The following is a 144,179-nucleotide window of genomic DNA, read 5'->3' as shown; positions in this document are numbered from 1 at the left end:
CAACTCTGATGTTTGTTCTCCAGGAGGTAACTCAGGAACCCAGACTCTTTCCATCTTTGTGGCTCTTAGGGGCTCACTGTAACCAGACTGTGGAAGTGGGACAAGGGGCAAAAGATTTACACTTATTTCTATAAAGGTACTTCCACTCATAAGCCATCAGCTAAATTCAGTCACAATAATCACATCTACCCTGAGGCACACTGGGAAATGTAGTTTAACCACTGCCATTTGGGAGGGGAAATCAATTTTCTCTGAATAGCTAGAGTTCCAGCAGGCCATGGCACCCGACTCCAGTACTCTTGCCTGGACAATCCCATAGACGGAGGAGCCTGGTGGGCTGCAGACCATGGGGTCGCTAAGAATCGGACACGGCTGAGCGACTTCACTTTCACTTTTCACATTCATGCATTGGAGAAGGAAATGGCAACCCACTCCAGTGTTCTTGCCTGGAGAATCCCAGGGACAGGGGAGTCTGGTGGGCTGCCATTTCTGGGGTTGCACAGAGTCGGACACGACTGAAGCGACTTAGCAGCAGCAGCAGCAGCCAGCTACATCAGAAGACCCCTGGTGGCTCAGACAGTAAAGAACCCACCTGACAATGCAGGAGACGTGGGTTCAATCCCTGGGTCGGGATGATCCCTTGGAGAAGGAAGTGGCAACCCACTCCAGTGTTCTTGCCTGGAAAATCCCACGGACAGAGGAACCTGGTAGGCTACAGTCCATGGGGTCATGAAGGGTCGGAGAAGACTGAGAGACTAACACTTTCTGGCTACATCAGGTCAGACAACTACACACAATTACAGTGATGTGGGAGACTATTTTCTAGGTTTGAAAGTTACTCAGATTAGGATTTACATGAGCCTTTCACTTCGCAGATTTGAGTCCGGGACACTAAGTTTGCTTTCACTATTGGAACAGTTACAGCTAAGTCGCTTCAGTCGTGTCCAACTCTGTGCAACTCCACAGACGGCAGCCTACCAGGCTCCCTGGTCCCTGGGATTCTCCAGGCAAGAACACTGTTGGAATAGAGATGTGTATTATGGAGAGACACATGTGCATGTGTGCTCAGTCACTTCAGTCGTGTCTGACTCTGCAACCCTATGGACTGTAGCCCGCCAGGCTTCTCTGTCCACAGGATTCTCCAGGCAAGAAGATTGAAGTGGGTTGCTGTGCCCTCCTCCAGGTGATATTCACCCAGGGATTGGACCCACAGCTCTTATGTCTCCTGCATTGGCACAGGCAGATGCAAAACTAGAGCTACCAAGATTGCCACTTTCTGGTAAGAGGGATTGCTGCCACCTGGAGGATGAACACCAGAGTGAAAATCCAATTTTGGGGAAGCTCAGAACAGTTGTGTAAATGCTGGCTCTTATGCTTTAAAATTTGAACTTCATGTAAAATGGTGCACAGGCACAAAGACTTTTCCTTCCTAAACTGTACCCAAGCAACCTGAAGTTGGTCCAGGACTACTCTATTTCTTTCCCTTAGAAGAAATAGATCAAGCTCACAGAAATATAATAACGAGCCAAGTCAAGCTGAGAGGGAAAAAGCTTTGAGTGCTAGTTCTAAGGCTTTGCTGTGGGGCTTTGAAATCTTCACATTAGGACCTGGGGCTTCCCTCATAGCTCAGTCGGTAAAGAACCTGCCTGCGATGCAGGAGACCTGGTTTGATTCCTGGGTCTGGAAGATCCCTTGGAGAAGGAAATGGCAACCCACTCCAGCATTCTTGCCTGGAGAATCCCATGGACAGAGGAGCCTGGCGGGCTACAGTCCATGGGGTCGCAAAGAGTTGGGCATGACTGAGTGATTTTCACTACTACTGCTTTCACTAATGGGTGGAACTAGTCTAATTTATTTTCTAATTGGACACATTCATTTTCTAAATTCATAATGAATTAGAGAGAAATAAGTTCTATTATAAACTGTTCATTTAAGAATTCCCTGAGTCAGAGACCTGTCCTGGGCAAGGATCCAGCTCTGACATGTGGCTATTTTATGCCAGCTTGACACCTACCTGAATGTTCAGGCATCTGCCATTTACACAGTCGAACATTTTAAATATCACCCTTGCTAAATCCCCTCTTAAGGAACATTCTCCCAAGTATGGGGATGAAGACTCCTGGCCTCAAAGGAAGGCCACCTTTAAAGTCAGATTTTGATAGGATGCTTCTGCTTTGTAAATGTTTTTCCATATCTGGGCAAGGAGCCTGTTCATTTAGGATTGGAATGGCTACGCCACACTGTTGGTGCAGGAAATGTGTTTCCCTTGAAAGTTGCCTTTGAATAAGATAGGATGGCCCATCTTCACAGGGAATTAGCAAATAAAGTTGTGTAGTCTCAAATTCAGTAGAACTCTTATTTTGATTGGTTCTAGACACTACCAGGTACAATACAAATCTAAAATAAGAGGTGTCAAAGACTCCCAGAAAAAAAGAAGTAAATAAAACAAATGAAGCCGAAATATTTATACTTTTTATGAGCATAACTTTGAGAAAAACTGTTCAGGATGACAGAAATAAAAGTGTGGACTTCATGAAGCAATCAATCAGTAAATTATATATTATCACCTGCACAAATACTTTGAAATGGATTAAAGAGATAAGGCTTCAGAGATCTAAATTTTATAATTATTTTCTACTTGGAAAAAATTCCTTTTCTTTTCCAAGTGACAATCAGTTACTCAACTGAATTATGAAATCTAAGCTTAAAGGTATATATTATCTTTACCAAATAAAAATGTAACTTTGGTATATAAAGTATTCCGCAGAAACCCTGCTCAGAGTACAAGAGTACACCCCACTCCAGTACTCTTGCCTGGAAAATCCCATGGATGGAGGAGCCTGGTAGACTGCAGTCCATGGGGTCACTAAGAGTCGGACACTACTGAGCGACTTCACTTTCGCTTTTCACTTTCATGCATTGGAGAAGGAAATGGCAACCCACTCCAGTGTTCTTGCCTGGAGAATCCCAGGGAAGGGAGAGCCTTGTGGGCTGCCGTCTATGAGGTCACACAGAGTCAGACACGACTGAAGCAACTTAGCAGCAGCAGCAGCAGCAGAAACCCTGCTACAAAATTATAAGATTAGGATCAAAAAGATACAAGTTGGCACCCTTGGCATCAGACAGACAATCAATAGATGTAAAAATTATTCAAGGAACTTTTCCTTCTACTAGGATCTTTTACTATAATTTGAACAGTTCTAACGGGACTTCCCTGGTGGCTCAGCGGTAGAGAATCCACCTGCCAATGCAGGATACAGGGGGCGGGGTTGATTTTGGGGTTGGGAAGATCCCCTGGAGAAGGAAATGGCAACCCACTCCAGTGTTCTTGCCTGGGAAATCCCATGGACAGAGGAGGCTGGCAGGCTCCAGTCCATGGGACCACAAAGAGTCACATGCAACTTAGCATCTGAACAACAACAAAAGGCTTTAATACTACACCATAAAATTAACTTGAAGAAGTTTGTTTTAAGCACTAGTGAAACTTACTTACATCTTTTAATACTGAAAAATCCAAAACAAAATTTATTTTTATGAATTTGAGTAAAAGAACAGATAGACATATTCTCCCTGATTTTTATCACAGACCAAAAATTCAATGCAAACATGACATTGTAGTTTATGTAAAGTTTGAATTTATTTTTGGTAAAAGGCTAAAACTGTAGCTTCCTAAATTTATTACATTTATTCTTACACCATTATTCAAAAGTACTATATAAAAGGAAACATGGATTTAGTTAAATTGAATTTTTAAAGCCATTGTTATACAATTGACTCTGGTAAATTTTCAACACTACTGAGTTATATGGACCTACAGACGTTTTCTGTTTACACTATCTAAGGGATGTTTTAAGGTGTTTAATTTTTCTGATATGTTCTTAATATTTTTTTTTAAATTTTACTTGTTTGTTTATTTATTTATTTGACCTTTCTGGGTCTTCATTGATGCACACAGGATTTCTCCAGTGGGGGGTACTCTTTCGTTGCTGAGCACTGGCTCTAGAGTGCATGGGCTTTAGTAGCTGTAGCACTTGGGTTCAGTAGCTCCCAGGCACGTGAAATAGTCCCAGATCAGGGAGCAAACCCATGTCCCTGCATTGGCAGGTGAATTATTAACCACTGGACCCCCACAGAAGTCTTGATAGGTTCTTAATATTAACAGTAATTTAAGTGATTTAATGTCAACTTGTAAGTTCTTACTGACTTTGATATCTTGGAATAGCAGTTTAGTTCAGTTCATTTCATTTCAGTCGCTTAGTCATGTCCGACTCTATGCAACCCCATGAATTGCACCACGCCAGGCCTCCCTGTCATCACCAACTCCCGGAGTTCACTCAGACTCACATTCATTGAGTCGGTGATGCCATCCAGCCATCTCATCCTCTGTCACCCCCTTCTCCTCCTGCCCCCAACCCTCCCAGCATCAGAGTCTTTTCCAATGAGTCCACTCTTTGCATGACGTGGCTAAAGTACTGGAGTTTCAGCTTTAGCATCATTCCTTCCAAAGAACACCCAGGACTGATCTCCTTTAGAATGAACTGGTTGGATCTCCTTGCAGTCCAAGGGACTCTTAACAGTCTTCTCTAACACCACAGTTCAAAAGCATCAATTCTTTGGTGCTCAGCTTTCTTCACAGTCCAACTCTCACATCCATACATGACCACTGGAAAAACCATAGCCTTGACTAAACAGACCTTTGTTGGCAAAGTTAATGTCTCTGCTTTTGAATATGCTATCTAGGTTGGTCATAACTTTCCTTCCAAGGAGTATGCGCCTTTTAATTTCATGGCTGCAGTCACCATCAGCAGTGATTTTGGAGCCCCAAAAAATAAAGTCTGACACTGTTTCCACTGTTTCCCCATCTATTTCCCATGAAGTGATGGGACCAGATGTCATGATCTTAGTTTTCTGAATGTTGAGCTATAAGTCAACTTTTTCACTCTCCTCTTTCACTTTCATCTTGGGTTGCCGGGAAATTTTCTGAAGGTAATGTTTAAAGGGGCAGAGAAGATGTCTGTTGCATGTGTTTTAGTGAATTTTTTCTTTTAGATAACTGGTAATGGCACCCCACTCCAGTACTCTTGCCTGGAAAATCCCGTGGATGGAGGAGCCTGGAAGGCTGCAGTCCATGGGGTTGCTGAGGGTTGGACAGGACTGAGCGACTTCACTTTCACTTTTCAATTTCATGCATTGGAGAAGGAAATGGCAACCCACTCCAGTGTTCTTGCCTGGAGAATCCCAGAGTTGGGAAGCCTGGTGGGCTGCCGTCTATGGAGTCGCACAGAGTTGGACACGACGGAAGTGACTTAGCAGATTCACATACAGTTGTAGGAAAATATAGAGATCTCATGCATCCTTTACCCTAATGGGATCATCTTGCAGATGTCAGTGCAATATTCCAACTAGGATATTGACATTGATGCCATCAAGATACAAAAGAGTTCCACCATTGTGTTGCACTTTGAAAGTCACAGTCACTTCTCTCCAGCCCTCATCGAATTCCCAACCCCAAGCAACCACTACTTTGTGCTCCAGTTCTATAATGTTGTCATTTCAAGAATGTTATATAAATGGAGCCAGATGGTACCTAACTATTTTGGCTTCTTTTTAGCACAATTCTTTGGAGTTTTGTCCAGATTGTTGCATGTATCAATAGTTCATTCCTTTTTAATGTTGAGTTGTATTCTTCAGTACAGATGTATCACAGTTTAACTGTTCACCCCTTGAAGGACATCTGGATTGTTTCCATTTTCCAACCATTATGGATAAACTACTATAAATATTTATGCACAGGATTATGTGCAAACATAAATTTTCATTTCTCTGGAATAAATACCCAGGAGAAAGTGATAGCATTAATTGCTCAGTTGTGTCCAACTCTTTGCAACCCCATGGAATGTAGCCCGCCAGGCTCTTCTGTCCATGGAATTTTCTGGGTAAGAATACTGAAGTGGTTTGTCATTTCCTTCTACAGGGGTCTCCCCAACCCAGGGATTGAACCCTGATCTCTTGCATTGCAGGCAGATTCTTTACCATCTGAGCCATGAGGGAAGCCCCAGTGTCCTGGAGTGCAAATGCTAAATTGAAGGTTAATTGCTAAATTGAAAGCTAGTCGCATTTTAAGGATCTGCCAGTTTCCCGGAGTGACTGTGCCATCTTTCTTTCCCACCAGAAATACACAAGTAATCTTTTCTCTGTATCTTCAACAGCATTTGGTGTCACATTTTTTATTTTAACCATCTCTTAGATATGTGATTCTCTTAAGTATGTGGTGATTTCTCATCATAGTTTTTATTTTCATTTCCCTAGTGAGTAATGATGCTGAACACTTTTCAAATACTTGTTTACCATCTGTATATGTTCTTCAGTGAAAGAAAGATGTCTCTCTACGTCTTTTGTCCGTGCTTTTTTGTATTGTTTGCTTTTTGTACTGTTGAATTTTGAGGATTCCGTATATATTCTAAATAGTATTCTTTTGTTAGATTTGTGGCTTGAAATTGTTTTTTGCCGGTGTGTTTGCTTCATTTTACCAGGATCTCTCACAGAATGGAAGTCTTAAATTTTGATGGTGTGTAATTTATCAGTTTTCCTTTTTTGGATCAAATCTGAAAACTTCTTGCTGACACTTGTGTTCAGCCATTTCAGTCATGTCCAACTCTCTGTGACCACATGGACTATAGCCTGCCAGTGCCAGGCTTCTGTGTCCACAGGATTTCCCAAGCAAGAATACTGGAGTGGATTGCCCTTTCCTTCTGCAGAGGATCTTCCTAACCCAGGGATCAAATCTGCATCTCCTGCATCGGCAGGTGGATTCCGTACTGCTTCTCATCCAAACTGTAATACTTTGGGAAGTATTCTTTGAGCCACCAAGGAAGCCCTTGTTGAAAATGAGTTAACCATAAATGCATAAGTTTATTTTGGGGTTCTCTATTCTGTTCCACTGGTCAATGTGTTTGTTTTTATGCCAGTACCAGCTGTGTAATATAGTTTCAAACCAGGAGCATGATGCTTCCAGCTTTGTTCTCGCTCAAAATTGCTTTAGCTGTTTTCAGTCTCTTATGGTGTCACACGAATTGCAGGGTTGTTTTTTCTTTTTCTGTGAAAAATGCCACTGGGACTGATAGGAATTTAGCTTAAAGAAAAAAACTCCAACTCATAAGGTCATCTATTTTATTTGTGAAACCTATGCTTTCACATATTTGCCGTGCATTTGGTTCATTTCTTGTCTTATAAGTTTAAGTTTGCACAACACCATCCCAGTTTACACCTGATATAGCAGTATAATAATTACTAGCGCCCCCTTATGCTGTCAGAAGTATTACAGTTTAGATGAGAAATTGTATGTCCACCTGTCCACACACATTGTAATACCTCCAACATGAATTACCTCCCAACTCTCCATATTGAAAAGGTGCTATGACATAAACAAAACACTAAAGTTTAAAAGAATAAAATAATACAATTTTTACCATATAAAGTTTTATGCATTATTCAAAGATTGAGGACAGAGTAGGCCTTTTGAGAGCAGGGAAGCAATGCCTTGATGGCACCTAAAATCTGCTCACTTCTGCCAGGGTGATCATTGTCCTTCGGAATTTCTTGGCTCCAGATTTCACCTTTGCCAACAAAGAATCAATGTGTGTTCTTATTCAGCAAGGAATATGATGCCAATATTCTTATTAATTAGAATTTGCTTAGGATTATTGATGATGGTGTGAAAGTGCTGTGCTCAATATGCCAGCAAATTTGGAAAACAGTAGTGGCCACAGGACTAGAAAAGGTCAGTTTTCATTCCAATCCCAAAGAAAGGCAAAGCCAGAGAATGCTCAAAGTACCGCACAATTGCACTCATCTCACACGCTAGCAAAGTAACGCTCAAAATTCTCCAAGCCAGGCTTCAACAATACATGAACTGTGAACTTCCAGATGCTCAAGCTGGATTTAGAAAAGGAAGAGGAACCAGAGATCAAATTGTCAACATCCGCTGGATCATGGAAAAAGGAAGAGAGTTCCAGAAAAACATCTATTTCTGCTTTATTGACTGTGCCAAAGCCTTTGACTGTGTGGATCACAATAAACTGTGGAAAATTCTTCAGGAGATGGGAATACCAGACCACTTGACCTGCCTCTTGAGAAATCTGTATGCAGGTAAGGAAGCAACAGTTAGAACTGGACATGAACAATAGACTGGTTCCAAATAGGAAAAGGAGTACGTCAAGGCTGTATATTGTCACCCTGCTTATTTAACTTATATGCAGAGTACATCATGAAAAATGCTGGGCTGGATGAAACACAAGCTGGAATCAAGATTGCCTGGAGAAATATTGACAACCTCAGATATGCAGATGACACCACCCTTATGGCAGAAAGTGAAGAGGAACTAAAAAAGCCTCTGGATGAAAGTGAAAGAGGAGAGTGAAAAAGTTGGCTTAAAGCTCAACATTCAGAAAACTAAGATCATGTCATCTTGTCCCATCAATTCATGGGAAATAGATGGGGAAACAGTGGAAACAGTGACAGACTTTATTTTGGGGGGCTCCAAAATCACTGCAGATGGTGACTGCAGCCATGAAACTAAAAGACACTCCTTGGAAGAAAAGTTATGACCAACCTAGACAGCATATTGAAAAGCAGAGACATTACTTTGCCAACAAAGGTCCATCTAGTCAAGGCTATGGTTTTTCCAGTGGTCATGTATGGATGTGAGAGTTGGACTATAAAGAAAGCTGAGCACCGAAGAATTGATGCTTTTGAACTGTGGTGTTGGAGAAGACTGCTGAGAGCCCTTGGACTGCAAGGAGATCCAACCAGTCCATCCTAAAGGAGATCTGTCCTGAGTGTTCATTGGAAGGACCAGTGTTGAAGCTGAAACACCAAAACTTTGGCCACCTGATGTATAGAACTGACTCATTTGAAAAGACCCTGGATGCTGGGAAAGATTGAAGACCGAAGGAGAAGGGGATGACAGAGGATGAGATGGTTGGATGGCATCACCAACTCAGTGGACATAATTTGAGTAAACTCTGGGAGTTGGTGATGAACAGGGTGGTCTGGTGTGCTGCAGTCCATGGGGTCACAAACAGTCAGATACAACTGAACGAATTAACTGAACTGATTGTGTACTCACATACAAAAAGAAGCTGCTACATTGCAACAGTCTGAGAAATGGGACCTAGATACATAGACTAGTAGGCTTTGGGGAAATTTAGGGGTAAAAATTTAATATTAACAATACAGTGAAACATAGTAAGCCTGAATACAGTGATAATACTGATAAAATGTTGCATATATTATAGTCTTAAAGGAACATATCAAAAGCTTTCTTGTAAGGATTGAAATGTTGCACAGTTTGTACTTGAGAGATAGAAAATCTGGAGCTCAAATGATGACTTCTCATGCGAATTTAAACCTGATTTAAAAAACACTGAAACTGGCAAAGAAAAAAGCTTTAAGCTCCTTATTTCATTGTTAGTAGGTAATATACTATTCATCATTTCTCCATATCTGGAGGAAATTTCAACATTCATAGGCTTTTTAAAAACACTCCTGTTTGAGTCTTTGTAATTAACTAGAAGTTTATTTAAAAAATAAAAGTGATGTACCTTCACCTCTGCAGCTGTAGAGAGAATTTTATTTTGTACCATAAATCAAATTCAAAGAATCCTATTCCATAAGATGTTAAGCTGAAACTTTCATGAAAATACTCATTGACTTCTTGTGAAATATACAGACTTGTGTGAATTTGCATTAACATTATCTGGGTTTTGTCCACTATTCATGTAGAGTCTTCCAGGAAATATTATTTGACCAGAATCCTTTTGAAAAACCTAGTAGAAATTACTGTCATATCCTTCGAAAACAGGCTCCAAAACAGTCTGTATTTTTTTCATTATTCTTCATACTTGATAAATTGTAGCTCTGAGTGTCATGTTGACTTTAAGATACAGCATGGACACTTTTTATTCTGAGTAAACTCTGTATTTAAAATGTCTCTGTATTCCAAAAGTATAAAAATACTTGTCAGATTTCCTTATCAACCCAGAAAAAGATCACTGCCAGCTTGATTCCGTTGGCACGTAATTAAGAGACTGTTTTTCATTTAATTTAGCATGAGATTGGTGATTTAGACTTTCATTGGAAACCCACATCCATTTTTGTTAATACTGTTTTATATTTAGATTTTTAGGTTTTTTAAAAATTATCATTTTAGAGAATAAACTTAATACCAATCTATATGTCTCTTCACAGCTAATCAGATTTTCACTGATTCTTGATGAAAGGAGAAAAATAATAAAAAAGTAGTGAACTTTACATAACACTGATTTACCCAATTTAAAGGGTCATCTTTTATAAGACTATATCCTTTCTGCTTTTTTTATATCAAAATTCTTTCTTTAATGAAATAATGATGGTGGTTGACATTAGTTTTTATTATTTTTACTGTACTTGGTTAAATAAAGATTTCCAGCTTTATGTTTACTCTGGAAATTAGAATTAAAGTAGAATTTTTATGTTCTATTTTGTTGTGGAGAGCTGACTCATTGGAAAAGACCTGATGCTGGGAAAGATTGAAAGTAAAAGGAGAAGGGGGTGGCAGGGGATGAGATGGTTAGATAGCATCACCAATTCAATGGACATGAATTTGAACAAACTCCAGGAGATAGTGAAGGACAGGGAGGCCTGGCATGCAGCAGTTCGGGGGGCTGCAAAGAGTTAGACATGACTTAACAACTGGACAATAACAAAAAGTTCTGAGAACTTAAGTTCACATACCCTGTTATCATCAAAAGGCACACATTATTACCCTTTTACTCTTCATAAAGTATTTTAAATAACATATATACAGCCAAAACACCTGCCCCAAGTTAAATTTTACTAATCAAAAGCATTGATTTTAGTCAAGTGAAGATGCTCAATGTATATATAGATTAAACTTTAGAACTTCTCTTCTACTTGACCAGTACTCCTATTGATGATGGTCAGAAAAGTTGGATAAAATATAGAAAGCATCTACTTGAAAGCTTTGAAAAGGTAATAAGGTGGTGGAGAATTGCTAGGCCCAAATCCAAGAGAAAATAGGAATCTTGGCAGTCAGAGTCATTTCCTTTGTCATTTGAAAGTCTGTGTGATGCTTTTGACAACTTTCATGTAAAAGAGGGACAAAGTTAGAGCCCAGTCCCCACCAAGAGAAAAGTCTGATTAAGTCCCCCACTTTGGGATGGTACATTAAAAAATGGTACTCCAGGAGTAATGGTGAATCAAAAGCAAAACATGCCTTACTCAGAGTACAACCTAGCTCCCAGTTATCTAGATGGCCCATAAGTATTTTAAGCTCTGATATTGGATTAAAGTGATCCAAGATGGGAGTGGTCATAGGCACCTGCTCAAAAACAAATGAAAATCTTTTCTGGGGGAAGATAACAACCTAGGGCTCACTCAAATAAAGTGACCAGCACATACTCATAGAGAACCAGGAACATAAAGAGACGGGACAACATGAATGAAGACCAGTAATAATCATAAGCAGCAAAACTAGATCTGTAGGGATTCTGGATACTAGAACTAGCAGGTATAGATATTAAAATTTAAGACAGAAAATTCAGCAAAAAAAAAAAACCCTGAAAACTGTAAAAAAAAATCAGAAAACTATACCAAAATGACATAGAGGACGTTTTGTGAGAAGTATACAGAAACCTTAGAACTTAAAAGGTACCATATCTGAAATTAAGAAAGATTTGACACAGCTGAAAAGAGAATTATGACAAGATAAGACAGAAGAAAAAGAAAATACCCAGAGTGAAGCATAGAGAGACAAATAGATAAAATTTCCAAAAAGAGAATAAGAAACCCAGAAGAATGTTGAAAAAAACAAATCTAACATGCATTCCAGTGAAACTCCAGAAGAAAAGTAAAGAGGATGTAGGTCAGAAGTAATTGAAGGGATAATAGTTGACTGTTTTCTGAGCTGATCAAAGACATTGTCATGGCACAGATCACCCAGAAAACAGAGCATGAAGCAAATACTTGTTTGTTTTAACAGTTTACTGGGGAGTGTTAGCTCACAGGAGCAGGAAGGAGGTAAAAGTGGTGGAAGACAAAAAAGGGAATAGTACAAATATAAGGACTGTGTGTTTAACTAACATGGCCATAAACTCACGACAAGCTTATCATTTAGCCTCACAAGGCATCTTCAGTGAGGAAACGTGAGCAACTGTTATTACAACAATCTGGTTGGGAAGAAGAAGGAAGAGAAAATTATCCAATTCTCCTCTTGCATGGGGTATTGTCCACCACAGAGCTGATAACTCATGAACTTCAGGGTGAGTGCCTGTGAGTACCCAGTGGGTACCATAACTCTCATCTCAGCCACACGGAGAAGCCCTAGGGCAGGAGATGAAAGTACATGATGCATGAATGAGTGACACACCGGCAAGTGTGACAAGGGACGGGAGTGGCCACCGCAGAGGGCAGGCGTGGGGGTGGAACTGGAGGCTTTGACCTCAGTTGGTAACAACAAGGTTAGTACATGGATCCAGGGTGACACACAAAGTAACTCTTCCACAAACATGAGTTCAGTCAATTCCAGAAGTCCTGCAAACCCCGAGCAGGATAAGAAAAAGAAAGCCCATCTAGGCACATGGGAGTAAAATTACCAAAACCCAGGGCAAAGAGAAAATCTTTAAGGAAGACAGAGGAAAAAGATCATCTTAAAAATGAGCAACTAAAACAATAGTTTATTTCTCAATAGAAATAATAGAAATAAGATGACAAAGAAATGGCCTCTTCAACAGGCTAAAAGAAAATAACTGCCACAGCTACTTGAAAAAATCTATAAATAGTGGAAACACTGCTTGGAAGTCACATAGAAATAAAGACATTTTCAGGGGAAAAAAGCGAGAGTTTATCACCAAAAAACACATACTGTAAGTCTTAAAGGGTTAGCTAAAATAAAATGAGTTGATGCAGAGCTCAAAGATACAGGAAGGAATAAAGAATAATTAAAATGGTGCTGCTGCTGCTGCTGCTGCTGTGTCGCTTCAGTCGTGTCCGACTCTGTGTGACCCCATAGATGGCAGCCCACCAGGCTCCCCCATCCCTGGGATTCTCCAGGCAAGAACACTGGAGTGGGTTGCCATTTCCTTCTCCAATGCATGAAAGTGAAAAGTGAAAGTGAAGTCGCTCAGTCGTGTCTAACTCTTCGTGATCCCATGGACTGCAGCCCACCAGGCTCCTCCATCCATGGGAGTTCCCAGGCAAGAGTACTGGAGTGGGTTGCCATTGCCTTCTCCGAAAATAGTGCTAGTAAATCTAAATGCATATTTACTATATAAATGCGTATAATTAAAATGGTGTTAGTAAATCTAAATGCATGTTTAGTATATAAAAGAAAACAATAATATCTTGTGCAGTTTAAAATATTTACAGAATTCAATGTAAGTACACAGTGGATTGAGAAGGCAGGTATAGGGAGTTAATGTTTCCGAAAACTCACTTTGTACTGGGAGAGAATAAAAGCACCAGTTAACATTAAATTCTGACAAACCAAAAACTGCATGTTGTAACCTCTAAGATAAACAGTGAAAGAAGAGTAAAATGTGTCTAAGTTCCTAGCCAATAGAGAATAAAAGTAAAATTAGGGAAAAAAATAACAGCAATCAATCCAAAACAGATAAGAATGCAACAGACATAAAAAAATATAAATCATGTCATAATTACACAAATATATAATCACATAATCAAATATATCAATAATTATAATAAATATAAAGTGATTAAAAACACCAATTAAAAACACAAAAGAATGACAAGCTGATTTAAAAAGTAAACCCCAAGGAAGAGAGTTTAGAATTCATCTCTTCCCAAGTTATCTATAAAGTATATATTTAGATATAGTTATACAACCACTTGGCTACAGCTTGGACTTGTAAACTATAGGAATCTCACTATATCACTTTGTCCTGATCCAGAAAGTTCTTTTCTAATTCACCTCCTTTGCCTCAAAATGTTAGAGTCTTTTCACTATTGAGCCAGACAGTCCTTTAAATATATACATATGGCTACCTACTTTTCCCTTTTACATATCCCAACTTTTTTCAACAGTTTTTATGTGATCTTCACCATCTTTTTATATTGTTTATGAAAACAGCCTCCTCTAAATGTGGCTCCTTGATTCACCTTGCTGAGTTATTTTTGGATTCTGCTTGAGTTGTCCATCATATTGGCACTTTCTTCAGTTTCATGTCATTGGGAAATGATACAAAGTCATCCTTTCTGTGTTTTCCTCTTATCCAATGAGAAAAATATTGAATAAAATATATCTTATGACAGTGCTTTAAAACAGGCATTGGAGAAGTTTCTCTAGGTTGACTTTCATTCACTAATCAGCATTCTGAAAGTCTTAGCATTCAATTATTTATATCAAATATGAATCAATAATAGAAATAACAAATGTAAATCAATAGCCAGCTCTTCATTCTCCAACTTCTTTGCAAAGTCAGCACCGAAGGCTTTGTTAGACATCTTGCTGACATTCAGATACCATAGGCCTAACTGTCAGACTAGAACTACCAATTTCATTGGTGACGGTAAATCTCCATTTCCATTTGTTTATGAGGACAGAATTATTGTTGTTTAGTTGCTAAGTTCTGTTAGACTCTTTGCGACCCCCTTGACTGCAGCACACCCGGCTTCCCCATCCCTCACCACCTCCCAGAGTTTACCCAAGGTCATGTCCACTGAGTCAGCAGTGTCATCCAACCAACTCATCCTCTGCTACCCTCTTCTCCTTTTGCCTTCAATCTTCCCGGGATCAAGGTTGTTTCCAGTAAGTCGACTCTGCATCAGGTGGCCAAAGTATTGGAGGTTCAGCTTCAACATCAGTCCTTCCAATGAATACTCAGGGGTGATTTCCTTTAGGATTGACTGGTTTGATCTCCTTGCAGTCTAAGAGACTCTCGAGAGTCTTCTCCAGCACAATTCAAAAGCATCAATTCTTTCTTGCTCAGTCTTCTTTATGGTCCAGATCTCACACCCATACATGACTTGCATCTTTGCTGGCAAAGTGATGTCTCTGTTTTTTTAATACTCTGTCTAGGCTTGTCATAGCTCTTAGATGCAACTGTAAAATACAGCCTGCAGATTTCAGTTCAGTTCAATTCTGTTCAGTCGCTCAGTCGTGTCTGACTCTTTGCGACCCCATAAATTGCAGCACACCACGCCTCCCTGTCCATCACCATCTCCCGGAGTTCACTCAAACTCACGTCCATCAAGTCGGTGATGCCATCCAGCCATCTCATCCTCTGTCGCCCCCTTTTCCTCCTGCCTCTAATCCTCCCAGCATCAGAGTCTTTTCCAATGAGTCAACTCTTTGCATGAGGTGGTGAAAGTATTGGAGTTTCAACTTTAGCATCATTCCTTTCAAAGAACACCCACGGCTGATTTCCTTTAGAATCGACTGGTTGGATTTCCTTGAAGTCCAAGGGACTCTCAAGAGTCTTCTCCAACACCACAGTTCAAAAGCATCAATTTTTCAGTGCTCAGCTTTCTTCACAGTCCAACTCTCACATCCATACATGACCACTGGAAAAACCATAGCCTTGACTAGATGGACCTTTGTTGGCAAAGTGATGTCTCTGCTTTTCAATATGCTATCTAGGTTGGTTATAACTTTTCTTCCAAGAAGTAAGCGTCTTTTAATTTCATGGCGTAATCACCATCTGCAGTGATTTTGGAGCCCAAAAAATAAAGTCTGACACTGTTTCCACTGTTTTCCCATCTATTTCCCATGAAGTGATGGGACCAGATGCCATGATCTTCGTTTTCTGAAAGTTGAGCTTTAAGCCAACTTTTTCACTGCCCTCTTTCACTTTCATCAAGAGGCTCTTTAGGTCTTCTTCACTTTCTGCCACAAGATGTCATGTGCATATCTGAGGTTATTGATATTTCTCCCGGCAACCTTGATTCCAGCTTGTGCTTCCTCCAGCCCAGTGTTTCTCATGATGTACTCTGCATATAAGTTAAATAATCAGGGTGACAATATATAGCCTTGATGTACTCCTTTTCCTATTTGGAACCAGTCTGTTGTTCCACGTCCAGTTCTAACTGTTGCTTCCTGATCTGCATACAGGTTTCTCAAGAGGCAGGTCAGGTGGTCTGGTATTCCCATCTCTTGAAGAATTTTCCAGTTTATTGTGATCCACACAGTCAAAGGCTTTGGCATAATCAATAAAGCAGAAATAGATGTTTTTCTGGAACTCTCTTGCTTTTTCCATGATCCAGCAGATGTTGGCAATTTGATCTCTGGTTCCTTTGCCTTTTCTAAAAGCAGCTTGAACATCTGGAACTTCATGGTTCACATACTGCTGAAGCCTGGCTTGGAGAATTTTGAGCATTATTTTACTAGCGTGTGAGATGAGTGCAATTGTGCAGTAGTTTAAGCATTCTTTGGCATTGCCTTTCTTTGGGATTGGAATGAAAACTGACCTTTTCCAGTCCTGTGGCCACTGCTGAGTTTTCCAAATTTGCTGGGATATTGAGTGCAGCACTTTCACAGCATCATCTTTCAGGATTTGGAATAGCTCAACTGGAATTCCATCACCTCCACTAGTTGTGTTCATAGTGATGCTTTCTAAGGCCCACTTGACTTCACATTCCAGAATGTCTGGCTCTAGGTCAGTGATCACACCATCATGATTATCTTGGTCGTGAAGATCTTTTTTGTACAGTTCTTCTGTGTATTCTTGCCATCTCTTCTTAATATATTCTGTTTCTGTTAGGTCCATACCATTCTGTCCTTTATCGAGCCCATCTTTGCATGAAATGTTTCCTTGGCATCTCTAATTTTCCTGAGGAGATCTCTAGTCTTTCCCATTCTCTTGTTCTCCTCTCTTTCTTTGCATTGATCGCTGAGGAAGGCTTTCTTATCTCTTCTTGCTATTCTTTGGAACTCTGCATTCAGATGCTTATATCTTTCCTTTTCTCCTTTGCTTTCCACTTCTCTTCTTTTCAAAGCTATTTGTAAGGCCTCCCCAGACAACCATTTTGCTTTTTTGCATTTCTTTTCCATGGGGATGGTCTTGATCCCTGTCTCCTGTACAATGTCACGAACCTCAGTTCATAGTTCATCAGGCACTCTGTCCATCAGATCTAGTCCCTCAAATCTATTTCTCACTTCCACTGTATAATCATAAGGGATTTGATTTAGGTCATACTTGCAGATTTAGATTATTTTAATACAATAATCTGGCCCCTCATGCATCTACAAGCACTGAAATTGCTGGATATTACTCTTCTAAGAAGAAGACATGTTGGAATATACTGGATATTTAAACCCTTGGAGAAATCCAACTTTTCTCAAACCATGAATAATCAACAAGTAAAACTAGTCATAGCTTTCAGAGACCCCCAAGGACCCGTTGCAAAGAACGTCAAGCTAGACTAAGATATCTGACAGTCCATAAAGTTACAAATAGACTCATCTGAGGTTCAGAGGAGAAGATGCTCCATGGAAGACTTTATTTATGTGATACCAGAACTCCTAGTTCCTTCTTAGTGAATTGGAATCCTGGCAATAGACTCTTTTCTTAGGGGACCTATATGCATTAGAATGCTTTCTGCTATGTGTTAACAAAAGCCTGACTCAAACTGGCTTTAACAATAAAGAAATTCATTATTCCACCAAATCAAACTCCAAGAGGCAGAGTAGGCTTCCAGGTTCGTGGGTTCTTTAGGGAAGCACAGTTATCAGCAACCCAAGAAACTTTCCTTCACTCTGTTTTGGAAGAGAAATAGAATTATCTCAACTGACCTTGAATATTTATCAGGGATTGAACGAATGCAATTGTGAATATGTGAATATGAATCAGTTTTGTTTACTGCAGAGTTTTTGAGCCTTGAATGTAGAATAGAACTCCTAGTTCTAACCCAGGGTTTCTTTCCTGACTTTTAAGGTAAATTCATAAAATTGAAATTAAGGGTGTGAACTGGCTGGCCACCTACCTACCTATATGGGCTTCCCTGGTGGCTCAGATGATAAAGAATCTGCCTGCAATGCAGGAGACCCAGGTTCAATTCCTAGGTTAGGAAGATTCCCCTGGAGAAGGAAATGGCAACCCATTCTAATATTCTTGCCTGGAGAATTCCATGCACAGAGGAGCCCGGCTGCAGTCCATGGCGTTGCAAAGAGTCAGACTCAACTGGGCTACTGACTCTCACTTTTTTCACCTTCGTATATACAGTCCTTTGGAGACTCTCCAGTGTAGTTCTAACGTAGTTCTTGAATTCTAAATGAAGGCCTGAGATGAGGTGTTGTGGGAGAGCACAAGTTAAAAAATACAGTGCTTGAGAAAAAGCCTTTTTTTTGGAAGTCTGTGGCAGAAAATCTACCAGAGGGGAAGGACACCTAACCTAATTTTAATCAACCTAGCTTAATTTTAACAAATAATAAAACATAAATTGATGAATGATTTTGTATTCCACTGGCTATTCAGGAGTGGATTCAGTGAAGAGAAACTGGAACTAATGAATAAACTAAAATGAGCATTAACTTACCTTTCATCAAGAATATATGAGCCAGCTAGCTATATAACATGGGCAACAACATTTTTGTTTCTTTTTATTTTATTTTGTTTTCGGCCATGCTGTGCCACTTGTGGGATTTGGGATTTTAGTTTCCTGCCCAGGGACTGAACCCAGTCCTCAACAGTAATAGCTCAGAGTGCTAACCACTGAACCACCAGGGAATTCTCAACAATATTTTTCTTAATTTATTTCTTATTTATTGAGGTATTTTTTTAAACTGGGAAATATTTTGACAACCCAATTTATTACATATACTAAAGCTTACAATGCATGCTAAAAAGAGAAACTCTTAGATGAATTACTAAAAATGAAGCACTGATATTACAATAGAATTATGTTAGTGTTTTTGGACATGTACATTTGTCTCAGTCATGTAAATTGCTTTTTCAAAGATAAGAGGATGAAAAAGTAGAGAATTTCATTTCTAGAAGAAGATGAGTGTGTAACTTCTGTTGAATAAGAATAAAAATTTCCTCTAGTTGATGAAACTTTCATTCAAGCCACATATTTTCTGTCTAGTCTCCCTAGCTTTGGGTAGCATATAAATTTCTAAGAAATATACAGGGAGAATGCTGGATTTGCATACAAATGTTGGTGCTTTTGCCAAATGTAGCTATTCAATGCAGGAAAGCTATCTCAGGAGCTGACAAAACAGATTTGAATAACGGCATCTTGGGATTAGAAAAGACCATGTATTTCCATCTAATGCCTGCATTGCATCCTAAAAATAATTACAAGTTAATTTTTTGCAATTTAATATTTTAATGCACAAATTTCAGTGAAACTTTGAGACTCAGCATCCTATGTATTAATTTAGTTGACTATCCCTTTGACACTTAATAATTCATTAATTTGTTCAGCAAATTTGATATCTGCCAGTAGGCACTGCTCCAGGCACTGGGAACAGAGCAGAAGACAGAAAGGATACAGTCCTTGTCCTTGGGTAGATTACATTCTTGCGGGGGTAGGGGTGGGGCGGTGGGGGAGGGAGGCAGAAATTATCCAAGCAAATGAACAAACAAGGTAATTTTAAACAGTAAACAGGCAATGGGACAGGATGATAAGATTGAGAGTAATAGAAGAAAGCAATACAAGCTGGTTAGAGAAGGCCCCTGAGGAAGTGATCTTTGAGCTGAGATAGAAATGATGCAAAAGAGGCAGTCATGTGCACAAAACCTTCATCCTCACCAATATCAATAATGTGTACAAAGGAATACTTCTGCTGGAGCACCAGGCCTTATTCCTCACAGCTGATTGGCACTCAAAAACTTGTTTAATTGAAAAATGTCACATTTATAATAAAATACAGTTGTAGATGTTCATTTGTTGTACAAAATATGGACAGTTTAGCAGGGGCCTCAAGTTGCTATAGTCTATTGTCTGGATTGGGGATCACTTAGAACTAAGGGAAGAAGTGGTAATTCTTAACTTCTATAATTGTGTGCTTAGTTGTTCGGTCATTCTAATTCTTCTTGACTCCATGGACTGCCACAGTCCTCTGTCCATGGGGATTCTCCAGGCAAGAATACTGGAGTGGGTTGCAATGCCCTCCTCCAGGGGATCTTCCCAACTCAGGGATCAAACCCAGGTCTCCCACATGGCAGGTGGATTCTTTACCATCTGAACCACAAGGAAAGCCCAGAAATACTGGAGTGGGTATCCTATCCCTTCTCCAGGGGAACTTCCTGACCCAGGAATCAAACTGGAGTCTCCTGCATTGCAGGCGGATAATCTACCAGCTGAGCTACCCTGGAAGCCCAACTTCTATAATAGCTCCAGTTTTGCTACTCAGTTTCAGGTACCATAATGTCATTAAATGCTCTGTGAGAATATATCTTTGGCTGCTTTTTTGTTATTTGGTCTTAAGTTGAAAGACAAGTTATTTAACAATAATAAAAAAGTGGACAGTCAGTATCTTTCACCAGCCTCAGACACATCTTCCTTAAATATTTTCATTTGTTTTCCCTTGTACTAATAACTGTGAAACAAAAACAGAATTACAATCTGCTGTTGTCTGAAATATGCCAGTTGATAAATTTTCAAAAAATGTATGTACCAGGGCACATTCTTGCTCCTAAACCTTTCTGTAACATTATTTTAAAACAAAACTTTAAAACAATTTCAGGAAATAGTTTGATTTTATAAATATTTTAAGTGATTCAAAAAGTATGAATGGCTCATGTTAAACACAGTGTTATGTACACTTCCTCAGAAGGCAAGACCAAAAATTTTTCTAAGAGAATTTTGTTTCATCAAAACTCATTTTTTATTTCCAAAAGTTGTAAAGGGAAGCAAAATTCATATAAAAGAGAGACAATACCACATGATCTGGCATACATATCTAGGACAGATAATGAATGAGGGAGAAAATTAATGAGGATGATTAAGACATGAGAGAAGCTTCAAAAGAGAATAAATTAACCACCCAAAGATTAAGAAAGTTCTCTTGAGAAATCTGATCACATCCTTAAGTGTTTTGCTAAAACACTTATGGTTGTGAAAGTCGATTATAAAAGATGGTTTATCTCCTACAATCCTATAAAACTCAACACTTGAATTATTCTGTATTTGTTCTATGAGTCAATATTTTGTTAAAATTATAATCTAAATTTTGTTTAATGTTCGATAAAGTGGTTGCATTTTTAGTTTTATATCTCAAGATAAATTTTCAATTAAATCTTTTTTCCTATTATAACTGAGCAGGGAGGCTTATTGTCTTATAACAGAAAGACCAAATATTGAGGCAACAATCCTTTGCTTTGCAGAAAAGTCTTTACTGCAGAGCAGCCGGGTAAGGAGATAAGATCTGTCAGATCTGTCTCCCCACTGGCTTTTTTTTAAAAGGTTTTGTGTGATTTTTTAAATACTGATTTATTTATTTTTATTTTTGGCTGCGCTGAGTCTTCATTGCGGCATACAGGTTTCCCCTAGTTGTAGTGAGCAGCTCTTTGCAGTGGCTTCTCTTATTGCAGAGCATGGGCTCGAGAACATGTGGCCTTCAGTAGTTGCAACACGCAGGCTCAGTAGTTGTGGCACACAGGCTTAGTTGGTCCACAGCATGTGGGATCCTCCCCAACCGGGGATCAAACCCATGTCCCCTGCATTGGCAGGCAGTTTCTTATCCACTGGACCACCAGGAAAGTCCCCCAGTGGCTTTTGAGTGAGATATTTATCATGGGAGTAGGGAATAGAAGGCTTTGGAGGCTGTCAGATGAATGGTGGAGGGATAAAGAGAAGTTTCAAGAGTCCACTGTGCAGGTGGACAGTTGTCTTTTGTGTCTCTTCATGGCTCAAATGTGCAAATTTGGGGGATTTCCATATGTTACATGTAGATTTTTGGCTTGTGATGTCCAGAGTTCACCTCTAGGTCATTCTAGTCCTTTAACCTGTGTGATGTTTAGTCAGAGGGACTGTCAGTGAGTTATTTTCTTATCTGCAGTTTTCTTGGTTTCACAGTCAATTGTAAATACTCACCAGTTCCAAGATGAGGCCAAGACTTTGGGTCTGGGCTCCCATGTTGAATGATTATCAATATCAATTGGGGTTTGGGGCTTAAAAGATACATGACAGACAACAAATATAGAAATTTACAAGAAGGAATATAAATCCTAGCATGCATAAAACAATAATACCCAGTTAAAATAATCCCTCAAATATAGACCTCATTCCTGATGAGATCAATGAGATGATATTTTCTAAAAGATTGAATCCAGGTTCTTGTGATGACACTTGTTAGAGCCAAGATGCTTGTTGTCTAATTTTATCCCGATGAGTTTCTACTTCCTAGGAAGTGTTAGTATAAACACAATATGTTGAGTTGGCTACTGCACGAATACCTCCTTGTTCAGCTAGAATTCAGTCTAGAACAATTCTGTTGTTTAATGCTACAATGGCTAAGGAATCTAGTGCCTTCTTCTGGATGGCAGTGGCTTGAGTTGTCTCTTTTGCTACTATTCACAAGGTGAGGGAGAGATTTCTAATCATGTGTTCTTGAGTGGCAAGCCCCCATCACGGTGTTAGAGTCATCCAAAGAAATATCTGGTGGAGTCCAGTAGCCCACTTGGCTAACTCTGCAGGTTGAATCAGTATCTAATCTGGGCTTTATAGCTCTGGAGGAAAGTTTTAAGGAACGAGCCCAGAGTTGAGAGTCATTAGACTTTTGGACTAGTCATTAGACCTTGGACGGCAAGGAAATCCAACCAGTCCATTCTGAAGGAGATCAGTCCTGGGTGTTCATCGGAAGGACTGATGCTAAAGCTGAAACTCCAATACTTTGGCCACCTCATGCAAAGAGTTGACTCATTGGAAAAGACTCTGATGCTGGGAGGGATTGGGGGTGGGAGGAGAAGGGGACGACAGAGGATGAGATGGCTGGATGGCATTACCAACTTGATGGACATGAGTTTGGGTGAACTCCAAGAGTTTGGTAATGGACAGGGAGGCGTGGTGTGCTGCAATTCATGGGGTCACAAAGAGTCGGACACGACTGAGCGACTGAAGTGAACTGAACTGAACTGAACTGAGACTTTGGAATGGAGAAAAGAGTGATTCAATACCCTAGCAAGGAAATACCTCCCATACACCAACTGGTACGTTCACAGGCCTAAGACTGACCATCAGAACTGCAGAGCAAGGTGTACCCTGAGGAGGTACAGAGAATGCAGGACATACAGTTAAAACGTATGCTCTCATTTTGGGGGATTTTACCTGAGACATGACCAGGTAAAGGCTCAGTGCAAGGCATCGTCCAAGAGGAACAATTTAATCTGCAGATAGGCAAGGGAGCATGTGTTTTCTCTTGTCTTGCTGCTGCTGCTGCTAAGTCGCGTCAGTCATGTCCGACTCTGTGCGACCCCATAGACGGCAGCCCACCAGGCTCCCCCATCCCTGGGATTCTCCAGGCAAGAACACTGGAGTGGGTTGCCATTTCTTTCTCCAATGCAGGAAAGTGCAAAGTGAAAAGTGAAAGTGAAGTCGCTCAGTCATGTCTAACTCTTTGTGACCCCATGGACTGCAGCCTACCAGGCTCCTCCATCCATGGAATTTTCCAGGCCAGAGTACTGGAGTGGGGTGTCATTGCTTTCTCCCTCCCAAGTGGCATTAGGTGGTAAAGAATCCACCTGCCAAAGCAGGAGACACAAGAGGCGCAGGTTCAGTCCCTGGGTCGGAAAGATCCCCTGGAGTAGGAAATAGAACTCCACTCCAGTATTCTTGCTTGGATAATTCCATGGGGAAAGGAGCCTGGTGGGCTACAGTCCATGGGGCCACAAAGAGTTGGACACAACTGAGCACACACACTAATGGGAAACTAACACAGGGCAAATGTAAGAAGGCCTAAATAAAAGTTGGTGAGTAGAGTAGAGAAGGCAGAACTCACAACGTTTGAAGTCCTATTTGTGCTCACCTCATGACAACATCAGTTGAGGGAACTCTAAAAGCCAAGAAGCTGGAAAATCTGTCCTGGCTCCTCTCAGCCTCCTATGGTTACAGGACACCTCCTTTCATCTAAAAATGATCAACAGATTTTTCAATAGATGAATGGATTCTAAAAAGGTAGTATACACATCCAATAGTTTATTATTCAGCCCTAAGAAGGAAGCAAATACTGCTACATGCTGCAGTGTGGATGAACTTCAAAAACATTATGCTAAGTGAAAGAAGCCAGACACAGAAAATTATACACTGCACGATTCCATTTATCTGACCTGTCAACAATAGGTGAATACATAGAAACAGAAAGCAGATTGGTGTTTGGCAGGGACTAGCGAAGAAGGCAATGGCACCCCACTCCAGTACTTTTGCCTGGAAAATCCCATGGACAGAGGATCCTGGTGGGCTGCAGTCCATGGGGTCGCTAGAGTCGGACACGACTGAGAGCCTTCACTGTCACTTTTCATGCGTTGGAGAAGAAAATGGCAACCCACTCCAGTTTTCTTGCCTGGAGTATCCCAGGGACAGGGGAGCCTGGTGGGCTGCTGTCTATGCGGTCGCAACAGAGTAGGACATGACTGAAGCGACTTAGCAGCAGCAGCAGCAGCAGAGGAAGTAGGGAGTGAGGAACTCAGTGGATACAGAGTTTCCTTTCAGGGTAATGAGAATGTTTTGGAATTAAGTAGGAGTGGTGGTTGAAAAGCATTGTGATTGCACTAAATGCCACGAAACTATTGATTTTACAATGATTCAGTTCAGTTCAGTTCAGTTCAGTCGCTCAGTCATGTCTGACTCTTTGCGACCCCATGGATCACAGCATGCCAGGCCTCCCTGTCCGTCACCAACTCCTGGAGTTCACTCAGACTCACGTCCATCCAGTCAGTGATGCCATCCAGCCATCTCATCCTCTGTCGTCCCCTTCTCCTCCTGCCCCCAATCCCTTCCAGCATCAGAGTCTTTTCCAATGAGTCAACTCTTCGCATGAGGTGGCCAAAGTACTGGAGTTTCAGCTTTAACATCATTCCTTCCAAAGAAATCCCAGGACTGATCTCCTTCAGAATGGACTGGTTGGATCTCCTTGCAGTCCAAGGGACTCTCAAGAGTCTACTTTTTTGCTATGTGAGGTTCACCTCAATTAAAACCAATAAATTAAATCCAGTAACAAATTTTGATGAACATGGAACAGCTTGGAGAATATCCATCCAATGGCCCCTTCCTGAGAAACCTGGAAGACAAACAGCTTCAGACAAACAAAAACAAGAGAGATACTTTGACATAAACCTTGTGAAGAGTTTTAAGTATGCATTTTCTGTATAACCAAAACAAAATGATACTAATAAGGGATGTGGTACAGTATCTAGCAGCAGCGTGCTCTGAAAATATAAACACAACTATTTAAAATGAACAGAGAATTCACAGCCTGTATAAAAAAAAAAAAAAAACTAGAACCAAGGTACTGATTACATTATTGATATTATTTTAAGTCACAGTATAAAGGTTTGTTATTTGGAGAAAAAACAGTATCTAATTAGATCTGGCACAGATTCCAGAAGTCAGGTGTTCTCTTAGGTTCTTCCTAAAGAACCTGTTCTGGTGTGATCTAAGAATTTCAGTTTAAATCAGATTTAAATGACTTATGGATGCTGTAGCTCACCTGATTCAACATCCTTTCCTTTCTTTCTGAGTACCTTCTATACAGAGGCTGGAAGCTAGTATTTATGCATTCCCTACAGTTGCTGGTTATCCAAAAAAATGCTTCAGTGAACATCCTTGCACACATGTACCCTTTGTGACCCGTGTGTGTATTTTTCCAGGTATACTCAGTATGGACGGAGTTGTCTGATCCCTCCATATAGCACATAACCAATTAGGTTATGTGAGGAAGGGATAGAGCACACATAACCAATTCACCAAGTGCCCTTGGATTACTCCCCAGAGTGACTGTGACCAAATGACTCTCCCAGAAAAGTACAAGGTTTCTATTTTTCCTACATTCTCACTAGTATTTGGTGTTTTCTAATATTTTAACTTTTTTCAGTCTGATGGGTATAAAGTGGTATAACTGGTATGAGGAAAAACTGGACTTGTTTCAAGGATTGTAATCCTTGAAAACACCTTCCTATCTTTCTCACTTTCTTTTTTTCCCAGCTTTACTGAAGTATAATTAACAAATAAAAGTTGTATATATTTAAGGTTATCAGAAGAAAACTCAGAGAGCTTTACTTAATATGAATATTTTTATTGAGTGAGAAACAAACTGTTGGGGAGCAGGGAAATTTCCAAAACAAAAATAGATAATAGTATTTACAACTCTTTTTATAAAGCATGAATTGATTACATTGTTTTCTCCTGTAATTTACTAGAAACAAAAATTCCTTTTTGTGTGTATAAGCTTACTTGTTTGTAGTTGATTAGCTGAGAAGCTGTAAGGTCATGCTAACATGAGAAAGCATGCATTTTGGTTCAAGCCAGAGTCAGCATTTCAGGGAAATTAGGACAGCTTTACATTTTGGTTGTGTGGCTGTTTGATCCAGCAGTGTTCAAACTGTGACCTCTGTCTTGTTTTTTCTTTAAAAGGTTTACACTTGATGTTTTGATATATATATAAATCGTAAAATGACTCCACAAATAAGCTAAACAACATATCCGCCACCTCAACATATGATTTTTCTTTTTTTCTCTCTCTTTACTTCTTTTTGTGATGAGAGCACTTGAGATCTATCCTCTTAGAAAATTTCAAGTATACAACACAGTATTGTTAACTATAGGCATCATCATACTGTACATTAAATCCCCAGAACATATTTATCTTATACCTGGAAATTTGCACCCTTTGACTGACATCTCCCTATTTCCCCCATTCTCCAGCCCCTAGTGACCACCATTTTAGTCTCTGTTTCAGCTTTTTTAATTTCCACATATAGGGATATCATACAATATTTGTTTTTCCTAGTCTAGCTTATTTCACTTAGTCTAATGACCTCAAGTTGTTGTAAAGGACTGGATTTCCCTTTCTCATGAATGAATTATATACATATATATATGTATATACTATATACATATATATATTCATATATACAAATCACATCTTCTTCATTCATTCATCCATAGATGGATACCTAGGTTGTTTCTATATTGTGAATAATGCTTCAATGAGCATGGGAGTTCAGATATCTGTAAAATTCTGATTTCATCTTCTTTAGAGAAATATACGTATATACCCAAAAGTCTGATTGTTGTGTCACATGATAGCTCTATTTTTAAATTTTTCAGGAACCTCCATACTGTTTTCCATAGTGGCTACACCAATTTACATACATATCAACAGTGTACAAGTGTTCCCTCTTCTCCACTTTCTTGCCAACACTTATTTGCTGTCCTTCTGATAAAAGCCATTATAATAAGTGTGAGATGATATCTTATTGTGGTTTCAAACTGCTTGATTAGTGATGTTGAGCACTCTTTCATACACTTGGATATTTGCATGTCTTCTTTAGAGAAATATCCATTTTTAAGGTGAATTTTTGTTTCTTTTGGTTTGGTTTCAGTTTCAGGGGGTTGGGGGGTTTTCGTTTGCTTTTGCTATTGAGTTGACTTTCCTTGTGTCTCAGCTGGTAATGAATCCGCCTGCAATGCGAGAGACCTGGGTTCAATCCCTGGGTTGGGAAGATCCCCTGGAGAAGGGAAAGGCTACGCACTCCAGTATTCTGGCCTGGAGAATTCCATGGACTGTATCAAGTCCATGGGGTCACAAAGAGTCGGACTCTACTGAGTGTTGATTCAACTGATTGAGCTGAATGAGTTTCTTATAGTTTGGGGGTACTAGCCTCTCATTGCGGAGAAGGCAATGGCAACCCACTCCAGTACTCTTGCCTGGAAAATCCCATGGACAGAGGAGCCTGGTAGGCTGCAGTCCATGGGGTCCCAAAGAGTCACACACGACTGAAGCGACTTAGGAGGAGGAGGAGGAGCCTCTCCCTGGGGCTTCCCAGGTGGCACTACTAGTAAAGAACCTGCCTGCCAATGCAGGAGACATAAGAAACAAAGGTTCAATCCCTGGGTCGGGAAGATCCCCTGAAGAAGAAAATGGCAACCCACTCCAGTCTTGTTGCCTGGAGAATCCTATGGACAGAGGAGCCTAGTGGGCTACAGTCCATAGGGTCGCAAAGAATAGGGACATGACTGAAGCGACTTAGCATGCATGCAACCCCTCATTAGATATATAATTTGCAAATTATTTTCTTCCACTCTATAGAATACCTTTTCATTCTCTTTATTGTTTGCTTTCCTCTGCAGAAGCTTTTTAATTTGATGCAATCCTATTTGTCTATTTTTGCTGTTGTAACCTCTACTTTTGGTGTTATTTAAAAAAAACATGCCCAGGAGAAGCATTGACAAGAAGCATTTTCCTCAAGTTTTCTGATAGTAGTTTTACTGTTTCAGGCCTTATGTTTAACACTTAATTTTGAGTTGGTTTTTCTGTATAATATGTGATATGGTCCAGTTTCTTTCTTCTGCATGTGGATGCACAATTTTCCTAACATACTTTATCTAAGAGACTATTCTTTCCATATTGTGTATTCTCACCAAACTTGTAGCTCAGTTGACCATAAATGCAAGCTTGTATTTCTTGATCCTCTACTCTGTTCCATTGGTTTGTATGTCTATTTTTATGCCAGTACCATGCTTTATTGATTCCTATAATTTTGTGTTATATTTTGAAATTAGGAAATGTAATGTTTCCAGATGTGTTCTTCTTGCTCAAGATTGTTTTGGACACTAGTTCTTTTGTGGTTCATATGAATTTCTAGGACTGTTTTTTTTTTTCTCCTTCTATAAAGGACGTCACTGGGATTTTGATAGGGGTTGCACTGGCCTACAGATGACTTTGTATAATATGGACCTTTAAACAATATTAACTTTTCCAAACTTATGCACTTGGAATGTCTTCACTTTTATGTGTGTCTTCTTTAAATTCCTTCATAAATGTTTAAATTCCTTCATAATTTCCCACATACACGTCTTTCAACTCTTTGGCTATGTATATTCCTAAGTATTTCATTTTCGTGGTTGCTATTGTAAAAAGGATTGTTTTTTTCAACTTCCTTTTTATTTGTGTGTAGAAATGCCAATGATTTTTACATGCTGATTTTGTATCTTGCAGTTTTTCTGGATTTATTTGTTAGTTCTAACAGTTTATTTAGTCTTTAGGGTTTTCTACATCTGTGATCATGGCATCTGCAAACAGAGACAGTTTTACTTCTTTCTGATTTGGAAGCTTTTAGTTTTTTGGTTTTTTTGTGTGTGTGTCTGATTGCTCTAAGACTTCCGGTACTATGCTGAATAAACGTGGTGAAAGCGGACATCCTTGCCTTGTGTCAGATCTTAGAGGAAAAGCTTTCAGTCTTCCCTCATTGATCATAATGTTAGCTGCAGGCTTTTCCTATATGGCCTCTGTTGTATTGATATAAGTTCCTCCTATTCCTATTTGTTGAGTGCTTTTTATCATAAATGAATATTGAATCTTGTCAAATGCTTTCCTGCATCTACTGAATGATCATGTGGTTTTGTCTTTCATTCTGTTAATGTGATGTAGTACCTTGATTGATTAGCATATGTTGAACCATTCTTGCTTCCAAGGATAAAAGCCACTTGGCTATAGTGTATAGTTCCTTTCATGTGCTTTTGAATTTGGGTTTGTTAGTGTTTTGTTGAGGATTTCTGTACCTTTGTTTATAAGGGATATTGGTATATAGTTTTCTTTTCTGGTGATGTCTTTGTCTGGTCCGGCTTTGGTCTGGCTTTGGTATCAAGGTAGCCTTATAAAATGAGTCTGGAAGTCTTCTATCTTCTATTTTTTGAAAAGTTTAAGGAAGATTGGTATTCTTTGAATGAATATTTGATAGAATTCACCAATAGTGGTCCTTGATGTTCTTTGTTGGGTGGTTTTTTATTACCAATTCAACTTCCTTATTTATTTTTGGCCTGTCCAAGCTTTCAATTTTCTCTTGATTCGGTTTTGGTAGGTTATATGTATTTAGAAATGTATCTATTTTTTCCAGGTTATCAATTTTTGGCATATAATTATTAATGGTAGTCCCTTGCGATCCTTTTAATTTCTGAGGCATCAGTTGTAATGTCTCTTTAGTTTCTGGTTTGTTTATTTGAGTCCTCTCTTACTTTTTCTTAGTCTAGTTAAGCATTTACTGATTTCATTCATCATCATCTTTTCAAAAACCCAACTCTTGGTTTTATTTTTCTATTGTTTTTCTTTTCTCTCTTATATTTATTTCTGCTCTAATTACCATTATTTACTTCCTTCTGCTAACTTTGGACTTAGGATGTTCTGTTTTTGGTTCCTTGAGGTGTGCATTTATCTTGTTTATCTCAGTTTTTTTTAAAGATATAGTCATTTATTGCTATAAATTTCCCTCTTAGTGCTGCTTTTTAGCATCTCATAAGTTTTGGTATGTCGTGTGTTCATTTTTGTCTGTCTCTAGATATTTTTAATTCCTCTTAAATTTCTTCTTTGGCACAATGGTTGTTCAAGGATGTGGTGTTTAGTTTCCATGTATTTATGAATTTTCTGGTTTTCTTACACTTCTTGGTTTCCAGTTTCTTTCCATTGTGGCCAGAAAAGATGCTTGAAATGATTTTGATCTTCTTAAATGGTTAAGAATTGTTTTGTGAACTAACATGTGATCTATACTGGTTAATGTTCTATCCAGTGCACTGGGCTGACTGCTGTGCACTTGAGAAGAATGTGTATCCTGCTGTTGTGTGGAAAGTTTTGCAGGTCTGTTAGGTTTATTATGTTTATAGTATTTTCCAGTCAGACATTTCTGTATTGATTTTCTGATTGTTCTATCCATTATTAATAGTGTGGTATTGATATCTCCTATTATTGTATTGGTATAAATTTTTCCATTCATATGTCAATATTTGCTTGATGTGCTCTTGTTGAATGTGTATATATTTCTGTTATGCCTTCTGATTTAATTGATCTTTTAATCATTATATAATAACCTCCTTTATCTCTGGAGACAATTTTCCCGTTAAAGTCTCTTGTCTAACATGAATAGACAAAAACTGTGCTTCTTTTAGATTACTATTTGCATCAAATAATATTTAATTTCCATCTCTTCACTTTTATCCTATGGTGTCTTTTAAGGTGATTCTCTTGTGCATGGTAGATCTTGTTTCCTTTGTTGGTGTTGTTTGTTTTTGATTCATTCAGTCACTTTTTGATTGAGGAATTTAATATATTAAATATACTAAATATATATTTAATATATTTTCCCTTATTTACTGATAGTTGGAGATGTATTGTCATTTGTTAATTATTTTCTCTATGTTATGTTCGTGTGTGAAGTCACTTTTTTCTTTCTTTTTTTTTTTTTTTTGCCTTTGAAAGAAGGTAAGAATACATAGTGGAGAAAAGATAGTCTTTTCAATAAGTGGTGCTGGAAAAATTGGACAGCTGTATGTAAAAGAATGAGATTGGAATGCTCTTAAATGCCATACACAGAAATAAACTCAAAATGGATTAAAGACCTAAATGTAAGGTTGGATACTATAAAACTCTTAGAGGAAAATATTGGCAGAACACCCTCTGACATAAATCACAGCAAGATCTTTTCCAATCCATCACTTAAAGTAATGAAAACAAAAGCTAAAATCAACAAATGGGACCTAATTAAATTTTAAAGCTTTTGCACAGCAAAGGAAACCATAAATAAAATGAAAAGACAATCCTCAGAAAGGGAGAAAATATTTGCAAACAAAGCAAATTACAAAGGACTGATTTCCAAAATATACAAATGGCTCATGCAGCTCAATATCAAAAAAAAAAAACCTAATCAAAAAATGGGCAGAGGACCTAAATAGACATTTCTCCAAAGAAGATATACAGATGGCCAACAAACCTATGAAGAGACACTCAGCATCACTGATTATTAAGAAATTCAAATCAAAACTACAATGAGGTGTTACCTCACACTGGTCAGAATGGCCATCATCAAAATATCTACAAACAGTAAGTGCTGGGGTGGGGTGGGGGGTGGAGAAAAATGAACCTTCCTATGCTGTTAGTGGAAATGCAAATTGGTATAGCCACTAAGAAGAACATAAACAGAGCAACCATATGACCCAGCAATTCTACTCCTAGTCATATATCCAGAGGAAACCAGAATTCAAAAGAATGCATACACCCTGATGTTCACTGAAGTCATATTTACAATAACCAGGACATAGAAGCAACCTAAATATCCAAAGGAATGGATAAAGAAGATGTGGTACATGAATACAATGGAATATTTCAGTTCAGTTCAGTTGGATCAGTCGCTCAGTCATGTCTGACTCTTTGCGACCCTAGAAATTGCAACACGCCACACGTCTCTGTCCATCACCAACTCCCAGAGTTCACTCAAACTCACATCCATCGAGTCAGTGATGCCATTCAGCCATCTCATCCTCTGTCGTCCCCTTCTCCTCTTGCCCCGAATCCCTCCCAGCATCAGAGTCTTTTCCAATGAGTCAACTCTTGGCATGAGGTGACCAAAGTACTGGAGTTTAAGCTTTAGCATCATTCCTTCCAAAGAACATCCAGGACTGATCTCCTTTAGGATGCACTGGCTGGATCTCCTTGCAGTCCAAGGGACTTTCAAGAGTCTTCTCCAATACTGCATTTCAAAAGCATCAATTCTTCGGTGCTCAGCTTTCTTCACAGTCCAACTCTCGCATCCATACATGACCACTGGAAAAACCATACCCTTGACTAGAAGGACCTTTGTTGGCAAAGTAATGTCTCTGCTTTTGAATATGCTGTCTAGGTTGGTCATAACTTTCCTTCCAAGGAGTAAGCGTCTTTTGATTTCATGGCTGCAATCACCATCTGCAGTGATTTTGGAGCCCCCCAAAAATAAAGTCTGACACTGTTTCCACTGTTTCCCCATCTATTTCCCATGAAGTGATGGGACTGGATGCCATGATCTTCATTTTCTTAATGTTGAGCTTTAAGCCAACTTTTTCACTCTCCTCTTTCACTTTCATCAAGAGGCTTTTTAGTTCCTCTTCACTTTCTGCCATAAGGGTGGTGTCATCTGCATATCTGAGGTTATTGAGATTTCTCCTGGCAATCTTGATTCCAGCTTGTGCTTCATCCAGCCGAGTGTTTCTCATGATGTACTCTGCATATAAGTTAAATAAGCAGGGTGACAATATACAGCCTTGACATTCTCCTTTTCCTATTTGGAACCAGTCTATTGTTCCATGTCCAGTTTTAACTGTTGCTTCCTGACCTGCATACAGATTTCTCAGGAGGCAGGTCAGGTGGTCTGGTATTCCCATCTCTTGAAGAATTTTCCACAGTTTATTGTGATCCACACAGTCAAAGGCTTTGGCACAGTCAATAAAGCAGAAATAGATGTTTTTCTGGAACTCTCTTCCTTTTTCCATGATCCAGCGGATGTTGGCAATTTGATCTCTGGTTCCTCTGCCTTTTCTAAAACCAGCTTGAACATCAGGAAGTTCACGGTTCACATATTGCTGAAGCCTGGCTTGGAGAATTTTGAACATCACTTTACTAGCATGTGAGATGAGTGCAACTGTGCGGTAGTTTGAGCATTCTTTGGCATTGCCTTTCTTTGGGATTGCAATGAAAACTGACCTTTTCCAGCCCTGTGGCCACTGCTGAGTTTTCCAAATTTGCTGGGATATTGAGTGCAGCACTTTCACAGCATCATCTTCCAGAATTTGAAATAGCTCAACTGGAATTCCATCACCTCCACTAGCTTTGTTCATAGTGGTGCTTTCTAAGGCCCACTTGACTTCACATTCCAGGATGTCTGGCTCTAGATGAGTGATCATACCATCGTGATTATCTTGTTCGTGAAGATCTTTTTTGTACAGTTCTTCTGTGTATTCCTGCCACCTCTTCTTAATATATTCTGCTTCTGTTAGGTCCATACCATTTCTGTCCTTTATCGAGCCCATCTTTGCATGAAATGTTCCCTTGGTATCTGTAATTTTCTTGAAGAGATCTCTAGTCTTTCCCATTCTGTTGTTTTCCTCTATTTCTTTGCATTGATCGCTGAGGAAGGCTCTTATCTCTTCTTGCTATTTTTTGGAACTCTGCATTCAGATGCTTATATCTTTCCTTTTCTCCTTTGCTTTTCACTTCTCTTCTTTTCAAAGCTATTTGTAAGGCCTCCCCAGACAGCCATTTTGCTTTTTTGCATTTCTTTTCCATGCGGATGGTCTTGATCCCTGTCTCCTGTACAATGTCTTGAACCTCCGTCCATAGTTCATCAGGCACTCTATCTATCAGATCTAGTCCCTTAAATCTATTTCTCACTTCCACTGTATAATCATAAGGGATTTGATTTAGGTCATACCTGAATGGTCTAGTGGTTTTCCCTCCTTTCTTCAACTTCAGTCTGAATTTGGCAATAAGGAGTTTATGATCTGAGCCACAGTCACCTCCTGGTCTTGTTTTTGTTGACTGTATAGAGCTTCTCCATCTTTGGCTGCAAAGAATATAATCAATCTGATTTTGGTGTTGACCATCTGGTGATGTCCATGTGTATCACTGTACATAGCCTCAATTACTTTTGACACCTACTTAGAAATTCTTGCATAGTGGGTTCTTTTAAATGAAATCTTTTTTCTTTTTTTCTTTCTAGAAACTGAGCATGGTTTCTGAACAATGGTTCTCAATGTTGGCTGGACATTACAATCACTAGAAAGTAAAAGTCGCTCAGTCATGTCTGACTCTTTGCAACCCCACGGACTATACAGCCCATGGAATTCTCCAGGCCAGAATACTGGGGTGAGTAGCCTTTCCCTTTTCCGGGGCATCTTCCCAACCCAGGGATTGAACCTAGGTCTCCCGCATTGCAGGTGGATTATTTACCAGCTGAGCCACCAGGGAAGCCCAAGAATATTTGAGTGGGTAGGCTATCCCTTCTCCAGCAGATCTTCCCAATCCAGGAATTGAACTGGGGTCTCCTGCATTGCAAGCAGATTCTTTACCAACTGAGCTATTAGGAAATCCCTTAGAATCACTAGAAAAGATCTTAAATATCCCCATGCCCCGAGTGTGTTAAGTCGCTTCAGTAATGTCTGACTCTTTGTGACACTATGGATTGTTACCTGTCAGGCTCCTCTGTTCATGGGATTCTTCAGGCAAGAATACTGAAGTGGGTTGCCATGCCTTCTGCAAGGGAATCTTCCCGACCCAGGGATTGAACCCTCATCACTTTACATCTCCTGCATTCGTAGGTGGGTTCTTTGCCACTAGTGTTACCTGGAAAGCCCATGCCCTGGCTGCACCTTGACCAATGAATTCAGAGTCTTTGGAGGTGAGCTCCAAGCATCAGTAGTTTTTCAAGCTCTCCAGGTGATTCCAATGTTCAAAGTTGAGAGCTGCTGCTTCTGTAGAGCGGAGAAGGCAATGACAACCCACTCCAGTACTCTTGCCTGGAAAATCCCATGGAAGGAGGAGCCTGGTGGGCTGCAGTCCATGAGGTCGCTAACAGTCAGACACGACTGAGCGACTTCACTTTCACTTCTCACTTTCGTGCATTGGAGGAAATGGCAATCCACTCCAGTGTTCTTCCCTGGAGAATCCCAGGGATGGGGGAGCCTGGTAGGAGGCATTCTATGGGGGTCACACAGAGTCAGACATGACTGAAGTGACTTAGCAGCAGCAGCAGCTTCTGTAGAAACCAAGAATTACTTTTGGTGCTTAAATAAAATTTCCACCAGCTTGCACTCTTGATTGTGGGTTTATTCAGTGCATCTAGTGCACGTCTTCTGAAAGCAGGCACCCAACTCCCTTCGTGTTTCAGTTGGTGCATGAGTGTAGGGCTACAGCCCACAGTTGTGTTTCTAGGAGCTGCCCAGAATACACGTTTTGCTTTCTTTCAATTGTTTCTGTTTTCTTTTGGCCACTGAATTTTGTTTCTGAATTTTCAAGACGTGCTTCCCAGCTCTTGGTTTGGGAAACCCTTTATAGCTACCTTAAACAATGCTTTGCTTCCCTCATCCAGTGCCTGTTGTGGAATCACTGAGTGCACTCAAAGTCTTAGCTGAGTGACTCCTGGCCCGCTTTGTTTGATGAACTCTTTAGAATCCCACCACTGGTTGTGACCTCTCACTCCCCCTTTCCCATACCACCTCTAAGGGCCAAGACTCAGGCATCTATTAAAGCCAGGTATTATTGAAAATAATTCTTTTATATTCCATGCTTTCCACACATAATTATATTTAATCTTCTCAATCATGCTATGAAGTGGAATATCATCCTTGGGTTGTAATGAGAATTTTCGCTTAAATAAACTCAAGTTGACAAAAGACCAAAAAATTCTTTACATATATTTTTTCTCCTACAAGACAATTAAACTGTTGAAAAGTAGTTATTGTAGAATCTTGAACATATTCAGTTCAGTTCATTTCAGTCGCTCAGTCGTGCCTGACTCTTTCCGATCCCATGAATCACAGCACGCCAGGCCTCCCTGTCTATCACCATCTCCTGGAGTTCACTCAAACTCAATTGGGCAGTTAGTAAATGTGTAACTGCTTGAGGCATTGATTCTGCCCTCCAGTGCAGTGCTAAGATGTGATCTGAAGACCAGCAGGAAGGCAATATTTGGAAGCTGGTTATAAATGCAAAGCTGGTTATTAAAAGCTTCCCACATAGCTCAGTCAGTAAAGCAGCTGCCTGCAATGTGGGAGTTAGGTTCAGTTCAGTCGCTCAGTCGTATCCGACTCTTTGTGACCCCGTGAACCGCGGCACTCCAGGCCTCCCTGTCCATCACCATCTCCCGAAGTCCATCCAAACCCATGTACATTGAGTCGGTGATACCATCCAACCATCTTATCCTCTGTCGTCCCCTTCTCCTCCTGCCCTCAATCTTTCCCAGCATCAGGGACTTTTCCAATGAGTCAGCTCTTCACATCAGGTGGCCAAAGTATTGGAGTTTCAGCTTCAACATCAGTCCTTCCAATGAACACCCAGGACTGATCTCCTTTAGGATGGTCTGGTTGGATCTCTTTGCAGTCCAAGGGACTCTCAAGAGTCTTCTCCAACACCACAGTTCAAAAGCATCAATTCTTTGGCACTCAACTTTCTTCACAGTCCAACTCTCGCATCCATACATGACCACTGGAAAAACCATAGCCTTGACTAGACAGACCTTTGTTGACAAAGTAATGTCTCTGCTTTTGAATATGCTGTCTAGGTTGGTCATAACTTTCCTTCCAAGGAGTAAGCATCTTTTAATTTCATGGCTGCAATCACCATCTGCAGTGATTTTGGAGCCTCCAAAAATACAGTCTGACACTGTTTCCACTGTTTCCCCATCTATTTGCCATGAAGTGATGGGACTGGACACCATGATCTTAGTTTTCTGAATGTTGAGCTTTAAGCCAACTTTTTCACTCTCCTCTTTCACTTTCATCAAGAGGCTCTTTAGTTCTTTACTTTCTACCATAAGGCTGGTGTCATCTGCGTATCTGAGGTTCTTGATATTTCTCCCGGCAATCTTGATTCCAGCTTGTGCTTCCTCCAGCCCAGCATTTCTCATGACATACTCTGCATATAAGTTAAATAAGAAATGTGGGAGACCTGGGTTCAATTCCTGGGTCAGGAAGTTCCCCTGGAGAAGGAAATGGCAATCCACTCCAGTATTCTTGCTTGGAGAATCCCATGGATGTAGAAAACTGGCAGGCTATATACAGTTCATGGGATCACAAGAGTCGTACATAATTTGGCGCCATCTTTCTTTCTTTGTTTTTAATGCAAATTCATGGGCCTCACCCATGATCTATCGAATCAGTATCTTGGGGAGAAGGGGCAGGACTGTTCATGTTAGTTAACAAATCTCTCCACCACCAGGTAGTAGGTTTGAAAAGCTCTGCCTCTGTCACTTTCAGTCTGGTAGAGTACGGGGGGAAAAAACTCATTTAAAAATAGGTGTTCACAATCTAATCGGCGAAAGGCATGTGGGTGCTTTGTTGCTCGTTCACGTGTCTGACTCTTTGTAACCCCATAAACTGTAGCCTACCAGGCTCCTCTGTCCAGTAATGTCTTATCAGAATAAAAGAGGTGCTGGTTCACCTCCCAGCTTGGACTTTCTCAGTCTTCTCTTGTCCCGTACTTCTTCATCCTTTCCTCCTTTTCACTTCTGTCTGTTCAGAAATCCAGGCAGGAGTCGACTGATGTTTCACTCCTTTGTGTGATCTGAAATTTTCTTCCCCCATATCATGTGCAGGAAGAAAAAGGAACTTTAGTTTGATTGGATGTAGTCAGTCTAGCTCTGAGGAAGCAGAGTAGGCTTTATCAGCATGAAGCTTCACAGACAGGCGTCAGCCCACCTGGAAGCTTTTTAACTGAGTAGGTCTGGGGTGGGGCCTGAGAACTTGTTACACAAAATAGTGTATATACGTCAGCGCTACTCTCCCAGTTCATCCTACCCTCTCTTTCCTCTCCCTGTGTCTTTTCATTACTGAGTTGTAGTAGTTCTTTACATATCCATATAAAAATTCCATACTAGATACATGACTTATAAAAATGTTTTCCATTCTTTGAGATCTCTTTATATTCTTCAAAGCTTCTATCACTGCTGTGGCTCTTTCCTTCATTCTTGGTCATGGTTGTCCAGTTCAGTTCAGTCGTTCAGTTGTGTCCTACTCTTTGTGACCCCATGAACTGCAGCACGCCAGGCTTCCCTGTCCATCACCAACTCCTGGAGCTTGCTCAAACTCATGTCCACTGAGTTGGTGATGTCATGCTACCATCTCATCCTCTGTTGTCTCCTTCTCCTCCTGCCTTCAATCTTTCCCAGCATCAGGGTCTTTTCTGGTGAGTCAGTTCTTCGCATTAGGTGGCCAAAGTATTGGAATTTCAGCTTCAGCATCAGTGCTTCCAATGAATATTTAGGACTGATTTCCTTTAGGATGGACTGGTTTGATCTCCTGGAAGTCCAAGGGACTCTTAAGAGTCTTCTCCAAAACAACAGTTCAAAAGCATCAATTCTTCAGTGTTCAGCTTTCTTTATAACCCAACTCTCACATCCATACATGACTACTGGAAAAACCACAGCTTTGACTACATGTACCTTTGTCGGCAAAATAATATCTGTGCTTTTAATATGTTGTCTAGGTTGGTCATAGTTTTTCTTCCAAGGAGCAAGCATCTTTTAATTTCATGGCTACAGTCACCATCTGCAGTGATTTTGAAGCCCAAGATAATAAAATCTGTCACTGTTTCCATTGTTTCCATCTATTTGCCATGAAGTGATGGGACCAGATGCCATGATCTTCGTTTTTTGAACGTTGAGTTTAAGCCACTTTTTCACTCTCCTCTTTTGCTTTCATCAAGAGGTTCTTTAGTTCTTCTTCACTTTCTGCCATAAGGGCGGTGTCATCTGCATCTCTGAGGTTATTGAGATTTCTCCCGGCAATCTTGATTCCAGCTTGTGCTTCATCCAGTCTGGCATTTCACATGATGTACTCTGCATATAAGCTAAATAAACAGGGAGAAAATATACAGCCTTGATGTACTCCTTTCCCAATTTGGAACCAGTCTGTTGTTCCATGTCCAGTTCTAACTGTTGCTTTTTGACCCGGATACAGATTTCTCAGGAGGCTGGTCAGGTGATCTGATATTCTCATCTCTTGTTTGTACTTAGTTGTTAATATGCAACCCTCTCCCTTGAAATCAGGAGCAATTGAGGGTCACGCTTTTATCTTGTCTTATTTGGTACACCCTCAGAAACCTAGGTAATTCTTTACACATATTTGGGATTTGAGCCTAAATTCTAGGTCCTGTTATTTGAAATATATCAAATAATATCACTAAAGCCACAAATTGTTTTTTCAAACAAAGATAACCCAGTTGCCTTGTATCTGCGTGAAATAAATAGGTAAACAAGTTGATTCTATCCACTGATAATTGCTCCCTTTAACAAGAAAAAAATAACATCACTATTATCAGTCATGGAAAAGGCAATGGCAACCCACTCCAGTACTCTTGCCTGGAAAATCCCATGGACGGTGGAGCCTGGTAGGCTGTAGTCCATGGGGTTGTGAAGAGTCGGACACAACTGAGCGACTACACTTTCGCTTTTCACTTTCATGCATTGGAGAAGGAAATGGCAACCCACTCCAGTGTTCTTGCCTGGAGAATCCCAGGGATGGTGGAGCCTGATGGGCTTCCATCTATGGGGTCGCACAGAGTCAGACACAACTGAAGTGACTTAGCAGCAGCAGCAGCATTATGAGTCAACACTTTAAAAATAAGTCATATTCCAGTAATTCATGTCTATAGCAGTTATTTGTAATGATGAACATATTTTCAGCTAGGACCAGTGTGATAACAATGGTTCAGTTTATGAGTCTAGCACCCAAAGCCAATTAATTTTTTAAATTTTATTTATTTTTATTTATTTTTGGCTGTGCAGCCTTTCCTCTAGTTGCAGCACACTGGCTTCTCATTGCAGTGGCTTCTCCAGCATCTGAGCCACCAATGAGGACCCCTGTAGTGGATTCCCTTGTTGTGGAGCACAGGCCCTACTGCGTGTGGGCTTCAGTGTTAGTGGCATGTAGTCTCAGTAGTTGTGGCTCCCGTGCTCTAGAGCACAGGCTCAATAGTTTTGGTCCACAGACTTAATTGCTCTGTGGCATGTGGGATCTCCCCAGATCAGGGATTGAATCTGTGTCTCCTGCACTGGCGCACAGATTCTTTACCACTGAGCCACCAGGGAAGCCCCAGTTAAGTTTCTGAGTAAACTTAGTACCTCATGACAGTGATGGTGATAATCACTCAGTCGTGTCTGACTCTGTGTGACTACGTGGACTGTAGCCTGCCAGGCTCCTCTGTCCATGGGATTCTCCAGGCAAGAATACTGGAGTGGGTTGCCATTCCCTTCTTCAGGGGATCTTCCCAACCCAGGAATCGAACCTGGGTCTCCTACATTGTGTCAGATTCTTTACCTTATGAGCCACTAGGGAAGCCCCAAGTACATCATAGGCAAAACAAAAACAAAAAAAAAACCCAAGCAAACAGAAAATCCTCATGATCTGGATTGGTCTAGGAATTTAAGATTATTCATACTGCTATTTCTTTGGGAACATGTGTCATAGCATAAATACATGTCTCCTTTCTGTGTAAATGTGTTCTCAGTGACTTCTGGTCAGCAAGACTGAAGTTAAAAGAACATTTGGAGCTATCAGATTTTCTCACCAACTCCAGGGTAGACTAGTTATTCCTAAGGATGGGCTATGTGACTCTGAGATCTTACCCAATTGCCAGTGCCAATAAACAGTAAACATTTGATGTTATCAAAATGATGGCCATGAGAGTTATGCAAATGCGTGGAAAGATGTTTACAATTGCAAAAATGCAGGCTCTGGCATGTTAAACAATACCACCCCCTTTCCTCAGCCATATACCCAAAAGGGAAAACAACAGCAACAAATTGTGATAAGAAAAAAATAGCAACACAGAGGCTAAAATGCTAATAATACCTGTGTTTGGGTTGAATTAATGTTTCCTGCTTTTCTTTCTTCTCAATTACCTCTAGCTTGCTTAATTTATTTTGTAATAAAACACCAGAATAATTTAGCTTCATAAGTTATAATTTCTGCAAAAGCAGAAATCTTATTTGTCTTACATACACAGATACCATCACTACAGAGAAAACTGTGCAAAAAAAAACCTTAATAAATATTTGTGTTATATAAGTAATCAATCAAAAAGTTACAAGACTGAAGAATAAGAGTTTAGAATGCAGCTATGGTAAAAGAGGTAATTTCTCTTCTTTGCATTTTTCACATATGGAGTAAAGAAAGATCAGCACCATGTGAAGATGCAAAGAGCCATATAGGTTTTAAAGGTCTGTGTTGTGGAGAAAGAGTCCACAACATGAAGTAGTCTACTTTAGCGAAAGGATGTGCAGAAGTAAAAATTGTATACAAAAATCCTGATAAGTAGGCAAGTCCTATCTTGCTCAGTCTACTTTAATTTCCAAAAAGCATGAGCAAATAATGAAAGAAGAAGAGTATTTGCAGATGTCTTTAAGTTGTCTCCGTTTGCTTGCAATATCTTGAAGAACCTTGAAGTTATGATGCTTCTTTGAATCTTTTAGTAAAATTCCAGGTATTCCAACACTCATGTGTTATGATGACAAGTCTAAATTTCATATATTGGTATATCTTGAATGTCTTGGTAGTCCTTGAATGTCTTTAAGGACATTCCTAGTTCTTGAAGGTCTCTAAGGAGAAAAAGAGTAGAACAGTACTAGAAAAGTTACCCGTCTTACTTTGTAACAGATCTATTTTTCCCCACACACACTTACTAGTATACGGTAAATATACTTACCAATATATTTAGCTTCTATGTTTATCTGGATTATTTTCAAATAACTTTAGTAATAATTTTGTAAGAAAGATGATTAGAGTAGATTGCATTTTGCATTCTTTTTTTTTTTTTTATGGAGGAAGGAAAATTTTATTTCTCATTTCAAACCTCCCTGTTCTCTTTGAGGTTTTCCCTTTGTTTTGAGGGAACTTTATTGTTTTGTAAAAAAACTTTTTATTTTATGTTGGAGTATGGTTGATTGACAAGGTTGTGATGGTTTGAGATGTACACCAAAGTGATTCAGTTATGCATATACATGTATCTATTCTTTTTCAAATTCTTTTCCCATTTAGCTTGTTACATAATGCTGTGCTATAAAATAGGTCCTTGTTGGTTATCCATTTTATTTATTTTTATTATTAATTAATTTTATTTTATTTTTAAAATATAAATAATTTGTTTCTGCATGAGGGCTTTCTTGAGGTGCTCAGACTTCTCGTTGTGGTGGCTTCTCTTGTTGCAAATCACAGACTCTAGGGTGCTTGGGCTTCCATAGTTGCAACTCATGGGCTCAGTAGTTGTGATGCATGGGCCATTTGTGATCCTCCTGGACCAGGGATTGAACACGTGTTTCCTGCATTGGAAGGTGGATTCTTAACTGCTGGACCACCAGGGAAGTCCCTTGGCTTTGATTTTGTAGGTCTTTTTTTCCTTCTCTTCCTCTTTTGTTCTCTTCTCTTGTGGTTTGATGACCAGTTATTTGAAGAGATAATAGCTGAAAGTTTCTGTATCGTAGAAAAGGAAATGGTCACCCAAGTCCAGGAAGCACGGAGAGTCCCAGGTAGGATAAACCCAAGGAAGAGCACACTGAGACATGTAGTAATCAAACTGACAAAAACTAAAAGCAACAAGGGGAAAATGACAAAGAACATTCAAGGAGACTTCCATAAGGTTATCAACTGATTTCTCAGTGGAAACTCTGCAGGCCAGAACAGAGTGGCATGATATGTTTAAAGCGATAAAGGGAAAGAACCTACAACCAAGAATACTCTACCCAGTAAGGCTCTCATTCAGATTTTTTTGAGAAATCAAAAGCTTTACAGACAAGCAAAAGCTAATAGAATTCAGCACCACCAAGCCAGCTTTTCAACAAATGCTAAAGGATTGCCACTAGGCACGGATGAGACTAGCAACTTAAAATAACCTTGCACACATATAGACTGCTATATCAAAACCTCATGGGATCAGCAAACCTCAAAACTACAATAGACACACACACAAAAGAGAAAGCAACCCAAACACGACATTAAAGATGCATTTTGCATTCTTTGCTGCCTGTTTCACATTCCAGGTTTGAATGAATCATATTATATGTTAGCTTCATGTTTTATATTCCTACTTAATAATATCAATGAACACAAATCTCATTAGTTTGTACTAAAGCATATTTCAAAGTGTAACTGACACAGAAATATAGAAATATACTGTTCTATAAATAGCAATGCTCTTCTCATGTTTTTCTACATTTGAGTCTCCCAAACACTTTTTTTTTTTTTAACATCAACAGAATTCTCCAGAGACTTCAGATGTTTAGGGACAGTGCAGGTTGAAGTACCATTTCCTATTTCTTCTCTAAAATATAAACATGACCACTTATAGTTCTTAAAAAAGTCATGTGTAAAGGATAGGGAGAACTTTATAATATGTCTCACATAAGCATCTATATTTTTGCTTCAATTTAGTTTAGAATAAAAGTGATTTTACACTTATCTTGGGGCTGACAATCATAAGAGGCTTAATATAAATCTTCAAGCCTCTGAAAGGCTGCTTTTTAGGCAACTAAAAAGTACTTCTGCAAAGTGCTGAAGCTGATGTGTGAGTGCCTTTATAGTTTTATAAACTCAAGTCATTGAAATGGATTTTTGAAGAGATGAAGATATAAAATAAAGACCTTTTCCTCAAAGATGTTTAAAAATGGAATAAGCAGCCATGAATCTGGGTGTGACAAAAGTACAAGAACTTTACTTTCAGTACTAGATAAATAGCCATCAAGTAGCACAAAATAACCGAGATATCAGAAGAATAAGAAAAAGAATTACAATGTGTAATTTTATAATTCTCTTAACTATGATTCTTGCAACTCTGTAGGTGATGTAAGGTCATTGTTTTTGAATGAGGACACTGGAACTTAACATGTTCAGGAGCCTTGTTCCAGATTCCTTTGTTAGACTTCCTATTAAATATGGAGGACTGGATACAGGTATTAATGTCTACAAAATGAAAGGGAAAAGACACATGCTCACAAGGACAAAAGAAATGGATGAAGAAAAAATAATACCTTTGATGACATGAAGCAGATGGATGAGGGCATGCACGTAGTAGACCCAAGAGAGTAGGACCAGGAGGCAATGATGGGGAAAGCCCAGAAACCACCCATTGTGTACCACAGAAACACGGAGAGGATTCAAGAGCAGACAGAACTGGCTATCTCCCTAGGTGAAGGTTAGGATGAGTCTAAAAGAAGGGGAGTATGTTTGAGAATTACCGGGATCTGACTTCTCCTTCCCAATTCTGTTTGGCTTTGATTGCCCCTCCTCAGGCCCTGTAGAAGACTGGAAAAGATAAAGAAAAGAATCTCTGACAATGGAGGTGCTTCTGAACAAGGGAGATTAAGTGAAAATGTTACAACAGATATTGATTCTCTCTCCTTCACCTTCCAGCCTTCATCCTCCACTCCCAATGGCTACTCAGCTAGTAGAATTTTGGAGCAGAGCTGCTAAGTTACACAGTTCTGGGGAAGTCTTTCATACACACAGTTAACATGAAAGATACCCCTGTTGTGCAGTGCCCAGCTCGTATAGCTATACACGAAGGCCCTGGATCAGAAGCTCCTTTGAGAAATCAGACCAGTCCAAGATACAAGGCCCAAAGTTGATGCTGTCAGAGATTCACTGACTGAATGGCCCAGCCAGGCCTTGTTAGAGTGAGGACAACATTTGACAAGCCCGGGAGAAACATCAATAACCTCAGATATGCAGATGACACCACCCTTATGGCAGAAAGTGAAGAGGAACTAAAAAGCCTCTTGATGAAAGTGAAAGTGGAGAGTGAAAAAGTTGGCTTAAAGCTCAACATTCAGAAAACGAAGATCGTGGCATCTGGTCCCATCACTTCATGGGAAATAGATGGAGAAACAGTGGAAACAGTGTCAGACTTTATTTTGGGGGGCTCTAAAATCACTGCAGATGGTGACTGCGGCCATGAAATTAAAAGACGCTTACTCCTTGGAAGAAAAGTTATGACCAACCTAGACAGCATATTTAAAAGCAGAGACATTACTTTGCCAACAAAGGTTCGTCTAATCAAGGCTATGGTTTTTCCTGTGGTCACATATGGATGTGAGAGTTGGACTATGAAGAAGGCTAAGCGCCGAAGAATTGATGCTTTTGAACTGTGGTGTTGGAGAAGACTCTTGAGAGTCCCTTGGACTGCAAGGAGATCCAACCAGTCCGTTCTGAAGGAGATCAGCCCTGGGATTTCTTTGGAAGGAATGATGCTAAAGCTGAAACTCCAGTACTTTGGCCACCTCACGCCAAGGGTTGACTCATTGGAAAAGACTCTGATGCTGTGAGGGATTGGGGGCAAGAGGAGAAGGGGATGACAGAGGTTGAGATGGCTGGATGGCATCACTGACTCGATGGACGTGAGTTTGAGTGAACTCCAGGAGTTGGTGATGGACAGGGAGGCCTGTCATGCTGCGATTCATGGGGTCACAAAGAGTCGGACACGACTGAGCGACTGATCTGATCTTGGAAGCAAAAAGCCTTAGTGCTACTCTTTGAAAAAACATTCTTCAATATGAACTTCTAGCCAACAACCACCAGACTGAAGAAGTTTCTCAAATAAAAGACAGAGACTGAAAAAAATTAGAAAAAAATACAGTATGTAGGGAGAAGAGAAAATTATTTATGTTATGAGATATGCTAGCTGCTGCTAAGTCACTTCAGTCATGTCCGACTCTGTGCAACCCCATAGACGGCAGCCCACTAGGCTCCCCTGTCCCTGGGATTCTCTAGGCAAGAATACTGGAGTGAGTTGCCATTTCCTTCTCAAATTATGAGATATGAGAAGATACTATATATGTGGAAGACAGTATTATAAGAAAATTTAGGAAACAAAAAAGACCTCTTAGAAAAGCATCTCACATTTCCTCATTATTAATACAAAGAAAGAAAATTAAAGGCATCAACTACTCACATTTTAAATTTATTTATTGAGTACAGTTGGTTTACAATGCTGTGTTAGTTTCTTCTATACAACAGTGATTCTGTTATACACATATATACATTCTTTTTCATATTATTTTCCTTTATGGTTTATCACAAGATATTGAATATAGTTTCCTGTGCTCTACAGTAGAACCTTGTTGTTTATCCCTTCTATATACAATAGCTTGCATCTGCTAATCCCAAACTCACAATCCATCCTTCTCTACCCCTCACCCCTTGCTAACCACAAGCCTGTTCTCTATGTCTGTGAGTCTGTTTCTGTTTTTTGGATAAGTACTTTTGTGTCATATTTTAAATTCCATAGATAAGTGATGTCATGTGATATTTGTCTTTCTCTGATTTTGCTTATTATGATAATCTCTGGGTCCATCTATATTGCTGCAAATGGCATTATTTCATTCTTTTTTATGGCTGAGTAATAGTCCATGTGTGTTTATACCACTCAGTTGGGTCCACCTCTTTGCAACCCTAAGGACTGTAGCCTGCCAGGCTCCTCCGTCCATGGGATTTACCAGGCAAGAGTACTGGAGTGGGTTGTCATTTCCTTCTCCAAATATGTAGTCTACTTAATGTGTAAAATGCTTATTTTTCAACTTTATGAAGCATATGGATATCATTATAAGTTAAACGTCTCTTTTCAGGGAAAATGTTTTTAAAGCAGAGGGATAATTAGAACTCGTGAAAATAAATTTGAATTTCAAGTAAATTACATTTTAGTGAAGAAATTAAGAAAATCCTGTTTCATTTGGTTACTTTGTTCTGCTGATTTTTCTTTCCTTTTTAACTCTTTGTTTCAAGTTATTTGGAAGCAGTCTAATTTTGAAAATTTGGTGTTTTGTTTCAGGTTTTTTATGTGCTATATTGGTGCTTGTCACAATCTACAGATAATACTGAATAACTCAGATGAAGTTAGTTCACACTTTTCTACATTTCTTATGGCTTCTGTGAAGGACTGGAAAAGGTCAGTTTTCATTCCAATCCCAAAGAAAGGCAATGCCAAAGAATGCTCAAACAACTGCACAATTGCACTCATCTCACACACTGCTGCTGCTGCCACCGCTAAGTCACTTCAATCGTGTCCGACTCTGTGCGACCCCATAGACAGCAGCCACCAGGCTCCCCTGTCCCTGGGATTCTCCAGGCAAGAACACTGGAGTGGGTTGCCATTTCCTTCTCCAATGCATGAAAGTGAAAAGTGAAAGTGAAGTCGCTTGTCGTGTCTGACTCCTAGCGACCCCATGGACTGCAGCCCACCAGGCTCCTCCGTCCATGGGATTTTCCAGGGATTTTCCAGGCAAGAGTACTGGAGAGGGGTGCCATTGCCTTCTCCGATCTCACATGCTAGTAATGCTCAAAATTCTCCAAGGCAAGCTTCAGCAATATGTGAACTGTGAACTTCCAGATGTTCAAGCTGGTTTTAGAAAAGGCAGAGGAACCAGAGATCAAATTGCCAACACTCAGTGGATCATCAAAAAAGCAAGAGAGTTTTAGAAAAACATCTATTTCTTCTTTACTGACTATGCCAAAGCCTTTGACTGTGTGGGTCACAATAAACTGTGGGAAATTCTGAAAGAGATGGGAATACCACACCACCTGACCTGCCTCTTGAGAAACCTGTATGCAGGTCAGGAAGCAACAGTTAAAACTGGACATGGAACAACAGACTGGTTGCAAATAGGAAAAGGAGTACATCAAGGCTGTATATTGTCACCCTGCTTATTTAACTTCTATGCAGAGTACATCATGAGAAACGCTGGGCTGGAGGAAGCACAAGTTGGAGTCAAGATTGCCGGGAGAAATATCAATAACCTCAGATATGCAGATGACACCACCCTTATGGCAGAAAGTGAAGAAGAACTAAAGAGTCTCTTGATGAAAGTGAAAGAGGAGAGTGAAAAAGTTGGCTTAAAACTCAGCATTCAGAAAACTAAGATCATGGCATCCGGTCCCATCACTTCATGGGAAATAGATGGGGAAACAGTGGAAACAATGGCTGACTTTATTTTGGGGGGCTCCAAAAATCACTGCAGATGGTGATTGCAGCCATGAAATTAAAAGACGTTTACTCCTTGGAAGGAAAGTTTTGACCAACCTAGACAGCATATTCAAAAGCAGAGACATTACTTAGTCAACAAAGGTCCATCTAGTCCAGGTTATGGTTTTTCCAGTGGTCATGTAGGGATGTGAGAGTTGGACTATGAGGAAAGCTGAGTGCTGAAGAATTGATCATTTTGAACTGTGGTGTTGAAGCTGACTCTTAAGAGTCCCTTGGACAGCAAGGAGATCCAACTAATCCATCCTAAAGGAGATCTGGGTGTTCACTGGAAGGACTGATGTTGAAGCTGAAACTCCAATATTTTCGCCACCTGATGCGAAGAGCTGACTCATTTGAAAAGACCCTGATGTTGGGAAAGATTGAAGGCTGGAGGAGAAGGGGACGACAGAGGATGAGATGGTTAGATGGCATCACCGACTCAATGGACATGAGTTTGGGTAAACTCTGGGAGTTGGTGAGGGACTGGGAGGCCTGGCATGCTGTGGTTCATGGGGTTGCAAAGAGTCAGACACGACTGAGCGACTGACCTGAACTGAAATAACTGTAAAGATCATCAGATGTTTTTGGAGAAACAATATAAATTTCTGTTTTATTATAATTCTTTTCTATATTCTCATCCTCAGTGTATTTAGTGAGTACCCATTATATGTCAACCACAGCTTTTAATGGTAGGGATACACCTTTATTCAAAATAGGCAAAGCTCTTGCCCTTATTCTATATTAGACACAAAGATGGATTTTTTTGTTTTTAAAATCTACTTTATTGAGGCTTGATTTGCACAAAGTAAAATGCACATGTTGTAAGTGTGTACTTCAATGAGCTTTTACAAGTGAATTCAGCCATATTACCACCATCATAATCAAGATACAGAATGTTTCCAACACCTCAAATCACCTAAAGTTAAGTCGCTCAGTCGTGTCCGACTCTTTGCGACCCCATGGACTGTAGCCTACCAGGCTCCTCCGTCCATGGGATTCTCCATGGCAAGAATACTGGAGTGGGTTGCCATTTCCTTCTCCAGGGAAATCAAATCAAATCACCTAGCCCTATTCCAATTAATCCCTCCTTGATACCCACCTCCACTTATGATGCTCACTGTTCTGTTTTGTCACGATGGATTACATGTCTCTTCTAGAATTTTATATAAATGCAATCATACTGTGTTGCTCATATTCTGATATCCTTTGCTCAGAATAATGTTTTCTGAGATTCATATATTTGCATGTTAAGTAGTCATTCTTGTTTGTCACTAATTACTATTCATTATATGGATAATTACATATCATTGTATGGGTATACCACAATTTGTTTTTCCAGTCATCAGTTGATGAACATTGGAGCTGCTTCCAGTTTTTGATCATTAAAAATAAAGCTGTGAAAATTAATGTACAAATTTTTGCATGGGCACATTTTCATTCCTAATTAAATACCTAGGAGTGGAATTGCTGGATCATGTAAATACATGATTAATTTTATAGTAAAAGATGGACTGTTTACCAAAAATTTTGTACCATTTGGGATTCCCATCAGCAATATATGAGAGGTCCTGCTGATTCATATTGTCAACGTTTCTATCATATTTTACATTTTGGCCACCTTAACGGCTGCCTGTGTGTGTGCTCAGTCTTGTCCGACTCTGCAACCCCATGGACTGTAGGCCGCCAGGCTTCTCTGTCCATGTATTTCCAAGACTGGAATATCGGAGTAGGTTGCCATTTCGTCCTCCAGGGGATCTTCCCCACCTAGGGATCAAACTCCCATTTCCTGCATTGGCAGGAGGATATCAGAGCCACCTGGGATTACCTCTTAATGACTAATAGTGGTAAAGTTGTGTTTTGTTTCCTACCCGTTCTAGTCACTAATGTAACCCCACTTTAAAACCGATCATTTTATTAATTTTAGGAAAACGCTAAACCAAAGGTCTAAAAAAAAAAAAAGCTTGATTCTGCTATTTTGTTTCCATTTTTCCTCTCGAAATCCCCAGACTTTCTAGGAAACATAAAACCGGTGTCAAGCTGCAGAGCTGGGGTCTTCATTCAAGGACCCAACCTCTAGGATCTGGGCACACTTCCATCCTTTCCTCATTCCTTCCTGTCACCTTTCTAAGAATTTCCCAGGTAGCCGTGCGGGGCGAGGAGGGGCGGGCTCTGGGGCCCCCAGGCTCCGCCCCTTGCTTGGAGCCACCCATTACCCAGGATGCGGCCGCAGGGTGGAGAAAGAATGTAGCTTCCGGTCTCGCGATCTGCTCTAATCCCGCGAGAAGAGATGGCCAACGGCCTAATGTTGGCGGTGGCGAGGAAGGGGGTGTGGCCGAGGAGCGCGAAGTCCTCAGGCGTGAGGGAGAGGAGGCGGGGTCGCGCGCACCAGGCGTGCGCATGCGCGCACGAGGCCGGTCGGGCAGGGCGGAGAGGGGAGGGGGCGCCGGCGGCGGCCGAGGAGGTGTCGTTATTTCAGCGGTCTGGACGGTGCGTGGCGGCGCGGGTGGCCACGAGAGAAGTAGGTAGGGACCGCGGTGTGCAGCCATTGAGACTTCCTTCCTCCCGTGCCTTAGAGCCACAGCCCCCTGCGCGTGTGGCGGACCCTGGGGAGGCCAGGTCACCCTGCGGCCCCGGCCCTCCCGCCGCGCTTCAGGTAGGAGCTTCGGGCTTACTCGTGCCCGTTCCCCGCCGAGGCCCTGCCCTTAGCTGGTGTTACCCGGGCGACGACCTGGTACCGGGCGTGCCCGTCCTCGCGCGCGACGACAGCCCTGTCCTTGCTTCCGTGCCCGTGGAGCCGGGGCCCGGCCGGGCTGACCCGTTTGGGGCGGGTCCCCTCTTTAGGTGCTCCCCCTCCCTGGGCCGGCGGTAAGCTCCCTCGCGCAATGCCCCCACCCCCACCCCCGAGACAGGCTGTGCGGGGGTCTGGCCGGCTCAGGAGAGGTTCTCCCTGTGAGCTCCGGGCAGGTGAGGGACCATCTTGACTTGAGTAGTTGCTGCATGGGGTCTTGGACTTCGAGACGGGACCTTGAAGAGTGCCTTGGTTATGTGTGGCCAGTGTTAAAAGTTGGAACTCTGGAGGTGGTTCTTTTTGGGCCGCTGGTGGGATGGTTTGTGATTTTACTTCTCAAGTAGGCACACTGATTAGGAGTCCTGGTAGGTGATGGGCTATTTATTATTAAATGAGCAGCAGCAGTATTAGTTAACGTGAGATTTAATTGCATTAAGGTAGTTTTTCACAGAGCTATCCTCAAACTCAGAAGATCTCTGCTTCAACAGTTTAGTAAGAGTTTCATCCAATACTTAAACATAGTTTGCAAATACTCTTGCCCTGAAAGCTGCATCGTCTCTCTTAACGATAATATTAATTTTATAGGCGTAATGGTTATGAAAGCTTCTGTAGAAGATGATGATTCAGGATGGGAGCTCGGTATACCAGAAAAGATGGAAAAAAGCAACACAAACTGGGTGGACATAACCCAAGATTTTGAAGAAGCTTGTCGAGGTGAGTTTGAATTTTTGAATTAGAAGTTCAAAATTTGGGAAAGGGTATAATAAAAATGTGGATTGTGATCTTTAAACTATCTCAATAAATGGAAAAAATAATCAACATGTAAGTGTGGTTTATTGCGTTACCACACTTATTCATTCTCTATCCTCTGATTTTAACTTTCATTTAAAACCAGTTTTTATAGATATTGCATTAAATACAGATGTTGAGGCAGTTTCATCTGTTAACATTTTCTAACTTTAACAGGTTAGCGTGCACATAGCAATAATTTCAAATTGGAAATACAAATTCTGTCGCCCTAAAGATGGGAGTATTATTGTATATTTGAGGTTTGAAAATAATTGGATCATGTCATTCTCTGCTTGAGATCCTCCAGTGGCTTCCTGTTGCATGTAGAATAAAATTCACACTTGTTCCCTACGGCCTATATGATCTGGTGCTTGCCTCAGACCTTTTGTACCACTGCTCCATTAGGCTCATTATGTTAGTCATGAGGTCCTTATCTCATTAAATACACCAAGGTTGTGTCCATAGGTCTTCAGGTGGCTGGCTCCTTCCTGACCACTTAAATGTTACCATTCCAGTGAGCTCTCAAAACAGCCAACCTAAGCAGATTTATCCCCTCATTCTCTTCTGTCCAACTCCACCCTAGTTGAATCCCAGTTTATTTTCTTTGTAGTACTTATCTACTGTGAGAAACCATCATTTTCAATTATTGTTTACTGTTAGCCTTACCCACTCAAACAATAAGGTCTGTGAGTGCAGAAGTTATCCTAGTACACAGAACAGTGCCTGGCACTTAATAAGTTCAGTAAATGCTTATGTATAAATGACTGGAGCGGAAAGAGCCTTGAAGAAGGAGAGAAGGAAAATAAGAGAAAAGAACAAATGGTAGAGGGCTTGAACTTTAAGAGGATGGGATGGGATCAAGAACATTGTAGAGAAATTAACCTCAGAGAATGAATGATAAGATGGTGAAGATTACACGTGTGTTTCTAAGTGGGCAGGGAGGAATGGTGGAGGGATTCACACATGATGGCTTCTATTTTCTTAGTGAACAGAGGGTTGGACTTTTAGTGAAGGTGTGTATTTAGCATAGTGCTCTTAAGAGAAGTAAAGACTTGGAACTGCAGATGAAAGGGAGCCAGGTGAATATAATCAGAGGCATAAATCATGTGCTTACTCTTCAACTGTTTTGAAATACATGTCCAGTTAAAGTACACCTAAGTGAGATAGTGGAAAAAACATTAGACTGAGAGTTGGGTGACTGCACATGTATGTTTGTCTAAGGGAGAGAGAAATGTAAATTACAATGTAGCTTTTGTGCTCAGTGTTCTTCCACTAGTAAGTGGATCCCACCTATAATCTTACACTGATTTTAAGTGATGTGTTTTAGAGGACTATCATTATGAACCTAAATAAGAAGGGTTTTATGAAGTAAATATGGCCTGAGTTACTTCCCTGGTGGCTTAGACAGTAAAGCGTCTGCCTGCAATGCAGGAGACCTCAGTTCAATCCCTGGGTTGGGAAGATACCCTGCAGAAGGAAATGGCAATCCACTCTCGTACTCTTGCCTGGAAAATTCCATGGACTGAGGAGCCTGGTAGGCTACAGTCCATGAGGTCGCAAAGAGTTGGACACAACTGAGTGACTTCACTATCACGTGCCCTGAGTTGGCTGTGAAGGAGTGGTCAAGATTCTGTTAAGTGAATGTGAGGAAATTACTCTAAACTGAGATTTTTATGTTTAAGGAACAGTGAATAACTCTGCTTCTGGGGAGGAACCTTGAGTAGGACATGTGGTTTAATACCTTCTTCAGTGTTGATTGAGAGAGGGTGGCATTTTATTTTGTTACCAGCATCAAACTATCCTATTAATTCCCCCATAATTAGCCCTTGTACTGTCTCAGGTGGCTCAAATGAGAGGTATACTTCTTGCAACTAAAAAGTTGACATAGAATTAAACTTGAGTATGATTTTAGGACTAAAGGCTATTAGCAGTCTTTAGTCCATGGTATTAATAATTTGTTTAACTGTTGCAGTGGCTTCTCTTTGGTAATAGTGTGATGGCATTTGGCTTGACTTTTGTGATTCAGGGGGTGGTAGGGAGTACTGTAAAATACCCTGTCTACTGATGACAGCATTTTTCACGTACGTTTCTACTTATTCTTTTAGTGGCTCTCTAAAATCCTCAAATTCTAACTTTAATTATTTCTTTTATTTCCTATTGGTCAAATGGCACATTCCTACCACATTTCCTATAATTGACATTGAGTCTTTTTTTTCTTTTCCAAAGTATTTTGAATGTATAGTGCCATCACTATTTATGTAATATATGTAATATATCATTTGTCTAAATAACACCTCTGAGCTTTGCTTCTCTGGGAAATCTTGCCTAATTCAAACCATGTCATTTTGTTACCGTAAAGCCTTTGTTCTTTATTTCTATTTTGTTGTCTATACTTAGGCACTTTCTGAATTACAAAGTCACAACTTAGAAATTTCACTTAAACATAAAGATCATAAAAAATACACTGCTGCTGCAGCTTCTGACTGCAAGATTCCTTTCCACACTCGTTCTGGAGAGCCAGCAACCTCTCCTGGAATGATGACACCATCACTCGTCTAGAGCTCAGAGGTAATCCAGAGTCAGCTATCATAACTTTCATTCTTTTTAAATTCTAGTTTAGGAGGATATGGGCCCATCCTCTCACTTATTTTCTTTTCTCTTTGATGACTTAGTTCATTCTTCCATCAATCTTTATAACAGATTTCACTGTTTAGGTTGGCTTCCCTAGTGTCTCAGATGGTAAAGAATCTGCTTGCTATGCAGGAGACCTGCGTTTGATCTCTGGGTTGGGAAGATCCCCTTGAGAAGTAAATGGCAACATACTGCAGTATTTTTGCCTGGAGAATTCCATGGATGGGCAGCCTGGCGGGCTATAGTTAATGGGGTTGTGAAAAGTTGGACACAACTGAACAACTTAACACTTTTACTTTCATCACTGTTCAGGACTCCCCTTATCCATCCAGTTTCTTTAGGTCTTGCCTAGTACTTTCAGAAAACTTGTTGTTTTCGGTTCCCTCATTTAAAATCTAGGATGCTTTGGATGGGAGGGGAAGGAGGGGAGTTTGGGGGAGAATGGATACGTGTATATTTGTGGCTGAGTCTCTTGCTGTTCACCTGAAACTATCACGATGTTGTAAATCGTCTACACCCCAATACAAAATGTTAAAAGAAAAAATCTAGGATGCTTAAGCCTCTTACTTCTCTTTCTGTTCTGTCTTCTCGTACCCAGAACAATATGTTTGTTTGTAAGAATAAATGATATTCTAAGGCCATGTTTCTTCATATCCAGAGACTATCTGGATCTTGTACTTAAAAGTTTGAGAACCTGTGTTATATGTGAGTGATTGCCTGGAACCAGCAGAATTATGAACACAAGCACTGGTACTGTAGCAGTACTTGATTATGTTATCATCTGTTCGGTTTGGAATTTGTTTCTGTAATCTTCTAAACAGTCACAACAAACTGAAAGATTCTGAAAGAGATGGGAATACCAGACCACCTTACCTGCCTCCAAAGAAACCTGTATACAGGTCAAGAAGCAACAGTTAAAACTGGACATGGAACAACAGACTGGTTCAAAATTGGGAAAGGAGTACGTCAAAGCTATATGTTGTCAGCTTGCTTATTTAACTTACATCATGCGAAATATCAGACTGGATGAAGCATAAACCGGAATCAAGATTGCAAGGAGACATACCAATAGCCTCAGATATGTAGATGACACCACCCTTATGGCTGAAAGTGAAGAACTAAAGAGCTTCTTAATGAAAGTTAAAGAGGAGAGTGAAAAAGTTGGCTTAAAACTCAACATTGAAAAAACTAAGGTCATAGAATCCGGTCTATCACTTCATGGCAAATAGATGGGGAAACAATGGAAACAGTGCAGATAGTGACTGCAGCCATGAAATTAAAAGAGGCTTGCTCCTTGGAAGAAACAGACATTACTTTGCCGACAAAGGTCCATGTAGTCAAAGCTATGGTTTTTCCAGTAGTCATGTATGGATGTCAGAGTTGAACCATAAAGAAAGCTGAGTGCCAAAGAATTGATGCTTTTGAACTGTTGTGTTGGAGAAGAGCAGATCCAACCTGTCAATCCTAAAGGAAATCAGTCTTGAATATTCATTGTAAGGACTGATGCTGAAGCTGAAGCTCCAATACTTCGTCCACCTGATGTGAAGAACTGACTCACGAGAAAAGACCCTGATGCTGGGAAAGATAGAAGGCAGGAGAAGAAGAAAACGACAGGATGAGATGGATGGTATCACCAACTTGGACATTAGTTTGAGCAAGCTCCAGGAATTGGTGATGGACAGGAAAGCCTGGTGTGCTGCAGTCCATGGGGTTGCAAAGAGTCAGACACGACTGAGTGACTAAACTGAACTGATTATTTTAAAAAGATTGCCATTGAACTGATTACATAGCATTTAACAATTATTATGAAAGAAGTATAAATTTTTGATAAAACTTTAATGGACTTTCACTCCACTCCCTCAATTCATGAACCCTGGTTTCAGAATCATTATTCTATGTGTTTGCTGCTTGTTGGAACCATTTAATTCTAGGAGAAAAAAGTTGAACAGAAATTCTCCTGGTGAAAGATCAGGGCAGCCTATAAAATATTTCTGAAGTGATTTTGGTTTGGGAAATGAATTATGTTTTCTGTGTTCCATACTATTAAGAATGTGTTTAGTGGTGGGTCATGGGTTTGCTGAGCAGCACTGGTAATTGTGGAGCACTCTTGTTCTCCACCAGGGGTGATTTTTGCCCTGGAGGGGACATTTGCCAACGTCTTGAGACATGCTTGGTTAGTCACATAACCCACTCCAGTATTCTTGCCTGGAAAATTCCATGGACAGAGGAACCTGGCAGGCTGCAATCCATGGGGTCACACAGCGTTGGGTATGACTGAGCACAGCATCACACAGCACAACTAGTGCGTACACATTAAGGATGCGGCTAATCATGTGATGCACAGAATAGCCCCACAGAAAAGTAATTTTTCTGCCCAAAGTACCAACAGTGCCGCTTAGTTCACTCTGTTTAGATTACTTTCAAGAATATTTAGCTATTTAATCTCTGACGTTGGATTTTTTAAAGGAAAGGAGCCTATGGATGTCATAAGACCAACAACTAGCATTTAAATAGCACGCAGTAGAAAGGAATGGGAGCTTTGTTGCATTTTAAAGGCTCTTTTTACTAGATTTCCCTGTTAATCTTGTATTGCATATCCTGCTTTATGTTAGGAGCCTTGGTCAATAGAAAAGATGTCCTCAGAAGTCACCACTTTCCCCCTTTTAACTGGTTATTTTAGTAATCATGATCCTAAATAGCATGCTTTTATTGCTATTTCTTGATACCCCCATTCCCCTTTGGGCATTGTGGATTTCACACCCCCCCCATGTAGTTATAGCTATGCAAATATTATTCATAGCTGAGCCAAAAAGTAAAATTGTTCCTTTTCCCTTCCTACCCAGTTCTGTTTTATGCAAAAAGTGTTTGCTCAAAAGATATGTACTTTCATTAATTGTACTTTATGCTCTTCATCAATTGTCTGAATCATCTAACACATTTAGACATCCTATTGTTTTAATTCACCATAAAGAAATTTCTTTTCAAGCCTCTTACTTCTCTCCAGCCTGGATATCTTGTCTTTTATACCTGGTATAATCCTGCTGCTGCTGCTAAGTCACTTCAGTTGTGTCTGACTCTGTGCGACCCCAGAGACGGCAGCCCACCAGGCTCCCCCGTCCCTGGGATTCTCCAGGGAAGAACACTGGAGTGGGTTGCCATTTCCTTCTCTAATGCATGAAAGTGAAAAGTGAAAGTGAAGTCACTCAGTCGTGTCTGACTCTTAGCGACCCCATGGACTGCAGCCTACCAGGCTCCTCTGTCCATGGGATTTTCCAGGCAAGAGTCCTGGTGTGGGGTGCCATTGCCTTCTCCAGTATAATCCTGAGATCTTGCTTAATCATCACCCTGGCGTTTGTTACTTTTCTCCCTGGTTTTGATTAGATACCTTTATTATCTTCCTGAGTAAAGCACATGAGAGAGACAGTTTTTTGAGGCTCTGAATGTCTGAAATGCCTTTGTTCTCTTCTTCCACTTTATTGATAATACATCTGGGAGTGTGTGAGAATTTTGAGGGCATTGCTCAAATGTCTGATACTCTGATTACTGAACTTTCGTATGTAACCTTTTAGAATCTTCTTTTTGTTTCTCATGTCCAGAGCTTTCACAGTGGTGTGCTTTGTTTGATGACGCTTGAGCGCTTTCACTCTGATTTTTCAGTTCTGGGGAATTTTCTTGGATTACTTTATTTCTTGTTTTTTCCGTATTCATTTTATGGAGTACTTACTTTTTGCAGTTACATGCTCTACCACTGAGCTATAGCCCCTAGTATTTACTTTTTGGATATTGGAAGATCTGTTTATTTAATACTTTGTTGCCTGTTTTCCGTCTCTTTGTAGTTTTCCTCAATGCTATGGAGGAATGTGTTCCCCCTGCCCCCAAATCATGTGTTGAAACCTAATGCCCACACACACTATGGTGGTATTAAGAAGTGGAGCCTTTGGGAGGTACTTAGGTCATCAAAGTGGAACCCACATGACTGGGATTAATACTCCTGAGAAAGAGACACCACAGAGCCTTCCTGGTCCCTTCCACCGTATGTTCAGTTCAGTTGCTCAGTCATGTCTGACTCTTTGCGATCCCATGGATTGCAGCATGCCAGGCCTCCCTGTCCATCACCAACTCCCAGAGTTTACTCAAACTCATGTCCGTTGAGTCGGTGGTGCCATCAAGCCATCTCACCCTCTGTTGTCCCCTTGTCCCACCTTCAATCTTCCACAGCATCAGGGTCTTTTCCAGTGAGTCAGTTCTTCACATCAAGTGGCCAAAGTATTGGAGTTTCAGCTTCAGCCTTCCAATGAACATTCAGGACTGATTTCAATTCTTTGACGCTCAGCTTTCTTTATAGTCCAACTCTCATATCCATACATGACTATTGGAAAAACCATAGCTTTGAGTAGACGGACCTTTGTTGGCAAAGTAATGTCTCTGCCTTTTAATATGCTGTTTAGGTTGGTCATAGCTTTTCTGCCAAGGAGCAAGCGTCTTTTAATTTCATGGTTGTGGTCACCATCTGCAGTGATTTTGGAGCCCCCCAAAATAAAGTCAGTCACTGTTTCCACTGTTTCCCCATCTCTTTGCCATGAAGTGATGGGACCGGATACCATGATCTTTGTTTCCTGAATGTTGAGCTTTAAGTCAACTTTTTCACTCTCCTCTTTCACTTTCATCAAGAGCCTCTTTAGTTCTTCTTTGCTTTCTGCCATAGGGTGGTGTTATCTGCATATCTGAGGTTATTGAGATTTCTCCCAACAATCTTGATTCCAGCTTGTGCTTCATCCCACCCAGTGTTTCTCATGATGTACTCTGCGTATAAGTTGAATAAGCACGGTGACAGTATACAGCCTTGACGTACTCCTCTCCGTATTTGGAACCAGTCTTGTTCCATGTTCAGTTCTAACTGTTGCTTCCTGACCTGCCTACAGATTGCTCAAGAGGCAGGTCAGGTGATCTGATATTCCCATCTCTTAAGAATTTTCCACAGTTTATTGTGATCCACACAGTTAAAGGCTTTGGCATAGTCAATAAAGCAGAAATAGATGTTTTTCTGGAACTCTCTTGCTTTTTTGATGATCCAGTGTATGTTGTCAGTTTGATCTCTGGTTCCTCTGCCTTTTCTAAATCCAGCTTGAACATCTGGAAGTTCACGGTTCACGTACTGTTGAAGCCTGACTTGGAGAATTTTGAGCATTACTTTACTAGCGTGTGAAATGAGTGCCAATTGTGTGGTAGTTTGAGTATCCTTTGGCATTGCCTTTCTTAGGAATTGGAATGAAAACTGACCTTTTCCAGTCCTGTGGCCACTGCTGAGTTTTCCAAATTTGCTGGCATATTGGGTGCAGCACTTTCACAGCATCATCTTTTAGGATTTGAAATAACTCAACTGGAATTCCATCACCTCCACTAGCTTTGTTCGTAGTGATGCTTTCTAAGGCCCACTTGACTTCAAATTCCAGGATGTGGCTTTAGGTGAGTGATCATTCCATCTTGATTATCTGAATCGTGAAGATCTTTTTTGCATAGTTCTTCTGTGTATTCTTGCCACCTCTTCTTAATATGTTCTGCTTCTGTTAGGTCCATACCATTTCTGTCTTTTATCAAGCCCATCTTTGCGTGAAATGTTCCCTTGGTATCTCTTAATTTTCTTGAAGAGATCTCTAGTCTTTCCCATTCTGTTGTTTTCCTCTATTTCTTTGCATTGATTGCTGAGGAAGGCTTTCTTATCTTTCCTTGCTGTTCTTTGGAACTCTGCATTCAAATGGGTATATCTTTCCTGTTCTCCTTTGCCTTTGCTTCTCTACCATGTGAAGTTAAAAAGAAGGCTGTTTAGGAAGTGGGCCCTTTCCAGACACTGAGTCTGCTGGTTCCCTGATTTTGAACTTCCCACAGTTGAGAACCATGAGAAATAAAATTTGTTGTTAATGGGTCACCCAATATATGGTATTTTGGTTATAGCAGCTGAATGGAGTTAAAAGACTTTGAATTTAATTTTTTTTTCCCGCTGTAATGTTTTTAATTTCTACTGTTCCGCCCCCCCCCTCCCCCCGAATATCTCTCTCTCTTTTTTTGAATATCTCTTTTTAAATAAAAGTAAAATTTCCTGGTTTTGTTTCAGGGTTGAACTATTTTATCTCTAAGGATAATAGTATTTCTTTTGAAATTTTGCCTACATAGTGTCTTTCTTCCAACTTGCCTTTTTAAGTTTATTTTCTTGGTTTCTATCTTCTGTGTTAGAGGATTACTTCAGGTATCTGAGAATCCTTTGTTGCCTCAGGGACCAAAAAGCCAACTTGAATTTTTGAGCAGGACTCTCTGCTGTGCATGTCAATGTCAGGTGATCTGACTTGGTTTTTGTGTTGGAGAACCCATGGTGTCAGTTACATAGCTCCTTCCTCTTCAAAAGATTATATTCTGTAGATAAAATTCATCTGCTTGAGGTTCGACATTTGACTGCACGTTAAATAGGGGAAGAAGTCTGGAGTTGTCATGTATTCCCTTAATGCCCCTTCTTTCCAGTACTGAACCCTAGCCTTCAAATAACCTGTCCGGGAGATTTTTTGGTTTGCCCCTTTCAAGGAAAATCTTCAGTATTACCCAAGGTGAGGGGAGGGGTAGTTATCCTGATCTGTACATTAGGGCAGGGCTTTGGGCTGTCTGATGGCTCAATTCTCCACATTTCAGCCTGTCTTTATCCTCACTTTCAAAGATGATTGATAAATCAGATTGATTTTGGCTTTCTCCACTGCTGGTAGCTCAGATGGTAAAGGATCTGCTTGCAGTGCGGGAGACCTCAGTTTGATCCCTGTATCAGAAGATCCCCTGGAGAAGGGAATGGCAACCCACAGTATTCTTGCCTAGAGAATTCCATGGGCAGAGGAGCCTGGTGGGCCATAGTCCATGGGGTAGCAAAGAGTCCGACATGACTGAATGACTCAAGCTTCACACTTCACTGCTGCTATTATTTTTCTCAAGTTTGCTAAGAAATTACTTGTGTGTCTTTTTCCTAGTTTCCCTAATTTCGTTGTATTATTTTTGCAACAACTAGTTTTTCTCTTCCTTAAGGTTCATAGTTTTCTTAAAAAATATTTTTTTTTCACCTTAATTATTGAAATAAAATTTAAGGAGGGAATTAAACGTTGTTGCATGTGTTCAGTTGGCCACCTTTATCCCAGAGGTAAACTTTAATTCATCTGTTAATTATTACTGTATAATGGTACTGGAGTCCAGCTGTGTCATAGATTCAATAGGGCCTTCATAGTGAAGAAAGCAGCAAATTTAACCATCATTCATAATGTTATGTGTAGACATATTTAGAGATCTGTAACTTCAGTGTACAAATTATGTTCTCATTTGTAAGATGGTAAAATATCAAATAGTTGCATGTTTTTCTCATCCTGTTAGATTACTTTTTTCCAGGAGAATGAATATATGCTTCAAGTGCTTAGCACTACTGCAAATCCATACTCCAGGTACAAGTTATAGTTCATTGTTCATTTCCAAGGCAAAAGGGAGGATGTCCTGAGGAACTTTACGGAGTCATCTAGTAAAACCCTTCATTTTTCAGATGATGAACTCAGTGTCCAGAGTGATCTACTTGCTCCTAGTTCTCTGGAGTGTTCAGTGAAACTGGTACCCACATCTACTCTAAAGTTTATGATAAATTATTATAGCAGTTCTCAAATTTTTTGGCATCAGTTCTACTTTACATTCCTAAAGAATCCACCTGCCAATGCAAGAGACACAAGTTCGATCCTGGGTCAGAAGCAGTCCCCTGGAGAGAGGAATGGCTATTCACTGTAGTATTTTTGCATGGAAAATCCATGGACAGAGGAATCTGGTGGGATACAGTCCACAGGGTTGCAAAGAGTTGGACATGACTGAGCATGCAAGCACATGGGCTTTTTTAAGTGTTGTTTATGTGTGCTATATGTATATTGATGTTTATTAGAATTTGAAGCTGAGAAATTTTTAAAATATTTATTTGAAAATGATAATAAACCCTTTGCTTGTCAGCATAACATTTTAAAAATGAAAAATGTATTTTTCAAAACAGGACAACTTTGAAGAATGGATACGCCACTATATACTATTTTCAAGTATACTTTTGAAAATCTCTGATGTAGGCATAATAGAGGGCACCTGAATTCCATAGCGGCTTCTCATTCAATCTGTTGCCACATGTTGTTTTGGTTGAAACATTAGAAGTAAATCTGGCCTCACAAAATGTGTAGTTAAAAGATTAGGGAACTTTTTAGGTAATTTGCTACTACACCAAAACTTTTAACAGGTGATAGTTTCTTAAAGATTAGTTTGCAGTGTGCAGTCTGAAAGCCTATCAGTGGACCTTTCATGCTCTGTTACATAAAGTATATTGGTCTGTCTGTAACTTTGGATCTTTTATCTATGCCTAATTTTGTGACATGCATTATCATTTGCAAAATATTGGTTTAGTGAGTTAAGCACATCTTCCAGGTGTTGACACACTTCATTATATAATATTAAACAAATTTGTTAATAATATCAGCACCAGTATAATCAGGAAAGCCTTTTTAAGTATTGGGACACTGTCAAGTTCATAGCAGCCGATATGTGTTTTCCAGAGTTCTGATTTTTTTGGAAAGTTCAAATTTTGTCATTGGCAATAAATCTTATTGGTTATTTTCTTAAAGTGACAGACTCTTATTTTTTTAAAAAAACCTGCTATATTGTCAAGTTCAAATGACTATAACTTGTCATGTTCTTTCCAGTAAAAGTGGTGTTCCATGATAACTGTGTAAGAGCTTTTCTTTGAGACAGTCTCTTACTTTGGTAAGCAGAGGAAGTGTTTACATATGCTTCCTGTTTATCAAATAGAATATTAAAAAGATGTACTCAAGAGATTGAAATTTAATTAGGTATATCAGGACCAGCCCTAGGATGAAATGACTGAGGCATATAGGGTACAAAACTTAAGGTACTATCTGAAAGTACCTCGTTAAATTTTGCACCCTACATGCCTCACTTGCACTTTGGTCCTTGCCCTGAGATTAGTAATTTTTACTGTCTCCATCAAAGACTTGTTAAGTGAAAGTGCATGAAAATGAAGAATACGCTGTTTTGCTAGGGACCACTATCTTGATTTGTGCTGAAACTACAGTTCTGCCCTTTTCCTCTTTACACTATTGTTTTTGCATCATCATTGGAAATGTCAACACAATGAAAAAAAACTTTTAGTATTATTACAAAGGTAACATTGGGCTTCCCTGGTGGTCCAGGGATAAAGAATCTGCCTGCCAGTGCAGGAGACACGGCTTTGATTCCTGGGTCAGGAAGATCCCTGGAGAGGGAAATGACAACCCATACCAGTTTCCTTGCCTGAAAAAGTCCGTGGGCAGAGGAGCCTGGCGGCCTGCAGTCCAGAGGGTCACAAAAGCATCAGACATGACTTAAAGACTAAACAAAAACAACAACTTTAATGTCACAGACTCCTGGGTTCTCAGACCATCTTTGAGAACTGTTGTATGTTCTGCTTTATTGTAATATTTTGATAAATGTTTCTCATTGATTTATTTGTTTTGGTACATGAAAGTGTTAGTTGCTCAATTGTGTCTGACTCTGTGACCCCCACGGACTGTAGCCCACCAGGTTCCTCTGTTCATGGGGTTTTCTAGGCAAGAATACTGGAGTGGGTTGCCATTTCCTTCTCCAGGGGATTTTTCCCAATCCAGGGATCAAACCTGCGTCTCCTGTGTCTGCTGCATTGCGGATAGATTCTTTACCCACGTGAGCCATTGGGGAAGGTACATGAAACTTTAAAAACCAAATGTTACTGAACTTATAATAAACTAGGGGGATTAGTAAAATTCTGAAAACTGCTTGTTTATATCTTCCACAGGATTTGACCATCAACATTTAAGCTCCTTAAAAATGATACAGAGGTAGTTCTCATCCTCCTTGCACACTGAAATCATCTGGAGTCCTTTAAAACCACTGTGTAGGTCCCACTCTTAGAATTTAATTAGTTTGGGATGCTGATTGGACATTAGGATTTTCAAAAGCTCTCCAATTTATACTGATATGAGGCAAGGTTGAGAACAGCTGCTTTACAGGGGATAAACATTCTTGATCAGCTGTTTACTCAAGTGCTTTCTATCTTATTTAAATCAAGTGTGATTTTAAAAAATGGTTTTTGAACTTCCCTGGTGGTCCAGTGGTTAAGACTCTGCAGTTACACTGCAAAGGGTGTGGGTTTAATCTGTGGTTGGAGGACTGAGATCACCCTGTAAGCCATGCAGAGCAGCCAAAAGAAAAAATAGTCTTGACAGTGCTCCTGGGACAAAGAGAGATTAGATTATGATGCCAAGTGGTTTAAAAACAACTTGAAAAATAGCTTAGAGTTCTGTGGAAAAGTTTATATAGGGATAAATATATTAGCGATTTTTTTTTAATGAGTCTGATAATTCTGATTGTATTATTGTGGCCTGTGATGGGTGGGTCACTTGCTAGATTCTCAGAAGTTCAATTTATAGTTACTATTTAAATATTCACTGCATAGAAGACATTATATTAGTAATTGAGTAGAATAATATGACCATTTTTTAGAAAATGAAGTATAAAGGACTCTAAGCACATTTTCCAGGTGCTAATATTTTGTTTCATTTTTTTTCTTAGAATTAACAGTTAAATATAAATATGGTATTATTCAAAAGATTTTTCTCTTTGTTTCTTTTAGAATTAAAGTTGGGAGAACTGCTTCATGATAAGCTGTAAGTATTTGTATCCTTTGAAGTAGTGTAGTGTAATATTTCTACTTTGTCTTGTGTGCAGTAGTATTCCTTGAAGTCTGAGTAAATTTACCTTTCAAAGCTGTAAGTATAACACTAATTATATATTTTTTAACCTTGGTGAACTCTTTTGAGACAGCTGACTTTAGTTGTGATGGGAAGAGGTTGTACCTAGTGAAACTGTGGCTTCTGGTCCTTTCCTTGAGAGTAGATGTACAGGATGTGAAATTTATTGAGAAAAGCTATTGGTTGCATTCACAACAAACTGTGGAAAATTCTGAAAGAGATGGGAATACCAGACCACCTTACCTGCCTTCTGAGAAATCTGAATGCAGATCAAGAAGCAACAGTTAGAACTGGACATGGAGCAACAGACTGCTTCCAAATTGGGAAAGGAGTACGTCAAGGCTGTATATTGTCACCCTGCTTATTTAACTTATATGCTGTGTACATCATGAAAAATGCTGGACTGGATGAAGCACAAGCTGGAATCAAGATTGCCAGGAGAAATATCAATAACCTCAGATATGCAGATAACACCACCCTTTCGGCAGAAAGCGAAAAAGAACTAAATAGGCTTTTGATGAAAGTGAAAGAGGAGAGTGAAAAAGTTGACTTAAAGCTCAACATTCAGAAAACTTAAGATCATGGCATCCGGTCCCATCACTTCATGGCAAATAGATGGGGAAACAATGGAAACAGTGACAGACTTTATTTTGGGGGGCTCCAAAATCACTGCAGATGTTGAGTGCAGCCATGAAATTAAAAGACGCTTGCTCCTTGGAAGAAAAGTTATGACTAACCTAGACAGCGTATTAAAAAGCAGAGACGTTACTTTGCCAACAAAGGTCCATCTACTCAAAGCTGTGGTTTTTCCAGTAGTCATGTATGGATATGAGAGTTGGACTATAAAGAAAGCTGAACGCCAAAGAATTGATGCTTTTGAACTGTGGTGTTGGAGCAGACTCTTGAGAGTCCCTTGGACAGCAAGGAGATCCAACCAGTCCATCCTAAAGGAAATCAGTACTGAATAGTCATTGGAAGGACTGATGACGAAGCTGAAATTCCACTACTCTGGCCACCTGATGTGAAAAACTGACTCATTGGAAAAGACCCTGATGCTGGGAAAGATTGAAGATGGGAGGAGAAGGAGATGTTAGAGGATAAGATGGTTGGATGGCATCACGGACTCAATGGACATGAGTTTGAGTAAACTCTGGGAGTTGGTGATGGATGGGGAGACCTGGCATGCTGCAGTCCCTGGGGTCACAAAGAGTCAGACACAAAGTGACTGAATTGAACTGATTGGTTGCATGTTATATGTGACAGGCTGGTTGATGACCAGAAACAGATGAGTAAATGCCTAGATAAAAGTAGATTGAGAATCCCTAGGTAAATGAAAGGAAATGCCTAATTATATGTATACTCCCGTAGCCACTGTTTCATACTGCTATGGCCAGACTCAATTTTCAAGGTTGGAGGTATGAAATTTTAAATCAGTAAGTGGACAAGATTGGATATTTGGTTAGGAGAAGTAGAATTTGAAATTTAGTTCTTCTAAGACTTTAGTGATATCAGTGTCATCTGAAAGAGTTTTTAAAACATAGGTTGCTGGGACCCGCCCCCAGAGTTCCTTATTTAGTAGGTCTAGTGTGGGATCACAGAAGTTGCATTTCTGACAAGTTCCCAGGTGAGATTGATGCTGCTGATCTAGGGACCACACTTTGAGAACATCATTATTTGATGCCACTGGCAGTTATAGGAAGGATGTAATGAAATCAGACCATAAGCTAGTTCAGGAAGGAACGTGACTGCTGACTGTGGAATAGCATTTGAGAAGGATCACAAGAGGAACATGATCCTTTTCGTTTCCCCAGGGTTTTAGTCATTGAGCCCAGGGATCATGATTACCAGCAGCCTACCATGACCATCTCTTAAAATTGTATCCTTTTAATCCATATCGTCTTTTAAGTGTCATTTCCACCCCCTAGCATGTACAGTCTTCTAGCCTTCTATGTAATCTACCTATGTAATTTACTTTCTTGTTGTCCGTTTTCTGCCACTAGAATGTGAGCTTCAGGAAGTGGTCAGATTTGTTTTCCTCCCTCATGTATCTCAAGTGCCTAGAACAGTGCCTTGCAGGTAGTAGTAGGCACTGAGCATTTGTTGAATGAATGGAATAGCTAACTTGTTGCTATTATAGTTTCTATGGCAGTGTTACTAATTAGACAGATATCTTATTGATCTAGGGTTTTAATTGTGCCCATAACAACTTTTCTTTAGTTGTTTTCGTATAGTAATAAATGGATACTTTGTATTTTAACAGATTTAAACATTAGGGATGAAGCAAAACTTCCCATGATACCTTTTCCCCCACACAGTCTCCGCTCCTTGTCTGGAGATAGTCATTGTTATAAAACTAGTTAGTTGTAAATGGGGATATACGGAGCAGTATTCAACTATGCAGTTTTATGTAAAGGGCTCCAGCATCTGCCAAGGTGTCTGGAGCCAGTCCACTGTGGATAGAAGGGGTCGACTGTATCGTACTGCAGATTTCTCTCCCATTCACTATATCCTAGAGTTCTTTCCATTTTAGTATGTAATAGTTCTGCCTTGTTCATTTTAAACTTGCTTTTTATTTTATAAAATGACTATGATAATTTGTTCATGGTGTCCCTATTGTTGGACTTTCAGATTGCAGCATTTATTGGTAGCATGGGAAAATTGAAAAATTAAGTGTGAATTTAGTTTATACAACTGCTTTATACATATACATGTGCAGATAATTTTGAAGACAGAAGCCTAGAAATCAAATGAATGGATTTTAATGGAGTCAGCCAAATTTCCCTCACAAAAGGCTTTATCAGTTTACACACCAACAGTATATGAGAGTATGCTTGCTTTTTAAAATTTTCCTTACTCCTCCCCCCAAAAAACCATCATTTTGTTTTGCATTACTTGATTACATTTTAATTTTTATTCATATCAGTAGTTTATATTTTCTCTTTTAATTGTTCATTTATGTCCTTTGCCTACTTTTCTTCTGATTATTTGCCTTTTCATATTTTTATGAGTTGGGCTTCCCATGTGGCTCGGTGGTAAAGAATCCACCAGCCAATGTGGAAGATACAAGTTCGATCCCTGGGTCAGCAAGACCCACTGGAGAAAGAAATGGCAACGCACTTCTGTATTCTTGCCTGGGAAATCTCATAGACAGAAGAGCCTGGCAGGTTGTAGTTGATGGGGTTGCAGAAGAGTCGAACATGACTTAGTAACTAAAACAACAACAAACATTTGTATGAATTAGTTGTATTTTCTGTATACTAACTTTTTCAAAATAGCCTGTATTAAAAGTATTTCCCCCAGATAATTGTCTATATTTTAACTGACAAGTTTATTGTTGCATGTAATTTTTTAATATTTTACACAGCTGGAGTAACCCAACTTTTTTCTTCATAGCTTTGTAAATTATTGAAAAATTTTTGTTCATTTGTTTGTCTTAGGTTTAGAACTTAAATCTGCCTGGAGTTTGTGTTTAATTGTGTAAATCAAAGATACCACTTTTTCATGGTAGTTAACCACTTATCTTAATAGTATTGATTGACTAATGCACTGATTTTCCACTAATTGAAATTCCGTCTTTATCATCTGTAATTCTTACATGGAATTACATGGATTACATAAATCTGTGTGGATTTAGATTGTTTTCTCTTGATCTGTGTATGCTAGAATGCCTTTAATTAATACAGGTTTATAGTATCTGATCGGAGAAGGCAATGGCACCCCACTCCAGTACTCTTGCCTGGAAAATCCCATGGACGGAGGAGCCTGCTAGGCTGCAGTCCATGGGGTTGCTAGGAGTCGGACACGACTGAGCGACTTCCCTTTCACTTTCCACTTTCATGCATTGGAGAAGGAAATGGCAACCCACTCCAGTGTTCTTGCCTGGAGAATCCCAGGGACGGAGGAGCCTGGTGGGCTGCCATCTATGGAGTCGCACAGAGTCGGACATGACTTACATGCCTTAGCAGTAATCCATTGTATTAGGTTGGTGAAAAAGTAATTGCAATTTCAGACCATGAATTTTAAAGCATTATAACTCGGCTCAAACATATCTTTATTCATGAAAATAGAAACCATTACAATCAACACATTTTTGCCAATGAGAAATAAGTTTATTTCTGTAGCATAAAAATCCATGCTTTGGGACTCAGCAAACTTTTGGAAAGCCTCCTGCTGGTTGCAGAAGCATTTCCCTGCAATAAGTTGTAGAGATGCTTGAAGAAGTGGTAGTCAATTGGCAAGAGGTCAAATGAATATGGTGGATGAGGCAAAACTTTGTAGCCCGGTTCCTTCAACTTTTGAAGCATTGGTTGTGTGATGTGTGGTCAGGCATTGTGGAGAAAAAGTGGCCCCATTCTGTTGACTAGTGCTGGCTGCAGGTGTTGCAGTTTTTGGTTCATCTCATCAGTTGGTTGAGCATACTTCACAGATGTAATGGTTTCACTGGGATTCAGGAAGCGCTCGTGGATCAGACTGGCAGCAGACTGCCAAACAGTGACGGTGACCTTTTTTTGGTACAGATTTGGCTTTGGAAAGTACTTTGGAGCTTCTTCTCAACCACTGAGCTGGTCATCGTTGGAAGTTGTATACAGTCGACTTTTTGTAGCACATCACAATCCGATCGTTGTTGCACAGAATAAAAGGAGATAACACTTAAGAATGCTGATTTTTTTTATTTTTGGTCAGCTCCTGAGACACCTACTTATTGAGCTTTTTCACCTTCCCAATTTGCTTCAAATGCCAAACCACCATAGCATGGTCGTCGTTGAGTTCTTCAGCAGCTTCTCCTATAGTTGTAAGAGGATCAGCTTCGATGATGCTCTCAGTTGCTAGCTGTCAACTTCCAACGGCCAGCCACTGTGCTTCTCAACTTCAAGGCTCTCATCTCCTTTGCAAAACTTCTTGAACCACCACTGTACTGTACATCTGTTATGAGTTCATAGGCCAACTGCGTTGTCAATGTTGCAAGTTGTCTCTGCTTTACCACCCATTTTGAACTCAGGAAAATAGCTCAGATTTTCTTTTTGTCTTAACATCATTTCCCTAGTCTAAAATACATATAAAATAAACATCAAGTTATAAGTCATTAGCAAAAAAATGCAAAGTGAGAAGTGTGCATTAAAATGATGTATAACATAATCACATTTATTTAAGAATATTTTCTAGTATCAGCAAATTTCAGTAGCATCAGTTCAGTTCAGTTCAGTTGCTCAGTCATATCCGACTCTTTGTGACTTCATGGACTGCAGTGTACCAGCCTTCCCTGTTCATCACCAGTTCCCGGAGTTTACTCAAACTCACGTCCATTGAGTCGGTGATGCCATCCAACCATCTCATTCTCTGTTGTCCCCTTCTCCTACTGCCTTCAGTCTTTCCCAGCATCAGGGTCTTTTCCAGTGAGTCAGTTTTTCCCATTAGGTGGCCAGAGTATTGGAGTTTCAGCTTCAGCATCAGTCCTTCCAGTGACTATTCAGGACTGTTTTCCTTTAGGATGGACTGGTTGGATCTCCTTGCAGTCCAAGGGACTCTCAAGAGTCTGCTCCAACATGTTCACAGTTCAAAAGCATCAATTCTTCGGCGCTCAGCTTTCTTCACAGTCCAACTCTCATATCCATACATGACCACTGGAAAAACCATAGCCTTGACTAGACGGACCTTTGTTGGCAAAGTAATGTTTCTGCTTTTTAATATGCTGTTGAACTTTAAACAGCAAAGTTCAACAATGCAAAACCACAATTACTTTTCCACCAAGCTAATATATATACCACATGTTCTTTATTCATTTATCTGTCAGTAAATATGTAGGCTGTTTCCATATCTTGGCTATTGTGACTAGTGCTGCTGTGAATAAAGGGCTGCGTGTATCTTTGAATTAAAGTTTTGTCTGGATATATCCCAGGAGTGGGGTTGCTGGGTTATAGGGTAATTCTGTTTTTAGTTTTCTCAGTAACCTCCATACTGTTCTGCGTATTTACATATTTATGTACCAACTTTCTTACATACTTGCTTACCATACTTACGTACCAATTTACATTCCCACCAACACTGCAGGAAGGTTCCCTTTGTTTTATAGCCTCTATAGCATTTGTTGTTTGTAAAGTTTTTAATGATGGCCATTCTGACTGGTATGAGGTGGTATCTTGTAGTTTTCATTTGAAAATCACTAATTAGCAGTGTTGAGCATCTTTTTCATGTGCCTATTGGCCATTTGTATTTCTTCTTTGTAGAAATGTTTAAGTAGGTCTTCTGCCCATTTTTCAGTTGGATAGTTTTTATTGTTGTTGAGATGTATAAGCTATTTGTGTTTTGGAAATTAAGCCCTTGTTGGTTGCTTCATTTGCAAATATTATTTCCCATTCGGTAGGTTGTCTTTTTGTTTGTTGATGTTTTGTTTCATTTTGTTTATGGTTTCCTTTGCTGTGCAAAAGCTTGTAAGTTTGATTGGATCCCATTTGTTTATTTTTCTTAATATCTTACTGCTGCTGCTTTTCTGAGAGAAATGATGTAGTGTAACATAGATAGATCTCTTTTATTTTCCTAGTAATTTATTGGCTTAGACTAAGCAAATTAGAAAGTCAGTAGCTTGATGGCCAATCATACTTTCTTTTAGGTTCTTCATTTTTCATATCTCAATTAAAGATATACTAACTGTTCAGGCCATACTGTATCACAGCTAATAAGCCACTAATACCAGACCATCAGGATTTCTTTTTTTTTTTTCTTATGTAATTGCCAAAACTTTGGGCATTATAGATGGTGATGTGCCAGATTTTTAGACTTTCAAGGTGTAAAGAAAATGAAAAATACCTGCAAGTTACATTTGATAATGATTATTCCAAACATACTTTTCTAAGTGTTAAATAAAGAAGGCAAAATGAAATCCATTGCTGATCAGTTGATCTCTTTTTTCCCCCAAATCTTCTAATGTGCAGAGTTTTTGAAGGAAGAACGAAAAACAGCTTTTCTTTTAATTCTTTTCCTATAGTGCATGTAAAATGATTTGAGTGACAAGTACATGGAAGGAATTTTATGTTGAAGGAGGATTATTTAATTGAAATAGAAGTGATAGCAAGTTGTGGAGACTAAATACCTAGAATAGGGTAGTTATTTGAAGTATTCAATACTGTAATGATTTTTGTACCATTGTGGGAATCTGGATAAGCTTATTGGTTCAAATATAATTTGTAGAGTCAATTTTTTTTATTGCAGATTTGGTCTTTTTGAAGCCATGTCTGCCATTGAAATGATGGATCCCAAGATGGATGCTGGCATGATTGGAAACCAAGTTAATCGAAAAGTTCTCAATTTTGAACAAGCTATCAAGGTTGTTACCATTGTGCCTTTTGTGTTTTATTATTTGTTATTCATATGTTAAAACATTTTGATTAATAATGGAAATCAAACTTAGTATATCAAATTTTCTTAAATGCATCTCGGGTATGTAAACAAGTTAGTTATCTGTCTGGAAGTTTTAACAGGTCTCATTAAAAGCTTGTTCTAAATTTGTATATGCATGCATTTTTAAAATTAATATTTGAAAGTGTTTTGAGTATAAATACCAAGGTAATTGATTAAGGATTAAATTTTAAATATATTAAATAAAATGCTTGTAGTGAACTAGAAATTTACTCAATGAGAATTGATTTAGAAGTTCATTCATAGTTGCCTCAGAGTTTAATTTTGCATAGTTTTTGAAGAAAGATATGTTAAATAAGTGGAAACTGTTAAAAAATTTATGACATACATCATTTTAAGGAAAATAAAAAAAAATTTTTTTTCTTTGTAAATAGTTTCAGTTCATTAAAATGCTTCATATTTATTAATGTTCAAAACTAATTTTAACTGTGCTTTTTAAATATTTGTTAGTTTGACTCATTTTTTTATAAAGGCCTTTATTTTATATTAGGCTTTTATTTTTAGTATTGACGACTTATTAAGATACATTATTTTATTTTTTTTTTTACATGACATTTCACATGTTTCAATGCCAATCTCCCAAATCTTCCCAGAATACAGAGTTAATTCGGCCCCTTAGTTTTATCAGATGATGAGATAGAGTTTTCTTAGAATTTATACTTTAAAATATTTACTGTACACAGTAACCATACATTTTTAAAAAGCTTATATGTCATATTTCCCCTTTCTTTTAGGATGGCACCATAAAAATTAAAGACCTCACCTTGCCTGAATTGATAGGGATAATGGATACATGCTTTTGCTGTTTGGTAAGAGTTAAGATAGCACTATTTGTTAATTTTAGAGCTGTGGCTTACTTGAATTACAGTTTGAAAGTATATACACCATCACTGAATATGAAATATATATAATTCTTGGCCTAGTAAGATGTATGTAAGATTATTAGGCTAAGTTATGCTCTAGGAAGCAGCTATTTTATCTTTTCATCTGGGTGATTTTAGGTTCTCATCTTCTGGAAGGATATTTTCTTTCCAAGAAAGATAATAATATACAGCCATTATCCAAAGTACCTTTTCTATTCTCCTGGTACCCAGGAAAACAAATCTGTAATTTAAAGGTTCTGTAAGTAAGCATGACATTTAACCAAAGAGAGTTTTGGATTGGCTTTGAAGAAATTTTTTTCCTATTCTAGGGAAAATTGAAGTAAACTGGCCATTTTATACTATGAGGAATTTTATTTATTTATTTATATATGTGTACTGGATAGATTGTCTTCCTAGACAATGTGGTTTAATTGTGGGAAAACTCGCATGTGTACTGCTCTTCTCCTCCACCCCACCCCCACTTTCTGAGTGTCCCTTTCTTTTTTAAAGTTGATATTAAATCATTATTTTTAGACATAATATAAAATGTCTTCATTTGTGTGTCTGGTAAAATATTCATTGATTACCAGTGTGTATGAAGTATTTCTGTTATGTGTTTTATGTGTATATTTTTTACTTTGGTCTTTTACATCAGCTCTGTGAGCGCTCTGGTATCATTCTTACCTATTTGCCTACTATTTGCCTGGAAGGGGCATAGTGAGAATCCTGATCCTTCCTGCAAAGCTCTTTCCCTCAGAAATATTTTTATTACTCTTTGGCCATTTGTAATTGTAGTAGAATAGGCTAAAAGGGGGCAAGATGGAGGATTTGTGTCAAAGTTGAGGAACAATTCTATAAGAGTATTGGGGCTGTATCTAAGTTTGGACTTTAATAGGCAGACAGTTTTTAGTCTGGAGAGTCTTCTGCACACTAGTAATACAAAATATGCATTTTAATTAAAGCAGTTTTCATGTGCATTTCTCATTTTGTAATGTAGTTTTCTTGCTCTATTGCAGAATTCTTAGACTAAGTAGAAATTAGAATAAACACGGGCAAATTATTTATGCTATTTCTTTATATGTAAGATGAGAAAAACACCACCTTTCTCAAAGTGTTAGGGAAAAAATGAGATAAGATACATGCAAAATACCTAGCATAGTACTCAAATATCATAGATTACTCAGTTTTGGTTGCAGTTCTTCTGGCTTCTAGCTCAGGGTACTTGGCCCATGGTAGTCACTCAGTAGAATAGTATTGCATGATTATTTTTGTGCTTTAGAATGATCTTTCTTATTTGGAGTATTGAAGTAAAGGTGGGAGGCAGGAAAACAGTTGGCTAGTTTCTTGTGGTAATCTAGGTGTGATATGAATCTCTTGACTGGATTAGTAGTAGTTCAGATGAAAAAGAAGAGTTGAATGAGTGGCTAAGAACCTGGTTGGCTCTAAAATTGTGAATTCCTTAATTTCATGGGTTTTTATTTACTACATTGTAATAGAATTAATAGTGTTTGGATATGAAGTAAGGAGGGACTCTAATTTCATTAATCTCTAAATATTTTGCAAACTGAATTATATAATAAAAGAATGCTTTCCATATCTATAACTTTTGGGTAATCATATTTTTAATTCTTGGAAGACTTTGGTCAATGAAAGTGGATTCAGACGCTTTTCTTTTCTGATCTTCCTTTTAATCTTCTTTTAAGTCTTGTGACTAATCATATTTATTTGGGTCTGTGTCTGGCCTCTGTTGAATCAGACTTTTCAGACTTGTGCATTCTTTTATTTCTTTATAGATAACGTGGTTAGAAGGCCATTCCTTGGCACAGACAGTATTTACGTGCCTTTACATTCATAATCCAGATTTTATAGAAGATCCTGCCATGAAAGCTTTTGCTCTGGGTATCTTGAAAATCTGTGACATTGCAAGGGAAAAAGTAAATAAAGCTGCTGTTTTTGAAGAGGTAAGATTTTGTTATTTAAGAATTCCTGAAATTCATTGGCCACCTTCATCTTAATATGTATTCTGTCAGTACCATTCATTGAATATTCATTATGTACAGAGATACTTATTCTGGATGTTGTGAGGATTCACAAAGAAAATAGAAGAGATAAGCTTGTCCCTTAAGTCTCTTATAAATTATAAAAGTTAATTTCAGTCTTTGGAGGAAGGGAAAGGAAAACAAAAGTTATGAAGAATAGTTTTGAGTATAAACTTTTTCTTCCACTTAGTACCTCAAACTGAGGAAGTGTTTTACATTTTAGTCATAGAAAGCTTTTTCCATTTATCATTAAAAAAAATGATTATAAACTCTGTGTATTTTAAGGGGAGATGTGATAGCATTTGAAACTAAGTTATTTCTGTTTCTTTCATTTGTTGAAACCGTTAAGTTTCTTTTTCACACTGTTACTGATCCAGAATAAATATCTTAGGCTCCAGCAATGGTTCAGGGTGTAAAGCTTTTCTAAATTTACATTATATATGTGAGAATAACAGCTAAGTATACGCCTGATGTGAGTTCCACATTTAAATGTGTGTCTTATGAGTTGTTTATGAAATACTAGGTATTTCTTAAACACTCATTGATTATTTAGCTATATATTTGAACTGATACAGGTAGAAAATCTTTAACATTTGGATGGAATTTTGTAAAAGGTTAGTTTGAGTTAAAAAATGAGAAGAGACACACAAATTATTTTAAGTATTCCCAAAAGGACATTAAAAATCAGTGGGACAGAGAAAGGGTTTATTTACCAAATAGTTCTGGAATAATTGGTTGGCACCCTTGAAACTTACTTTATCAGCATTTTACATCTGCCTTAGTCCATTTATGTTGCCATAACAGAATACCATAGCCTGGGATGGCTTACGAACAATTACTTATTTCTCATAGTTCTGGAGGCTGAGAAGTCTAGGATCAAGGCATCAGCAGATTTGGTGCCTGGTGAGGGCCTGCTTCCTGGTTCCTCTTTTAACTATGGCCTCACAAGGCAGAAGGAGGGATGGGGAGTTCTCTGGAGTCTCTTTTATAAGGACACTAAGCTCAACATTCAGAAAACTAAGATCATGGCATCTGGTCCCATCACTTCATGGGAAATAGATGGGGAAACAGTGGAAACAATGTCAGACTTTATTTTGGGGGGCTCCAAAATCACTGCAGATGGTGATTGCAGCCATGAAATTAAAAGACGCTTACTCCTTGGAAGGAAAGTTATGACCAACCTAGATAGCATATTCAAAAGCAGAGACATTACTTTGGCAACAAAGGTCCTTCTAGTCAAGGCTATGGTTTTTCCAGTGGTCATGTATGTATGTGAGAGTTGGACTGTGAAGAAAGCTGAGCATCAAAGAATTGATGCTCTTGAACTGTGGTGTTGAACTGTGGTGTTGGAGAAGACTCTTGAGAATCCCTTGGACTGCAAGGAGATCCAACTAGTCCATTCTAAAGGAGATCAGTCGTGGGTGTTCTTTGGAAGGAATGATGCTAAAGCTGAAACTCCAGTACTTTGGCCACCTCATGCGAAGAGTGACTCATTGGAAAAGACTGATACTGGGAGGGATTGGGGGCAGGAGGAGAAGGGGATGACAGAGGATGAGATGGCTGGATGGCATCACTGACTCAATGGATGTGAGTTTGAGTGAACTCCGGGAGTTTTTGATGGACAGGGAGGCCTGGCGTGCTGCAGTTCATGGGGTCGCAAAGAGTCGGACATGACTGAGTGACTGACTGAATCTCATTTAAGGGTCCCACCCTCATGGATCTTCTAAAGGATCCATCACCCAGCACTATTATGTTGGAGGTTGTTTCAACATAAATTTTGAGGGCACCCAGTCAGTCTATTGGTTGATATGTCTTAAGTTTCAGTCTGTAGGTTCCCTCTCTTTTTTATTTTTTTAAGCCTTGCAATTCGTTGTTGAAAGAACTCTCCCAAAGGCTCCACCTCCAATTGCTATCACATTGGGCATTAGAACTTCATATATGAATTTGGGAGTGGGAGAGGGACACAAACATTCAGTTTATAACAACATCAAAGTAAATTGTAGAGAGATAAAATGTTTTAGATATAAAATTTGCTTAAAAATCAGAAGGCAGTTTATAGAAATAAAATGGTCATTAAATGTAAGATGTTTAACCTCATATTAGAAACGCAAATTAAAACTGTGAGATACCATTTTTTTTTTTTACCTATAATAGGCACTGACATGCTAGGGGGATGTGTGTGTGTGTGTAGGATATGAATAGTCATTGTTTTCCTTTTTTTTTTTAACTTTAAAAAATTTTAGTTGATTTGGAAATGTTTTCCAAATAACAGCAGTTAACAGTGATAGCACCAAGAACACTCAGATTCAGCTGCTGTTAACCTATCATGTCATTTTTCACTTTTTCTCTCATGTATGTATGTATATATGTATCTTTTTCCGAACTATTGGCGAGTGAGCTGTGTACATTTTGATCTTCTTCTCTGAGGCTTCCCTGGTGGCTGAGAGATTAAAGTGTCTGCCTGCAATGCAGGAGACCCTGGTTCGATCCCTGGGTTGGGAAGATCCCCTGGAGAGGGAAATGGCAATCCACTCTAGTATTCTTGCCTGGAGAATCCCATGGAGGGAGGAGCCTGGTAGGCTACGGGCCACGGGGTTGCAGAGTCGGACACGACTGAGCTACTTCACTGAGACACGTCAATATGCACCTCGTAAGGAAAAGGACACGCTCATACACAACTACAGCGCAGTGATCTACCTCAGCAAATCTATGATACCACTCCACTACCTACCCGTATTCTCTTTCTGTCAGTTGACTTAGTAAACGTCCTTAGTGTTTTTTCTCTACAGTGTGGGATCCAGTCTAGGACCATGTCCTACATCTAGTTGCATATCTCTTTAGTGTCCTTTAGTTTACAACAGTTCCTCATCCTTTGTCTCTAATGACATTGGTATTTTTGGAAAACATAGCCCTCTCCTGCTTTCCTTATTTAATAGAATGTTCCTTACTTGGGGCTTGTCTACTCTTTCCTCATGATTAGATTTATATTATGCAGTCCTGGCTGGAATATGACATGAGTAATAATGTGTCCTTTTTATGGTTTCATATCTGAGACATAGACTGTCCATTTGTCCCTCCATGGTAATGTGACTTTTTCACCCCATCAAGGTGCTTTCTGATTACTATATGGTTACTTAAAAAAAAATTATTGATGTGTAGTTTATTTATGTTGCTGTGTCAATTTCTGCTACACATCATAGTGATGCAGTTATACAGTTATACATGTATATACACATTCTTTTTCATATTATTTTCCTTTATGGTTTATCACAGGATATTGAATATAGTTTCCTGTGCTAGACAATAGGACTTTGTTGTTTATCTGTTCTGTGTATAATAGTTTGCATCTGCTAATCCCACACTCCCAGTCCATCCCTCCCCTGCCCTCCTTGGTAACCATGAGACTGTTTTCTATGTCTGTGAGTCTGTTTCTCTTTCATATGTAAGTTCGTGTCATATCTTAGATTTCACTTATAAGTGACATCATTTGGTATTTGTCTTTTCTGATTTACTTCACTTGGGTAGATAATCTCTAGGTCCATGCATGTTGTTGCAAATGGTATTTCATTCTTTTTTATGGCTGAATCGTACTCCGTTGTGCATATATGTGTGTATGTGTGTATATATACACAGACATACACACACACTACATCTTCTTTATCCATTCATCTGTCAATGGATATTTATGTTGTTTCCTTGTCTTGCCCATTGTAAATAGTGCTGCAGTGAGCATTGGGGTGCCTGTGTGTTTTGAATTATAGTTTTGTCCAGATATATGGCCAGGAGTGGGATTGCAGGATCACATGGCAACTCTGCTTTTAGTTATTTTGAGAAGCCTCCATACTGTTTTCCATAGTGCCTGCACCAGTTCACATTTTCATGGTTACTGTTTTTAATCTTGTGTATAGTAAGCAGTATGTAGGGAAACTCTTTAAGATCACATAAATATCCTGCTTATTAAAAATCTCTCCATATATATGTAGTATCCATTCACAGTACTTGCTTGGACTAATCTTAGTGTGTTGACTTTAAAATGATGATTTTGAATTCCAGCACTCTTGCCACATTTATTAGTTAGGACAGGATTGTACCATAAACAAAGATTCATGCATTTTTGATGGGAGTGTAAATTCTACAACTTTTTAAAAGAGTAGTTTGGTACTATCTATGATTTAAAATGCTTGTCTTGTTTCGTCAGTTTCAGTTTTAGGAATTTAGCCTATAAATATATTCAGGCTTATCGCCAAAGATCTATGTTCAAGGACATGAGGTGTAGCGTTTGTAGTAACTAAAGTCTGGAAACTAATGTCCATCAGTACAAGACGTTAAATGACACTACCCTCACTTACTGCCAAATAAGTGTTTTGCGCCCTTTACAAAGGAGGGGGTAGGCTTACTTATACAAATTAGATCTCCAAATTAATGTAAAATATGTTTGGTATAGAAAAGCATGTGTAGCTTGCTACCATTTTTGTTCTTTTTTTAAAAAGAGGTAGTTAGTTAAATCATCATACACAAGAAAATAACTAAGGTATTGAGGATCAGAGTATATACTTGTTTGTATTGTAATTTTTATTATATACCTGTATTACTTTCTAAGTAAACAAAAAATTTTTATAATTTTTTCAGTTCAAATTTCTGCATACTCTCTGGATGAAGGACTTAGTAAGAGATGAAAGAAATCCTAAAGAAAAGGACTAATAGGAGAAAAGCTGATAGAAAAAATTCTTAGGAAAAATACAAAAAAAAAAAGTCAGTTTTGGTGTATTAAAATCCCATTCAAATAAAGACGAGAGTAAAACCCAAATGAATAAATGGTAGTAAAATAAATAGCTTATTCATAGAGGAACGTTATCAAATGGTCATAACATTTAAAAAATTTAGGCTCAGTGTAATCCAAGAAAATCTAATAGTTCACTTTTCATCTACACGGTATTTAAAATAAGAATATATATTTTACTAGTGAGAGTATGCATTAACATAGCTGCTTTGGAAAACAATTTAGCGGTGTATATATCAAAAGTTTTAAACTTACTGATAACCATTTAAAATAGTTAGTTCACCTTTAGAACTCAGCCTTAAAGAAATTATTAGGCATATGGACACTTAATGCCCAAATACATTAATCAGAGTTTTTAATAGTGAAAATTGGTGTTGATCAAAATACTACCATTAGGGTTATGGTTGAAATAAACTGTGCTTACTGTATCATATATAATAATGATTATGTGTAATGAATATAGAGAGATGACAGTATTTAATATCATGGGAAAATGCATACTTTAAAAGATTAAGAAGGCAGCACACAGTGTAACCAATGATGTAAAACTAAAACTGGAGAAACAAAAGTTAGTTCCTAGTCTGGAAAGATATTTTTCTTGTTTTGTTAAACTTTTCAGATAGTTCAGATGAATTTGTCTCAGTTTGGTAATTTAAAAAAAGTTAATTGCCTAGTAAAATCCTTTAGAGGCCTGGTAATGAATAAATAATGAATGACTTAAAATCAACAAATAATTTGTTTGAAATGGATGCTTCTGAAGTTCCTAATGATTATGTATTATGTCTCTGCTTTGTTTTTACTCCTAAACTGGAGACATTCTCATTTGCCCAAAGAAATTTCTTTTAATATGTTGCTCATGTGCAAAATGGGAACCACAGTTCCCCTATCAAATGGCTTTTCTTCTGTCTTGCAAAATGATGTCTTTAGTGTTATCTTTGATTACTTTTTTTTTTTTTAACCTCCTACATCCTGATTCTTTTACCTTGCGAATGTCTGAATCTGGCCACTGTTTTTTCTTCTCTGTAGCCCACAAAGTGTATAATGAAAAATTACAGTGGTCTCCTCTTTCTTTATCCATTCATAATAATCAATTCTTTTAGCTTTTTCCTACAGTTTCCATATTTCTGTATAATAGGCTAATATTCTAGTTTCTAGGTTTAAGAATTTATCAACCTTTAGGTATTGTATAGCATCAAATTTTTAGTGTATACTTAGCATTCATATATTACCTTCTCCCTCACTCCAAATAATAATTCAGTTTATGTTAAATCACTCACTACAGATATTATTGTGACTGTATAAATATTAATGACAGGTGAGCCAGAGTAGTGTATGCTTCTTTTACTCATACAAATTTTTTTTCTTAAAGGCAGTAACTACTATTTCTTTTGAGTTTGCTTAGTTTTCTATGTCCTTCTTCCTTTCCCATTATTATTAAACTATCAGATAATCTGTATATTTTATCATGTATATATACATCCAGTAATATACAATTCTTTTTTAATATTCTTCTTTGTTCTCTAGCTGGCTCATTTGCTTTCTAGCCCCCGTGCGTAGCTGTCATCCCAGGTTTCTCTGCATTGTTCTTCTGGAAATTCCACTTCCCTCTCTCTTTGTTAGATCCCTAGTTACCTGGATCTTATGCCTGTATTGTTCGTAGTTTATAACCTTGCTTGTTCAGTACCTCCAGTTTCTTTGGGGAGACAGGGAAGGGATTTTTCTTTGAGACCTTGTATGTCTGAAAATGTTTTCCCTACCCTTTCACCTGGTCGATGGTTTGGCTATAGTAGACTTCTAGGCTGGAAAATAATTTTCCTCTAAATTTTGAAGGCATTGTTCCACTGATTTAGAATTCCAGTGTTACCATCCTGATTCTTGACTCCTGTTTTCTCTTCGGAAACATTTAGGGTTTATCTTTTTAGTGACCATACTTTAGACTTAGTCTTTGTCACCCCTTATGATCTTTGAAGCATGAAGCATGCCACCACCTCTGTTTCTAAATTATTTGTGTTCTGATTCCTGTGGTTTGTCACTCCTACTTGAATAATGGAATGGATAGGAGTGCCTTTTAGGAATGTGGTAAACACTATGAAAGTTCGTATTTACACGTGTACAATTTGAGAATCCTATTTGATGTCCAAATAGAGATAAGAGTATAAGCTTCATCCAGAAGCTACGTTTATAGCTCTGTAATACAACCTGAGACTTAAAAGACCCAGTCTTGTGAGGCATACAATTCTACTGAGTTCTTTGAGACTGGGATATTTGTTTGTACTTCATTCTCTTTGTAAGGTTTAGTGTTTGACATGAATTGCATGCTTACTGATGTTTTTGTTGAGTCTGGAGATTTCTCTACAGTTCTGGCCACTGCTGTGAATGTCTGTTATTCCATTATATTAGACTTTTTTATACATTTTATAAGAATTGTAATATGGCAGAAACACTCCTGTATTAAAGCTTTTAACTTCTTAGCCAAAATCAGCCAGATGATCTTAAACTCTTCATAGTGGATCCAGCAAATGACTTAATTTGCTAATATCTCAGCAGTGTTTTAAATTATTTTGAGAGTGGGAACCCATATTTGAATCATTTTTTTCTTTACAGTGGTTTGAAGTGGGAATGTAGTTCTGCTGGCACTTTGAGTAATTCTGTTTGAAAAGCTTAACTTTTGTAGCCTAACAGTGTGTGAAAAGATGCATAAGTTTTGAAGAATCTTGTCTAAATTTTGCAACCTTGTCATCAAATGGTAATTTTTATGTATGTATTGTTCATCTGTAAATGTGAGAATTCTTTGTTGGTGGGAATAATTTGTAATATTATTGTAAGCATTGTTTTGCAGATGAACATATTAAATGCAAGTATGTTTAAATAGCCTAAAGATAAACAGTTGAAATTAAGGGCATAGAGATAGCATTAGAATGTGGTGTTTTCATGGTATGACTATAAAGAAAGTTGGGTGAATGATAGCAATATTGAGGTGACATTCTATTACCATGTCCTTTTAGCAAATAGTGATTTTGTAAGAGAAAAATGATAAAAGGTTTTGCTGCTATTCAAGGGCCTAATTATTGCTTTTCTATATAGGAAGATTTTCAGTCAATGACTTATGGATTTAAAATGGCTAACAGTGTGACAGATCTTCGAGTTACAGGTAAAACCATTTATAAAGGTAATTCACAAGTTTTACATTTGAATTTGTTTCCTCTTAAAATCATTGTCTCTATTTCTAGGCATGCTAAAAGATGTGGAGGATGACATGCAAAGAAGAGTAAAGGTATATTTTCTTTCTCTTTTCTTTAGTATAGGATATTTATATTCTTCTAAATGTCAGGTTAACTTTAGCTAATTACAAATAACTAGTAAGCAAATTACAAATAGCTAGGTAAGACTACCAAGTTCCTTTATGTATGCTATACCTTTTTTTGGTTATGAGTTTGAAGACTACTGGAGTGGTTTCTGATGAATTAATATTCCTTTCAAGTACTCAAAATTTAACCATTTAAAATTTTTTCAACTTTTTGCCACTGTTTTAGAATTTTAGTATGCTGTTTTAAGAATAGCATAAGATGCTAGAGTTTTAAATTCCTCAAAGGTAAGGATTATCTTTTTCACCTTTGTATTTTTAATGGTTAGGACAGTGTCTAGAACATAGTAGAAGAGTGGGATAAATAGTAGTTTCTCAAATCTGGTAAAAACCTATGAGCGACAGACACCCTTTGGCCAGATGACCATGATGATTTTGTTCTGATAGAGATTAAAAATGAAAAATTATATTTCTATTATTTTTTTTACACTTATATAACACAGCATGGTTGTCAAAACGGTTTTGCATTATTGTCTTATTTGATATTTACAGTTATTCAGTGTATTAGGCAATAAACTACACTTTCAAATGAAGAAAATAGAGCTCAAAAACACCAAGTAACCTGTCTTCAGTCTTCTTAAGGGCATGCCATTATTAAGTGTCAGTTCCAGGTCTAGAACCCAGATCTACCGGATCTTCGTGTGGTATTGCCTTTGGGTTTTGCCCGAATACTCAACCATGTGTAACATATGTATTAAGAAGATTTTGTGTGTTAGTATAGAACTGATCAGTGTTTACCATGTGACTTTATGATGTGATTCTGTGAAGATCGCATTTCTTTTCTCTGGGTTAGTTTTGAGAACATCAGGAACTTCAGTTAATAGATCTTTTAAAAGAAAGAAGTACTGTGTACCATGTGCTTTTGCTTATATTATTCATTGTTTTGCTTTTGCTGTTTTTAATACCTTTTCCTTTGTGTGATCTTTATATCAAAATGAACTAAGTATAGTACTATTAGGTAAATAAATAATTTGTACAGCGTTTTCCTTCCAAATATTTGCTCCAAATAGATTATAGTGTATACTCAATAAATTAATTTATTCCTTTACCTTGTGTAATAATAATTTATGCTTTTATAGGCTTGTGTTGGTTTTAATTCACCTTTTTTTAAAATTTTAGAGTACTCGAAGTCGACAAGGAGAAGAAAGAGACCCAGAAGTTGAACTAGAAGTAATTGAACTTATTTTCTGGTAGATAATATCAGAGAAGTCTGCCTCTTAATGTTGTAGTTTTATGAACTTCGTTATAATTTATGAAAGCCCTTTTTAAGGTATTTCTTTAAAAATTGGACATTACAAGGGAGTTTATGTCCCTTGTATTTATTTTGATAGAATTATAATACAACTCTTTCAGATACATGATTTCAGAGTTCTTCGATATTCCTATGAGGTACGTAGGAAGAAAAAATGATTTTTTTTTTCTCATACGATCCACCAAAACTTGGCAGAAGTCAAGAACTTACATAATATCAAAATTTGTCAAACCTTTGTTGAGATCCTAAATTTTCTGTCTCTGCTTAAAGCATGTTTCTATCAGTCCTCTTAAAAATACTAATTAAATCAGTTTTGAAATAATAGTGTAACTCCTGACTTGGGAAAAAATCAGTCCTTGTGATACAGAACCTTTATTATATATTTCTGTTTCAGTAAAATAGGCGTCATTTTATTGTGTTTTATGCAGCTCATTTTCAGATATTTAAAAGCCTGTAAGTGAAGATATTTGTAAGGTATTAACACTGAGATTTAGAACTTAATATACTGTATTTCAAAACGAAATTTCTTTCACAAGGCTTTGCATCTTTTAACTTTTAGTCCTTTCTTATTTTTTTAGCACCAACAATGTTTAGCAGTATTCAGCAGAGTGAAATTTACTCGAGTGTTACTGACAGTGCTTATAGCCTTTACTAAGAAAGAGGTAAGGATATTTAATCTGTTCATTGTTTTTATTTTTGATGGAATGCTTGATTTTGGTAGTTCTGAGACTTTTCTTTTGGAATGTATATGCACACATACAAAGCACTCAGCATTTGGTGTGTTTATGTCAGGATATCCCTGATGATTTTCTCTGAAAGCACATGAATTTTACATTGTGCCCTTAACATATCCATGACTGTTGTTGATATAAAAATAATGTATTGCTTATTAGTGGATATAATAGTAGAAGCTGAAATTGCTTCTCTGAAGTTAATTTGAGAAATTAAAAATGAGAATTTTAGGTAGGCTCTTCTTTCATTCAGTTAAATAATTAACTTAGATTTGTATAGAACCTAAAACAGCCCTTAGATGGTGAATATTTGTGTGTGTGTGTGTGTTTGTGTGTATTGTGTTAACTCAAGTAAATTACAGGCTAATTTGTGAATAGTTAATTTTGAGTACAGATCCAGCCCATACAAACTTCAGTAATTCTCTTTTTTAAATTTCACCTTGATGAATGACTTACAGTTTCTCATTTTCTAGTTGACTACATGTCTTTAGGAAAAAAAAAAAAACCATGAGATTGGTAGAATAAACCAGAATGTTTCCTATTGTTTTTTAGTGGTTCCTACAAAGTATTGATATGAGTAAAAAAATTATTTCTGTCCTAACAGGATCTGGGCATCTTGTATTAAGTGAATAGTTTGTGAAAACCAATGTCATTACAACAAGCATTTAATAATTTCATTATTGTTTATAGGATTTTCCTATTTAATGTATATCTTTCAGTGAAAGAATATGTAAGAATGTTTTTGGTGATTTATTTGCTAGACCAGTGCTGTTGCAGAAGCTCAAAAATTGATGGTTCAAGCAGCAGATCTTCTTTCTGCCATTCATAATTCATTGCATCATGGTATCCAGGCCCAGAATGATACTACAAAAGGAGGTAATAGTCTGTTTTGTTCCTACTCTTTTTGTTGTTGTTTTTTCCCATCCATGGTATATAGGGTTTGGTTTGTTCTAAAATATTGTTTGTCAGTCTATCCAAAACATTCTAACTTTGGGTTGTTTTGCTACATAGGCTTTTATATAGAGTGTTTATGGTCCCTTCTTTATGGTCATCCTTTTTCTTTAATCACCTCTCCACTTTACTGCTTTAAGAGGTCATCACCTCGATTTCAGTCTTCCCTGACTCTACCAAGCAGGCCTGGGTATTTTCTGTGGCCTCATTGTACTCACACATGCCTCTATTACATTTTTTTAGTATATCATATTATAGTTTACCTTGTAATTCCATGAGATTTTTAATACATCTATGCCAGAGTCTCTTCTTTGTGTAATCCTGCAGTGCTTGGCACATTGTTGACACTCAGTAGATTTTATTCATGAACTATACCTTAAAAATAAAAGAGACAGTGTACCTTTATTATGAAAACTCCAACCAAGTTAACGCTTTAGTAATGTGCCACAATTTTGGTTATCCTTAAAATTCGTTAAAATGAGATAACATTTATGTTTTTAAAATTAGTTTTTCACAGTTGTTGGTCTTCTGACCAGAAAGTCTAGTTTTTATTGATTCATATTCCTTTGCTTTTTTGCCTCCTTTCCTCCTTTTTCGAGAATAAGTTGTGGTATTCCCCTTCCCATGAATTTTTTCCTTACTCATACATTAGGTAGTGAAACAGTCCAAAGATAATTTGGCTTAGGCAATCAATATATAGATATCTTTATGGATAATAATTATTCTGAGCTTATAAATTCATTATTAATTCATTAAAATTTTATCATTTTCTACAGAAAAGGGAAAGATTAGGTGACTGTTGGATGACTGACTAGGAGGCATTCTGTAACTATGGGACATTAAAAAGTAAAAGTTTTTATGCATAGCAAGCTATCTAGTACATGTTTACAGAGAGGTTACCATTTCTACAACTCTTCAATACTTTGAAATCAAGTGCGAGAATACTTTATGAAAACCACTGTAAAATACATTGCTTCCAATTAGTTTGTTTGGTTGATTATGTATCAACAAGGTATTATGATGCAGACCAAGAGTCAAATGACTCGATTCTAATGCTTCTTTTTTTGCCATATCTTTACTACATGGTTCGTTCTGGTCTATAACTGAGGATAATAATTGTCATGGGATCATTAGTTGCCCACATGTTTTGTGGCTTCCCTGTAGTTCAGATCAGTCAGCAGTTAAAACAAAAACATATGTGTATATTCTCAACTATTTCTCTGGTTTTATAGGCTGTTTATGAGTAAGCTTCTGGAAGATGGGTTGCATAAAGTTCATTTGAAATAACTAAGCAAGTGAAGTTTTAAATTTAGGGAGTACTCTGTTCTTTGTTTTCTGCTAAACACTTTTTACTCTCACTCAACTTTGTAATTATCCAGCTTAAGCATGACGCTAAACAGTTCTATAATAAAAAAGTGAGAACCTTCCCAGTAATGTTTATTCTAAGAAAATGGTGATATAGCTATTAGTGTAGATTAATTTGGGTCTCAGATTATTCATTTTGCCTTCTTAATGTTACTAGAATGCATCTAGTGACAAAATGACTTAAAGCTTGAAATTGCTGAGCATTGATTTTATCTTCTTATTGAAAAAAATATATAGTAAGTGGGAACTTGGAAACTGGTGTTAAGGGAGAAAGTAGGAAGACTCAAACTTGGTTCAAGGATTGCTTGCTGGTTGGTTTACTCAGTGGATATGATGGCTTGACAGTGAAGGAGGTGGAAGTGGTTTAGGGACAGGAGATGCTTAAGGAAGGCAGCTTGGGATTTTTGATGCAGTTAAATGGAGCAGACCACTAACCAAGTAAATATTTTGCTCTGGAAAATAAATGGAAGAAGGTTTTGGAATTATTTTCATGTTAAGTGCTAATTGAAATCGAAGAAGTAAATGTGGTTAATCAGGGCTTTCTGAATTCAAGACCTTGAGTTGACCTTTCATGAAAAAACAAGGGAAGCAGAGGATTCAGTGAAGCACATTGTTGCTCTTTGTATTTGCTTGTGCTATTTTATTGCTTGTGAATTCTGTACTGCTTTTCATATGTCTGTGGACTTCTTCAAAATAATGTTCAGATTATTTCCTCCAGTGAGACTTTTCATGTTCTGCTTGTCAAAGTTTATTTTTCTCTCCCATATTCTTTTCCATTTATCTGTGGATTAGGTTTGATTTACTCTTTCGAATGCAGGCATCTTTAACAGTTGCTAGTAGAAATTAAAAATTTAATCAAACTTAGGTTGTCTGAAATTGTTAGGTACTTTGGAAGTGTATCTCCAACTCTGACATTCAGTTTCAAGAATCCTTGGGGAATTCCCTGGCAGTCCAGTGGTTAGGACTCTGCACTTTCACATGGGTTCAATCCCTCGGGAAACTTAAGATCCCACAAGCTGCGTGGCATGACTGAAAAAGCAAAAACAACAAAAAAGAAGCCTTGTCATCCTTTTGAAAAAAGATGTATGATTCAAATGGTACATTAATCACATGCATTTACCTTCTGAAACCTTAATGACAATTAAGAAGCGTTTGGGTTTTTAGCAAATAGATATAATTAATAAAGGGACATCCCAGGTGGCACAGTGTTAAAGAATTCTCCTGCCAACACAGGAGACACAAGAGACTCAGGTTCAATCCTGGATCGGAAAGATCCCCTAGGAGTAGGAAATGGCAACCCCTTTTCAGTATTCTTGCCTGGAAAATTCCATGGACAGAGGAGCCTGGCAGGCTACAATCCGTGTGGTTGCAAAGAGTCAGACACTACTGAGCACACATAATAAAGAAGGAAAAGACAGGGAAAGAAGACAGTAGCAACAAAATTTTAGAAGCTGGAAAACAGAAAGATGTTGAGCTGTCTGTTCAAGTAACTGAATTCTTAGCTATTGATAAAGTCAAGATACAGTCCAGATTTATACTGCAGATCCTCTGAAGGGCCTCCTTTTTAGGGTATCAGCTACCTCTGAAAATGAGGATGAGAATTATGTTGATGAGATCTGGTTGAAAATCTGTTTAGAAGCAGAAAGATTTCCCTCCCATTTTCTCCATGATAACATTCCTGAGCCTCAGAATACTAGAAGTTTATTCTCTTGAATAGCAGAACAGAGAGATTCTGGACTGAGCAGATACCAGGCACTGTTGAATGGTACACATTATGGGGGAGATAAGTGGTAATTTAGATATTTACTTTTGTAACATCTGTCCTTCCTTTTCCCACACACCAAGCTCTGGTGGGTACCCCCACTCCCAGCTTCCAGAACAGTGCAGTCTAGCTCTTGCATTCCACTTAAGAATTTGGAACACTCTTAGGGAAATCTGGCAAGCCCAAGAGGTAGAGAAAAACATCAGCAAAATCTAAATTTATTGGTAATAGTGGTTCTTCTGATGAAATAGTTTGGTACAAAAACCTTGTCTATATTGATAGAGCTCTTAATGAGGTTTTTAGTCATTCAGCTTCAAGCCTAGGTATATAGTTATGGGTGGAAATCTCTAGCCTATAAGAAAAGACCAAAACAGACAAGCAAAGACAATACCTCTTAAAAATGGGAAAAAAAAATTCTGTATGTAAAATAATAGGATGTTATAAAAAAGAGAAAAAATATATTCTTTGACATTCACAATTTTAAGAGCAGAATAATTAATAGAAAATAGAGAATGCAAATTTGAGAAAATCTTAGAGAAAGTAGAGTAAAAATGAACAGGTTGAAAGTAAAGAGAAAAAAAGGAAAGAATATTTTAGGCTCGGTCCAGTTCCATTATTTAATAAAGATAAATAATAAGATAAATGAAGGTAAACTAATAAAAGTTTTTCCAAAAATAAAGTTCAAAAAATAAATGTCAAAAAAGAAAAAGTCATGTAATCACTTAAGATTTCCTGGAATCAGTGAAGCAAATACCTAGGGTAAGAGTGCCAGTAAAGAGCTACTCAGCATAACCAGGGTGAAAGTAAACTTCTGCAAAGGCATATGATCAGGAAATTTCAGAATAGTTGGGGAAAATAGAAGATCCTAAGAGATTTGAAAGAGGAAAAGAGGTTGCACACACAGAATGAAGACAGAATGTCAGCAGAGTTTTAAACAACAGGAAAGGAAGCTAGAAATCAGTGGAACAAAGAACAAAGGTGCAGTAGTCACACTTCCTGATTTTAAAACTTAGCACCATGCTACATTAATCAAGAGAATTTAGAATTAGTATAAAGATAGTCAAATTAATATAAAGATAGTGGAATAAGTCCAAAAATTATCCTTTATGGTCAGTTGGTATTTGAAATAAGTGCAAAGACAGTTAAGTGGGGAAAGAAAAGTATTTTCAACAAGTAACAGTGGAACAACTAGATAACCAGAGCAAAAGGATAAAGTTCAGCACCTTCCCCACCCCTCCTCACATCATAAACAAAAATAAACTCAAAATGGATCACTACTGAGCCATGGATCAGTGACATAAATCTAAGAACTGAAAATATGAAACTCTAGAACCTGGGAATAAACCTTAAGAATCAGTAAAAAGAAAAATTAAGTCAGTGAAAAAACAGGCAAGGGATCTAAGTTAGACATTTCTCTGAATATGATTTACAAATGACCAATAAACATCTGAAAAGATAGATATGCCATGGGAAATGCAAATCAAAATGAAAAGATTCCACTTCATAACAAGTGTTGAGGTTATGAAGACACTGGAACCTTTGTATACTACTGGTGGTAATGTAAAATAAGCGGCTACTTTGGAAAACAGTTCTACAGTGTCTCAAAAGACGTAATGTTAGATTTATCACATGACCCAGCCTGTATATATACCCAGGAGAAATGGATATATATGTCTACACAAAAAGCTGTACAGTAATGCTCACAGCACTTTTATTCATAATAACCAAAAGGTAGAAACAACCCAGGTGTCCCTCAGCAGATGAACAGATAAATAAAATGTTGTATATACATGCAGTGGAGTGGCATTTGGCAATTAAATATCTGCTGCAACATGGATGGACTTTGAAAACATGCTAAGTGGGAAAAAAAAAATCACAACAGATCATATATGATTTTCATTTATATAAAACGTGCAAAATAGGCAAACCCATGGAGATAGAAAGTTGACCAGTGGTAGCCTTGGGCTGGAAGAGAGTGGGAAGAAAGGGGAATGCTAATGTATATGGGATTTCTTCTTGGGGTGAAAAAAAATGTCCTATTTTTCTTGTGGTGGTGGTTTTACAACTCTGAATATACTAAAAGAAACTATGCTATATATGTTTAATAGATAAATTATACAGTATGTTAATTATATCTGAGAGTTGTGATTAAAAGAAAATCAGTGGACCAGTGTTTTCAGAATTTGGGGGGGAAGTGATTTCAAATCTTGAGTCCTTTTCCAAAACTATCATCTAATTGTGAAGAAAGATAATGTCAGGTTTTTAAAGTCTCAACAAAACTAATCTCCCAGAAGGTTTACAAGACTACTGGAATGTGCTTCATTAAAACAGAAGAGTAAATTAAGTAAAGGAAAGCATGGAGTTTAAGGATATAAAAATCCAGCATGAAAGAAAAATGAAGGAAATCCCAGGGTCATAGTATGACAAGAACCTAATACATTGTCTCAGCGTTATACATGGAAGACAAGTCCACATTGAAGAAAAGTCACAAGGGTCTAAGTAGATACAATATCTGTTGTCACCAATGAAATTGATATAATAGCTGTTTTCCTTAATGTAGAAAGAAGAGATTTAGAGAATTGGCAGAGGAGGATTCCATGGACAGAGGAGCCTGGCAGGGGACAGAGGAGCCAGTCCATGGGGTCTCAAAGAGGCAGACAAGACTGAGTGACTTTCACTTTCACTTGGGGTTGAATTAAAGTGTTAAGTACATACAAGGTGAACAAAAAGTAAGACTTTTTATATATGAAAGTAAAATATATTTTTGTGCTTGCAGAAGTTATCCAGGGCCCAAATGTGAAGTGTAATTTACTTAATAGTGCTAAACATTGATGATAATAAAATTCTGACCTAACTGTATTGGAGGTAAGAGGATCAAAGTGCATATATGCATGTCATTTATATGTGCTTATAGTGCTACTTTATATTATTTTCAGTGTCTCTCTTTTTACATTTATCTCTTTTAGACATTGAAGTAAGTTAGATAACGTGTAAAACTGAAAAACAATATGAAATAAAGTAGCACAATAAGCTTGTTATTTAGTGATATGGAGGTAGACACAAAAAGAAAGGTAAGAGGATGTGGAAGACATTGCTTCTGGGAAGAAGCAAATAAATGGAATTGGAGGGAGAAGATTTATAAATAACCTTGTTTGGCTATTTGACTCTTTTTTTTTAATTTTTAAAATTTAAATTAATGTATTTATTTTAGTTGGAAGCTAGTTACTTTATTGTAGTGGCTTTCGCCATATGTCGACACTGATCAGCCATGGGTATACATGTGTCCCCCATCCTGAACCCCCCTCCCACCTGGCTATTTGATTCTTGAGTGGCATGTATTTATGACTAAATAAAAGAAACTCAATTAAAAGTTAATGTGGATTAAAATATAAAATTAGTTTAGAATTATGATGGTTTATTATCTGGTAATATTGTACTTTAACCTCCTGAGAGCTGCTGCTGTTGTTTAGTCGCTAAGTCATGTCCGACTGTTCTGTGACGCCATGGACTGTAGCCCGCCAGGCTCTTCTCTCTGGGATTTCCCAGGCAAGGATACTGGAGTGAGTTGCCATTTTCTCTCCAGGGGATCGTCCCAAACCAGGGACCAAACCTGGGTCTCCCACATTGGCAGGTGGATTCTGTTACCACTTAGCCACCTGGGAAGCCCTCCTGAGGGCTGTACTTGATGCTGAAGCAAAATTGTGCTGCCTCAGCGAGTCAACTTCATTTGTGGTTTGGCAGTGTACAGGAGAGGTGGGAGCTGACTTCATTTTAAAACAACCATGCATTAGAGAGGTATATGCCATGATGTGCTAGTACCAGGAACTTGAGATGGTAATCTCTGTCAATAAAGGAAGTAGGTGATTTCTCTTGAATACTTAGAGGCATATCACATGTGGCTTAATTGTAAGTCATTGAGGCTTCCTAATAGTCTGGAGTGTTACTCTAACACCACACCCAAATAACTAGCTCAGAAAGCATTCACTGAATGATTTAATAATAAAGAAACTGCACAGTTTTTACACATATTCCAGGAAATTAATGAACAAAAACAAAATGCAAAAGACAGATGAAAAACAGATCAGAAACATTTTTCAAATTTTCAAAAAATTCATTAAGCAACGAAATGACCCCTGTAAAGCAAAACAGAAATATTAGGACCAAAGGAGGAAATAATAACAGTACAAGTAAACAGGCAGAGTTCAGGAAAGAAGAGAGAAAAATCCTGAAAGTGAAGAGCAAAAGGTATGTGGTCATTGTTGAAAAGTTGAAAAGAATGTGGAGATCAGGACTAAGGGGGAGGTGGGTTTCAATGATTGATAACCCCAAAGGTATCAAGATCCAGTTCTCGGAACCTGTAATTGTTACTTTATTTTTGAAAAAATAAGATCTTTCCACATGTGATTAAGTAAGAATCTTTTGATGAGATAATCTTGGATTATCTGGATGGGCCCTAAATATCATCCTAAGTGTCCTTCTCAGAGGCAGAGGGAGAGTGGACACACACAGAAGATGAGAAGGTGATGCGACGACAGAAATAGAAATCAGCATAATTGAACTGTAAGCCAAAGAATTCCAATAGCCTCAAGAACCTAGAAGAGGAAAGGAATAGATTTTCTCTTAGAGCCTTCAAGAGTTCAGCCCACCTAAAAGTTTAATTTTAGCTAAGTGAAACTGATGTTAAACTTCTGGCCTCCATAACTGTGAGAGAATAAATGGCTGTCTTAAAACACACAATTTGTGATCATTTGTTACAGAAGACCTAGAAACTGATACAAAGATTGCTTGCACTCAGTGGAATTGATCATATATATAAATGTATTGATAATTATGCTTTGCTACTTTCCTCAGGCTTGAAGAGCCAACTTAGACTAATTTCTAGAAAGGGAGAAAACTAGATTGAACTCTGTGGTGTTGGGTTAAAATTAAAGGTATGGGTTTAAGTTCATAGTTTCTAATATATATGTATATATGTATAGATTGATGTATTGATAGAAATGTACATGTAAATATGCATATGTTTGAATGTGCATGTATGTAAACATACTTGTATATCCATATAGCAGTAAGCACACTTAGCATCTGAGTTTTGCTTACTAAAGACTATTTTTGCTAAAAGGAACTGGAGAAGACATAGGAAGCCCCTAAGTACCCCTTCCTCACATGGTCACACCAAATATATAGCTATACATGGAGCAGTTTCCTCTAAAAGAGATCCAGAAACTAGTTGAGCAACTTACACACATTGGACAGTTGAGGAAGTATCCATATCGGAGTGGGTAGGAAAGACTGAGACACACTTGTCATAAACCCCACCCCTGATGCAACATCATACAATTGAGAGAGAATCCCCAACTGTCAGGTTCTGTCTGAGGAGTGAAGTATGTTTTGACACTACATCTAACACTCCAGCTTTAAGATTCCTTCCAGTAGGGTAGGCTTCCAAAACATCTAGCTCTGAAAGTCAGTGGGGCTTGTGTCCATAAGACTATGACAACTGAAGGGAATGCAGTCATTTGCTATGACTCAGAGGAAGCCGACAAAATGCCCATCTCCCAGTCTTTCCTTGAAAGATCTATCCGTATACTGTAAAAACTGCCCTGAGGGCCAAGCTTCTAATTTAACAAGCACTAGGGACTGGCTGCAACCCTCACCAGAGGCCAGTAAAGCTGGAGGACACCTTGCCTTACTTCTACCGCTAACCCATTCCATGTCACTACTGCGGGCCTGGAGAAAGTTTGTATGTACATTTGAACCCCAACTTTTGTGACTGCTGCCTAAAGCAAGGGACCCAAATTTCCCGGCTTTTATAGCAAAAGGGATTTCCATTCATGAGACCCAGAAGACTATAGCAAAGAAGGATTCCTTAACTGGCTCTACCCCTCAGGGCTCAGCACACAGGGAACAAGCAGAATTAGCCATTTTCCAGTCTTTCCCTGAAATAGGTTTATTTCTATACTTTAATATCTACTGCCTGCATGCCAAGCTTCTAATTTAGCAGGCATTTAGGGAACATCGGAGAACTTCCCCAGAGACAGGGGAGGCCAACAGGCATCTCTCCTACCTTCTCCCCTTTAGCCCACTCCAATAATAAAACCCAGTTGACAGCATCTCCCCAGAAGGAGCTTGTACTCAAATTTAGTGCCCAGGCTTTTTCAGCTGCTGTCTAAGGGATGAAGCCCCAGGTCATCTGGTTCTAATAGCCATTGGGGCTTGCATTCAAGAGTTACAGGGCTGTATCAAACAAATAGTTGTTAATGGGTTTGGGGATATCCTTCCCCATGGCTGTACTCCAAGATCCAACAAAGAAGCATTAGGCAAAAACAACCTTCTGCCAATTTCTCCCTGGAAGAAGTTTAACTGCATACTTTACCAGCTGCTGTTCCCTGAAGATACAACTTCTGATGAGTGTACATATAGGTTCTGAATGTGATCCTTTCCTTTGGAACATTGTTGGATCTTGGCACACCCTCAACTCCTGGGAGCCACTAAGAGCAAGGAAGGAGGCTTGGTTGGTCACAAAACTTTGAGAGAAACCTAGGAGTTTGGGCTGGACTGATTGATTAGGTCCATCTCATATATAGCAAGATTTATCTCCTACATGAGACCACTCTGTCAAGACTGGAAGATGTGATTATTTTATCTAATGCACAGAAACCACAGAGAGTCAAGAAATGAAGACCATAGAAATACATTTCAAACAAAAGAACAAGGTAAATATCCAGAAACAGATCTTAGTGACTTACATTAAGTAGTTTATCTGATTGAGAGTTTAAACAGCAGTTACTAAAGATGCTCGCTGAGGTTAGGAAGCAAGCATATGAACAGAGAATTTCAACGAGGAAATATATAAAAAGAGAAATCAAAGAGCTGAAGAATTAAAAAATAACAGAAAAAAATTAAATGGATTCAGTAGCAGACTACATTTGCTGGAAGAGAGTCAGTAAACTTGACAGGGCAGTGGAATTTATTTAAACAGAAAGGAAAAAATGAAGAGCTGGATTATGGAATTCATGGGACAAAATCAAGCAGACTATATGTGGTGGGAGTTCCAGAAGAAGAGAGAAGCAAGGCAGAAAGCATATTCAAAAAAATAATGGCCGGAAACTTCCTTAACCGGGGAAAGAGACAGTCCACGTCCAGGAAGCTCAGAGAGTTTGAAAGAAGTTGAATCCTAAGAGACTCATGCAAACACATTGCAATTAAACTGTGAAAGATTAAAGACAAGAAGAGAATCTTAAAAGCAGCAAAAGGAAAGCAACTTGGTTTGCATATTGAAAACACTTGGGGAATACCAAAAAGGTACTAACCAAGAACTTCTGACAAAGTTGTCCTAAATAACCAAGGAAGAAAGAAAGAATTTACAAACAACAGCTGGAACAGTTCATCACCACTGACCTCACAACAAATGTTAAAGGGAGTTCTTCAAGTTGAAACAAAAGGACACTAGTTAGTAACTGGAAAACATGAAAGTATAAAACTCACTGGCAAAGGTAAATTTATAGCTACATTTAAAATACTCTAATATTGTAAGGGTGGTGGATAAACCCTTTATATCTCTAATACAAGTGTTAAAATACATAAAACTATAATCATTTGTTAGTGGGTTAGTCAGTTCAGTCGTTCAGTCATGTCCGACTCTTTGTGACCCCGTGGACTGCAGCATGCCAGGCCCCCATGTCCATCACCAGCTCCCAGAGTTTACTCAAACTCATGTCCATTGAGTCAGTGATGCCATCCAACCATCTCATCCTCTGTCAGCCCCTTCTCCTCCTGCCCTCCATCTTTCCCAGCATCAGGGTCTTTTCCAATGAGTCAGCTCTTTGCATCAGATGGCCAAAGTATTGGAGTTTTAGCTTCAGCATCAGTCCTTCGAATGAATATGCAGGACTGATTTCCTTTAGGACGGACTGGTTGGATCTCCTTGCAGTCTAAGGGACTCTCAAGAGTCTTCTCTATCACCACAGTTCAAAAGCATCAATTCATCAGTGCTCAGCTTTCTTTATGGTCCAGCTCTTACATCTGTACATGACTACCGGAAAAAACATAGCTTTGACTAGACAGACCTTTGTTGGCAAAGTAATGTCTCTGCTTTTTAATATGCTGTGTATGTTTGTCCTGGTTTTTCTTCCAAGGAGCAAGCATCTTTTAATTTCATGGCTGCAGTCACCATCTGCCGTGATTTTGGAGCCCAAGAAAATAAAGTCTCTCACTATTTCCATTGTTTCCCCATCTATTTGCCATGAAGTAATGGGACCAGATGCCCCGATCTTCATTTTTTAAATGTTGAGTTTTAAGCCAGCTTTTTCACTCACCTCTTTCACTTTCATCAAGAGGCTCTTTATGAATGGATAAAGAAGTGGTACATATACACAATGAAATATTACTCAGCCATAAAAAGGGATGCATTTGAGTCAGTTCTAATGAGGTGGATGAACCTCGAACCTATTATACAGAGTGAAGTAAGTCAGAAAGAGAAAGATAAATATTGTATTCTGGAATCTAGAAAAAATGGTACTGAAGAATTTATTTACAGGGCAGCAATGGAGAAACATATAGAGAATAGACTTATGGACATGGGGAAAGGGGAGGAGAGGGTGAGATGTATGGAAAGAGTAACATGGAAACTCATATTACCATATGTAAAATAGATAGCCAGTGGGAATATGCTATTTGTCACAGGAAACTGAACCGGGGCTCTGAGTCAGTCTAGAAGGGTAGGATCCGGAGAGAGGTTCTAAAGGAATGGGATATTTGTATCAGTTCAGTTGATTTCAGTCACTCAGTCGTGTCCGACTCTTTGCGACCCCATGAATCGCAGCACACCAGGCCTCCCTGTCCATCACCATCTTCCGGAGTTCACTCAAACTCAACGTTCATCGAGTCAGTGATGCCATCCAGCCATCTCATCTGTCGTCCCCTTTTCCTCGTGCCCCCAATCCCTCCCAGCATCAGAGTCTTTTCCAATGAGTCAACTCTTTGCATGAGGTGGCCAAAGTACTGGAGTTTCAGCTTTAGCATCAGTCCTTCCAAAGAACACCCAGGGCTGATCTCCTTGAGGATGGACTGGTTGGATCTCCTTGCAGTCCAAGGGACTCTCAAGAGTCTTCTCCAACACCACAGTTGAAAACCATCAATTCTTCGGCGGTCAGCTTTCTTCGCAGTCCAACTCTTGCATCCATATATGACCACTGGAAAAACCATAGCCTTGACTAGACTGACCTTTGTTGGCAAAGTAATATCTCTGCTTTTCAATGTGCTGTCTAGGTTGGTCATAAAATTTCTTCCAAGGAGTAAGCGTCTTTTAATTTCATGGCTGCAGTCACCATCTGCAATGATTTTGGAGCCCAGAAAAATAAAGTCTGACACTTTTTCCACTGTTTTCCCATCTATTTGCCATGAAGTGGTGGGACCAGATGCCATGATCTTCATTTTCTGAATGTTGAGCTTTAAGCCAGCTTTTTCACTCTCCTCTTTCACTTTCATCAAGAGGCTTTTTAGTTCCTCTTCACTTTCTGCCATAAGGGTGGTGTCATCTGCATATCTGAGACTATTGATATTTCTCCTGGCAGTCTTGATTCCAGTTTGTGCTTCCTCCAGCCTGGTGTTTCTCATAATGTACTGTGCATAAAAATGAAATAAGCAGGGTGAGAATACATAGCCTTAATTTACTCCTTTCCCAATTTTGAATCAGTCTGTTTTTCCATGTCTGGTTCTAACTTGCTTCTTGACCTGCATACAGATTTCTCAGGAGGCAGGTCAGGTGGTCTGGTATTCCCATCTCTTGAAGAATTTTCCACAGTTAGTTGTGATCCACACAGTCAAAGGCTTTAGCATAGTCAGTAAAGCAGAAGTAGATGTTTTTCTGGAATTCTCTTGCTTTTTCTGTGATCCAGTGGATACTGGCAATTTGATCTCTGGTTGCTCTGCCTTTCCTAAATCCAGCTTGAACATCTGGAAGTTCTCGGTTCATGTACTGTTGAAGCCTGGCTTGGAGAATTTTGAGCATTACTTTGCTGGTGTGTGAGATGAGTGCAATTTAAGGCCTGTTTGTTAGGCCTCAGACAACTATTTTGCCTTTTTGAATTTCTTTTTCTTGGGGATGGTTTCTATCACTTCCTCCTGTACAATGTTATAAACTTCTGTCCATAGTTCTTCAGACACTGTTTCTGTCACATCTAATCCCTTGAATGTATTTGTCACTTCCACTATATAATCGTAAGGGATTTGATTTAGGTCATACATGAATGGGCTAGTGGTTTTCTCTACTTTTTTTCCATTTAAGTCTGAATTTTGCAATAAGGAGTTCATGATCCGAGCCCAGTGGGTTTTTTTGCTGCCTGTATAGAACTTCTCAAATTTTAACTGCAAAAAATATAATCTGATTTCTTTCTGTATTGACCATCTGGTGATGGCTATGTGTAGAGTTATCTCTTGTGTTGTTGAAAGAGGGTATTTGCTGTGACCAGTGCATTCTTTTGGCAAAACTCTGATAGCCTTTGCCCTGCTTCATTTTGTACTCCAAGGCCAAACTTGCCTGTTACTCCAGGTATTTCTTTACTTCCTACTTTTGCATTCCAGTCCCTAGAAGGTCTTGTAGGTCATCATAGAAATGTTCAACTTCAGCTTTTTTGGCATTAGTGCTTGGGGCATAGACTTGGATTACTGTGATATTGAATGGCTTGCCTTGGAAATGAACAAAGATCATTCTGTTGTTTTTGAGATTGTACCCAAGTACTGCATTTCAGACTCTTTTGTTGTCTATGAGGGCTACTCCATTTCTTCTAAGGGATTGCCCACAGTAGTAGAGTTAATAGTCATCTGAATTAAATCGCCTGTTCTGGTCTATTTTAGTTCACGGATTCTTAAAATGTCAGTGTTCACTCTTGCCATCTCCTGTTTGCCCACTTCCGGTTTACCTTGATTCATTGACCTAGCATTCCAGGTTCCTATGCAATATTCATCTTTACAGTGGATTCACAGCTTAAAAAGATGCAAATTTTGAAGTCAAAACCATAAATATGAGAGAAAGAACCTTTTGTATGCCTTTGAAGTTACTTGTAGCTTCAAATACACTATGATAAATATATTTTATCCATGTCTCATTATTACTACAGAGCAAAAGCCTATCGTAGATGTGCAAAAGGTAAAAGAGAAGGGAAGTATACCACTACAGAAAATCAAATAACAAAGAGAGCATGAGAAGGAAAAACAGAACAAAGGGATTGCAAAACAACCAGAAAACAGTTAAGCTAAAAATGCTAAGTCCATACCATTTATATCAATACTATCATTGATATGCCATATATATATATACACACACACAACACACACCGTTTATTACCGTACTATCAATAATTATGTTAAATGTAAATGGGCTGAATTCGCCAATCAAAAGACAAAGTGTAGATAAAGTTTTTTCAATTTTATCTTTTAAAAAAAATTAGCTCTTCGTTTTGTTGTTCTTTTCTAGTGTTTTTTCTATCTATTATTTCCACTCTGATCTTTATTTCCTTCCTTTTGCTGACTTGAGCATAATTTATTCTTCTAGATCTTGAGGTGTAAAATTAGATTGTTATTTGACATCTAGTTTCCTGGTATATACATTTATCGCTATAAACGTCCCTCTCAGAACAGCATTTGCAGTATCCTATAGCTTTCTGTTTCTTTGTTTCATTTTTTTTTTTTTTTTCCATTTGTTTCAGGACTTAAAAAAATATTTTTCTAGTTTTCTTCTTTGACCAGTTGCTTGTTCAGGAGTGTGCTGTTTACTTTCCACATATTTGTAGGTATTCCAACTTTCATGTTCTAGTTTCACACCATTGTCATCAGAAAGGATAGTTGGTGTGATTTCAGTCTTTAATTTATTAAGACTTGTTTTCTGTCCTGTCATACCCTTCCCTATTTTGGGGAATGTTCAGTGTGCCTTTGAGAACAACATGTATCGTATTGCTCTTGGATGAAACATTCTGTGTATGTCTGTTAGGTCCTTTTTGTATAATGTGTAGTTTAATTCCAATTTTTTTAAAACTCATTTTCTGTCTGAATGATCTATCCATTGTTGAAAATGGTATATTGAAGTCTCCTGGTATTACTGTATTGTTGTTTCCCTTTTTAGAGTTCTTCCTATCTACTTTATATAACAGATGCTTCTATGTTGCATTATAAATACTCAAATTTATTATATCTTCTTGATGAATTGAGTACTTTATTATATAATAACTTTGTCTTTTGTTATATTCTTTGTCATAAAATTTGTGTAGTCTAGTATAGGTTTAGCTGCTTCTAAATGTCTTTTGGTTTCCCTTAGCAAGCTTTTTCAATCAATGCTTTTTCTACCTTTATTCACTATAAAACTAAGGTATGGAAACAGCCTAAGTGCCCATTGATGGATGAGTGGATAAATAAAATAAAATATATATACAATGGAATATTAGCCTTAACAGAGTGAAATACTGTCATTTGTGACAACATGGACGAACCTGGAGGGCATTATGCTAAGTGAAATAAGCCAGACCGAGAAAAATAAATACTGCATGGTATCTAAACTTACATGTGGAATTTAAAAAAGAAAAAGTAGAATTTATAGAAACAGTAGAAAAATGATTGCCGGAAGCTAAGGGAAATAAGGATTCTGAGTTCGGTAAAGGGTACAAACATTCAGTTAGCATATGAGTAAGATCTGAATATCTGTTGTATGAAACAGTGACTCTAGTTGATCACACTTAACTGTATAGTTGAAAGTTGCTAGAAGAGTAGAACTTACATGTTCTCATCAAACAAAAAAATATTCAAGGTGATGTACGTGTTAAATTAACTCTTGGGGGAATCCTTTCAAAATGTATACATGTATCAGATTATCACGTTGTACACTTTAAATATCTTTACAACTTTATTATTAATTATACCTCAATAAAACTGGAAAAAAAATAGAAAAGGAACTAGTTCATCTTGGAGGAATAGGTGATTCCAGGACTAAGGTAGAGCTAGAAGAATGAGTCTGGAGTGTCTAATTAGCCAGAAATGGGTAAATGTTCAAAGAATGTTGGGACCCGTCAGTTGTACCCAAAAGAGCTTGAAGGGTCTTTCACACAAAGTTGGGGACAACTTGAGCATCAAAATAAATAATTCTGATCATATACAATTGTGTAAAAGGATAAGCCATGTTTCCATACTGATATAAATAGATGAATTAATGAGTGGATAGTTTGATGTTAATGAGCATATTTAGTTGTCTTTCCCCAGACCTCTATGTGTTTATTAACTACAAAGGCAAAAGGTAACTGTAGTGACGAGGCCTGTCAGACACCAACTTAATCAAGTGATCACAGTAAACATTACAAGAAGTGAGTCAAAACCTCCACTTTGTTGATGGGTTACAATGAGAATGATAATAATGTCGCTTCTTTTATACTCCTAAGAGTAATAATTTAAATTTAATCACAAGGAGACAAGAAAACCACACTGAAGGGCAGTATACAAAATTATTGGTGAGTTAGTCTTCAGAGTTGTCATTCATAGAAGCCAAGGAAGTGCTGAAGAACTGCTCTAAATTGCAGGAGACTAAGAGACAATGAAATTAAATACAGCTTGTGATATTAATGTAGATGTGAAGTATGTTATTGGTACAGTGTGCAAAACTTGAATGAGGTCTAAGTATTAGATGACCAATAATGATTATGATAGAATGTTCATTGAAACCGTGCTTTTTGAGTTTAACAATTGTTAAATACCTTTTCATAACTTTTTTTGTGTTGAAATAACATGAAATTTGCCATTTTAACATTTTATGTACAATTCTATGTGCAAGTCAGTGGCATTAAGTAGATTTACATTGTTGTGCAGCTGTCACCACCGTCCATAGCCAGAAGTTTTTATCTTATCAACCCAAAACTCCATACTCATGAAAAAATAAATCTTCATTTCCCCCTCTTTCAGCCCCAGACAACCACAATTCTACTTCCTGTCTCTATGAGTTTGACTGCTCTGGGTACCTCAGATAAGCAGACTCATACAATATTTGTCCTTTTGTGTTTCACATAGCATAATGTTATGATTTTATAAAGGGAAGTCAAGTAGCCAAGAAGTACAGTACAATATTAACCTCAGCAGCTTTTGCATTGTTTTCTAGAATTATTTTCAACTTCAGGGCATGGAAAACTTACTTCTGTAAGTCTGACTATAAATTGCCAGTATAACTCAGGAGAGATACGTTGTCCAAAAATGATGTAACATCTCTATCTCTTTTCACTTACACACTTCCAGATCTTTGATTTTGGCATCTAATTATTTTTAAAATAACCTTTTAAGTTAAATCACAGCACATCGTTACTGTAAATCTGTTATCCACAGACCTTGTGCTATTTGTAATACTTTTATGCTATTGATAATGAAGGTCAATTTTCTAGCAAGAACTTTAGCAACTAAAACACTCTAAACCAATGTGCCATAATGTTTTGAATATAGTAAGTATACTTTATTATTTTATCCTTAAAAGAGTCCTGGTATAAAGGGAAGTGTTTTGACTGGAAAACCAAGGTAATCTTTGTACACTTACAGACTTGTAAAATCAGAAGAGACTCTAGAAGTTGACTTGTCGGATCTGTATCTAGTTTAATTCAGGAAATCTTTACTGAGCATAGTACACATTGAGTAGAAAATGATGTGAATTTGCTTCTTTTCTGGGTTCATTTAGTAAGGGTTAGCCAGGCTATTTTAGTGGGAAGCATTTAGTGGGAAAATGTTAGAGCAGTTTATTCTGGGATATCAGGGTTGGGTGGGGTAAAACTTTTTTAAACTTTCTGTAGTTTGTGTTGTCATGAAGTCAGACGCAAACTCCTGCTTGATTTTTATTCCTTTTCTTCCTTCACTGTAGTATACATTGAATAAAGACTTTGATCTCTTATTACATCTCAGTTATGCTCTTTTCTAGTTAGGCAAATTACTGTGTCTTGTATAGGATAGTTACAGAGTCCCTAGGCATGAGATTCACCAAACAGCTGAGACTTAAAAATAGCTACTAGGAACTACTTTAACACTTAACTATTAACAAGGACTATGTCCAAAAACATGTGGTGGGGAGGAGAGGATATAAATGTGTGTAGAGAATAAAGAGAAGCATGCAGATCTGAATTCTGTGCCTAGGGATTTTGTCCCCAACTCTATTTATATGCATCTATTTTTACTTCTGAGTTCCAATAAGTTATCACTTGGGAAAATTGTAGCTCCCTAAGGGAAAAAGAAAAGGAGCCATTTTATCTCTCCTCCATGCCTTTAATATGCTTGGAATACTTTGTGCTGATTAGTATTTGTCCTTTGTTAGCTCTTTTCTTATACTTCTGTGAAATCGTTCATCTAATTTTTACGTGGATAAGATGCTCCTATTACATTCTGAGTTTATTCTCACTAAATTATAGTTGCTATTTATGTTCCTCTAGACCAGTGTTTTTCAACTGGGGCTTCCCAGGGACATCTGGCAATATCTGGATCCTTTTCACAATTAGGAGGCTATGGTTTTTCCAGTGGTCATATATGGATGTGAGAGTTGGATGGACTATAAAGAAAGCTGAGCGCCGAAGAATTGATGCTTTTGAACTGTGGTGTTGGAGAAGACTCTTGAGAGTCCCTTGGCCTGCAAGGAGATCGAACCAGTCCATCCTCAAGGAGATCAGTCCTGGGTGTTCATTGGAAGGACTGATGCTGAAGCTAAAACTCCAATACTTTGGCCCCCTGATGCAAAGAGCTGACTCATTGGAAAAGACCCTGATGTTGGGAAAGATTGAGGGCAAGAGGAGAAGGGGACGACAGAGGATGAGATGGTTGGATGACATCACCCACTCAATGGACACGGGTTTGGGTGGACTCTGGGAATTGGTGATGGACAGGGAGGCCTGGGGTGCTGCAGTTCATGGGGTCGCAAAGAGTCAGATACGACTGAGCAACTGAACTGAACTGAACTCGTATGTAAAGGGTAGAGTCAGGGATGCTGCTCAGCATCATCTGTGCAGGACAGCTTACTCTCAAAAGTTAATATTGTTTTATATTGCACTTTTTTGTTTGTATAAAATTGAATTCAGAATATATCGTGTTTGTTATCCATTTCCTGTTAATATTTACTTCTTTCCATATAAATTTTCATGAGTGGCTATTATCTATTTATCTTCTGTTTGTGGTTTAAGCCTAAAAATAAATGTTTTAAGAATAAAGGCATATTCCTGGGTAATCATGTTAGGTGCATATGAGAATACTTTTAGAGAAAATAAGTAATATAGCATTTAAGTATCTGGATTCTGTGCATTTATCATTAAAGTCTGAAATTATTCGTGTTTATATGGTAAAGAAGCTTCTTACAGCATCGTTACTACTGCTTTTACCTTAGTTCTCAATGAAATAGTATAAATCAGAAGTTCAAACTGTTATAATGGTAGCAGCCTTTTATTTTATTTTGAGCATGTATATCTTGTCATTCAGCAAACAAGTATCCAGTGTCTGTTATGAGCCAGGTATTTGGTATTTGGAATCCAACTGTGTTCTTGCTTTCAAAAGAACTCTGACAAATGCTATAATCCCAAATAGACAGTCCAATAGTGTACATACAAGGAACTGTGTGTGTGTATATATATATATTATATATACATCATTGGAGGGACCAATGATGAGAGAGAATTCAGGCTATATCAAGTTCAGGTTAAGAAGAAAGGGGTAGGTTTTACAGTAGAATAATTTGTATAAGTAAAGAGGCACAAAAGAATATGACACAATGCTTGCTTATATTGTATATTGCTTAGGAAATGGGGAGGTTTAAAAGATGATTTTCAGGGGGTTCCCAGATGGTTCAGTGGGTAAAGAATCTGCTTGCAATTTGGGAAGAGATGATTTTCAAACAAAGATAAAACCATGATTCTCATACAGATAAAAAAAGTGAATGTGGGTTAAGGATCTTGTTTTAAAACACATTTTTATGGAGTAGTGGAATACTGAAATCAATTATAAATAGGTAAAACTTTTTTCTGTAGAGTGAAACAATTTCATATTTATCAGTTACCTACAATTTCTAGCTGTGTAAAATAACTCCCATAGAATCAGTCTGATTGGAGTGCAAATTTTTTTTCTATGAAAGTGGCAGGAAATTTCAAGCTAAACACTTAATTTGGAGCTTTGTACTAGTGTGTAAAGTGGAATCACCAGAGGACAAAGAGTGGGAAAGAGAAAGTTACCCTTAGGTCTCTTGTGATATGTTATTTTCATTGTGAATTTATGGAATTGCATCTCAGTGCCAAATGCATTCCAGACTCATGGGGATGGAGTGCGACTGTTCTCTACTGCTTTGCATTGCTATGTAGTCCAGTGTGAATTGATTCTGCAGTTTAGAAATTGAAAGGAAGACAAGCCTCCATTTGTGTTCGCATTTGAAACTTTTCTTCACAGTCTCATGGTTAATACACCATTGCCCTTTTATTTTATTTATTTTGAGAGAATATGTTAACTCGTTTTATCTCACTCTTGGCTTGGAGTTAATTTTGAGGTAGAAACCTTTCTCTGTCACCAGTACCACCACCATGTAGGAAGGAAGTGTAATTTTAGGTTGTTAAATCTGCTTATTTTAAAAAACAAGTGTAAAGTTACATTAATTGTAAATTATAAAATCCATTTAGAGGATACTGTGATAAGAATTTAGAGATGCTTTGAAACTGACATTTTTCTTTATGTATTTAAGCAGTATTTGAGGTTAAAATTCATAGAAATGTTGAAAATGTTAACTTTTTTCCTTTGTAGACCATCCCATTATGATGGGTTTTGAGCCACTTGTTAACCAGAGACTACTTCCACCCACCTTCCCTCGATATGCAAAAATAATAAAAAGAGAAGAAATGGTCAACTATTTTGCAAGATTGATAGATAGAATAAAAACTGTCTGTGAGGTGGTCAATTTAACAAATTTACATTGTATCTTGGTAAGTACAAATCAAGTCTCTATTCTGGAATATAGCTTTGATTTAATAGCAGAATAGTTTATTATGTTTTAGAGACCCTTGCAGGGTAAATAATGCTCCTCACCTATTGTCTGTGATATCTGGAGAATTAAGTGTTTGTGTGTATTATTTTTCTTTCTATATTTAATCCTCATAAGGATTTTATACAACCCATTCTAGAGATTAAGAACCTAAAATGTGGAGAAGTTAGGTAATTCACGCAAGCTTTAAATATGTCAGTTTGAACCCTCAATTCTATGCTATAAATAAATAAATATAAATGTTTGTTAATGTGTATATATACATACATATATATGCATATGTATGTTTTTTCATTAAAAAATTGATAACTTACTTTTTCATCAGTAATCTCTGTATCTTGAATATGTTTTCATGTCAATAAATAATATACAAATAACAGATACCAAAATATTAATTACAACTACTTACAAATAGTAGAAAGCTATATGATAGTTTGTTTTTTCTATTTTTTCTGCATTTTCAGTGTTTTTTGGTATTTTGTATATAGGGCAGAAACAATGGTAAGGGGGAGAATAGTGATATTAGTGAAGGAAAGTTCATATATTAGAAACCCATATGATGATACTTTTGACAGCTATGGAGTAATAAGATATACCTAGTTTAAATGAGGTGAGTAATGGACTATATAGAATATATCCTGTTTGAATAAGAAACTGAGTACAAACTGTGATAGTGAGTATACACACATTCATACATACATACATTCAGCCAATGTGCTCTTTTTTGTGCTAGTATATACAGTGATGAGCAAAAGTATATCATCCATTTTGTCATGGGGCTGTAATGTGCTATAGAAATTGATCAAATAATCACATAAATGTTTATACAATTACAAACCAATATAAGCAGTATGAAGGAAAAGAACTGGGAACTACAACATATAGCATATAATGAAGGAATTGACCTAAATGATCAGAGAAGGCTTTTTTAAAGAAGTGACAGTGAAGCTAAGATCTGACAGGTGCATTTCATGCAGGGATAGCATGATAAAGGACAGAAATGTAAAGACCTGACAGAAGCAGAAGAATTTAAAAAGGTGGCAGGAATACACAGAAGAACTGTACAAGAAAGATCTTAATCACACAGATAGCCACGATGCTGTGGTCACTCACCCACCTACAGTCTAAAATCCTAGAGTTTGAAGTCAAGTTAGCCATAGGAAGCATTGCCACAAACAAGGCTAGTGGAGGTAATGGAGTTCCAGCTGAGCTACTTCAGATCCTAAAAGATTATGGTGTTAAAGTGCTCCAGCCAATATAAGGACTGGAAAAGGTCAGTTTTCATTCCGATCCCAAAGAAGGACAGTGCCAAAGAATGTACAAACTACCATACAGTTGTGGTCATTTCACATACTAGTATGGTTATGCTTAAAATCCAAGCTAGGCTTCAGCAGTACATGAACCAGGAACTTCCAGATGTCCAAGCTGAGTTTAGAAAAGGGAGAGGAACCATAGATCAAATTGCCAACATTGGTAGGATCATAAAGCAAAGGGAATTCCAGAAAAACATCTAATTCTGCTTCACTGACTACACTAAAACCTTTGACTGTGTGGATCATGACAACTATGGAAAATTCTTAGAGATGGTAGTACCAGACCACCTTACCTGTCTCCTGAGAAATCTGTATGCAGGTCAAGAAGCAACAGTTAGAACCTTATATGGAATGATGGACTGGTTCAAAATTGGGAAAGGAGTACAAGAAAGACTGCATATTGTACTCTGTTCATTTAACTTCTGTGCAGAGTACTTCATGCAGAATGCCAGGCTGAGTGAGTTACAAGCTGGAATCAAGATTGCCCGGAGAAATATCAACAACCTCAGTTAATACAGATGATTCCACCCTAATGGCAAAAAGCGAGGAGGAACTAAAGAGCCTCTTGATGAGGGTGAAAGAGGACAGTGAAAAAGCTGCCTTAAAATTCAGTATTCCAAAAACTAAGATCATGGCATCTGGTCCCATCACTTCATGGCAAATAGATGGGGGGAAAGTGGAAGCACGGACAGATTTTATTTTCTTGGGTTCCAAAATCACTGTGAACAGTGACTGCAACCATGAAATTAAAAAACGCTTTCTCCGTGCAAGGAAAACTATAGTGAGCCTAGGCCACATATTACAAAGCAGAGACATCTCTTGGCTGACAAAGGTCCGTATAATCGAAGTTAGGGTGTTTCCAGTAGTCATGTATGGATGTGAGAGTTGGACCATGAAGAAGGCTGCACTTTGAAGAATTGATGCCTTCGAATTGTGGTGCTGGGGAAGACTCTTGAGAGTCTCTTAGACTGCAAGGAGATAAAACCAGTCAATCCTAAAGGAAATAACCCCTGGATATTCATTGGAAGGACTGTTGCTGAAGCTGAAGCTGAAGCTCCAATATTTTGGCCGCCTAATGCAAAGAGCGGACTCATTGGAAAAGACCCTGATGCTGGGAAAGATTGAAGGCAAAAGGAGAAGAGCGCAGCAGAGGATGAGGTGGTTAGATAGCATCACCGACTCAGTGGACATGAATCTGAGTAAACTCTGAGAGGTAGTGAAGGACAGGGAAGCCTGGTATGCTGCAGTCCAGTGGGTCACAAAGAGTCAGACGGAACTTAGCTACTGAACAACAGCAGAGTAAACACAGTGAGATAAATAAGGAAACCATTACCACAGTCCAAGGTAGAAAGGATTGTCACTTGGACTGGAAGGATGGCAGGGAGATGATGAGATTGTCAGTGTTACAGCTATGTGTGAGCTAAAAGGCTTCCCTGATAGCTCAGTTGGTAAAGAATCTGCCTACAATGCAGGAGACACTGGTTCAATTCCTGTGTTGGGAAAATCTGCTGGAGTAGGGATGGGCTACCCATTCCAGTATTCTTGGGCTTCCCTTGTGGTTCAGCTGGTAAAGAATCCACCTGCAATGCGGGAGACCTGGGTCTAGTCCCTGGGTTGGGAAGATCGTCTGGAGAAGGGAAAGGCTACCCACTCCAGTATTCTGGCCTGGAGAATTCCAAGGACCGTGTAGTCCATAGTGAGCTAAAGTTGATAGAATATTGGTTGATGAGTTAAATATGGGGCATGAAAGAGCTCTCAGGAAGTTCTCTAGGCTTCTGCCTTGCAAGTCTACACACATATTTAGTGCTGTTCACTCAAAGGCGGAAATTCTCTAAGGAACTTGAGAGTCAAATGGGGGTCTTAGGGAAGTAAAGTTTGAGGTACATTTAAAATATTTAAGTAGAGATATTAAACAGATAATGACTTATGGCTAGAATTTAGAGATTTGTGCTTAGAATTAAAATTTTAGAATTATTACACTATAGATAGTAATTGAAGCATGAGTGTTTATGTTTTAATATTTGTGAGGAGAAGAGTATATAGATTAAGAAAAGAAGGTTGTCTGAAACTAAACTTTGAACCTACAGAACAAACTGAGAAGTACCCAGAGGAATAAACATGTGAAAGTCATTTAAAGGTTTTTCAAGGAGGAAGTCATGCTGTTGAATACTTGAATGAAAGAGATAAATAAGGTCCAAACTCAGTGTCCAGCTTTGAAGTTGGTAATGGGGGACAAGTGGTGCCTAGAGCAGAGTCAGGTTACATGTTGAAGAAGAGAGACAGTGGGCACAGCCAACTTCTTCAGAAAGTTTGGTTGAGAAGACAGCAATTGAGAGGAAAATGTGGGATCATGCGATAATCTTTTCTTTTTAAAGATGAGAGAAGAGTATTTAAATGAAAATGGGAATGATCTGGTAAAGCGGAAGAATTTTAATATCTAGGAGAGCAAAGTATGGATAGTTGACAGTGTGTGATGATTGTGAAAAAGCCAAAGGAATGGGATCCTTTTATACGGGTGTAGGATATCTGTTGTTAAAGTAGACAACTAAAGGATCTGGGTACAGTTGTGTATAGAGTTAGTTTAGAGGCTAAAGTTGAGGAATTTTCTGTGGTATAAATTATTTTAATTTTCTTTGTAATATAAAACAGTAGCATCTCTCTCTAGTGGAGAATTCACTTTGAGGAGTGTGTGCAAGGTGTTAAAATTAATTGTGAGAAAAGTGAATAAATTCAGTTAGCTTGATTACTTGGTATTTATTTCTGTGAAGTAGGAAATGAACCTCTGTCTTTAGTTAGTAAATTAGTATTGATATTATTATTTTTATGATATAAAAATTTAATGTTGGTATCTACATAATACTGTTATTCATCAGTTTGTTAAAATAATTTTTTTAGGCTCTAAAATTATCCATTGTTCCATTCCTGTTGTTGTTGTTGTTTAGTTGCTAAGTCATATCCGACTGTTTTGCAGCCACATGGACTGTAGCCCAACCAGGCTTTGTCCATGGGATTTCCCAGACAAGAATACTGGAGTGGATTGCCATTCTTTCTTCAGTGGGTCTTCCCGATGCAGGGATCAAACTTCCATCTCCTACACTGGCAGGCAGATTCTTAACCACAGGACCACGAAGGCAGTCCCAAGCTGGGCAGCATTTCGATACAAAACGAACTCTTCCTTTACCTGACAGACTCCCAGGCTCTCAAGAGCCTCAGTACATCATGTTCCTAACACCTTTTGTTGTTGTTTAGTCACTGAATCATGTCCAACTCTTTGTGACTCCATGACTGTAGGTTGCCAGGCTCCTCTGTCCATGGGATTTTCCAGGCCAGAATACTGTAGTTGGTTGCCATTTGTTTCTCCGGGCTCTTCTGGACCCAGGGGTCAAACTCCCGTCTCCTGCTTTGGCAGGTGGCTTCTTTGCATCCAAACCACCAGGGAAGCCCATTCCATTCATACAAATAGACAATTCTTATAGAAATTATCTTTAGCAATCTGTCTTATTTTAATTTTGATAGTGTATCATTCCCAGAAGATCTAGTAAAAATTACACTCTATATGCAAGCACTTTCAACTTTTATTTAATCTGTTAATGACATTACTTTTCTTCTGTGTATCTTTTAGGATTTTTTCTGTGAATTTAGTGAACAATCACCTTGTGTTCTTTCGAGATCTCTATTACAAGTAAGTTCCACTTATTATCAAAATAGTTCTTTAAACAGCAAATAATGTGTATTGACATTGTTTTATTTATTATGGAATAAAAGGTGGATGCTTCTAAAGGGTATTCCATGGTTAGTGTTATATTTTTGGAATAGAAGTATTGAGTTACAGTGTTAGACATTCATTAAGATCATAGTCTGGGCCAGAAAACAAAACTTAGTAAGTAAAAAAAAAAATTGAAATCATAGAAAGTATGCTCTCTGACTATTTTGGAATTAAACTAGTAATCAGTAACACATGTATCTGGAAAATTTTCCAAATGTTTGAAAATTAACACATTTCTAAAGAACCTGTGAGTCAAAGAGGAAGTGTTGATGGTAATTAGAAATTATTTTGAACTGAATGAAAATGAAAATATATCAGATTTTGTGGGATACAGTTAAAGCAGTACTTAGAGAGTATAGAACTAGATGTTGATATGAAAGAAAGGTCAGAAATTATAATTTAAGCTTCTACTTTAATATAGAAAAAGAAGAGCAGATCAAACTAGAAACCAGCAGAAGGAAATAAAGAGCAGGAATGTGTAAAATGGGAAAGAGACAAATAACAAGAGAAAATCATTACAGCCAAGAGCTGGTTCTAAAATTGATGAATCTCTATCAAGACAGACCAAGAATAAAAAAAGATACAGATAAATAATATTAGGAATTATTATATATCCTAAACAAATTAAAAGGATAATATAGAATATTCTAAATAACTCTATATCCTAAATGAAAAACTTAAGTGAAATGGACCAGTTTTGTGAGGGACACTACCAGCGCCCTTCAAGAAGTAGACAATTTGAATAATCCTGTATCAATCTGAGAAATTGTGTTCATAGTTAAAAGTTTTTAAACAAAACTCCAGGCCAATTCTACACACAGGTTCTTCCAGAAAATAGAAGAGGCAAGAACACATCATAAGAGGCCTGCATTGCCTCAATACCAAAACCAGACAAAGACATTTCAGGCTTAGAAAACTATAGACCCATATCCCTTAAAAACATAAGAATTAAAGTATTACCAGATCAAATCTACCAATATATATATAAAAAAAATACATTATAATCAAGTGCATTTTATCACAGGAATGCAAGCCTGGCTCAATGTTTAAAGTATAATTTACCATATAATATAAAGTCTCAATAGATTCAGGAAATCTATTTGACAAAATCAGCATCCATTCATGATGTTGCAAAACTCTCAGCAAAACTAGGAAGAGAACTTCTTTAATTTGATAAAGAGCATGTGCAAAAAACTTAGAGCTAACATCACACTTAATGATGAAAGAGTAAGTTTTTTTCTCATTTGATTGGGAAGAAAGCAAGGATGTCCAGTTTCATCACTCCGCTTTTACTCAGTGTGGTACTGGAAGGCTTAGCCAATGAAAAAAGGCATGAAAAGAAATAAAAGACATATAGTTGAGAAAGTAAGAAATAATATTTCTTTATAGACAGCATGATTATCTATGTAGAGTACCAAGGAATCTGCAAAGAAGTTCCTAGACCTGATAGATGAATTTGACAAAATCACAGGATATGATACCAATGTACAGAAAGCAGTTGTATTTCTATATACTTGCAATGAACAATGCAAACCAAAAACTTTAAAGCAGTACTATTTACATTAAGCATCAAGAATGAAGTACGTAGAGGTAAGTCTAGCACCTGTTTGGAGAACCTGTATACTAAAAAACTGCAAAGTAATAATAAAAGACATCAAAGGAGGCTTAAATAAATAGGTGTCCTTTTGTGAACTGGAAGAATTGATGTTTTTTTAAGATGTCAGTTCTCCCCCCGAATTAATCTACAGATTCAAAGCAATCTCAAAATTATAGCAGAAGTTTTTGTAGATGTCAACAAGCTACTTCTGAAATTTATATGGAAAGGCAAAGGAACTAGTACAGCCAAAATAAATTATTATTACTGTATTTTGAATTGAATGAAAATATATCAGACTTCGTGGGGTTTATTATTGTAAATAACAATGTATTTTAATTTAATAATTCATTATTTTAGATATATTTCTTTCAGTTTCAGAAAGTTTTTATGTATTCCAAAGTTTTTATTTGAGATAGGTTATCAACTGGCTTGATATTAATAACCATTAAATATTTCATAATTTATGAAACCTTTTCTTGTATGTTGGCTCATTTGACATACTCAGACATGTCATTTCATTTTTCACTAGTTCAATATTACTACCCTTGACTTGAGAGATTTTTTTCTTGCACATTTCTTCTCCTGCATCAAAATACTCTTAAATAGGGATTAAGTAGTACCCGTCATGGAAGCAGTGATTTATAAAAATTTTCTACCAGCTTTTTACATTTTAATGTCTTGTATTCTGTGACATTTAAAAGAAGTATGCTTATGTCACAGTAATGAAAAATACATGTACAATATGTCAAAGATTGTGACAGCATTACTAATATATATAACATTTGTTTTAAGACCACTTTCCTGGTGGATAACAAAAAGGTCTTTGGAATCCATCTCATGCAAGACATGGTGAAAGATGCTCTTCGGTCTTTTGTCAGTCCTCCGGTGCTCTCCCCAAAGTAAGTATCATAAGATATTGTATAGCCTGTATGTTTCTTAAAAGCCCAAATTCTCTGTGCTCCTTTATGGCAAAGATATAAAAACTGTTGGATTCAAGTCTCCATGTAAAAAAAATAACTCTTATCGTTAAAATTAATTGATTTCTGCCACATATTATTTAAATTTAAATTGAGGTTTTCTGAAGTTAATACTGGGTCCAGTATGAGAAGAAAAGCTTACAAGGACTTGCTAGAAATTCAGCAAGTTGTATTAACCCTTATTGTGTGCAAAGCACTGTGCTAAGTAGACACTTTGGGAAATAATTATAAAAAGATAAGATTTCCTCTCGATAATCTTGAGTCTAGATAGAAATAGAAAATGCTGATAATTGATCCTTAATTATATTCTGGTAGAGTCATTTCCCCAAAATTATGCTGCCATAAAAAGCTGGAAAGGATCGTTTGAATTGGCCTTTTGGAAAAGAACGCCAACTTTATTGACCTTTCCCTTGAGAAAAGAAGAAAGGAGATGTTATTTCTTAGGAAAGAAACCAGCATTTGTTAAGATACAGTGTATGAAACCACATATTTTAAGGAAAGTTAGTGGTTCAGCATTCAATTTGTTGAATAAATCATGCCACATTTCATATAAAACTCTGGTAGCGTCCTGTCTTAGGTTGGTTCTCCAAAAGCTGATCCTGACACAAAGATTCATGCCAGTGTAATTTAGAAGGTGATTCTAGGAGAGCTTTCAGGCTTGTAGGCAGGTGGGATATGAAAAGGAAGAAAGCCACGTAGTGGTGTGCTTCACAGTTGGTTGTTGCTGTTCAGTCACGGAGTCTGTTTGACTCTTCGCGACAGATGGACTGTGGCACGCCTAGGTCCTCTACCCTCCATTATCTCTCGGAGTTTGCTCAGATTCATGTCCATTGAGTCAGTGATGCTATCTAACCATCTCATCCTTTGCTGTCCCCTTCTCCCTTTGCCTTCAGCCTTTCCCAGCATCAAGGTCTTTTCCAGTGAGTCAGCTCTTCCCATCAAGTGGCCAAAGTATTAGAGCTTCAGTTTCAGCAGCAGTCCTTCCAGTGCATATTCAGGGTTGATTTCCTTAAGGATTGACAACTTTTATCTCCTTGCAGTCCAAGGGACTCTCAGGAGTCTTCTCCAGCACCACAATTGAAAGCATCAGACTTCTTTATAGTCCAATTCTCACATCTGTACATGACTACTGGTAAAAAAAACCATAGCTTCGATTATATGGACCTTTGTCAGCAAGTGATATGTCTGCTTTTTAGCGCGCTGTCTAGGTTTTTCATAGCTTTCTCTTCCAAGGAGCATGCGTCTTTTCATTTCATGGCTGTCGCTGTTGGCAGTGATTTTGGAGCCCAAGAAAATCTGTCACTGTTTCCACTCTTCCTCCTTTTATTTGCCATGAAGTGATGGGACTAGACGCCATGATCTTAGGTTTTTAATGTTGAGTTTTACACCAGCCTTTTCACTCTTCTCTTGCACTTTCATCCAGAGGCTCTTTAGTTTCTCTTCACTTTCTACCATTTAAGTGATATTATCTGCATATTTGAGGTTGTTGATATTTCTCCCCGCAATCTTGATACCAGTTTTATGATTTATCCAGCCCAGTGAAGTACTCTGCATGTAAATTAAATAAGCAGGGTGACCCTGTACGACCTTGTACTTCTTTTCCAATTTTGAACCAGTCCGTTGTTCCTTGTTTGGTTTTAACTGTTGCTTTTTGACCCTCATACTGGTTTCTCAGGAGACAGGTAAGGTGGTCTGGTATCCCCATCTCTTTAAGAATTTTCCACAGTTTATTGTTATCCACACAATCAAAGGTTTTAGTGTAATCAATAAAGAAAAAGTAGTTGTTTTTCTGTAGTCCCCTTGCTTTCTTTATGATCCTACAAATGTTGGCAATATAATCTCTAGTTCCTCTGCCTTTTCTAAACCCAGCTTGTATGTGTAGAAGTTCTCAGTTCATATACTGCTGAAGCCTAGCTTGAAGGATTTTAAGCATTACCTTGCTAGCATGTGAAATGAATGCAGTACAGTTCACATGCTAGCAAGTATGTGAGAGTACAGTACAGTACAGTAGTGTGAACATTCTTTGGCATTGTCCTTCTTTAGGATTGGAATGAAAACTGACCTTTCCAATCCTGTGACCACTGCTGAGTTTTCCAAATTTGCTGATATAGTGAGTGCCTCACTTTGACAGCATCATTTTTTAGGATTTTAAATAACTCAACTGGAACTCATTTTGATGACCATCATCATGGTTATCTTTGTGTATAAGATATATACATATATGATTTTATATATATATATATATATATATATATGGGATTACCTTAAACAGTCTATTTTTTATCATGAATGTTTAATTATTTTTAATGGATTTTTTAAATCAAAAGTTTAATTTTAAAATGTATTTATAATTTTTCTACTCAAAAGTAATCATAACTTTATATCTCAAAGTACATAGTTAGTTCCTTTTAATGGCTGCCAAATGTTTCATAATAGGCATGTGTTTTATAGAGTGAGATTACTGGGTGGGGGGGACATGTATAATTTTAATTTTGATATATGTATTAGATTGTATTCTGAAAGATTTAACAATTTATATTTCTACTGGGAATATAAGAGAGTACAATTTTCCTTTATCCTGACCAGCAGTAGTAGGTGTTACCATTCTTTAATTTTTTCCAGTGTGTGTCAATGAGAAGTGATATCTCATTGTCAGTTTAATTTGAGCACTTAATATGATGTTCATTGGACATTTGGAATGGTTTTTCTGTGAATTGTCTTTCTTTTATCCTTTACCCATGGACTTTTATTAAATGGTTTACTTTTTCAGAAAGTTTGTAACAAATCCTTGTGTATTATGAAAGGTTAATCCTTTGTGATAGACATTGAAGATTTTTTCTTTAATCTTTTGTAACATCAAAATGTGTAAAATGCTGTTTGAATTTTGATAAGAATTACATTGAATCTGTAGATCACTTTAAGTAGTTTGGCTATTTTAACTATTAATTCTTCCAGTTCATGTGCCTAGAATATCTTTCCATTTATTTGTATCTTCTTCAGTGTCTTTTATCAATATCTTATAGCTTTCAGTGTGCAAGTCTTTCACCTCCTCGGTTGAATTTATTCCTAGATATTTTACTCTATTTGATGCTACTGTAAATGGAATCATTTTCTTAGTTTCTCTTTCTGATAGTTCAGTGTGACAGTTTTGTATATTGAGTTTGTATCCTGCAACTTTACGGAATTCTTGTGTTCTAACAGGTTTTGTTTTTTTTTTTTGTAGGATCTTTAGAGTTTTCAATATGTAATATGGTGTGCTCTGCATATAGAGATCATTAAAAATTATTTTTAAATTTCTGTGATTAAATGTATCATACATTCAGAATATGAATTGACAGACACCTGTACCACCATCCATTTTAAGCAAAGTTTTTATTAATTTTGTTTTTATAAATTCCATTACTGATAAGGTCATTGGTAAAATTAAGTATTTCATAAACACTCAATGTATTACTCAATGTATGAATTACTCATATATTACACCCAATGTATGAATTACTGATACATTATTACACTCATACAAACACAGTATATGAAGTAGTAAATTTTATTAATTCCCTTATTTGGTATCTAATGTTGTCAGACACCTTTCTGCGTTCTAGAGAAAAGGACACAGCTGGTGACAAGGAGCTTACCTTCTAATGGGAAAGACTAAATTGTGAGCAAATATATAATGTCAGGTCATAAGTACTGTATAGAAAGATAAAAAATGAGATGGTTCTCATAAATGGGATAGTTGTGAAAAGCCTCTTGGAAGTGGTGATATATGTGAATATACTGAGAATGAGCTACACAAAATCAGAGGATGAAGCTTCCTGATAGTAAACAATAACTGCAAGGTCTCAGGAGTAAGGCTGAGCTTTAGGCATCAAGGAGCAAGCTAATTTTAATGGATTCATTTACTCCAGATACGGGTAAGGTAGCAGTTCTCAACTGTTTTTTGTCTTTACATTCTTAAAAGAGTTTAAGGACACAAATAGCTTTTATATGGATCCTATTTATTGATACCTATTATTTTAGAAACTAAAACAATACTTTAAAAATGTTTATTCTTTTTGAAAAACAGTAAACTCATTACATGTTAATAAACATCCATAACATTTATAAATCACATATAGACAAATATTTTATGGGAAATAACTTTTTAATTAAAATTAATGAAAAAAGTGGAATTGTTTTACATTTTTGCAAGTATCTTTCAGGTCTGTCTTAGTAGAATATTAACTGAATTATTTTAACCTGCTTCTGTTTTCAGTCTGTTGTAGTACTGCTTGCCATGTAGCCTCCAGAAAAGCCATTGTACACTTATGAGAGAATGAGTGCTTTTGGCAAATAACATGTTAATATTATTATGAAAGTAGTTTTAACCTTGTGTTCCCCTCAAAAGCATCTCACCAGGGAAACCTATTCTACATTGAGAACTGATGACTATAATTTCAAATTCCCCTCCCCCACCCCATGCTTTCTTTACTCTGGTCCTAGAGGTGACTACTACATTACAGTTTATGTGTCTCACTTTTATGAATACTTGTACACTTTACCCAAATATATGTGTCCATAAATAACATCAGCTTAGTTTATGGTTTTAAACTTCACATGAACTTTGTCACAGTGTGTATGTCTGTATAGATATAGATATATATATATCCTTTTGCAACATGACTTTTTCCTTCAACATTAGAATGTTGAAATTGACCAAGTTTATCCAACAAATTTATTTTATTTGTTAAAATCCATACTTTGCACTGAAGTTTATTTTGTTGATTCTCTGCAGTTGAAAATTTACCTTATTTCTAATTTATCACCATTGAAATCAGTGCTGTAGTAAACATCTTTGAATTATGACTCCTTTTGCACATAAAAAATAAAATTAATTGATTATCATAGGCAAATGCATATTCAGCTTTACTAGTTTTGTGAAATTGCTTTCAAAAATAATTCAATGAATTGTGTATGCCAGCCAACAGTGTATAAGGATTCCAGGTACCCCATAGTCTAGGCATTATCAGACTTTTTAATTTTTGACAATAAAATATATGTGAAGTAAGTGTCTACATCTTAATTTGCGTTTTGTCTTCTCTATTTAATCTTTAACACGTAGATTCCACATTGTCACGCTTACCATTGTCCATTTAGATTTAATTATACAGTATGATCCTCATTATTTGCAGATTCTATATTTGTTAATATGCCTACTTGCTAGAATATATTTGTTAACCTTTACATCATTACTCACTCTGCTCTTGCCATCTTCATGGACATGTGCAAAGTAGCAAAGTATTCAAGTCACGCAACACTGAAGTCAAACAAGACAACTGTCCACCTTCTTGTGCGTTACAATGTAAACTCTATTTGCCCCTGTTTTTATGCTTTTTGTTGGTGATTTTGTAGTTTCATGGCCTCTGAGTTGCAGTGATATGCTGTTTAGTGTTCCTGGCACAAGAAGGCTATGGTGTGCCTTACAGAAAGATTGTGTGTTAAATAAGATTTGCTCAGGCGTAAGTTCTTTGCTAATCAATCAGCAGTGTACTTTCTATATAGTGTCTTTAAAAAGAAACACACATAAACCAATGTTAAACATTGATCACTTGATTAAAACCTTGGGACCAGAGGCTGGAGGAACCTAATCCTGTATTTTATCCTAACAGCAGTGTTTCAGTATTCTCTATTTCAGCATCCACAACAAGTTCATAGAACATAATTAACACAAATACTGAGAATCAACTGTGTGTATAGCAGAGTTTATTACAAGGTAGTCATCTGTTTCTTGCTCTTTCTTTTAAAAGAGCTCTTTTGCATACTCTGTCTTGTAGATTTTTTTCCTCTGTATTCCTCATGACATCTCTCTATTTTTGCTGTGTTGTAAGAAAGTTATTCTCTTGATCCTCAAGGCTATTGTGAGCATCCTTTCACATACTAACTTTTTTAACTTGAAAAATCCTAATTTTCAGATCCAGAAAGTCCCCTTTTTTAAAGTGCTTTATTTTTGTCATCTTAAGCCATTTTCTTACCTTGGATCTTCCAGCACTTCTCTTTTGCTGCCACCTGTTTCAGGTGTCCTGCCTTTTCTTTCTTCTGGCTGCTGCCTGCTCTGTCATTTTCTATCACATGATCATGATTCTGTTTTATTCTGAGGTTCTGGTCAGATTGCTCAGTTGTGGCAAACACTTAGGAATAGCAAATTGTCAACTCCTTTCTGTGCACCAAGAAAAGTGTTTACTTCTTCCTATCTCCTTAGAAGCAAAGGCTCCTGTCCTCCTACCTCAGGAAAAGGGGGAAAAAAACACTTTCCATCTCTTCAGCTCTTGTATTTTCTCCAGGGCCAGGCAGGTAACAGATCCTCCAAGACTAGGAAAGCCTTTCTCAGTTGAGTGATGCTTTTAACCAAGAGAAGGAGCACCACAAGGACACTGGTTTGTGAGGATAGACAATAAGGTGCTGGCAGGATGTCTAGGTGATGATTTTAGCCAGTGATTGGAAATGTAGGTATATCTTAAAAACAATCAGATTCTATACAGTATTTTTTAAATAATTACTATTGTAAGTACAGTTCACAAGGATACCACCTGTAGGAAAATAACGAATATTAGAGTAGGATTAGAAAAAGTAGAGCTTTAGAATTTTCCCTCTTTGTTGATCTTATTGGATCCAGCACTTAATTGTCCAAGTACAGAACTAAAGGAATTGGAAATATTGTACATTTATTATGTGGATAACAAATAGTGAAATACTTCCTAATTTAATGCTAGCACTCTTCAACTTCATGATTTATTTGTATCCATTTTCTCATTTTTCCACCTTCCCTATGTGTTGGTAGCACCTACAGTGCTTCTTTTTGTCGGCCAAATAAGTTTAATTTCAATAACAAGAGTATTATATTATCTTACAGGTGCTGCCTATATAATAATCACCAGGCTAAGGACTGTATTGACTCTTTTGTTACTCACTGTGTTCGGGTAAGAGCTACAGTTTGGATCATTGTGGTGGATACTTAAAAATTGTGGCATGCAGAATCTTCAGTAGCATTAATTTGTGCTGTTTTTTCATCTAATATTTCTTATTCATTTTCCCTGAATAAGTAGGAAATTGTTGTCTCCTCTTAAACTCAAGCGGATAGCTTCATAACCTGTAGTCTTCCTGCGAGATTGTTAGATACCAAGGCACCTTCTGATGCCCTCTCACCATACCCTTGTGGACAACAGAAACAGAATTAGCTATGACCCCCATCTAAAAAGAGTTTACGTTTTTTTTTGAAAAAGGACATAAAAACTCTTATTACTTTAGACCTTATAAATAACGAATATGGGTAACATCCCCAGGCGTTTATGTTTATACTGCTTTAATGAGCAGGATTATGTACTGTGCTTAGTCGCTCAGATGTGCCCAACTCTTTGTGACCCATGGACTGTAGCCCATCAGGCTCTTCTGTACATGGGGTTTCTCCAGGCAAGAACACTGGAGCAGGTTGCCATGCCCTCCTCCAGGGGATCTTCCCAATCCAGGGATGGAACCCAGGTCTCCCGCATTGCAGGCCTGTGCTTTACTGTCTAAGCTACCAACGAAGCCCAAGAATACTGGAGTGGGTAGCCTCTCCCTTCTACAGGGAATCTTCGCACCCAGGAATCAGACCAAGGTCTCCTGCATTGCAGAGGGATTCTTTACCAGCTGAACTACCCAGGAGCAGGACTATAGTAAAATTAAAATTATTAATTTTAGATGAGATTGTGAACTTTTTTCAAATCTCAAATAACTTGAAAAAAATTAAAGCTTCATAGTTGATCAAATTCATTATAAATAATTCTTAATTATAAGCTTTTTATAGATCTTTTTTGCCCAATTCTATTTACCAAATGTGTGTTTGTGTGTAAAGAGGAAGTGGGATAAGACAGCATGGTATGATGCAAGGAAAATCAATAAAAGACCAGATTTTATTTTTATTAACTACCATTTTATCATTATCAGGCAGATCCCTTTACTTTTTTATAAACTTGCCAATCTTTAAAAAATGAAATATTAATACTGCTTTGATACCTCTTATAGGCTACTTATTGATTAAATGAGATGATAGCTGTCGAAGTATACAAATGTAAAATCATTACTATCCTTAGAGAATCTTAAAATGCATATTTCTTAAATCAGAGCATTCCTGTCTGTTGTCTGATTCATAAACTGTTATAGTATTTTATATGAGAATACCGAATAGATAAAAACAGTGATAAAGAACCTTAGTGAACAAGTATTGGTCACACAATCGTGTCTGACTCTTTGCGACCCCATGAACTGTAGCCCACAAGGCTTGTCTGTCCATGGAATTCTCCAGGCAAGAATACTGCAGTGGATTGCCATTCCCTCCTCCAAGGGATCTTCTCAACCCAGGGATTGAACACAGGTTTCCTGCATTGCGGGCAGTTCTGTACTGTGGTTTTCTGGGTTTTAGCCATTACCTAATTATTAGGCATTCTAATTATTAGGACACAGAAGTGTCCGGCTTGAACAGTAGCTTTTAGCTTGAAATAAGCAGAAAAGAAACTGCTCTTGAATATGTGGAAAAATATCTAAAGATTGAAGAAATTATTTTTGCCATAGGGGAGCAAGTTTTGTAAACAACCACTTTCCTCTGGCTATTAATAATTTCTAGTATTGAGTTCCTTTAAAAGAAACACCTTTGTAATAAGTACACATAGGCATTATTCTTATATACAACATTTTTTCCCTTAAACCTGATTTTGAAAATTTGGAATGTGAATTTTCTTTAGTATCAGCAGATTTCATATTGACAGTTAACAAATTATACTGTTAACAAATACAGTTAACAATCATATTGTGTATTACAGCCATTCTGTAGTCTTATTCAGATCCATGGACATAACAGGGCTCGGCAGAGAGATAAACTCGGTCATATTCTTGAGGAATTTGCTACCTTGCAGGATGAGGTAAGAGCCAAAAAGAAGCCCTCCCTTCTGAAATAAGCAACCTTGACTAGATTTTCAGAAACAATTCTTTAGAACAATAATTTGACTACTTAATTTTTTAATATGGTGAATTTTCTTTTCCATTGAAATGTAACAGTTACATATACCAAAGAAATGTTTACAGAAAGAAATAGAACAGTAATCTAAATCAAAAACATCTTAAATTATTATTTTATAATCAATGAATTATAAAATAGGTGTAGAGCTATAGGTATAATTGGAGTAAGTTTACATTGTAATAAAAATATATTAGTCTTCATTTAAATGTGTGCAACAGCAACACTGATAATGTAACTAAAGATCTGAAGCCAGTTATTTTTATACGGTAAAGTCTTTTTAATCTAGGAAGTGTTTAGATAAATATTATCCTTTCAGAAATGAAAGGTTTGAATGTAGATCTAACCAAAGGTGCATTTGAAAGTATGAATTCTTTAAATGGTGAGAGTTACATTATCTGCTTATGTGCTATTTTTAGCTGTTACATTTTTTGTAATTCTTTCATTACCTTAACAAGTTGATATTAATGACATTTTGTTGTGATAGGCAGAGAAGGTTGATGCAGCCCTTCATACTATGCTGTTGAAACAGGAGCCCCACAGGCAGCATTTGGCCTGTTTAGGTACCTGGGTCCTTTACCATAACCTTCGAATTATGATACAGTATCTCCTAAGTGGCTTCGAATTGGAGCTCTACAGCATGCACGAGTATTATTACATATATTGGTAAGAGAATGATTGGAGTTAAAATTGATGGTGGGTGGGATAGATAAGATCTGTGAGAGTATCTGTAGAGTGTAATTTTAGAGGTTTTTTAAATTTACTGTATTTGAATTTTACTTGTGGGACAGTTGAAGAATATCTATTGAAAATTAGAGCCAGATCATCTTAAAAATCTTGTCTTAATAGTGTACAAATACATTTTTTTTGCCATTTGAAATGTTATTTTAAAATTACTAATAAAAGTAAATTGATTAATGAACTTTTATCTGTTTCCAAAGAGAGAAATTAACATACATTTTGCCCTGACATCAGTGACGCTAGGTACTAGCTGTGGAATGTACTTAAATAAATTAAAGTTCAAAATATGAACCAGATCTTCCTTCTGAGAAGAAATTATGGCTAAGATTATCATTGGGAGTATAACTGTTGCAAACTCGCCCTGAGGATTTGTCTCAGTAGCTTTGAAGAAGTTTATAAGAGGTAATCTTCAGCAGAGTAGTTCTTTACTTTCACTTGGGGCTGGGATATATCTAGTAAGAGGATGCTTGAGAATATTTTAGACATGAAAAACCTGCCACAGAATAAAGTAAGAAAATTGAGATCTAAAATGAATTCAGCTATCTTGCATCTTTTTTTCGTCTAGCAAAGTATAGTAATTTAGTTGTAATTTAAAATAGAAATGACCTATTGTTACCCATCACAGCTAAGTTTAGTATATTATTAGATCTAATTATAGTTATTCTTTTCATTCATTTTTAAATTATTTAACTTAAAATTTAAAATATTGTGTATTCCCTGAAGTCACTGCTGTGGAGGCAGGAAAATAATTATTTTCCACACCATTAACAGCATCCATGTTAGAGATGGGAATACCATACCTGCCTCCTGAGAAACCTGTGTGCAGGTCAAGAAGCAACAGTTAGAACCGGACATGGAACAATAGACTGGTTCCAAATTGGAGAAGGAATACATCAAGGCTGTATATTGTCACCCTGTTTATTTAACTGTTTGCAGAGTACATCAAGCGAAATGCCAGACTGGATAAATTACAAGCTGGGAATACAGGTGGCCGAGAGATATCAATAATCTCAGATATGCAGATGATACCACCATAATGACAGAAAGTGGAGGAGGAACTAAAGAGCCTCTTGATGAGGGTGAAAAAGGAGAGTGAAAAACCTGGCTTAAAATTCAACATTAGAAAAATGAAGATCTTGAGATCTGGTCCCATCACTTGATGGATTAGAGATAGGGGAAAAAAATGGAAACAGTGACACTTTTCTTTCTTGGGCTCTAAAATCACTGAGGATGGTGACCGCAGCCAAAAAATTAAAAGATGCTTGTTTCTTGTAAAAAAAGCTATGACAAATCTAGACAGCATATTAAAAAGCAGAGACATCTCTTTGCTGACAGAGGTGTATAGAATCAAAGTTATGGTTTTTCCAGTAGTCATGTACAGATATGAGAGTTGGACCATAAAGAAGGCTGAAGAGCTGAAGAATTGATACTTTCGAACTGTGGTGTTGGGAAAGACTCTTGAGAATCCCTTGGACTGCAGGGAGATAAATCCAGTCAATCCTAAAGGAAATCAACCCTGAATATTCTTTGGAAGGACTGATGCTGAAACTAAAGCTCCAGTGCTTTGCCCCCTGATGAGAAAAGCTGACTCACTGGAAAACTTTGATACTGGGAAAGACTGAGGGAAAGACAAGAAGGGGACAACAGAGAATGAGATGGTTGTATAGCATCACCAAATCAATGGACATGAGTTTGAGCAAACTCCGTGAGATAGTGAAGGACAGAGTAGCCTGGTGTGCTGCAGTCCATGGCGTCTCAAAGAGTTGGACACAACTCACCAAATGAACAACAGCAGCATTGAACTTTACTTTTCACCACCTGCACATCCACAGCTGAGCATTGTTTCAGCATCGGAAAGTAATTCCAGTGCTGTAAAGAACAATATTGCATAGGAACCAGGAATGTTAGGTCCATGAATTAAAGTAATTGGATATGGTCATGCAGGAGATGGCAAAAGTGAACATCGACATCTTAGAGATCAGTAAACTAAAATGGATGGGAATGGATGAGTTTAATTCAGAGGACCATTATATCTACTACTATGGGCAAGAACCCCTTGGAAGAATTGGAGTAGCCCTCACAGTCAATAAAAGAGTCCAAAATAGAGTACTTGGGTGCAATCTCAAAAATGACAGGATGATTTCTGTTCATTTCCAAGGCAAACCATTCAGCATCACAGTAATCCAAGTCTATGCCCCAACCACTAATGTCAAAGAAGCTAAAATTGAACAATTCTATAAAAACCTACAAGACCTTGTAGAACTAATTCCATTATAGATAGATAAATAAATGTCCTTTTCATATAGGACATTGGAATGCAAAAGTAGGAAGTCAAGAGATAACTGGAGTAAGAGGCAGTTTTGGCTTTGGAGTACAAATGAAGCAGGGCAAAGGCTAACAGTTTTGTCAAAAGAACACGCTGCTCATAGGAAACACCCTCTTCCAACAACACAAGAGATACACATGAACATCACCAGATAGTACTGAAATCAGATTGATTATATTCTTAGCAGCTGAAGATTAGAAAGCTCTATACAGTCAACAAAAACAAGACCTGTAGCTGACTGGGGCGAAGATCATCATGAGCTGCTTATTACAAAATTCAGACTTAAATTGAAGAAAGTAGGGAAAACCACTAGACCATTCAGGTATGACCTAAATTAGTGCTTTATGATTATACAGTGGAGGTAACAAATAGATTCAGGGAATTAGATCTGGTCAACAGAGTACCTGAAGAACTGTGGATGGTGGTTCATAGCATTGTACAGTAGGTGGTGACCAAAACCATCCCAAAGAAAAAGAAATGTAAGAAGGCAGAGTGATTGTCTGAGGAGACTACAAATAGCTGAGGAAAGAAGAGAAGTGAAAAGCAAAAGAGAAAGACATACCCAGCTGAATACAAATTTCCAGAGAGTAGCAAGGAGAGATAAGAAAGCCTTCCTAAGTGACCAATGCAAAGAAATAAAGGAAAACAATAGAGTGGAAAAGATTAGGGATCTTTTCAAGAAAATTGGAGATATCAAGGGGACGTTTCATGCAAAGATGGGCATAGTAAAGGTCAGACACAGTAACTTAACAGAAGCAGAAGACACTAAGAGGTGGCAAGAATATATGGAAGAACTATACCAAAAAAGATCTTAATGACCTAGATAACCATGATAATGTGGTCACTCACCTAGAGCCAGATATCCTGGACTGTGAAATCACGTGGGCCTTAGGAAGCATTACTACAAAGCTGCTGGAGGTAATAAAATTCCAGATAATCTTTTTAAAATTCTAAAAGATATTGCTGTTCAAGTGCCTCATTCAGTGTTAGCAAATTTGGAAAGCTTAGCAGTGGCCAAAGGACTAGAAAAGAATTGTTCTTTCAATCCCAAAGAAGGGCAATGCCAGAGAACGTTCAGACTACCATACAATTGCACTCATTTCACATGCTAGCAAGATGATGCTCAAATCCTTCAAGCCAGGCTTCAGCAGTACCTGAACTGAGAACTTTAAATGTACAAGCTAGATTTTGAAGAGGTAGCAGCACCAAAGACCAAATTGCCAAGATTCGTTGGGTGATGGAAAAAGCAAAGGAATTCCAGAAAAACAACTACTCTGCTTCATTCATTATGCTAAAGCCTTTGACTGTGTGAATCACAACAAACTGGAAAATTCTTAAACAGGCGGGACTACCAGACTACCTTACCTGTCTCCTGAGAACCCTGTATGCAGTCAAAAAGCAACAATTAGAACCAGACAAGGAACAATGGACTGATTCAAAATTGGAAAAGGAGAATGTCAAGACTGTATACTGTCACCCTGCTATAATTTATATGCAGAGTGAATCAAGTGAAATGCCAGGCTGGATGAATCACAAGCTGGAATTAAGATTGCTGGGAGAAGTGTCTGCAGATGATACCACTCTAATGGCAAAAAGTGAAGAGGAACTAAAGAGCCTCTTGATGAAGGTGAAAAAGGAGAGTGAAAAAGCTGCCTTAAAACTCAACATTCAAAAAACGAAGATCATGGCATCTGGTCCTGTTACTTAATGGCTGAAGAAGGGGAAAACGTGAAAACAGGGACAGATTTTATTTTCCTGGGCTCCAGACTTACTGAGGATGGTGACTGTAGCCATGAAATTTGAAGATGCTTTCTCCTTGGAAGGAAAGCTACGACAAACCTAGACAACATATTAAAAAGCAGAGACATCACTTTGCCAACAAAGTCCGTATAGTCAAAGCTATGGTTTTTCCAGTAGTCACGTATGAATCTCAGAGTTGGACGTCCATAAAGAACGCAGACCACAAGTGAATGATGCTGGGAAAGACTCTTGAGAATCCCTTGGACTGCAAGGAGATAAATCCAGTCAATCCTAAAGGAAATCAACCCGGAATATTTAGTGGAAGGATTGATACTGAAACTGAAGCTTCAGTATTTTGGCCACTTGATGCCAAGAGCTGACTCATTGGAAAGACCCTGATGCTGGGAAAGATGGAGAGCAGGAGGAAAAAGAGGTGATGGAGGATGACATGGTTAGATAGCATCACTGACTCAATGGACAGGTGTTTAAGCAAACTGTGGGAGATAGTGAAGGACAGGGAAGGAAGCCTGGTGTGCTGTAGTCCATAGGGTCACACAGAGTCAGACATGACTTAGCGGCTGAACAACATAACCATTAAGATGGTTTTGTTGTCATGGTTGCTAAGGCTCTTAGCAGGTAATTCTTGGTTATGAAAATGAATTGGAGCATCAATGTAGTTATGTCAGAAAAATATTATTTTGTATATTCTCCAACATTTATGTAGGTAACAGCTCTTACCAACAGGTGTTATAGCTACTTAGGATTTTTTTTTTCATTAATTCATATTGGACACTCCTGTTCAAATAAGGCATTTTGTAGAGGATTGTGCTCAAGTTTTGTTGTTTGAGGCAGCTGATTGGAAGCTTTTGTGCTCTTGATTGCTCAGAATACAATTTTTATATGCTCTTTGACACAAAGAATTGGCAGATGAATTATATTCAGATAAATACTTGAATAGAAATTTACCTATATATTTGAGCAGATTCATTTCTTGCTAACAAAAGAAATTTTATTTCTGCTTGTAAGTATCCTGGTCTACTTTGATGTTAGTTTTAACTGTTGTTTAGTTTTAGTATTACAGATTGGGCTCCAGCATTTTTATAAAATATATATTGTTGATCTTTCTGAATGTGATCCCTAAAGCATGTGGACCCTAAAAATCAGTTTAAAAAAAAAATAATTCTTAAATTTAGCATGCATCATAATCACTCGGAAAGCAACTTGTTGGGCTGTGTTCTGGCATTCCTGGTTTAGTAGGCCTAGGGTAGGGACCCCACCCCACCCCCGGCCAAGTCATTCGCATTTATAACTGCTTTGCTGGTGAGACTGCTGCTGGTCCTGAGATCACAGTTGAGAACTGGTATAGAATATTAGCTCTTTGACTCTCTTTAGATAAAATTGTAGATTAATTTTGATAAAGCAGTTAGTAAAAAGCTTGTTGATAGATCTGATAAATGAAAGGCCTGAATTATGCCAGCTCTCCCCTTTACTCATCTGTCCTTGGGTTAGGTAGTCAGAAGGTAGAAGGTAGCATTAGTTCTCTATAGAAATCATCTCTTTGAGTTAAGGTAGGTTACAAATCCTCATTTTATAGTGTGATGGGGGAAAAATTCATTTTTATTTTTTACAAGGATTTTATAATAAGTGCTTTTCTTAAATTCATTGCCAGGAATTCTTTTCTCTCCACATAAAACATACTTTTTCTAATCAGATAGAATTGTACTTTCTATATATACTTTTTCTACTCAGATTTCTTGGTTTGCTTTAGGTGCCAGGAGGCATAGTGCTCAGTTTAGCATTAAAATAAAGTGCCTAAGTCATTCCAGGTGTATCTTTTCATTTGTTTTGCTTTTTTTTTTCTGGCTGTGCTATATGACTTGCGGAATTTTAGTTCCCTCACCAGGGATTGAACACGGGCCATGCAGTAAAAGCACCCAAGTCCTAACCACCAGACTGCCAGGGAGTTCTCTTCCTTTGCTTTAAAATGTTCTTTTTTAACATGTTTTAATAGTATAACCTGCCTTCTAACTGTTTGAGAAATTTTCAGAATGTGTCATACAAACTTGATCGTGAAATTTCTTACAAATCTTTGATTTTCATTTAATATAGTAGTGGTCCTTAATTTTATTCAAGGAATATATATTTATATCCTAGATTTGAACTATTTTTCTGGCCTAAGAGAAAGTATTATTTGCCATTTTAAACTTAAAAAAATTTAGTACCTGGTGAGATAAATCTGTCTCACATTTCTTTATTGAATAAACTCAAGTAAATTATATGCTTGCATGTTTTTAATGTTTTAGAATCATTTTGTCTAATGCATGTAATTTTTGTTCTGTATTTGTTTCCTTTTGTAATTAATAAGAAAATAAGAAATTCCTTAATGGGTTTAGGTGAAATGTGACCTATATTGATACAGTAAAAACAATTTGCTGGACATTGATTTGATTTACTGATACATGCAATTACCAAGAAGTCTTTTTTAATTAAAGTATAGTTGATTTACAGTATTGTGTTAGTTTCAAGTGTATAGCATAATGATTCAGTACATTTGCAGATTATATTTAATTATAGGTCATTACATGATAATAAGTGTAATTCCCTGTGCTATACAGTAAATCCTTGTTGGTTATTTTATGTATAGTAGTTTGTATCTGTTATCCTATACCCCTGATTTGTATCCCCTCCAGAAATCTTTTGAAAAGTTGTAAAACTCATATCATTGTAGTATATTTTCCATATTGTGTGGCGACAAGAAGATTTCCATATTGTATGGCAACAGGATAGGGAAAATTAATTATTTGTAATGGTCATTTTTTAAAGATCTAACCCATCAATTATCTATTTGAATAATCTTGTTTTATTTATTTTTTTTTTTATTCTTCCAATTTTATTTTATTTTTAAACTTTACATAATTGTATTAGTTTTGCCAAATATCAAAATGAATCCGCCACAGGTATACATGTGTTCCCCATCCCGAACCCTCCTCCCTCCTCCCTCCCCATACCATCCCTCTGGGCCGTCCCAGTGCACCAGCCCCAAGCATCCAGCATCATGCATCGAACCTGGACTGGCAACTCGTTTCCTACATGATATTTTACATGTTTCATTGCCATTCTCCCAAATCTTCCCACAATAATCTTGTTTTAAAACAAAAAACTTTTAAAACATTATTTAAAAAAACATCTCTTTATTAGTACTAGTGCATGTGTTGACCAGGCTCTCATTTAGACATGTATCATTAACTAACGTTTTCTCTCCATTAAGGTATCTCTCGGAATTTCTTTATGCCTGGTTGATGTCGACATTAAGTCGTGCCGACGGCTCTCAGATGGCAGAGGAAAGGATAATGGAAGAGCAGCAGAAAGGCCGTAGTAGTAAAAAAACAAAAAAAAAGAAGAAAGGTGATGGGAATTATTTTTAAACTTAAGAAATAAGTAACACTGGAATGTACTTTAATTTCATCAAATAATGGATGAATTAGTCATTATATTTTTATTTTCACCGTCTTCCCTTCCCCGGTGGCTCAGCTGGTAAAGAATCCGCCTGCAGTGCGGAAGACCTGGGTTCAATCCCTGGGTTGGAAAGATCTCCTGGAGAAGGGAATGGCCACCCATTTCAGTATTCTGGCCGGGAATTCCATGGACAGAAGAGCCTGGCAGGCTACAATCAATGGGGTCTCAGAGTCAGACACAGCTGAGCAAATTTCACTCACTCACTCACTCACTCATCTTCTCTTCAGAAGATACTGGGGTAGAAACTGAGTCACAGTATTAGTGGTAGAATCCTTTTGGTGTCTTTCCTTGCTTTTCTTTTACTTCTTTCCTATTTCATGTGTCAAAAGACAAGAAGTAGTAACCACATGGAATAAGATGAGGAACAAGACAGCAGGAGACTTGTGATACTCTCTTGACAGAAGGCTGACAGCTCAGGAAGGAAGGAAATCTGGAGTGGTGCTATTAACAGTCAAACAAAAAGATGATCATACACTGCCCAAGGACCATGAGAAGAAAGAAATGTTTCCAGGGGACTACCCTGTTAATCACTCATGGGCCGGTACAGATAGACTACAGTCATTACAAAATAGTGCTTTGTGTTCCCTTCAGATTCAAATTGAGTGTGGGTCATTAAACGACTGTACTCATGGCTTTCCTGTAATAAGAAATTGTCTCTGTATTGTGACTTGAGAAATCTTACAGTTTGGGGAACACAATTACTGTCTAACCTTAGCTCTATTTTATTATTTGTAGATTTGAGCCGTAAAATTTAGCCTGTGGGAACAAACTTTTTAATATTTTAATTTGGTAAACAAGATAGAATTAATTTAGATTTCTTCTGCAATAATGCAAGAGGAGGAGGGAAAAGAATTTGGATAATTTTCTTTCTAATTATAGTTCGCCCATTGAGCCGAGAGATCACAATGAGCCAGGCATATCAGAACATGTGTGCTGGAATGTTTAAAGTAAGTTGCTACATTGCTATTTTATTATTAAACTAAAATGAACTCTCCTGTGATTCTAGGTTCTAATTTAACCTTCATTTTTACTAACTGTCTGCTTAAAAATGACCTTTTATCCAAGTCCAGTGGTTTTATTAATTTAACAAATACTGAACATTTGTCATATGTCAGATGTCTTGTACTAGGTGCATTGCGAGATACCAAGTCTAATCTGATGTGATCCTTGTCTCAAGTGCCTAGTTAATGTTAGACCAGATGACATATATGTGGCATAGATACTAAGAGAGGGAAGCGTTTACTTCTGATTGATGATCAGAAAAGGTTTCTTGGAAGAGATGGGTTCCAGAGTTTTTTAGAAGTATGTTAGTTAGGAAAGGGGCAAGCTCCATAATGAAAGACTTAATTTAAGCAAAGCAGACATTTTCAGGAGATAGTAACTCGAGGAAACATACTAAAATACATAAAATAGAACATGGAATTCTGTTTGGAAAACAGGATCAGTGCTTTTCTTATAGAGATGATATATTACTTTTTCTTCAGGAGCTTTTACTTGAAGTTTTCAAAGCTGTTACAAGAGCCTTAAGAAGAATATGCATGTGGTACAATTTCACTGGGGAAATTAAAATATTAGACACTGGAACATGAGCATTTTTCATATAAAAGATGGTGCAGAATATAAAAATGAATATTAAAGCTAGTTTTTTCTCTTCCTGTTTTTGATTTCTGGGCCTTGTTTTGATTAACTGTGTATAAATAGCTGTTTTTTATTTTCTGCTCTCTGTTAATGAAGATGTTCACATTTTCATACTGTTATCATCTTTCTCTCTCTCTGTTTGTACTGTAGACCATGGTAGCTTTTGACATGGATGGCAAAGTACGAAAACCCAAGTTTGAGCTTGATAGTGAACAAGTTCGATATGAGCACAGATTTGCTCCATTCAACAGTGTAATGACACCACCACCAGTGCACTATCTGCAGTTCAAGGTGAACCTGCTGCTTAGAATAATCGCAAAATATTTAGTCTTAGACCCTCTTGGAGATGTGCTATTTGTACCTAGCCATTTTGCTGAAATAGTCAAGTGAAACTGTTATTGGACCAGTGAGATAAAGGGATGAAATAGCAGTTTTAAATAGTATGAATATTATTTGACTTTGTTGGGAATACTCATCATATTAACAGTTATTTAAATATGAGAATAATATGAAGTATGGTATATAAAGGTTAAAAACTGAATAGGAAAAAACCAGGACATGCAGAGTGTTTGCATTAGTGTCCATATGTGAATGGATAATCAGTGTAGAATTCTTTAATTTAAAAAGGTATTTTAGAGTTTTTTCACATTAAACATATTTTAAATAATAGTATTTCTTTCTTTTTAGGAAATGTCTGACCTCAATAAATATAGCCCTCCTCCTCAGTCTCCAGAACTGTATGTGGCAGCTAGTAAGCACTTTCAGCAGGCAAAAATGATACTGGAAAATATCCCAAACCCAGACCATGAGGTAAAACTGCAGTCACGGTTATTCTACAGGAAGTTTGTCAGGAAGTACATCACTTACTACTGGATAACAGTTTAATTATAAAATGAACTTACAGTATTAATAAATGAAGACTGTCATGTTTCTGCTAAGGATTTCAGTCACTTTGCTAACCTAACCTTGTCAGACTTAAAATTATATGATAAAAGAAGTGATACAAATATCTCCTTTGTGTAAATTTAGAAATCAGTGCAGAGAAATTAAGACTTAGAACCATAAAGCTGAAAGAATAGAAATAAGACCCAGATTGATCTACAGCTCAGTAATGTTAACATTAAATTTAAAAAATTTTATAGTTTATTAAAATATAATTATATAAATCTTAAATCTAAAAAATGATCTGGTCAGTTATCACAGGAAGTAAAAACAACCTTATTCTATTTGACCATTTAAAATAAAGCCTATTGTTTTGAAGACTATTTTGAGTATCATTCTACAGAGCTTAGAACTTGCAAAATACAAAATATTGTTTCAGCCTCTTACGAGTTTCATTAATTTACTATATAGCCTAATTTTATTGAAATTTATTTATTCTGTAAATGAGAGTTACCTGTAACACACTGACCATTTTGGGGGGTATATCTTGATACAGCCTCCATGAAAGGTATTTTAGCAATCTGTCGAAAATCACAGGTGCCTAGTCCCCGAAATTCTGCTTCTTGGGATTTACCTTACAGATACTTGTGTACATGTGGGAAGTGATGAATATACAGATATTGTCGAGTGTGTACTGTCCTAAGTAGTCTGGTATATTCTAGCAGGGGGCGGGGCAGGGAACAGAAATCTGGACCTTTCTATGGGTGGTGGGGGGGGGCAGGCAGTAAAATAGTCTATTAGAAGATCAGAAGTACTATGAAGAAAAACCTTAAAAGAGATTTTTCTTCTGAGAATAGAGATAGTGAATGCTCCCGGAGGTATAGTGGAAGGGATTAGACATTTTTAAATAAGTTGGCCTCTGAGCAAATCTTGGAAGAAGGTAGAGAAGCAAGTCATATGACCACCCAGGAATGGTGCCTTCTAGGCAGAGGGATCCATACGTGTAAAGGTATGTAAAGGAGTGTGCCTGGAGTATTTGAATAACAGCCCAGGGCTGTGTGCTGGAGTGAGGTGAACACAGGGTTGAGCTGTTGGAGAGTTTTAATGTGACCAGATCTGACTTTTGTTCTAAAGGATCACCATGCTGGCCACTGTGTTGCTAAAATAGACTGGTGAAACCAAGGATAGAATCCAGAGCCAGTTAGAGGCCATGGCTGTGATCCAGGTGAAAGATGGTAGTGCCAGTGGACCAGAAGTGATTGCATTCTCTATAAATGTTAAGGTCTAGCCAGTGGGATTGACTGATGGATTGGAGGTGGAGTTAAGAGAAAAATAGGAGTCAAGGGTGGTTTTGAGGTTTTTGGCCTGAGCACCATCTGTTTGGATTGAGTTGTAAGGGGAAGACTGTGGATGGAACTCGTTGGGAGGCAGGGCTGGGAAGGTCAGGAGCTCAGTTTTGAACATGGCTTTTGGATGCCCAAATGGAGTAGTTATGTAGGTGAGTGGGTATGTGATATGGAGCTGAGGGGCAGCAGTTCCTGAACTTGAGGTGATGTGTCAAGTGAGGTCAGTAAGAAGCAGGCAATTTTTTTTTTCTTCAAGTTGCCCATTACTCCCTCTTAAAGAGAAGTGAGTATTCCATTCCATTGTTTCATATTTTCAGGTGAAACGTTTTGGACAAATGGTTGTCAGAAATACCAGTTAAAGGACACTTTCTGCCTGCTAGGCGTGAGTTTCAGTTCATAATATGTGTTAACTCAGTCCTCACAAATCTTTGTGGGATAGGTAAATTATATCCCCGTTTTTACAAATGAAGGAACTGAGAACAGAGAGGTTAGAAAACTTGCAGAGGTTTCATAGCTGCTGCTGCTAAGTCACTTCAGTCGTGTCCGACTCTGTGCGACCCCAGAGACGGCAGCCCACCAGGCTCCCCCGTCCCTGGGATTCTCCAGGCAAGGACACTGGAGTGGGTTGCCATTTCCTCCAATGCATGAAAGTGAAAAGTGAAGTCGCTCAGTCGCGTCCGACTCTTAGCGACCCCATGGACTGCAGCCCACCAGGCTCCTCCGTCCATGGGGTTTTCCAGGCAAGAGTCCTGGAGTGGGGTGCCGTTGCCTTCTCCGGTTTCATAGCTAGTAAGTGGCAAAAGTGGACTTTGAAACTAGACGGCTTAACTCTAGATTCTGTGCCCTGAACATGTTGTACTGTCTTTACAGGACTTCACGATATAATGCTTTTTTGTTTTAATGAAAACAAGATACAGTAGTCCTTTCAAGTTTTCATGATAGTAAACTGGAGTTCTTTGTTACTAAAAGATACATGGTGGTACTCATATTTTGAAATTGCTTTCATTTTAATAAAATACTGACACTTATTTTGTGCCACATTCCTATTGGTATCTATAAGTCAATATATTTTGACTATGAATTTTATGTTTTGATAGCTTAATGTTGTTCATTATTTAGGTCAATAGAATTTTAAAGGTTGCCAAACCCAACTTTGTGGTTATGAAGTTATTGGCAGGAGGACACAAAAAGGAATCCAAGGTAAAATATATTGTTATTCAATTGTTATAAACTTCATTTTTTTTAGTAAGATGAATAAATATTACAAAAAAGTCAGAATGCCCACAAAGATGATTCTAAAAGGGATTCAGTGGCAGAAAATAAATTGGAACTTACCATTTTGCCTTGAAACTTACAGATTTTGTTGACTTAAAATCTCTAAAGTTTGCTCTGCCCTTCCACCTAAATTACTGAATGATTTGAGGTAACAAAAGAAAATGTGTGAAAACCAATTTATGGGAGTTATTTAAAAAGTCATCCACTTTTAGAAAAGTGAATGCTTCAATAAATAAATACTTTAATGGCTCGGGAGATGGAAGATTTTGTAAGCCTCCCTTGGTTGGTGTTTCATTGGTGCTGTATCAACATTCGGTGCAGAAGTAAGAGGCCAACCATTGAGCCATTTCTGGTGGCATCTGTCCATTATATAATACATACCTCTATTTGTTTGCTCCCACTGCTTTTCTGTTATCCCTCTTTCTTACCGCCTCTGCTTTACCAGTGACTCATTTAATTGCTCAGAAGTAGCAGCTACCATAGGACTAAAAGAACGCACTGACCCATGACCTTTTCCTGTAATTTAAGTCTGTTTTCATTAAGTATTCTCTAAAAATAGAAAACCATTGGTCAGCATGTTTTCTAATCACCTTCACAGATGCAGAGATAAGCTAAATCATTTTCTGTTCCTTGTTTCTAAAAACACAAGAGTCTAAAATTAAAAGTCTTTGTTTACTGTCTAAATATGTATAAGATACATTGACTTTGTTTTCACAGGTTCCTCCTGAATTTGATTTCTCTGCTCACAAATATTTTCCTGTTGTGAAACTTGTTTGAGAGAAAGACTGAAAAGGTGACCAAAAGGGTGGAGTCTACTTTCAGATTCTGTTCTTAGAGGATCTATCCGTCAGTCTTACCACATAACGTGAAGTGAAATGGATTTCTTGGATAACAACCCATTATAAGGAATACTTTTAATTTGATAGCCTTATATGACGTGAATGAAAACTGCTGTTTTAAAGTGGTTTATTATGTTCCATGGATGAAACTAGTCTTATCGAATGCATTGATGAATATTATTTGGTTTTATTACAGATTTAATCATAAATCATTTTTTATGAGTGAAAATAGTGTTTGTAAAGGTTAATAAATTTCTTGACAAAAAAATGCACTATTGGAGATGAAAAATAGCACTTTGTGGATACATGCTAAGAATTGAAGGTGTTTACTCTTAATATTTGAGCAGTTCAAACAAAAGTTTAAAATCAAGGGATTTAGTAAACACTCACATGGGATTTGGGCTAAATACACTTAAGGGAGGTTTGGGGGGACCTCCTAGCTATATAGGGATACTAAGTCACGCAGGGATTGTGATTTTGTGTGTCACAGTATCTTAAACTATATACCAGCATTTTTTTTTGTCAGAATTTTTTTTAATCCTTTTAACTGTTACTTTTGGCACTTTTTTAAAAAAGATTACACATCATGTTTGCTAGTGATATTATAGGGTTAGGTTTAAACATGACATGCTGCTTTTTATTACCACTTACTTAGTTTAACCCATGAAACATTTTCAAATGGGGCCTTCCCAGCATCCTCTGGCTCTGCAGATTGACTTAAATTCACCTGTACCTGCAAGTGCCCAGTGCCAGTGGCCCCAGCCTTCTTCCTTTGCTGCTCGTTCCGCCCCCATCTGCTCTGCTGTTCTGTGCCATATTGCTGTGATCTCTGGGGGCCTTTCCTTTGGTCCTACTATTAACAAGACAGTATTGTTAGCAGGAGTTACACTGAGCCTTTGGCTTGGCTTAAAACCAGCAAGTGTTTTGTATTTCCTTTATGGTTAAAAGGGTTCTGAGTTTCAAGTATCTGAATTCTTATTTGACACCTTTCTTGCAGATGTCTTATTGAAACTTTATTTCTGGAAATATCTTAAAGCAGCTAACCTGCATAAATCTTGCTTACTATAGTAGAGCCGACGACTGTAGAGTAAGAATATTCGTGACTCCTCTCTTCTCAGCTCCTGAAGCAGACAGGCTCTCTTTTACCAAGAGTGGTGATAAACGTGTTATCCAGGAACAGCCAGTAGACATTGAAATCTCAGAATCCAGAAGTCTTTAAAAAAAAACAGTAGTCTGTACAAAAGAAATGAGCTATAAAGAGATAAAGAATATATCTGTTGCCTTCTATTTGGATAGTTTTCTGAGAAAGAAAACAGTTTCTGGCTGGTAATTTCTGATTACTTTAAACAAGAAAAATGGTAGACAGGCAACAGAAGAAAGAATTCAAAATGCAAAGAGGCTAAATGAGGCAGCAACATCTGGCGGACAGCCAAGAGCCTGAGGTGAGCTATAAGAATGTGGATCAGTGCCAACAGGAACCATGGATTAAGAGGGTGTGCTGGCATTTTTAAACTGATGTCTAATTAGGTCATCTGAAAATGTACATATAGGTTATTGAGCAAGGGTTCTGCCTAATTAAGAGTACCTAAGGCTGTTTTTTCAGGAGTGGCTCTTCTCCCTAAGAGCAAAGAGTGTTCCTAAGTTTCAGCTGCAGGTTTCTAATCAGAAAAGCTGAAAGTTGCCTTTTTTGGAACTTTTTAGAAATCTATGTACCATACAAGGTGCAAAAAAAGAAAAAAATGATGGGGGAAATAAGACTGCCTCTCCTCTCACAGATCTAACAACCATAAGAATGCAGAAAAACCAACAAGTCTTTATCATGCTCTAGGGAAAATGCAGTGTGCTGGTGGAGGAGACCCACCTCACATGATTTATGGAGAAAGTCACCATCTCATCCAGGTCCCAAAGGTTAACGATGGGCACTAGCTGAGTCCCTTGACAGGGACACAGATGGGCACAGGCCTGTGGTGAGAAGGTGGCAGTTGACTAAAGTATAGAGCAGGATAAGAAACTAGAGAGGAGCTGGAAGTAAGGGGAGACTGTTGACTGATGGTGGATACCGCTGGAACATTTGAATCAGGTAAACAGCAGGATCAAATCAGATCCGCTTGCTCATGATTACTGGTTCAAAAAGCTGTAGGCAGGGAAGCTTGTGAGGTGAGAAGAAATGACGGTTGGTCTTAAGGTAGTGGCAGAGGGAAGAGATGAATGGAATCAAAAGATAAGAGGTACAGGACTTGGGTGAGTTTGTGGGAATCAAGGGTGATGATTCATAGGTTTTAGGGCTTTGCAACTAGATGGGTGTGGTGCTATTTGCTTATATAGGCAAAACAGGAGACAAGGTTCAGGGATAAAGTTTGTTTTAGATGTTAAGATTTCGTTTTTTCTTTCGGGCGGTGCAGCTTGCAAGGTCATAGTTCCCTGACAGGGGATTAAACTCAGGCCCCTGGCAGTGGAAGTATGGAATCCTAACCACAGGACCACCAGAAAATGCCTTCTTGAGCTGTCTTTGAAAAACATCCTAGTGCAAGTGGCGAGTAGTTTGGTGTGGAGCTGAAAGCAGCATTCTTGGGTAGACATGAACTGAAGACTAAGTGGCTGCAGAAATGAACTGTAAACTGAGGCCTGCACTGGGGGCTGCCGGAGAAGGCAATGGCACCCCACTCCAGTACTCCTGCCTGGAAAATCCCACGGATGGAGGAGCCTGGTGGGCTGCCATCTATGGGGTCGCACAGAGTCGGACACGACTGAAGCGACTTAGTAGTAGCAGCAGCTGGGGGTTGCAATTGCTCAGGGAACATGTAGAAGAGAAGAGCCTGAGATTGGTCCCAAGAAGAGTCAGGATAACCAAATTCTAAGAGTGGACCAGGGCAGAGGTGGGAGAAAGGAGCAGGTAGGAGATGAAAGAAAAGTGAGCGCCTTAAAATCATGCCATGCCACCCTCTGACCAAGTTTCTGTCACTCGTTTCGTAAGACTCTGGCCTTCTAAGAAATCACCTTAATTACTGGTCAAAAAAGCCACCTGTTTAGAAAAGTGTAGGAGAGTTTTTCTCTGGCCATGAAAAGATTTAGCCAGAAATTAGGCAATGCAGGGCCACATACAGCTAATAGGCCTAAGATAAGGACCAAAATGGGCCCACTGGATCTGACAGGTTGCTGGCAACAATAGTAAGAACCTCCTTGAAGAGGTAGGGCAGAATCAGTACATTGAAGTGTTAGTGAGTGGGGTGTGAAATAATGGAATCATTCTTTAGAACTGATTTCTCCACATTTATCCTTACCCCACCCTGTTCTTGGAGGAGCTGGTATGATCATAAAAGATCAACTATTCTCTGGTTAATGATAGTCTTCACTAAGTGACACCTGGTTTGGCCACTTCATTTCTGCCCTGTCCCCTGGGCGCCTCAAGCTGCATCTTATTTTGCTTTTCCTCTGACCAGCCAACCTCTTCTCTTGGACAGCTTCTCTTTATCCTTCAAGTTTCTGAAACATTAGATCTTCAGAGAATGCTCCTGTATCTCCTCGTTTAGGCCAAACCATTTAAAAGTGCTTAGCATTTTCAGTTCAGTAGCTCAGTCGTGTCCAACTCTTTGCGACCCCATGAACTGCAGAACGCCAGGCCTCCCTGTCCATCACCAACTCCCGGAGTTTACCCAGACTCATGTCCATTGAGTAGGTGATGCCACCCAACCATCTCATCCTCTGTCATCCCCTTCTCCTGCCCTCAATCTTTCCCAGCATCAGGGTCTTTTCAAATGAGTCAGCTCTTTGCATCAGGTGGCCAAATATTGGAGTTTCAGCTTCAACATCAGTCCTTCCAATGAACACCCAGGACTGATCTCCTTTAGGATGGACTATTTGGATCTCCTTGCAGTCCAAGGGACTCTGAAGAGTCTCCTCCAACACCACAGTTCAAAAGCATCAATTCCTCGGCTCTCAGCTTTCTTTATAGTCCAACTCTCAAATCCATACATGACCACTGGAAAACTCATAACCCTGACTAGATGGACCTTTGCTGACAAAGTAATCTCTCTGCTTTTTAATATGCTGTCTAGGTTGGTCACAGCTTTTCTTCCACAGAGCAAGCGTCTTTTAATTTCATGGCTGCAATCACCATCTGCAGTGATTTTGGAGCCCCCCAAAATAAAGTCTGTCACTGTTTTCACTGTTTCCCCATCTATTTGCCATGAAGTGATGGGACCGGATGCTATGATATTAGTTTTCTGAATGTTGAGCTATAAGCCAACTTTTTAGCATTTTCAGTTGTAGTTAATTTTTTTTAATCTTCCCAGCTATAGTATAAACTTGAGAAAAACACCTTCATCTTTTGCAGAACTGTTCACTCAGTTAATGGGATGTGGATCTTTTAAAAATATAAAAGACATCCTGGAGGCAGTTAGTTGGAAAACTGAATGAAGGTTAAAATCAAGGCCTCCAGAGCAGTAGCAAGGCTCAATTTGAGACACTTAATGGTGAGAACACAGGACACTAAGAGTGCCAGGGGAGGTTTGAAGTAGGAACCAGGAGGTGGTAAGTTGGAGTCTGGTAGCCTTGCCCCTAAACAGTTTGTATCAGCCGAAGAAACTGGTTGCATTCACTTAGAATTTTTTCTGTAGTCTTCTGCTAACAATGCTTTCTATTCTTTCCATTTAAAAAGAATGTATCAGCTTTTGGAGGACCACATAAAGTTATTATGCAACACTCTGAATTTCTAAACTACTGATAAGGTAAAGATGCAGTATCTGCAACCGTCTGTGTAGAATTCAAACATTTTAGGCCAAACCTTTAAGCCAAGCTTAAAGTAAAGTGTGGTGCTTTGTTTTGATAAGAGATTTGTCATCCGTTGACTTCCAGAGTAACTTTTGAAAGAACCCATCTCAAAAAGCCAGAGCAAGGATGTTATAGCAGAATTGTCCTTCACAGGGAAAAAACTG

At 38.0% G+C, this 144,179-nt stretch overlaps 1 protein-coding gene across 4 annotated transcripts; it reads left to right on the top strand.

Moving 5' to 3' along the window:
- Positions 1–51,102: 51,102 nt before the first annotated feature.
- On the top strand, positions 51,103–139,517 carry NAA35 (N-alpha-acetyltransferase 35, NatC auxiliary subunit). Of its 4 annotated transcripts, none has more exons than XM_070375379.1 (23): positions 51,103–51,347; positions 52,068–52,196; positions 65,611–65,644; positions 72,935–73,049; positions 73,876–73,950; positions 75,798–75,965; positions 83,908–83,974; positions 84,054–84,097; positions 85,307–85,357; positions 86,018–86,101; positions 86,932–87,046; positions 108,024–108,202; positions 113,197–113,256; positions 115,730–115,836; positions 122,804–122,870; positions 124,749–124,847; positions 125,430–125,608; positions 133,018–133,154; positions 134,145–134,212; positions 135,054–135,194; positions 135,591–135,713; positions 138,251–138,331; positions 139,124–139,517. In XM_070375379.1, the coding sequence occupies exons 2-23, from the start codon at positions 52,073–52,075 to the stop codon at positions 139,181–139,183; spliced, it is 2,178 nt and encodes a 725-aa protein (XP_070231480.1). In that variant the 5' UTR covers positions 51,103–51,347; positions 52,068–52,072; the 3' UTR covers positions 139,184–139,517. The 4 variants fall into 4 exon arrangements, with proteins under 4 accessions (XP_070231480.1, XP_070231481.1, XP_070231482.1 ...); XM_070375380.1 differs by having other exon boundaries at positions 51,105–51,216; XM_070375381.1 differs by having other exon boundaries at positions 51,125–51,181.
- The last annotated feature ends 4,662 nt before the right edge of the window (positions 139,518–144,179 follow it).

The sequence above is a fragment of the Bos mutus genome, chromosome 8 (assembly GCF_027580195.1).
Source record: "Bos mutus isolate GX-2022 chromosome 8, NWIPB_WYAK_1.1, whole genome shotgun sequence".
In the NCBI taxonomy this organism is placed as follows: Eukaryota; Metazoa; Chordata; class Mammalia; order Artiodactyla; family Bovidae; genus Bos; species Bos mutus.
This window is presented reverse-complemented; position numbering and strand designations above follow the sequence as displayed.

Coding starts and splice junctions, on each gene's coding strand:
- NAA35 (XM_070375379.1), top strand. CDS start 52,073: ATGGTTATGAAAGCTTCTGTAGAAGATGATGATTCAGGATGGGAGCTC. Junction 133,155..134,144: donor AACAAAAAAAAAGAAGAAAG/GTGATGGGAATT, acceptor TTCTAATTATAG/TTCGCCCATTGAGCCGAGAG. Junction 135,195..135,590: donor TGCACTATCTGCAGTTCAAG/GTGAACCTGCTG, acceptor CTTTCTTTTTAG/GAAATGTCTGACCTCAATAA.